At 38.1% G+C, this 144,179-nt stretch overlaps 6 protein-coding genes, 3 long non-coding RNA genes and 2 pseudogenes across 21 annotated transcripts; 1 reads left to right on the top strand and 10 right to left on the bottom strand.

Moving 5' to 3' along the window:
* Positions 1–6,167: 6,167 nt before the first annotated feature.
* Positions 6,168–7,382, bottom strand: LOC121051751. The gene is made up of 3 exons (XR_005806801.1): positions 7,336–7,382; positions 7,058–7,181; positions 6,168–6,574 (listed from the first exon to the last, which is right to left on the bottom strand). It is a non-coding gene; the product is annotated as an uncharacterized LOC121051751 (long non-coding RNA).
* Positions 7,383–14,296: 6,914 nt separating this feature from the next.
* LOC112185552 lies at positions 14,297–21,513 on the bottom strand (annotated as a pseudogene).
* A 38,598-nt stretch (positions 21,514–60,111) lies between these two features.
* Positions 60,112–104,882, bottom strand: LOC112185554 (proline-rich receptor-like protein kinase PERK15). Its single transcript, XM_024323813.2, has 6 exons — positions 104,867–104,882; positions 104,283–104,359; positions 61,951–62,027; positions 61,659–61,821; positions 61,228–61,402; positions 60,112–60,497 (listed from the first exon to the last, which is right to left on the bottom strand). The coding sequence occupies exons 1-6, from the start codon at positions 104,880–104,882 to the stop codon at positions 60,304–60,306; spliced, it is 702 nt and encodes a 233-aa protein (XP_024179581.2). The 3' UTR covers positions 60,112–60,303.
* Positions 71,144–75,918, top strand: LOC112185556. Of its 2 annotated transcripts, XR_002930324.2 has the most exons (5): positions 71,145–71,374; positions 71,471–71,595; positions 71,784–72,140; positions 72,627–73,516; positions 74,191–75,918. It is a non-coding gene; the product is annotated as an uncharacterized LOC112185556 (long non-coding RNA). The 2 variants fall into 2 exon arrangements; XR_005806800.1 differs by having other exon boundaries at positions 71,144–71,374; positions 71,784–73,516.
* Positions 84,996–87,318, bottom strand: LOC121051748 (protein ARV 2-like). Its single transcript, XM_040514924.1, has 5 exons — positions 87,185–87,318; positions 86,904–87,015; positions 85,718–85,784; positions 85,535–85,607; positions 84,996–85,230 (listed from the first exon to the last, which is right to left on the bottom strand). The coding sequence occupies exons 2-5, from the start codon at positions 86,924–86,926 to the stop codon at positions 85,130–85,132; spliced, it is 264 nt and encodes an 87-aa protein (XP_040370858.1). The 5' UTR covers positions 86,927–87,015; positions 87,185–87,318; the 3' UTR covers positions 84,996–85,129.
* A 183-nt stretch (positions 104,883–105,065) lies between the features above and the next one.
* On the bottom strand, positions 105,066–105,789 carry LOC121051282 (BTB/POZ domain-containing protein At1g30440-like). The gene is made up of 2 exons (XM_040513475.1): positions 105,592–105,789; positions 105,066–105,500 (listed from the first exon to the last, which is right to left on the bottom strand). The coding sequence occupies exons 1-2, from the start codon at positions 105,787–105,789 to the stop codon at positions 105,066–105,068; spliced, it is 633 nt and encodes a 210-aa protein (XP_040369409.1).
* A 2,410-nt stretch (positions 105,790–108,199) lies between these two features.
* Positions 108,200–113,418, bottom strand: LOC112184569 (annotated as a pseudogene).
* Positions 113,419–113,807: 389 nt separating this feature from the next.
* On the bottom strand, positions 113,808–120,668 carry LOC112189186. Of its 11 annotated transcripts, none has more exons than XR_005806539.1 (9): positions 120,307–120,668; positions 119,922–120,201; positions 119,366–119,531; positions 119,096–119,281; positions 118,484–118,955; positions 117,993–118,292; positions 117,344–117,807; positions 116,196–117,239; positions 113,808–115,427 (listed from the first exon to the last, which is right to left on the bottom strand). It is a non-coding gene; the product is annotated as an uncharacterized LOC112189186 (long non-coding RNA). The 11 variants fall into 11 exon arrangements; XR_005806540.1 differs by having other exon boundaries at positions 117,993–118,955; positions 119,096–119,125; positions 119,259–119,281; positions 120,307–120,666; XR_005806538.1 differs by having other exon boundaries at positions 117,993–118,511; positions 118,625–118,955; positions 120,307–120,665.
* A 758-nt stretch (positions 120,669–121,426) lies between these two features.
* LOC112184568 (BTB/POZ domain-containing protein At1g30440) lies at positions 121,427–122,803 on the bottom strand. The gene is made up of 2 exons (XM_024322829.1): positions 121,970–122,803; positions 121,427–121,864 (listed from the first exon to the last, which is right to left on the bottom strand). The coding sequence occupies exons 1-2, from the start codon at positions 122,801–122,803 to the stop codon at positions 121,427–121,429; spliced, it is 1,272 nt and encodes a 423-aa protein (XP_024178597.1).
* Positions 122,804–123,467: 664 nt separating this feature from the next.
* LOC112184567 lies at positions 123,468–126,095 on the bottom strand. Its single transcript, XM_024322828.1, has 2 exons — positions 125,361–126,095; positions 123,468–123,572 (listed from the first exon to the last, which is right to left on the bottom strand). The coding sequence occupies exons 1-2, from the start codon at positions 126,093–126,095 to the stop codon at positions 123,468–123,470; spliced, it is 840 nt and encodes a 279-aa protein (XP_024178596.1).
* A 6,540-nt stretch (positions 126,096–132,635) lies between these two features.
* Positions 132,636–142,785, bottom strand: LOC112187441 (proline-rich receptor-like protein kinase PERK1). 2 transcript variants are annotated; one of them, XM_024326228.2, is made up of 8 exons: positions 142,345–142,785; positions 140,568–141,035; positions 140,362–140,448; positions 140,188–140,258; positions 139,330–139,406; positions 134,296–134,443; positions 133,878–134,039; positions 132,636–133,203 (listed from the first exon to the last, which is right to left on the bottom strand). In XM_024326228.2, exons 1-8 carry the CDS (start codon positions 142,673–142,675, stop codon positions 132,889–132,891), a joined length of 1,659 nt encoding a protein of 552 aa, XP_024181996.1. In that variant the 5' UTR covers positions 142,676–142,785; the 3' UTR covers positions 132,636–132,888. The 2 variants fall into 2 exon arrangements, with proteins under 2 accessions (XP_024181996.1, XP_040370637.1); XM_040514703.1 differs by lacking the exons at positions 132,636–133,203; positions 133,878–134,039; positions 134,296–134,443 and adding exons at positions 137,093–137,890; positions 138,633–138,794; positions 139,051–139,198.
* Between the last annotated feature and the right edge of the window lie 1,394 nt (positions 142,786–144,179).

Genomic DNA, 144,179 nt, shown 5'->3' with positions numbered 1-144,179 from the left:
TTTCTTGGTTACAAGGAACAAAATATGCTGCAAGCTGCTCATGATTATGAGGGTCTGCTTTGAGAGTGGTGGAGTTTTCTAATTCATCAGTCTTTGCCATGATACATTTAATGATTTCCACAGCCTTGTTTGCAGGGCACGTGGCTGTGAATCCTGTGATCATGGATGGTAATATGAGTTTAGGTCATGAAGCATGTGGGTGGACTCAAAGAGATCTTGTTGAGCAATGATATGTGTGTTGGAAATGGAGGTTAGGGTTCTGAACGTTTTTGGGCTTTCTTATGATAATTGGTTATGTTCCAAGGTTGGTTGTTAATGATTATGGCAATGCATGAGTTTCTATGTTTCAAGATGTATCTGTTGGAAGCTATGTTTGGTTATACCCTCCTCCCGTATAATTTCTTTGAACTGTGAATATAGGGTCTCCTTAGGGTAGGTAACAATATTTCTACTTTTCAGTTAGAGTGAATATGAAATTGTTTATCCTGAAACTTGTGACCTTTAGTGATACAATTGGTCAGGAACTACGGAATAAAATGAAGCTTTTTGATGCAGCATAATCCACTTTCAGTGCTTTGGCTGGGCAACTGAGGTGATTGTTTCTTGGCCAATTCAACATGTAATTTGGTCTGTTTTCTATTTACTTAATAATTTTTTTCAATTTTGGGTAGAAAACTCGCATACTTGCTGTTCTGATACTATGGAGGCATGAAGCAGAAGCTATCAAGGCTGCAATGGAGTCTGGTGAATCCTAGGTTGGTAGATGCAATGAAGCTATCATTCAAATTACTTCTCTATCAAGAGAATTTGGTATCATAGTGGAGGTAAGTTTGCACTATTCTTCTTTTTAAGCCAAGTTATCCATTCATTGTCAAGCACTTCTCAATTCTTAGAACTGAGTCATTGTTTTGCCCTGCAGTTCCATTGGCCTCTACAAAACCTCTAAAAAGAACTTTCAACGCGGCAAATGCGTCTCCAGTGTTTAGTTCAAAGTGCAAGAGAGAGTAGCCAATATTCCAAGATTTGGGGAAGTGATCAAGAGCATGCCAAAAATATGAGGAGTTCATTGCAACACTTTCAAGCAAACCAACAACCAATAATTTGCCTACTAGTATGTTGGATTTAGTACACAAGGATCTCTAGACTGTTTTGAATTATTACTGATCTAACAATTTTGAATTGCTATTGATTGTAAAGAATATTTTGGGTTAATATATTCTTATTTTGTCAGCTCATCTTTAATATCTATGAAATGCTACGAAAATGAATTTTCTTGCTATAGATTACAGAATCAAAAACGACAAAAGCAAAATCCCTCGTCATTTGGTACCTTTAGGAATGGCTAGTTTTCTCGCTTAATTGAAAATGCGACGACTCTGAATTATCACAACCAGTTGTTGCCTAATGTGTTTTACTGCTTGTCAAAAGCGACAAAATTATACGGTTGCCTTTTTTTTCAGTATGTGACACAATTAGTTCCTTGACGAAATTATAGGAGACATTCAAGAAGTCTCGCATATAATTTTCTACAACAAATACATATGTGTCACATATTAATATATGCAACAAACTGAAACCTCGCAGTTATTTTTTGCAACAAAAAAAAAAGTCTCGCAAGATGTCATACACGAGGAACGAATGCATCACTTATTGAAAATACGACAAACATATGAGCCCCGCATATGGAATATCTGATGTAAACGAAGCCTCGCATATTAAAAATAATAACAAATATAAAGTCTCGCATATAGTTTTTGGTAACACACATATGTGTCTCGCAATTTGTGATATGCGAGGAACCAATTGCGTCGCATATTGAAAAAGCCACAACCGTGTAATTTCGTTGCTTTTGACAATCAGTAAAACACATAAGGCGACAACTGGTTGCGACAACCCAAAGTCGTCGCATTTTTAATTTAGCGAGAAATTTAGTCTTTTTATGACAACTTTGAGTTGTCACCGATGACATTTTCTCTTGTAGTGAATCTTCCGAGTCAGAATGTCCTGAAACACGCAGAAAGAGGGATAAAATGTCACAATACATGCTAGTGCTAGAATAATTTGGCCAACAGATAAGGGATTATATGCCAAAGAGGGAACAACCAACACAGAATCAAGGGTTAATGTATCAGATAAGACAACAGAACCTTCTCCAGTAACCGGAGTAGGAGTACCATCAGCAGTAGAAACAATATTTTGAGAAGAGGGTTTTAGCTTTTCTAAGAGACTAGGATCATTAGTCATATGGTCAGATGCACTTGTATCAATTATCCAAGAACTATTCATAGACACCTTACCCTTCATACCTGACTGGGCCACATTAGCGGAGGCATTAGATGGTTGTGTTTCCTCTGTAGTAGCCACGACAGCTTTTCCAAGGTTCTTTCGCGGTTTCTTAGTGAAATCCCACCAATCAGGGTAGCCAATCACTTCATAGCACCGTTGCTTGCTATGACCCAAATCTCCACAGATCGGACACTTTGTATTTGCATATGAATTTGCTTTACCCAGAGGGCGACGTTGTGGAGGAGTGGAGAATCCTGAGGAAGGACTATGTTTGCGTTGGACAGCCATGGCAGAGGATTCAGAAGCATGTCCCATTGCCTGCCTCTCAGAATGCACCTTTCGAACATATGCATTGCTTTGTTCCAAGTCGAATTTCGGGTCTTTGCGCAAAACCTCACCACAAACTTGATCATACTCTGAATCGAGTCCACTCAGAAACATATGAACTCGCATTCGTGCCATAACATTGGTATCTTGAACAACTGCAGCAACTGTATTATTTTGAGAGGTCATACGCTGATCAATTTCCTGAAACATTCCCACCAATTCATTGTAGTAGGTAGGAAGAATCTGGCCATTTTGTTTTGCTCCAAAGCACTTCTTATTTAATTCAAAAATCCTGGTTTCATTAGGATCATCATAAAAAGTCTTCTCAACAGCTTCCCATACATCTTTGGCTGTCTGGAGTCAGATATACCGATTCATGAGTGATGGCTCCATAGAATCAATTAACCAACTCTTCACTCTTTCATTCTCTGTGGTCCAAATTTCAAATTCAGCAGAATCTACATTTGGTGCAGCTTTTGCTCCAGTGAGGTAGCCAACCTTTCCTCATGCTCCGATCCTCATCTTCATAAGAGGTGCCCATATAGTATAGTTGGATTCATTCAAGGCAACACCGGTTGGAAACGCTGAATTATCTTGAGCTGTGGTATGATAATGATTGATAATTGGTGGCATGTTGTGGAGTGCAAGTAGGGGTCGTCAATGGGCCGGGCTCGGCCCATTCATAGCGGGCTTGGGCTGGGCCGGGCCTTGCTATATTTTTAAATAATGGCGGGCCGGGCCGGGCTTTATTAAAAATCGAAGGATCCAAGCCCATCCATATAAAGCGGGCCTTGCGGGCTTTTTCGGGCCGGGCCGGGCTTGGCCTTGCGGGCTTTTTTGGGCCGGGCCTTGCGGGCTTTATTTATAAATAAATGTTTAAAAACACAAATATTTTTTTTTAATCAAGCTTTGGAAATTCATTGGATAATGATCAAATACAACCAAAGATAACAAATCTATATAACTATATTGTACCCAAAAAAATTTATATTTATATATAGATACTAATTTATTGATAAATAAATTTTTAAAGACACTAATTTTTTATAAATCTATATTTATACATCATACACTCCAAAGAGCAACATATAGCAATTCAAAGAAAATGAGAAAACCGACCGTTGGATGTGATTATTACAATAAATTATACGTGTGGTTAAAAATTTAGTCAATTTCACCGTATTTTCGAAACCGATCGGATTGGTCAACCGTAGTCACTTGCATGTTTTCTTGGTTGACTAATGGAGTGATGACCGCAAAACTTGCTCATTTTTTTACATCACGTTTGTAAATATTTCATCGATGGATGTGCGTGGACATAAGATAAAAAAAAAATTAATTAATTTTAATTACAAATACATTGGCCTATACCAATTTGCCTCTTAAAGTTGTATGACTTGGTACATTACATTTAAATTGTTGAGGTTCATTCTAAAGCAAACATGAAGTGGAAAATGAATTTGGAAAAACCAACCGTTTGATGGATAGATTGTAATATTTTATGGTGGTTGTAGAAAATCCAGCCAATTTGGTTCTCGTTTTGAATTCGATCAACTAGGTCAAACGTAGTTACTCTTATAAACCTATAATTATATATCATACACTCCAAATAGCAACCCCTATCAATTCAAAGAAAATGGAAAAACCGACCGTTGGATGAGTTTATTACAATAAATTATGAGTGTGGTAAAAAATTTAGCCAATTTCACCATATTTTCGAATCCGATCAGATTGGTCAATCGATATGTAGAATATATATATATGCACATTAGCACATATTTTATATAGAAGTATAAGAACTTCCACACACACACACATATATTGATATATATATAAACACACACACACACACACACATATATATATATATAGATCTATATATATATATATAACACATATATATAAACACACACACACACACACACATATATTGATATATATAATTTTATATAATATATATTTATTTGCGGGTTTTGACGAGCCAGGCCTAGCGGGCTTTTGGCGGGCAGGGCCTATGGACCGGGCCGGGTTTCTAACCCCTAAACCAAGCCCGGCCCTCTACCCACAGGGCCGGGCCTATGGTGGGCTTTGTGACGGGCCCGGCAGGGCTTTTGGCCTTGCGGGCCTCCATCGGCCCACTAGGCCCACGGGCTAAATGATGACCCCTAAGTGCAAGAGTGGCAGCATCATCCTCCATTTAGGAGAAAAGAGAAGCCTGCACGTGACAAACAAAAAATAGCAGCAGAACTTGTTGGCTAGGATGGCTACAACTGTAGCAGAATTATCAGTGGGGCAGGACCAAACAATGGTGCAGCAGCAGTCTTGTCGGCTGGTGATCAATCAAACAAAAAAGTGCCCAGCAACTTTTAATTGAACAAGGGGGTACGACACCTTTTAATTAAACAAAAGGTGTGTCAATTGATGGTGACCTTCAAGACTTATTTCGAACTTCAAGGTTTGGGTGTTTTTCGGATTTCGATTTCGGGTTTCAAATTTGGCCTTCGATTTCGGGTTTCAAAGTACAGTTTAAGCTCACAGGATTGAACCTGCTTTGATACCAAGTAAAAAATAAGAATTAGGTGTTTGTTTGTTATGCTTCAATACTATTCATCTCCAAAAATAGGAGGTATATAATGAGATACAAGAGTAGTCCTAATAGGAAAAGATCTCTCTACATCTACAAGGAAAGTAAATATTTACAGAATATTCTACAACTCACCCTACTCCTATACGCGAAGACCCGCTCTTGCTCTTGGCTTTCTAGTGCTAGTTTCTGAAACTTCTTCATGTCGTCCTTGTATTCATGAGTGCTATACGTATTCCATGCTTCCATAGGAGTTGTAGGCCGTAATTCGACATGGTATGAACCCTTCATTTAATTCCTCTAGAGAAAAGAGTGGAAATGAAATCATGAGATTGGAGATGATCTCCTTCCAAAGCTTGAACTACCTGCTTTTAGTCGGTTTGAAAATGAAATCAGCATTTGCAGAGTCAGATTGGAAATGATTAAACATCTTAGGAATGTCGACAATTTTTAACCATACAAGTACACTAGGATAGTTCTACCAAACAGAATCTACATGCATCTGTCCCGAAGCAATTAATGATCTTCTCTTCCACCCTTGTTTATGAAATACCTCATGAATATAGTAACAACACATCTTGACTACCATTTGCACGTTCTTCGAAAGGAAGCTCTTATTTCATGGCTATGCCTAAGTTCTAATATATATATATATATGTGTGTGTGTGTGTGTGTGTATTCAAGTGAAAAACCAAGAAAACCTGCCCTTACACCAGATTGGATGATCCTATCGATGTAAACACTACTAGAAAAACACCATTTAAGGACACTGAAACTGTGTCCTTAAATACATACAAGGACTCTTTAAAAAAGAGTCATCTATCCAGCAGTCATTATAAGTCTCAAACAAGGACACTGAAAACGTGTCCTCTTTTCTATATGAGGACACAGTTTGTGTGCCCTTAAAGCTCTAGATGCAGTGTCCTTAAATTCATAAGACGACACCTAAATTGCATCCTTATATCTTCTAATAGGTGTCCTCTATTCTATACTAGGACACACAAACTGTGTCCTAAAAGCTCTGAAAATGGAGTCCTTAAAACCATAAGAGGACACAAAAAATACACTCATATGTGTCCTTAAAACTAAAACAGGACACTTAAAAGAGTCATAGAGGACGTTCAAAACGTGTCCTTAAAACTTGTAAAAAACCCAAAAAAAAAATTAATTAATAATAAAAGGAAGCTTTCTCCAATTGTACACCCCTCAAAATACACCACCAAATGCAATATTAACTGAATCAAAATACACCATATGCAAACAAATTTATAAAGTATAACAAATTACAGTTCAACAATTCTAGTCAAGTAAATCAATGTCCTGCACCTTGTAGGTTTATAGTTACTTAATCTGCTTCCCAATATCTTCAATCATAACCTGATAAATATAGCACAAACCAATATCAAGTACATATTAACACTCTTGAAATTCAACAATTAGAATGAGCCAAGACTAGAATCCAACCACAGGGCTTATCAACAGGTCTTCCAACCAACAATATATAATTCAAATTAGTCTGTATTACAACGTCTCATTTTCATATACAATTGCAACAGAAGTATGAAAAATAAAAATCAATTACTCAGTACTTGCAAACTACACAAACAAACTCATCAGCAACCAAAAATTAAAAGCTAATATCAAAGCATATCAAATAGACCTGCATAAGTGTAGAGAGATGACATAGAATTTATTATTCATAATACATAAATGGAACATCAAATCATCTTTAGATCAAGATGAAAAGCATATCCACTTACATTGGAAAGTGTCACTTGTAAACCTGTCAATTTATACGACTACACCTCTATGGTATACCAAAAAAAGGAAAAGAAAAAAAAAAAGAGACGTTGTGGGTACCTGTAAAATAGCAGGCAATGCTTCATCGTACAGTACTGTGTAAAAGGTAGAAATGTAGGTAATGCTTCATCGTACAGTACTGTGCAGACATGCAAAACTGGGACTGATTGCCAATATTCACTACCTGATACAATTGCCAAAAGGCCAATTATTTCAATATTCAAATGAAGTCATTCTTTAAGACAGGTATATTATGCATCATGGTATCAAGTTAATGCTGAATGCCTGATCTGCTACAATACCAAAGAAAAGAAAGACAAAAACTGGAAACAACTTACCTTGAGAAGCCTTTGATACACCATCAATAGCAGCCCACATATCTCCACTGCAACATAGCTACAACCAATGAGAAATGTATGTTAATACATGATGGCAACTCTCCATGAAACAATAAGTATTCATACTTTACCATTAAGATGGCAAGTCCTGACCTTTTACAACCAATGAGGAATGTGCATTACAACACTAAATTTTGAAATGACTCATTAAAGGAAAATTAAGATTTCAAGTTGCAAAGAAACAAGTAGATGAACACATTAGACAATATTTGAAGACATCAGTTATAATATAAGGCTGTAACTGCTTAAAGATAGTATTTGCTCCAGATCCTAAAAGGCCAAGAAGAAGGCTTTTTTTTATTTATCATTTTTCTGATATTAATGGAATATAAAGGACACACACACACACACGTAAGTATACACGATTGCAGCTTGTCTTCTCTTTGTGAAATTGCGCAGAAGGTAGACTTTAGTTTTGTTTCAAAAGGTAAACATGTCAAGGCTCACTTGAATCATCTTTTTGATTAAGCTCAGGCACAATCACCTCCTCCTCATCAAAAACTTCTTGAAGATCGATAACCTTCATAATACTGTAAATGCAACAATACCCATTTAAATTCCACCTCTTAAATCATAGATCATTATCCTGAGATTCATCTGTTAAAAAATCCACTAACCAAAAAAAAAAAAACAGAGAAAAGAAAAAATTATACCCAACATCACTCACCAGGCCATGTAAAGGATGTATGACATGTAGTCTACCTCTCAAACGAGGATATATCATCTGTACCAAGGATAGATATAGAACACATGTTAAAATGTTTCTCCTACTTTCAAAATTACATTCAAAGGTTTTTAATTTCTTGGGCAGCCCATTTCAGAAACTGCTTATTTGATAAAAATAATTACCTCTCAAACATCACTTTCAGAATATTGCTCTAGTCGTTGCTTCAAACATTTTTGGGTCCTGTGGAATGACAAGAGAATAAAAATACAATTAGACTAGCTATTACAGTTCATCTACTTGAGATTCCTAGTGAATATAAATTGATAATGAAAAAAGTTACCATGCCTTGATTAACTAACAATCTCAAGTATCAAGCTACTCATTATTAGGTTCCAATCTGTTGCACAATCAAGTCTTCATTCAAAATTCCTTCAATATCCAAATCTATATGAAATACAACCTAGAAATGATAGAGTTTGAAGATTATACCTGATAAACAGATGAGAGAAGAGGGTGCCTCTACTCATCTTGGCAACCAAACCAGCACCTAAATAAATGAAAGCGAGAAAAATAGAAATACCAAAATCAACAGCTACATATGATAAAACGAAACACCTTCCTCAAAGTAAAATTTCAAACAAACTTGAATATACATCCAACCAATTAATTTATATATATCTAATAATGAAGAAGTTGAAGAGAAACAGAACAATAGAATCTGAGAAACCCTTGGATAATCTTACCTGAACAGGATGAGTAGATAATCTCCCAGTTTCGATTTCGATTTGGGGTTGAGAAACAGAATCAGAAATCCCAAATTACATAGAAAATCAAAAGCCCTAAATTGATATTTTCAATATTCCTACCTAATTCCATATTGCAAATGAGAAAATGAAAACATAAATAAATATCCAGATCTGAAAATATTTTCCCAGGAAAATCTCATCTTCGATGGGTGAATGAGAACGAGCTTTCAAAATTCCCAATTTCATAAAACTCGAAAGCCCAGAATTAAAGATCCTTAATTTCATAAAACTCAAAAGCCCTAAATTGATATTGGAGAGAAAAAAATTACTTGTTTCAAGTCTGTAGCTTTAGCAGCATACGTCGGGAATCAGGATCCATGATGTTGGTCTAAGAGAGCCATAAGCAGACTGAGAGACTTCTAGATCTGTTCAATTACTGAATAGAAGAATAAAATTAAGGATAAAATTACTGAAACGCACACAATTAAGGATTCTGAATGAACCCTCCAGCATACCATCTGATTCAGATCTAGACAGAGAACAAAGCCACCGCCAGTCAATGCTCTTAGATCGATCCTCGTTAGAGGCAATGGAGAGAGCTCGTACATCCTGGTGAAAGAACCCGACGAAGAATCATGAACCAGTACCCACAACTATTACCCAGAACCAAACAGATTTGACGAGAAGAAGAAAAAGCCATAGACAGATTGAGAAGGAGGGAGAATTACCCATCCGTGGTGAGTGAATTTGGTTTGCTCAGAGCAAAAGAATTGAGCTCGGATTTGTTTTCTTCGACGAGGAAGAGATGCAGACGAGAGAGAGAGAGATGGGTCAACTAAAATGATAGAGGCCAATTTTATCAGCCAACCTAAAGTGCGAATTGGTGTGGGAAAAAAAAAAGTGGGAAATTTAACTTTTGGCAAAAAAAATTCAGCCGGGGCAGCGAAGTTTGTTTGCTCCTGTTTTTTCTTGTTCGTCCTCATAAGCTTATTAGGACACGTTGACAAAAATGAGTCTTTATTGGGTGTCCTTCTATGTGGTTTTTCTAGTAGTGAAAATGCAAGCTAATCAGGTAGAATGAGGAGACATCCAAAGCCGATACACCCCAACTCCTTAATGCGGGAAGCGTGAATACGATAGTAAGAGGTTCCATCAAGCGTCGAAAGCCATATGAGATGAGCTAGAATCCACTAGCAATTACGGGCACATCCGTAAGAAACATAGAGAAACTTCTCTAATATTTGGTTTTTTATTGATAACTTGAATGAAAATTACAATCTAAGAGGTGCCTTATATAGGGCACATAGCATAAACCTAATACAACTAGAAAACATAAAGAACAATTTATTGTAGACTAAAACTAGGAAACCTAATTAAACCTGATTAAATAAAAATCGGAAATAAAATCCTAGATACTAAAGAATATTACGTTTGGAATCTCAGTCAAGATTTTGCTCGAGAATCCCGATATATCCAAAAGAGTAATTTATGATTAATTCTGTCATTAAGAAGCCTATTTGAATACCAATTTCCAATATTCAAATTATTTTTCTTAATGTGAAGACGCTTCTTTCTTTTCGAGATTTTTGATTGAAATTTGCTAAAATCTCGTCCTACATCAGTCTCCTCCACTTGAAAAGAACTCGACCTCGAGTTCCTCTTGTATGCAGCTCGATCTTTAGTAGGAATAAAACATGATAAGCCATCAACTTCAATATTCTTGAAATTGAAAGGTATCACCATGAATCCAATACCGTAGACAAGTTTAGAATAAGCATGTTGAAACTTGAACTCCTCCACTTGAAAAGGAATGGGCAATGACTTCTCCTTGGGTTGATCTTGAACACAATTAGGCATGCATGACATGGATATCGATGTGATGAATGAATCAACTTCCTTATCCTTAATGAGTTTCTCTTCAATCTTCAAAGTTGCTTCTTCATGTTCCTTTTCACACACCTCAGGATGGTCATTCTTGACGTTCTTCCTTCTAGGCTTGATTTTAATTTTGTGCGACTCCCACCTAAATAAATATGTGTTGCCTTTGCAATAACCACCTTTGACGCTTTCATGCCATGGTCTTCCAAAAAGCACATCAATGTCGTCCATGTCAATCACATGACAAGTAATCTCTTCTTTATAAAATTTTCCCATAGAGACAGGAATTCTACAAACCTCTGTTACTTGTGCATATTCATCCTCTCCAAATGGAATCCAGTATGGATCACTCAGCTTCACTGTCGGTAATTGAAAATAATCCACAACTTTGTTTGCTACAAAGTTCTCTCGTAGACCACTGTCAATTATTACAGAGCATACCTTGTCTTTGATGATACATGTAGTTCGGAAGTCGTCGTAATCCGGCGTCGTGAATATCCAATGTTCCATGTTTCTTCTTCTTTTTGTTTTCTCTTTTGGATTGATGAGGTTGTCCTAGGGCGAATCCCTTGGCATGTTCCTCTTCAACGAAACTTTCTTTGATAGATACTCTACGACTAGCGTCGTTGAGGTTGGTGGTAGTGAACTTCTCCCTTGAATCGTCGTCTGCTAAGAAGCTGACGATACCCGCTTTGATACCAAATGATGCGGGAAGCGTGAACACAATAGTAAGAGGCTCCGTCAAGCGTCGAAAGCCATATGAGATGAGCTAGAATCCACTAGCAATTACGGGCACAGCCGTAAGAAACATAGAGAAACTTCTCTAATATTTGGTTTTTTATTGATAACTTGAATGAAAATTACAATCTAAGAGGTGCCTTATATAGGGCACATAGCATAAACCTAATACAACTAGAAAACATAAAGAACAATTTATTGTAGACTAAAACTAGGAAACCTAATTAAACCTGATTAAATAAAAATCAGAAATAAAATCCTAGATATTAAAGAATATTACGTTTGGAATCTCAGTCAAGATTTTCCTCGAGAATCCCGATATATCCAAAAGAGTCATTTATGATTAATTATATCATTAAGAAGCCTATTCGAATACCAATTTCTAATATTCAAATTATTTTTCTTAATGTGAAGACGCTTATTTCTTTTTGAGATTTTTGGTTAAAATTTGCTAAAATCTCGTCCTACATCACTCCTGAACAACCTTACAAAGTTAAAGACAGGAACACTTCGCAATATACAGTAAAGAAAGATGGAATCTCAATGAGCAAACACATAAATATCCACTTTTGAGGCTAGCGATGTATTCCAGACTCACATTAGGACAATTGAATATTTTGAATTTAAGGAGGATATAAATAAGATCGATGGACCTATTGGGTGAGCTCAACTTACAAAGTAGTAAGATAACCTAGCTCATTCGTGCCCAACGTTGAGCAGAATGACGGATGCAAGCAGCCATAAAAGCCATTTCACTGGAGATGTAGTCATTCTGCAGCCTCATGTCAACAAGGCTATCAAAGTTGCCCTGATCCAATGCTTGCCTGAACAACGGTCTTGCCTGAATTTAATGACAGTGTCTATAATCCCATTCAAGATCGCTTATTATCCACACAGAAGACTCGACTGCTGCTCTATACCAAGAGAAAGCATTCAGCAGAACAACTGAACATCTTAATGTATGAGTAAAACGAGTATGTCATGAACCAATAATTATTCTTTTTAAAATGTATAATTAAACAGCCATAACTCAAACTGCTCTATTACCACGAAGTAATAAACTGCACAATTAGATGTGATTATATGGTATACTAACTGGTACCAGCAATAATATATCTGTTTGAGCCCAAAAGTAATTTTGTTGAAATCCTTTAGTGGGTCTGAACCAGTGGGCCGATATCTGCGGCCCAAAAATGGGACTATACGGATTTGGGTTGTGGTATTGCTTATCCCGTGTTTCATAAGGAGATATCGTCCTTAAGTGAGCGCTCGTGGGGGCGTGAAGATATATTTGCAATCAATACATGCGTATCCTACTGCTTGCATCCAGCGATCGTATCTAGGATTCTCATAGAGGCAATTAATCCTTGCCTATATTCTAGCGACGATAGAAGAGGATAGTTATCGCTCATAATAATATCAATGCTATCAAGAGTTTTGATTTGATTCAAGGCCAATAACTGTGGCCCAAGATATGGTATTCCATTCCTATTAGGGAAGTGAATCTGCAATAAGCCTATATATAGAGGCTAAACACGATACAAGAAAGGACCTTTTGACCTTAGAATCTCTCTGCTAATCCCAGCGATTATAAAGCCTCCCCGGAGCAAACCCTCAACCTAGTTGAAGCTCGGTGATCGCCCGCCAGTCCTAGTCTCCTCGCGAGCCGACTGTCAGCCTCACCAGATCAACCCGGCGACCGTATTTCCAGTCCCAGTCTCCCTAGGAGCCGACTGCGAGCACAACCGCCATTGTTACTTCCAGCGAAGCAAGGGTAACGCCCTCGCAACCCAGCGAAGCTAGAGTCACGCTTTAGCAAACTCGTGTTCCTCTCCAACTTCCCATTGATTGCTCTGCTCGGCTTTCAAGTTGAGTATCGATTTGGTGAACGCAAAGAGACCACAACCAAAGCCCTTACCCGCGTAAGGCAAGAAGTCCTTTTCCGGAAGGCAAGAAAAGAACCTTGTGACGAGGTTGGTGCTCTCCTCGTCCACAGCGCTTGAAGAAGAAGTCAGGTCACGGGACTACCCCAACGACTGCACCCCGTGGTGCTGGCACGCCTGCGCAACCATTCGCTCAAAAGAGACTGTTTGCACACCAGTTGGTTTTGGAGCCAAACAATATCTACAGTAGTGGCAGCAAAATCCCAACAGCTCCATTCATCAATTAAACTTAAATGATTGATTAGAAATAGCGACTGCACCCCAAGCTTATGAAGTTTTTAATAGCAACAAGGTCATTTGGCCAAGTGGTTTTTGAGTTTCTACGAGAGGAGGAGGATGAACAGTGTGAAACTTGGAGAAATTTAAGGGAAAAAAAAAAGAAAGAAAGAGAAAGCTTGTGGAGCCGAGCTTCACATCAAAAACTGCATTTCTTCAGAAGGAAGAAACATGGGAGCCAAATATTGTTCGAAATCTAGGGATGTTTAGTTTTCAAAGGACTTGGCAGATTATTAAAATGTTTCCAAATGAGTGAGAGTGGAGAAAGGTCAAATTGGACAGAAAACAGGTCAAGCGTTCTGCTTCTTGAAGATCAGTTGCTTTTGGAGCAGCACAGTTTATAACTCCAATGGAATTTGGGATATAATTTTATATGGACGCAAAGATGGAAGTGTCTAGTTTGATTTCCAACTGGAATCACCGTCATTGCGTACCTGTAACTTGATGGGAGATAATTTTATGAGGATGCATCAAAGAGGCATTCCTGGCCCTTTAATGAAGATTCTTTTGTTTCCCAAAGAAGGGAAAAAAAAAAGCATCAAATAGGCTTTAATTTGAGAATTTATATCTCAATCCCTAATCATGTAGAGACAGTTGTAATACAAGATAGATCAAGGTTTCAAGAACTATATTGAATACAATTTAAATTCCAATAAAAGACATGACAAACCAACTTTACAGTTTATTGATATACAGAATACAAAATACATGTATTGGTCAAAATAATAATAATACAACATGTATACAGAGATTTCACTAAACTACATTAAAAATTATTCCTTCTTCAAATTGTGCCTACAATAAATGATGTCGATCAACTTTGTTCCCCCTGCCAACTCCATCTAGGAGCTAATTGGGGACTAATGTGAATGATAGATTTTGATATGAACACACTAGCCACCAGATCCAATCAAACTTTACTATGGGAAGAAGCACTTAAATGGTTCAAACAACCGAGTATGCAACTCAGAGGAAAGCTCACTTACCTACCCGAACAATAGATACATTCACTTTACCAAATGTACAGTTAGAAGTGGTGTTTCCAAGTAAGCATGTCAATAGCATCTGTGGTTCAGCAAATTAGGGAGAATACAGGGTGGAGAGTGGGACAAATTGGCATTGTTCAAGAACGTGGGAGTTGGTTGTCAAGAGCTTTTACCATATATAGTCTTGGCTGTCTTTGTTCATTCGCCCGCGTTCAATATCTTGAGTGGTTTGTTGGCCTTCACCACCGGAGGCAGATTGGTGCTGGCCAAAATCACTGCTGGACCCACTGGTCTCACTAGCTAATTCCTTGATCTAGCCCTTGGCTTTCTAGTGCCAACTTTCTAAATTTCAACATGTCTTCCTTGTATTTACGAGTGCTGTATTGTGTGCTTTCAGAGGAAATGTATATCATACTTTGACCTGGTATAACTCCTTCATTTAATTCATCTGGAGAAAGATTGCCTTCCAAAGCTCGAACTACCTGCTTTTGATCAAATATTAGAATAAAATGCCAAATGCTGAACTATGGTGTTTATATGGGTTTCATGATATTATTATGTAGATAGTCACGCATTTGGAAAGTCACATGATATTATTATGTATATAGTCACGCATTGTTCAAGTTTTGCCGTTAAATGAGATAACAGTTTTTCCAACTATAAAGTCATAAACAAGAATCCAACATCTGTGTGGAAGAGGGTTTCCTTTTCCACCATACTTTATCAAATACCTCCATGGATACAGTAACCACACATCATGACTACGAAAAATTCTAATATGGACCAAGGTGTAGGTAGACCATAGGCAAAATGAAGGGCAAAATAGGGCATTTGGTGGCAAAATATCTGATTTTTTTGCCTAGGTGCAGGTGGACCTTGGTCCATGGAAGTCTCTTTTGAAAGTTTGGAGGCTCTTATGTTATGGACGTCACAAAGTGCTAATAGTTTGAACTATTCAAGTAAAAGCCAACCATAAAACCAAGAGAACCTACCAGGGATTGGTGGTTTGGTCCTAGGCCTATTGTCAGTTGGTCTTGACTGATGTAAAACAAAAACTAAAGGGATCATTTTAGAAGAAGACAATTTCAAAGATGATCTAAAAGACTAAAACCGATGCTTGACATCCTTCCAAAGTAATAGCCTGGCATAGCTTACGATACACTTCAACAAAGACAAAATTTTAATAATTAAACACACCAAATATATATGTATATATTTACATATATTAAGAGGAGTCCTACGAGACACCATACTCACAGAAAGATATTTGAATTGTAAAGAAAAAGGAGGATGCAAACAAGACAAATAGATCTATCGCATCAGCTCAAACTAACTTCGGAACTTTGTAAGATTACCTGGCTCATTTTTGGCCGACGGTGGGCAGAATGTCGCACAGAAGCAGCAGCGCAGGCAATCATACGAGTCATTTCGCTGGAGTTGTAAACATTCTGCAACCTTTCATCAACAAGACCATCAATGTTTCCCTTTTCCAATGCTCGCGCGAGCAAAGGCCTTGCCTGAAATTCAATAACAGTGTCTATAATCTTTCCGGGCCATTCAAGCTTCATAGTTACAAAAAGTTTCACAGGGAGAGAGCAGAGCAGAGAATTCTCCATGAAAGCATATAGCAAGATTTGACGAAAGAAGGCCATAACAGTAAAACGGATAGGTCATGAAGCAACTACGTTATCTTTTAATAAGATGCAGCCATATTACGACACACTGATGCAGATGAACTGTCAAGAATTAGTAGTGAGAATATTGTATACGCACCCACTCAACCAAGCTATCATCAGTGAAGGAATGAGTTGTGAAGGAATGAGTTTTATCAATGGGTTGGCGTCCAGTAATCAATTCCAATAGCACAACTCCGAATGAGAAGACATCTGACTTATCACTGAGCTTTCCACTGGCTGCATATTCAGGATCTAAGTATCTGAATATTTACAAACAAGTAACGGATGAAACACTTAGTAAATCAACCACTACAACCTTTCAGTACAAACTTAGACTGCATGGAACCTACAAATCAGTGTTGAAGTAATCCAGACTCCATCGATCTTACCCAAAAGTTCCCATAACCCTTGTGGAGACATGAGTATCTGTATCTAAGGCAAACTTGGCGAGTCCAAAGTCTGCAACCTGAACAAAGAATACATATATACAATACATAGTACACGTTAATATTATCTGCATTTGATAAGAAATGAAAAATACATTCAATAACTCCTCTTAAGAGTATAGTCTTATTCGGAAACTAAGCAGTACTGATAGGAAAATTTTACATTAATTTATCCTTGTAATATCCAACTAACACACATTTCTTTGCTTTTGACATGGGCAGTGGCAGATGAAGGAAAACAAAGTCATCAAGGATCAAGATTTTGGTGATATAGTAACAAACTCTGGACCTCGTATATAAATGCTTTTCTCCTTTTCTATTTCAATTGTATTTATAAGAAAAACAAAGTCATCAAGGATTTTCATCCCATTACCAAATTGACCATCATGTCTTCAAAGTAAGTGTAATTTTTCACATAAAGGGTTTGTTTTTCAGTCTTAGTGTTTATGAGATTACTTTAGTCATCAAGCTTTATAGCTTTGTGAGCAACTATGCAGCAAGAACATCATGAGCTTTATGTATCAAAATGTGAAAGCTATTACAACCTACCTTTGCCAGCTTTGTGACCAACTATGTAGCGAGAACATCATGAGCTTTATACATTTGAAGTGTATGATGAATCATATCAAAATGTGAAAGCTATTACAACCTACCTTTGCCTCAAAGTCGTCATCAATAAGAATATTGGCAGCCTTGATGTCACGGTGTATGATCTTGGGATGACCTGAAGATATCGCTCAAGAGTAGGCAATTACTTGCAAGGAAAATAACAGCCCAGAAAATTTGTATGTAGTTCCCAAAATAAAAAAAGGTAGCATTCAAAGAGAACTTACAGTCCTCATGGAGATATGCCAATCCTTTTGCAGATCCTAGAGCAATTCTCATTCTTGTCGGCCAAGTCATAGTTGGTCGCCCCTTTCCTGCAAAATTTTTCTTTGATAAGATTCTCTCAGAGACCAGACTGCCCTCTTTTTATTCTTTGGTGATTGCAGGAAAACAGCGAGGAATATAATGAACAAAAACCACCGTAAGGACTTACGATGCAAGTGAAATTCCAAGGTGTTGTTGGAAATGAACTCATAAACAAGCAATCTCTGGGCCCCACTAATGCAGTATCCAACCAGTGATACAAGATGTCTGTGATGGACACGATTAATGACTTCAACCTCTGCCTGGAATTCACGGTCCCCCTGTCCACTCCCAGCTTTCAGCTGTTTAATTGCAACCACTTTCCCATTTGGAAGAACACCTTTATGGACAAAACCAAAGCCTCCTTGACCAAGAAGATTGTCGTTGGAGAATCCATTTGTTGCCCTGACTAATTCTTCGTATGTAAATGTGCTTTCGGAAAATCCAAAGGCTGGGGGCGGTTTATCTGATCCATACAATTCATCCTCAGAAACAGTGGCGGAACCTGAAACTTCTCAATGGGGGGGGCCAAAAATATTGATAAATTTTTTTTTCAACAACTGATATTTACTATAAAATTCAAATACAAACAAATATTGAATAACAAAAACGAAAAATTATTTTTTCTTCATTTTCGATGCCATATATTAAGAATCCATTAATATTCTCCTTTAAATGCACCTTAATTAATAATTTATAGAATTCTATAAGCTAAATAAGTCAACTAATGAAGTTAATTATTATAATTATCAGTTTACAAGGAGTAATTATTGTTAAGACTTTAATTTGGGGGGCCATGATTGTAAATTATAGTTTAATTTACTTTTAATTAGGATAAAAACACAAACCAATCAATAGCTTAGCAGCATTTTTCAAAATAATTTGGGGGGGGGGGCCAGGGCCCACTCCGGCCCCCATATAGTTCCGCCATTGCTTAGAAAGTAAACGGCCGTGTGGGAATTGAACGTATATGACTTTGTATTCAAATTCATAAGCTTTCATGAAAGTTTACATGCAAACGAATGTCTGACACTAATTTTCTCACTGAGAGCAAGGTGAAAGCCAATTTAGCACGAGATCGATGGTGGTTGTCTTTTGACACTATCAAAGATGAAACATTAATATTACACCAACAAAAGAACTGCGTAGACGAAACCATTCTGTTTTCATTAGTCCAGAGATTTATAATGGCTGCTTGGTGGGGAACAAACTAGGACAAAGTGGTGTTAGATCAGTGGTTAGAGCGCCCACTACCTAGGCTCCAGGTCCTGAGTTCGAGTCACTATGGGGGTAGGTGTGAAATCCTTTGATCATTTTTTCACACAAAAAAAAAAAAAAAAAACTTGGACAAATAAAAAGGTGCTAAGACAAAGCAAGTTGCAAGCAAGTGAAATGTAACACTAGGCCTGGCATTTAAACCCATAACCCGCAAACCCGCACGCTAAAAACCAGCCCATTTATTAATCCAGGCTAAAAAAAAGCCCGCACGCAAAAAACCCGCAAATTAACGGGTTTTGCAGGCTAAACCCGTTGGAATCCATTAACTCAAAACCCTTTCCAAAAACCCATTTCTAGCAAACTTTTAGGATTTTTAATTTTTTAAAATTTGATTTACTCTCAAACTTTATCTTATTCTAGCAATCATTACCAAACGAGACATTAATTGTAAAAATACGTGATCCGTGAGGATTCGACCATTGAATCGTAGTATAATTTTGTGAGGATGATTCTAAAGGCGATTTAGGACGATCCAACCGTTGGATCTTCACATAATTTTGAGAGGATGTTCCTAAGGGCGATCCGTGAGGATCCGACCGTTGGATCATCATATAATTTTGTGAGGATGATTCTAAGGGCGATTCGAGACGATCCAACTGTTGGATCTTCGTATAATTTTGAGAGGATGAACCTAAGGGCGATCCATGAGGATCTGACCGTTAGATCATCGTATAAATCGGTAAAGATGATCCTCTAGGTGATCCGTGAGGATCTGACCGTTGGATCTTCGTATAAGTTTGAGAGGATGAACCTAAGGGCGATCCGTGAGGAGCTGACCGTTAGATCATCGTATAAATCAGTAAAGATGATCCTCTAGGTGATCCGTGAGGATCTGACCGTTAGATCTTCGTATAATTTTGAGAGGATGAACCTAAGGGCGATCCGTGAGGATCTGACCGTTGGATCATAATATAAATCGGTAAAGATGATCCTCCTGGTGATTCGTGGGATTGATTGTTGGATCTTCGTATAATTTTGAGAGGATGAACCTAAAGGTGATCCGTGAGGATCCGACCGTTGGATCATCGTATAAATCGGTTAAAATGATCCTTTAGGTGATCTGTGAGGATCCGACGTTGGATCGTGGTATAATTGTGATTTGTGAATTATTTTTTGTCAAAAAAGGAAAGGAAAAAAAATCCAAAAAGATAGAAAATAAAAAATTTCAAAATAGAAAACAAAAAAAGTTCATATAAAGAAAACTGCAAATGCGGGGTTATATACATAAGTCTTAATTGGTTTTAGTTGCTTTGATAAAAAGTTAAAAAAAAAAAAAATGTTTACGGGTTTTAACGAGTTCCAACGGATAACCGCAAACCCGCCGGGTTTAGCCCACAAAACCCGTTAAGCTAACGGGTTCTTACCGGGTCGATCTGTTAAGAACCCGCACGGTACTCGCACTATACCCGCACGTTGCCAGGCCTAATAACACGATAAAGATCTATGAAGTCAACTAAATCATCAATTAATGGAAATCCTCCCCATTAAACTAAAATACTAAATATATAATCTCCAGTGGCACGTCTAAATCAAAGTCAGCAGTTATAGAAAATCAGGAAAAATTAAATGAATGACTCTCTAACTACTAGAATCTAATAGGATGTATACAAGAAATTAAGATAGGATCAATTTCAAATCAAATTTAACATTCCACTGGCAATAGGAACCTTCATTGTATTAACTCCACTACTAACTAAGCATTTCTAATGCCGCTCTATTCCTATACCTAGTGGTTTGCCCAAAAAAAAAAAATTCAATATGCAAGAACTTCAAGACTTCTGCTTATAAGTTTTGAATTACCTTTGGGTTGTTGCCCTGAGTACTCATTAGCTCTCGCTAACCTGTTCTTCCGTCTCCGATAGATAAAGAAGATAATGACCACTACAACAAGTACACTGAACCCTCCTGTCGCAACTCCGACTATAACCCCGACCGGCGTGCTCGACGGCGAGTTCCCTATGGGCAGCGGAGGGATGGCATACGGAGGGGGGTTATACTCAGGCGGAGGCGGAGGGGGGTCAGACTGAGGCGGAGGCGGAGGGGGGTTATACTCAGGCGGAGGCAGAGGGGGGTCAGACTGAGGCGGAGACGGAGTGGGGTCCGATGGAGGGGGTCAGACTGAGGCGGAGACGGAGGGGGGTCCGATGGAGGGGGGTCAGACTGAGGCGGAGACGGAGGGGGGTCCGATGGAGTGGGGTCAGACTGAGGCGGAGACGGAGGGGGGTCCGATGGAGTGGGGTCAGACTGAGGCGGAGACGGAGGGGGGTCCGATGGAGGGGGTCAGACTGAGGCGGAGACGGAGGGGGGTCCGATGGAGGGGGGTCAGACTGAGGCGGAGACGGAGGGGGGTCCGATGGAGTGGGGTCAGACTGAGGCGGAGACGGAGGGGGTCCGATGGAGTGGGGTCAGACTGAGGCGGAGACGGCGGGGGGTCCGATGGAGTGGGTTCAGACTGAGGCGGAGACGGAGGGGGGTCCGATGGAGTGGGTTCAGCCTCAGGCGCAGACGGAGGGGGGTCCGATGGAGTGGGTTCACTAGCCTCAGGCGGAGACGGAGGGGGGTCAGAATCAGTCATTGTAGCAGTAGCGGTGGCGTGGTCCGTTGGGGGAGGGGGAGGAGGTGAGGTGGAGTTTTTGAATTTGACTTGGTGAAGAAGATATGCAGGGACCTGGTTTTGGTTAAGTGAGACTGTGAGAGTTGGGGGATGGAAGACCGTTACAATTCGTATTGCATTACGTCATAACAGAAAAAATGAGTTGGATTTGGAAAATTCTTCATTCTTTTTTAATTTTTTTTATTCCGACTGGAATCGAGAATTTTATGTTAAATTATTTTATATGTAAGACAATTACTGAAATATAAAAATTACGGATTCAAATCTCATTGTTAGGTGAGTGGGATTGGTGAAGTGGGTAGAGAAGGGAAAATACAAATAATAAAGATAAAAAATTGATATAATGGAAAAAGGAAATTTTATTAACACATTGTAAAATACTAGATACACATTTCCTACTTAATACACATTCTATTAACTTATTTATTTTAACATTTTACTAGATACACAACCCAAACTTCCTAAATTATCCTCATTCACAATACACAATACACAATACCTATTCACTAAAAACACATTCTCCATTTTAACTTGAAAAAAAAAATATTACATTCTTGATAATAACAAGTTCTTCCTTATTCGATGTCATGCCTATATATTTTGTTATCTCGAGAGGATTCTTCCCTGCCTCGAGGAGATTACTCGAATCTCTCCTTGAGCAAATCTCTCCCCGAGCAAATCTTTCTTGAAAGGGTTGATAATGTGTTGGTGTGGCAGGATTGATGACCGGGAAAGGGTTGATAATGTGTTGGTTTGTTTTAGCAGGTATATTGGTATGAATGAACATATTCTAGATATAGAATGTAGAAGAATCTCGCCACACGGAATGAGCAGTTGAGTATAGTACTATCATGCCTTTGTTGTGTGAAGAAAGTAAAAAACTTGCAAAGCACGCACGTCAATCACCTTGCCTGTGTGAATTGAACGAATTGACAAGTACAACCATTTTGTTCAGCGATGTTTTAGCTGGTAGTGACCCATATTTTGATGCTCAAGTAGAATTTTGAGCATTCAAAAAAAAAGGAAAAATGGATTGAAAGGATTCAAAGAGACCTGTAGAAAAAAAAACATTTATCTTGTAACTACATCCTGCTCGATGAGATATTTCTTTCTAGACAAGAAATATGCTCCTCAACAAAATATTTTCTCCTCGACGAGACATTTCTTCCTTGAATACACTCCTTAACAAAATATTCCCTCCTCGATGAGATATTATTTCTTCCTTAACAAGAAATCTTCATGAAGTAGCATATTAGGTATTTCCTTAGAAATTAGAAACCGGCGACCAGTCTTAGGGCAATCAAGAGCACCCTTCTCAAGAACAAGCTCCAAAAGGGCATGATGGAACTTTTGCAAGAAATCCTTAGAATCGAGCTTAGTTACTCGGTTGTTGGTTTTTAGGATAGCAAATCTCAATAATAATAATAGACATTGAAACTAAGCGACTATATAAATTGAAAAGCACTTTAATCACATCCTTGTTAATGACAAGAATGTTTGATCATGTAGTGGTCTAGTGGATAGGTATGAGTTACGTATACTTTTTATATAAAACATCAGTAAAGTTGTATTAGCAATACACTATGCATTAAAGATCCAACACCTGACGTAGAATTAGCTAACATCACGTCTCCCGTACTGATCATTTAAGAGAAACTGACCACTATGTGCCATTAACAAAGGAAACTAGAAGAAAATCTCCAAGGACAAGAAATCTCCAATCACACACTTCCTGCAAAGAAGATACTTGGTATTGCAACCACAAAAGGCATACTTCCAATATCTTGACCATGATGACTGGTCAGCATCCATTCTCCATCACATAAAAGTTGACCAATAGTTAGAGTGCCCTAGATGTTGGCAAGGGTTTCAAAGACAGTTGTTGAGCAATATCTTCCTCCAATGGCCATGTTAATAAAATCCAATGATACTTTCTCAACATCTAAATATAGGAAAACTATGAGTACAAAGAGGATCAAAGAATGACTCGTCCACAACATAAGTCGAAAGTCAAGGTAAAAGTAAAATCATATTGACTATGTTCGCTTCCTGCAATAGTCATAAAAAGAAGCAAGAAGCTTTCTCGATTTGAGATCGAAAGCACCCAACTCTATGATATCTACATGCAGGATCATCTAACAAAACAAAGTTCTCATCATTTAACAACAATTGAAATTGAAAACCTAAATTTCGTAGTAGATAAAATTCAATTAAAGATGGAGAAGAATTAAGAAAAGTCGTACCTCAGTTGAGAGTTGAGAAACACCAATATTAGAATTCATTACGCTATTGATAATTCGCTTTAGAACTATGGATGTTCATCGATAAGTGTAGTTAACTGTCTCTAATTAGGGTTCTAAGTTAGTTCATTCACGTCATTCATGTAAAGGAGAAGAAAACTCTAAAGCGGGATAGTATATTCCAACTACATCTTCTTTATTTTTGATTTACATGTCTCTTTTGGTAATTTAACATACCCATAAAATCCGATGTTGGGTGTATGAAAAAAGGAATGTATATTTAGTATTTTGCTATGCATGTGTGAATAAAATTTCTCCTAAAAAAATCTCCAATTAATGATGGCATGATATTCAATTCCTTAGAAATTGTTGAACCTCTGTAGTCCATCAATCTAATTATTTCATTTGAGGGTGGTATGATATCCAATCCCTTAGAAATTGTTAGGTGCGGCTATTGCCACCCTACCATTTTCTTAGTTCACCCTACCGACATTTGAATTATACTAATTTTCTAAAATACAAATCTGTAGGGAAAACGAAATACATAACTAATTAATTACATACAAAGACTACTTAATTTCTCATTGGATAACATCAATCTTTATCTTCTCCACCCAAATTAAAATTTATTACTATTTTTTTTGTCTTTTTGTTGCCTCCTCAACATTAATTCGTTATTTAGTTCACAAAACTATTAGTGTTAATTTCATCTAAATCTTTGCAACACCCTTTGTGAACACTGAAAGTAAAAATTTAAAACACGAAAAAAAAAATCATTCTCTTTATTGCTAATAGTTGGTAACTTACTAATCTTAGACGAACATTGAAACTGAAAGAAAAAATAAAAAATGGAAGTAAATCAGATTATGATTTCATTAGGAAACTTTAATATATTTTAGTTTTTTTATCGGTATAAATTAAATACGAGATTTTCGTTAATTTTTTTTATCTATTTAGATATGTCATATAAGAATATTTCTGAAAACAAAAATAAGTTAGATAAGTATTAATTAATATGTATGGTGTAATAAGCATGTCAGGTGAACAAATAAAATGGTAGGGTGACAATAGCCGCACCTAATTGTTAAACCTCTATAGTCCATAAATGGAATTACTACACTGGTGAGAATGAGTTGGGGAAAATGTTAAAACTAATTCCTACATTAAATTACATAAGAATAATTCGTGAGGAGTTACTATACTTAGAGTCTTAGAGCAACTCCAACAGCTTCTCTATAATTTTTGTATTATAGGGAAGCAAAAATCAAAGGTTTAGCCTCTTTTTCTTCTCCAACTCCAACAGATTCCCTATTTTACAACAATCTCTAAAATGTCCCTAATTCTTTCTTAAAATTTTAGAGATTGCTATAAATTTAGGGAATTTAGTTTTCTCTTTCCTCACTATCCCTAAAATGGGGATAGTTATAGAAAATCTGTTGGAGCAAAAGAGACTCATTTTTCCTAGTGTGTTTGGATGAGGGAAAATATGATGAAATTTAATTGAAAGTGAGGATTTCATAATTCTTACAAGCTAATTCCCTCATTTGATATTATCAAACTGGAAATTTTAAATTTTTCTGTGGAAAAAAACGAAGGAATTCATTATTTAAATTCCCCACTTCAATTTCCACCAAAATAGGTGTCATTTAAAAATTCCCTTGCAGTATTCAATTTTCATTTCCAAAACAAGGTTTTTTTATTTTTTATTTTTTTATTTGTTTTAAACTTTCTTAATTTATTACACATTTCAAATCCTAAATAGATACAACCAAACAACAGAAATTGCAATTAATGGAATTTTAGATTGATGGAGTTAAAGATTCTATCATTTATAAATTCCTATGGATTTCATAATTTTCTCATCCAAACGCACCGTAAAATAGAGAAAAATCAAAATATGGGGAAACTGTTGGAATTACTCTTATAGGGCGAAGAGTTGCTTGGCTTGCTTCTACTTAATTGTTTACACTAGTCAAGTCTTTCCACGTCTTGTCAGTTTTTATATGTTGAAAAGTCACAGCAACACAGCTTCCAAGTCTTTACACTGTCAAATCTTTCCACATCTTGTCAGTTTTCATATGCTAAAAACTAGTCAAGTCTTTCCACATCTTGTCAGTTTTCATATGCTAAAAACTAGTCAAGTCTTTCCACATCTTGCTAGTTTTCATATGCTGAAAAGTCATGGCAACACAGCTTCCAAGTATTTACACTGTCAGTTTCCAAGTCTTTACACTAGTCAAATCTTTCCACATCTTGTTAGTTTTCATATGCTAAAAACTAGTCAAGTCCTTCCACATCTTGCCAGTTTTCATATGCTGAAAAGTCACGGCAACGCAGCTCAGCTAACCTCTCTTAATTAGTTGACTACTAGTTAGTATGTCCACGCGTTGCTGTGGGTTTATCATCCGCTTGTATTTTATCAGCAAATGCAGAGATATTAGGTCTTTAGCCATGCCACTGCGGCTAAAGTAAATATGGAGATATTCGATCAAATATGAAATATCAAAGAGTAATCACTATCTTGGATTAGTTGGCCCAAGGCTTATCAAATGCTACTAATCATATTGATTAGAAACCATCAAAATGAGTGATGTTCCTATTAAAATACCTAAATAACTTATAATATGACAACTGTTTGAAACTCATTGATAATCAACGTACAATATAACAAAAGGCACAATGTAAAGAACTAATTTTTGTGCAGACCTTATATACATAGTAAAACACAACATATAAGAATTTGCTTTTATATTCTTTAGCTTGCTAAAAGATTTGGTCTCATGCAGTGGCGGAGGGAGAAATGTTTTTGAGTGGGGGCAAAAAAAATTTACACCAAAATAGACCATTGATCATGATCACAACATTACAGTAGCTAAATATTAATAATATTTCAATTAAATACATACCCTTCATTCATTCATAGATTCATAATCCTACAAGAGTACCAGACTACCAGTAGAACAAATTAATAGATTCCCAAAATCCAAATCATGAATTCAATAATCAATACACAGTTTTCTCAATTGGAATTTGGAAATATACTAGAACAGAGGACTAGGAGAATAGATAACCTGAACTCCTGGAGAATGAAGAACCGAGCTGGGGAGCAAATTGCAGTATTGCACTCGGGTACTTGTGTTTGCATTTGACTGTCATTTGTGGAATTGTGAGCTATGCATGTGGTGCAGTGCGCATGTAGCTAGAGTGTAGACTTGTAGAGTTGTAGTGATGCATTGTTTGATCCACCCACCAATTAAATATATTTATGTGTGTTGTGGAATGTGGGAACACATATAACATCTTTACGGGTTTATGGGATGTGGAACGTGGAATGTGGCCATGTGGGAACATAAATATATTTATATATTGTAAACATATTTTTTCAGTGGGGGCATATTATTCAAAATCTCCCTCTCAGTTAACAAATTTCATAATCTCAGTGGGGGCAATGGCCCCCGCTCGTCCTTAACTGGCTCCGCCACACTCTCATGCCACGATGCATCAGCCCCTCTCTGCTACAAATTCAGGCTTTGTTCTTTTACATGGTCATCAATACAAAACTTACCTGGGTTCACCATATTCTTTTACAACGTACATTCATATTCATTATCTGTCACTGCCTCTTCCTTTGCAGGAAATAACTAAAACAATTTTCAAAAGTGCCTCCTTTCTCGAAGAAAGAAATTTCAGACACAACAATGATAGAAGATCTCTCCTATAACAAACAACAAGTGAGAAAAGATCTCAAAGTTCCCAAGTCCAGCACCTTTGTGTGACTAAAAACTTTACAACATGAGCACTAAAGCAAGCTCCTATGCATCTGCTCATAGCTGACCGAGTTATCATTGTTTCACCCAAAGAAGAAAAAGAAGGATGTTCAACTGTGTTCAACTGCAGTCATCATGCAAAGTTACAAAATCTTGCAGATGGAGAATTTGAGAAATGCTATGAAAACATAATATTAGCTAACGCACACCTCCACATCAAATCAAGAAAAAGTATCTATTTACATCATGAACATTACATTAAACAATAGTAAACTACTTGGATATATGCATTTAGCAGATATCAGGCATAAATAGTGATGTAGATATTGAAATTGAATACTATAAAATGATGTCCAAGACAGTAAATACTTTATCGTCTGACCTTTGAGTGTCACAGTGTTGGAGGATAATACAAATAAATCAATGATCAAAATCACAGAAGGATATTCCCAGACCTGTAGAAGGGGTGCTTGAATTAGATTAGATGTGGAGTCTAACCAAGTATTTGCAAACCATACCATCATTGCAATTAGAAAAATCTTGAAGTAACTTGAAATAAGTATTGCCAGCATAAGGTCTTTGTACCTATGTCAAAATAACATGTACATTAATATGTTATGCTCTTAAAAATACAAAAAAAAGCTTTATCATAGCATTAAAGCTTGGCTGGAAGATTACTGTTATATTCTTTTAAGCCATGACACTGGGTGATAATAAACCATTGCCCTTGTATGTTATGTATTACTTTCCTTCCATGCCATAAATTTCAAAATTCTCACTAATCTTAGGTTCACCATATTCTTGGGTATCCACTATCACTCAATATTTTCACTGGCCACAAATCAAAGATTTTAGAAGCAATTATCCAATTCAAACTTCTCAGTTTATCAAATGATTACGTTATGCTTGCTTTCTGAATAGTTTTCAAAAAGACAGGTAATAAAAGGATACCTCAATGCCAATTCATCCATTCCATAAATTTCAAACTATGTTGTTTTAGATTTTCCGACCAAATTCTTACTAATCTTAGGTTCACCATTCTTAGGTATTCACTATCACTCAATATTTTCAACTGGTCACAAATCAAAGATTTTAGAAGCAATTATCTACTTCAAACTTCTCAGTTTATCAAATGATTAAGATATGCATGCTTTCTGACCATAATGCTTCAAAGAATATGAAAGTTCCTATCTTTACACACCGAACCTAATCATAATACTCCTACCATTTATTTTTACTTGCTGAAATTAATTAACAAAACCTAGAAACATTTTTCATGGAAATAAATAAACAGGTTTTAGTTTTCAAATATATTTCAGTTTCAAATTGGATAACGGTATAAGGGAAGAAAGAGCTAGCTCACCTCGGACTTCTCCTTTGCTCCATCACTGATCTACTGTACTCCAACTTTGATCATCTTTCTTTCTCTGTTGCTCAACAACAACAACTGCAAGATCAAAGCCATCTCCTTCTCTCTGTCTCTGTCAATCAACAGAAGAAACAGCAGCACACACAATCGCCCAAAAAACTAAATTCAAATGCCAAAAAAATCGAGATAGATAAACCCACATTCATATGCACCACCTAGAATTGCATGCACCGAACTTCAAAACCCAATCAATCGCACCCAAAATTCAAGCTTACCATCCCTTTTCTGTCTTCTCCTGAATTTCTTTCACAAAAACCCACCAAATAAGCCCTAAATCGAAGGAAAACGCACACAATCATGACATGCAGAACCTATTCGCTGCAATAAAGTTATTGGGTTTTTATCTGAGGAAGAATAATATGACTTTGTGTTTTTGGGAAACGAGAATTGAGAGAAAATTATTGTGTGTTCTCATTGATAATATGGGCTTTTTTATATACAAGGAAAGTAATCGTACATTGAATAGGAATCTAGATCCTTCTAATTAAACCCTATTACCACTAGGTCAAGTAACCTAGAGTTTGGGCCAAACACAAATTAGGGTTTACTTGAACACTCCCCCTTGTGTTGCCCAAACGCTGTGCTTCTCTCGTTGCCTCGTTAAAAACCTTGCCGAGTAACAAAAACCCAGTGGGACAAAAATAACCTCGGTCGAAGGGGAAAAAGAGCACAACACACCCTTCACGTTTCGAGACCATACATTTAAACATCTCCCCCTGATGTCTGCATCTCCCCCTGATGACAACGGTCATGGGAGTTCAGATAACTTCCACAAACGATCCAACCAACATGTTTCTCGAAAATGGAATTTAGGCAATGACTTAGTGAGCAAGCCTGCCACACTGTCCTTAGATTGAACCTAGTTCACTTTGATCTTGAGGAGAGTCTGTTGTTGCTGATTATCCTTGGTGCTATCGCTTTTGATGTAGCCTTGCTTCATTTGTTCAAAACAAGCAGCATTATCCTAAATGCTCGTAGGCTCATCTGTGGTAGACTTCAAACCACAATTGTTCGAACATGCATAATTATGGATCCAATCCATATACATTCACGAACCTCTTCGCGAAGAGTAATAATATCAGCATTGTTCGAAGATATAGCGACTAGGGTCTATTCTGTAGACCTCCAAGATATCACAGTCTTTATCTATGATGAACACTTAACCATTTTGGGATTGACCTTTGTATGGGTAAGAGAGATACCCAATATCAGCAAAACCTTCCAAAATACTTATGTCATTTTTAGGGTGGGGATAGAGAACGAAGGCTAGCGTTGATGGCGTTTCTGGTGTATGATGGGTCCGAATCCATCATCTCTCTATAAGGATAGAATAAGCTCATATCAATCGTACATCTCAAGTACTGAAAGATGTCTTTTACACCAATCAAAATCGCGTCGCGTTGGCGCAGAGCTATACCTTAGCTAACAAGTTCATTACAAATGAGATGTCCGATCTTGTGCATTGAGCTAAGTACAATAATGCGCCTATTGTACTCAAGTAAGGCACTTCTGGCTCTAGCATATCTTAGTCATCATCCTTCAGACGAAGAGGATCATTTTCAGGATCAAGATTACGGACGATCATGGGGATGCTTGAAGGTTTGACCTTGTCAAAATGCCTAACCATCTATCGACACGATGCTCAAGTTCCAAACCGAGACATAATCGTGTTCTCCCATAATCTTTCATCTCAAAATCAGATTTCAAGTGTTCAGTGGTTTCCCTTAACTCTTTAAGGGCTTCTAATGAAGATCATGTCCAACATGAACCGTGATGGAATCTGAAACTTGTTATGGAAACGCATGGGCATATCCCTTCCCAATCAAGTAGTCATTTTAGAGAGCGTTTCAACCTCTTTGTAAACGTGCTCCATGGTCTAGAGCCACTTGACTTGGGTAAATGAAGTTCACCATGAACCTTCATGTATATTCCGTATCTAGATCCCTATAGAGATACGTAGGGATCACATTTGTAAGCTGCATGTTCAGTTATTCCGAAACTACCAAACTGACAGGGTAGTGGAGTGCAATGACATCCATTATGAGAGAATATGTCTCATCGTAGTCGATTCCAGGGCGTTTTATGAGAAGCCTTGCGCCATAAGACGAGATTACCATCTCTTTTTCTCACTACGCTTTCTAACGAAGACCCATTAGTCCACAGGTTTTATGTTAGGAGGTGTTGACATCACTAGCTCGAAAACCTTCCTCTTCGTTAGAGAATCCATCTTAACCTGGATCGCATCTTTCCATTTAGGCCAAATTTCTCTACGTTGGCATTCATTCATCAACGGAGCGTGGTTCGATATCATCTGACTCAATAAACTCATATGCAATGAAATGCGTAACTACATCATCAATTATGATGGAGTTTCTATCCCACATCTCATGTACACTAGTGTAAGTTTCATAATGCTCTATATTCTCGGAAATAGGTTGTGACGTTGAGGCGTCCCCCAACGATAATGCTAACCTGGAAGATTCTCATTAGACGGATTTTGAGTCTTGATAATCAAAGGATTGGAATGCGCCAAAGTATCCTTCAAACCTACGAGCCTCCCACGCATCCTAGCTGGGGCCATGGCCTGTAACGCCAGAGTGCCACTCTCTTTGGCGTTGGCATCATGCCTACCTCCATGTAGGGTTGCTCCACGTCCTTTCGTAGGGACGTCCTTCCTTGCAGGCTTGTTTGCAGCATATTTGTGTGATCTCGTCACTTTAACAGGGATCGAGATGAGACATAGTGGGGATAGGCCACGACAATTCCTGTCGTTCCTGCTGAACATTCGTGTTCTTATCTCCTCCTAATGACGGGAAGACTGTCTCATCAAAGTGACAACCCGCAAATCTAGCGGTAATGAGATCGCCTTGCAAGGGCATTAAGTGGCATACGATTGTTGGAGTCTCACATCCAACGTAGTTGCCCATTCGTCTATAAGGTGTGCTGTGGCGGCGCAATTGGCACATAAATGGCTCACTTAAATATGCGTAAGTACAATACTTGTACCCAGTCACTAGCTGTAATGCAGAGGTATATTGAGTGGCGGTGGGTCGTAGACGATTTAGCATAGCTGCATGCGATTACATCACCCCAAACGAATATAAGGAGATTGGTGTGCATTACCAATGTCCGGACTATTATCGTAGTCATTTCCACAAGACCATTTGGGTGTGTACATGGGAATATGATGTCTAACATCAGTCTCATTGCAATATCCATCGAAAGTCTTTTGATGTAAACTTTCTAGCATAGTCAAATCCAATTGATTGAATAGGATGATCTGGGGAGTGAGCCCGTTGTCATATGATATGTGCTAGGAGTGTAGCATAAGCAGCATTTATAGGTGGACAATGGCACAACACGTGACCAGCGTGTTTGCGTGTCAACCAGCATTATGAAATATTTAAGCGTCCGCAAGTTGGTTGAATCAATCCACAGAATCTCCATGGATTCTATGTAAGAACAAAATGAGTATGTTCATTTCCTTTCATAGGACGGTCTTAGTCCTAATTTCCCTAAGGAAGGAGCTTTATAAAACGAGCGAGAGGCTTTAGAAGCAACCAATTAGTATTTTGGTTAGGCCTGAGCGTCTGAAACGCTATTTGAAGCAAGTTGGTGATTGCAGCATCACCTGGGGAGCCATCACCATGCTGGACACTATCCATGGCGTTATGGATAGGGACTATACCAGCCCTAGGCTGGTGGTGGACGGAGGCGGTGCCCTAGGCAGCTGCGTCGGTCACACTTAGACCATAAATCAACTTTTGATTCATGCTTCGTTTCGCTCGAAAGAAATGATGTCCATGTGAAGTATTTAGTAGATGGATCATCATATCATGACCAGGATGACCTATCCTATCGTGACAAAGCCAATATGTGTCTAAATCCAAGAGATCTTCTCTCGTAACTTTATTGGATTTAATAGCTCAAATAGTGACATAAAGTCCACTAGAGAGACACATAAACTTCTCTAAGATGCGCCTTTATTCGCAATCATTAGAGGTATTGCAAAGGAACTCATTTCCGTTCTCTACATGCGTTTTCGCAAGGAATCCGTCAGCTATTCATATGTGTGATTTGCCCTAGAAGCGTAGAGAGTTTCTATGACAGTAATTAAGATGTCATTTGGCAAGTGGAACTTGGGCCATTCCATGTCCTTGAATTAATACTGATGGCCCACCCATCGTAGTGACAAAAGTCATATGCTCAAAATCAAAATGGAGTCATAAAGAACTCTAAATTTTATTCATAAGCCAACAGAGTTACATCATTTTCTCTTTAACTAAACAAAATCTAATCCAAAATGATAGCCAATGCAAAACAATGGTAGTCGTCTAACTTCTTTCGGTAATTCCAAAATAAATGTGACCAGGTGAGTAGAGAGATGTCGGTGGAGCAAGGCTCGCTTAAGTACCACTAATCTCATAACCTTCCTAGACATCACACTTAATTTGAGTGAGCCTACTTTGAAGAAAAGCTTAACCATTGACGTTTACTGCAAAAATATATGGCAATTGCCTATTACATCTCTTGGAAAAATAAAGACTTAAACAGAATTGACGATCTATTGATCCCAGCCAGATTTGTAGTCTTCAACCCTTCACTCTAGATCATCTTCTTGATCTTCTTGTTCCATATAGTGAGTTTCTCTTGCTTCACAATATGCTTTGTAGGCGGTGACAATTTCTTCACGAGCTCTACAAATGTGTGCCCAATGATCAGACACTCCACATCGAGAACATACATCTCTTTGCTCAAACTCCATTGATTGAGGCGCTTTGAAAGCGTCATTTAGATGGCTCTTAGTGTTAGTGGCGCCACCAACATGGCCAGAGGTGTTGCCTCCCTCTCTCTTTCCACGTTTACCTCTTCGGTTTCGTGTTCGCCTATTTTGGCAATTACTTTCCCAAGTAGAGCGATTATATGGACTAGAACATCCAAATGTATTCCTAAGATTAGGGTTTCGCTCTTGGCGCCCTCTCTTTGGGGCGCGACTATAATTGGATTCCGGAATATGCTCTGTTCTCACGGATCTCGAATTATAGTTCTTCACAAGGATGTTGTCATGCTTTTCAGCGACATTCGTAGCTCCAATGAGCTCATGAAACCTTGTGATTCATCTTGTAGTAACATCGATTCGATAGTTCTTAGCAACCATCAATGTAGAGACAAGGAAAGTAGAGAGAGTCTTCTCAATCAACATCGCATTTGTGATCTCTTTACCACAGAATTCCATTAAGGATTTAATGTCAAGTGCTTCCGAGTTGTAGTCAAGAACTGACATGAAATCACAGAAGCAGAGGCTATGCCATCTCACTTCTAGGTCAGGAAGCAGGGAGTCACGGACGTTGCCAAATCTATCTTCGAGTGAGATCCACAGCCTAGCTTCTGGGGTCTTCTTCATTCATTCACTCGTACTGGAGCGAATCATCCATATGACGAGTCATTAGGATGATGGCTTTCCCCTTATTTGCCTCTAAGGCTGCTCTATTTGCTTCCAAAGCTTGAGCTTGCTCAACAGTTAGCACATCCTGGCTAGGCTCGAGAATCGTATCCAAGATTCCATCGGCCTTGAGATGCTGACGGATATCACAAACCCACCTGTGATATTCAGATCCAGTTGTTCCCAATGGAGCAAAGTCCAATTTGTTCAGGTTACTCATCCTGAAAGAGAACAAGAAATTAGGGTTAGTTTCGGAGCAAAAAAGGCTACCACGAAAACATATAAAATTCTTGAGCGTAATCGCTTCCAAGAAATTAGGAATTTCTTAGCGTAATAGCTTCCAAGAAATTAAATTCCAAGAGGCGTTGGATTAGATCGAAAAAATGATGTAAGTGGTCGATCATAAATTCTCTACAAACTCTAAGTTTGGAGATCTCAACAACCTCTAAGCTTGTAGTGAGCACGACCCCCACAGTTCGGCTCAATTTGGTCTCCCCTATGATGAAGAAAGGGGGGTAGAAGAAGAGAGGTTGCAAGTCCCCGAGAAAAAGAAGCGAAAAAGAATAAAAAAAACTTCAAAAGAGGGAACTTTTAGTAAACCATACCTCTTAGGATTGCAGAGCGTATTCGATCCTCATTGTAAGATTGCAGACCAGCTTCAGTCCTAGGCGAATCAAACTTGTTGAAATTCGGAGCAGATTCGCTTCTGAACAGCTCTCACTCTGATTGGTGTACAGGTCTCAAAATGACTCAAATAGGGCTGAAATTTGGAAGTAAGATGGAAGAGACAGAGGCGAACAAATTTGATGAAGGAAGAATTTTTATCTGAAGTTCCGAACTAGATGTTTCGGGGCTTGCAAACTGACTGATATGCACAGGAATGAGAGGATCAAAGAAACTAGGAGGAGAAGGATGCAATGGGCATGCAGCGGTGTTGCAGGGGCAGCAGATGTGCAGCAAGGCTTCAGGAGAGCAGCGGCTGTGAGTCTCAACGGTGGTGAGGCGGCTAGCATGGGCTAGGTGCTTGCGGTAGCGACGGAGATTTTCAGGTTTTTGGTTTTTAGTTTTTGTGGTTAAGACTCGTGCTGATAACGTGTTTTAGGAAAATGAGAATTGAGAGAAAATTGTTGTGTTCTCATTGATAATAGGAGCATCTTTATATAGAGGATTACAATGCATAAAATCTCAATCATACAAGGAAAGTAATCGTACATTAAATAGGAATCTAGATCCTTCTAATTAAACCCTATTACCAATAGGTCAAGTAACCTAAAGTTTGGGCCAAAGACAAATTAGGGTTTACTTGAATAGATATTAGGTTTTTGATTCCTTTTTTTTTTTTTTTTTTTTTTTTAAGTTTCTTCTGATCAATTACAACCTCAGATAGTTGGTTTTTGTGGTCTAATATTGGGTGATTTCTTTTCACGTCTTCGGCTTTACTAGCCACCAATTTTCGTGAAGACCACCAATGGGTAGTGATTGTTAGCAGTTGCCTCTGTTTATAGTATAACAAATTATATATGTTTATTGAAAAAAGATGACTTAACAAATACATCATCTAAAGATTGAATTAAACATATAAGGACACTACTACAAAAAGGTCATCAGACGACGGTGAATTTTTGTTGTCTGATGACCAAGCTCACCGTGGTCTAAGTGATTGTTGTGTGATTGAAAAATCAGACAACGGTGATTTCACCGTTGTGTGATAATAGTTTGCTCAATAGAATTTCTATTTCCGTTGTGTGAATTCTGCGCAGGCATGTGCCTGGCAGGGCATGCGCGGGGATGCTTCGGCACATTCAGACAACAGAAGAAGAAATTTGCCGTTGTCTGAGATTCATAACACACAACATGTATAACTTATTCTTTGTTGTCTGATGTAAGTAACACACAACTGAAGTGAATGATCTCTCTTGTCTGTTGATCACTCAGACAACAGAAATGATTTTATTTCTGTTGTGTGTTATGAATCTCACACAACAGAATTTTATTTTCTTTTGTTGTTGGTTGTTAGTTCACACAACAACTCTATTTGGTTAGCTGTTGTGTGAATATTGTAATTGAATTGGATAACAAACTAGTGACTATTGTAGGAGAAGCCTCAATTTTGAACTCTTTTACAGTCATACAACACATTGTTTTGTATTGTGTTGTATGATTTAGGGCTGGGCACGGGCCGGGATGGGTCGGGATCTTGGTAATCCCGATCCCGGGCCCGGAATTATTTTTCGGGACGGGACGGGACGGTTAATGCTATTTTGAGAAGTGATCCCGACGGGCCCGAACCCGAACAGTACCGGGTCGGGACCGGGACATCCCGAGAAAAAAAAAATGCATCGGAGTTTGGATTTGTTCGTGTTCTGAGCCGCCTGTAGAAAACTTGAAGTTTGGATTTGAGCAACTTTGAATTCCCAGTTCGGATTGAATTCTTCCTTTCAGAGTAGCCATCCTAGGCTTCTCACCATGAACAAGTATCACGTGCTTGGGAGAAAGAAACTTCACCAGATCCATAATCCCTTTGGCATCTGTATGAGGACTGAAAGTCAATTGATGAATCTGGCAATGCAAATAAATCACCTCATGAATAAATTCCAATTTACTCGACAAAAAAGATATGAATTATGCTAAGGAGTAAGTGAAGAAGATAAACCTGGCATCGCACATCAATTCGGGTGTCCTTGTCCAGATCAATTTTGGTCGGTTTACCAGACATGAATTTATCAGAGAGATGTGAAAACGGACGAGGAGAGAGAGGGAGAAGAAAGAAAAGAAACTGGGGAGGGAGGGCCAGAGAGAGGTGAAGACGGGGGGAAGAGAGAGGGAGAAGAAAGAAAAGAAGGGGGGACAAGAAAGAAACTAGGAGGAATAAACTAATAAAAGGTGAGAGAGAGATGGAGACAATACCAATAGGAGCAAAGATAATATAAATTATACATATATATATATATATATAAATCGGTACGGGACGGGCCCAAACGGGACATAGAAAATAAGAACCGAAACCGATCCCGTTTTCACGGGACGGGACGGGCCCAAATAGTAAATTTTAAATTTTGATCCCGTCCCGTTTCGGCGGATTTCGGGACGGGACCGGGATTTCGGTTTTGGGTGCCCACCCCTAGTATGATTGAATATTGGATAGTAATTACCACAAAATCAATACTCTAATCCATATCATTCCATTACCATTTTTCAAACATCCATACATTCAAGCCTAGATAATGTGCCAAACACGAAATCATTCCTAACTACGTACACTTGAATCAAAAACTGATATAAAATCATTCCTATATATCATTCCAACTGTTGTTCCACTGACAACTACTTTGCCAACTGATCTGCAACTGCTTTGATGAGCTCCTCAATATCATTATCTTCATTTTTTGCATCATGATTTTCTGCTATAAGATGCCAAAATAACATGGAATAAGCCATTTTGATACATCAAACAAACTTCAAATGTAAGAAAGTACAAGAGTTGTTATATGAAGTATAAGAAAGTACAAGAGTTGTTAAAATGTAAATGTCAATTTCAATGATGAAATCCGGCAACAAGGGATTTGAAATAAGTGACTACTGAGAAACACTCACTCCAGCATAGGCAAATATTTTAGACATGGTTGGTTGATATCAAACACTGGAAAGCACTTACTACTTCTGGATAGAGGGCTGCAAAGTCAATTGCTACAGCAGCGTTGGTCCGACCAATATCATTGGCTTTTTAATGTAGGACTTCCAAAGCTGTCGTGAACATATCATTATTTAAGTCCTATTGATCATAGCAACCTACCCAAAGTTGTCTTCACTAAAATGAATACGATACCAACGACAAGAGGTATTCAAGTAAAGCAAAATTGTACCTGAAAACCAGGGTATGAGTCCCTTTCAGAAGTTAAAATATATACATAGTCCAGAGTTTCTTTCAACCTGTGAAGACAAATCCTCTAGGGCTGTTGCATATTTGCAGTTATTAGTACTACTTAACGATAACATCATATGCCACCAAACTCTAGCATCTTTAATCAACTCACATTCTGAACTTTCGGAACATCAAGTGATCTAATGATTGCTATAGTGACAAATTAAACTCTATGCAACTGAAATTCTGAAAGGGACTCATACCCTTATCTCTCTTTTAAAGCTATTTAATTAAGATGTCTTAAATTATACCAGTAACAGCCACCAAGTGCTCTGATCTCAAAGCTACCATCCTGATAGTGATTCCAGCCAAGTATTCAGCTTTTGTTGGTACATGAACTGCTTTTGCTCCTCCTGCGTATGAGAAGAATATAAAATTAATAGGAACCAAGTTCCAAGCTACCATTCAATGGCTAATAAACTACTATTGAGAAAGAAGTGTTTAAATGGAATACAGAGTTGACAACTTAGAAACAAAATCAACACAAAGCAACATTCTTACTCTTTCCAAGGCCAAGCTGCCCATATGAGTTCTTCCCCCATATGTATAACTCCGTTGGTAAAACTTCTGAACATCTGGAAAACACACACAAAAGAAAACAAACCACTGAGTGCTTTGATCCCAAAGCTACCAATTATTAGATACATAAAAGATAATAATCCAAGAAATGCATACAAATGATTAGCTACGGTAATCCATCAAGACAACTTATATAGAAAAAAGTGCTCTATTAGAAGTTCATCTTAACTAGCTCTGAGCTCCCTTTCTTTCTATTAAAAGTGTGAACACAAACTATACACTAGATAAGTAACAAAGACATTATCCAAAAGAAAAAGATAGGTAACAAATAGAAAACAGAGAATAATACCTTTGATCAGTACCCAAAATCACATATTTTTAAGTGAGAAGCTGGACTTCCATCCAACAAAGTGTTTTCCAACTTCAAGTCCCGGTGACATACTTGCTTCATCAAGGTTTGTAATGTCAAAGTCTGAGCATCTTCAGACCTGAAGCTTTAACAACCTGCTCATTGAGTAGAGAAAAACTAAATAAAAATAAACTTTTTTTTCCAAGACAAGTTCCTATGCCTAAGAAAAATAAAGAAAAAAAATTATCTTCTTTTGTTCATCACTAGTTCACTAGAATCATTGATGGAAAGCTGAGAACAAGAAGGGCTAATACACGACCTACTACTAATTGTTTTTTTTTTTTTTGCCAAGAAGAAACAAAAAACTATGAAGGTAGGGAGATTTCATAGAAACATGTCCACACAATAAGCATTATCCATTTCATTCTGGTTTGCAATTTTTGATGCTAGCATTCTTTCCTTGCAATTCAAAAAGAGATGCATATATGATTAATAAATTAGTACTTTTACCAAATCAGCTGAAACCTTACATTGAATAGGTGGGTGTTATGACAACCAAGACTTTTTCAATGAAAAATAAATAGCTTCCGCAAGAACCACCTTGTATGCCATTGTATTAGTATAGAGAAGAGGACTTGATTCAAGGTATAGGATGAGGGGAGGACACCATATGTATCCGTCAGCCCAGACCAAGTTGCCCTTCACCTCCATATCCCCATCCCCACACTTGTCCCATATATGAACTTTAGGAAATCAGAATACATCATATGTCCAGCTTTACATAATAGAGCTTCAAGCATCTAACTTAATACCATTCCAGATGGAGTTCGTACTTCACTGATCCTAATACAAACACTCTTAGATTTCAAAATTTCAGATAAACCAAATTCAAACCTGCATAAACCAAATACAAACACTCTTCTCAGTAATGAATCTCTACAAATAAACTTAAAATTCAATTTCACCAATCAATCCTCAAATGAACTAACAGTAAAAACAAACAACAATTCCTCCATAGTTGCAAAAATAACTTATTCAAAATTACCGCAATTGAACTAGCAGATAACAAATGCTTACCTAAGTTCCCCACTAGCCTTTCAAGCAAGAGCTGGAATCAATGGCACCATCCCTGCCGAACAACAAGGCCCTGAGGCCATCGATCTCGAGCTCGTTATAGATGTAAGTATTGAGGTCAAAGACAGGCACCGTAGAGGGAGGCCAGAGTCTGCAAGTAACAAGAAACAAGAGCAGCTGTATTGAATTAGGTTTCACCATTTGTTCCCACAAATATGAGAATGCACATCTGCAAGTTGTAATCGAAAAAAATTAAACCAAGCAAGATGACAATAAGTGTGAGTAAATGATTTTTCATATCTATTAATTAAAAGAACACATGGGCACCACTTTGCATTACCTCTTATCGTTTTGTTTACTGTGAACTACTGTTTGTAATATTCATGATCAGCACTTTCTATTGAATGTTCTCATGGATAAGGTTGACTGATGCAGAGGATCTTTAAAAAGAAAACTACAGAGAACTATTGAGCTCCATTTGAAACGACCGATTATCTTCTGGCATAGAATTAGCACATTTTGTTATTAAAACATCAGTGCCACAAGCAATTCTATACCTTGGCAAATCGAAAGTTAGAGAAATCAAACAAAGGAAAGAAGAATTAATCAAGTAGAATACATAATCAAGAATCCAAATTTCATTTCAAATGTGCTTGGATCTTATGCAAAGTAGAAGAGAATTGCAGAAATGCTAACAACTGGACCTTGCTTTCTAAACTAAATCAACAAATTCTCTCCAGGATCCAAACACACCCTTGAAAAGATCTACATATTCGATTCTGCAAGTTCAATGTTTTGCATGTGAACACTTAAAAGTAATGTCAAAGTTCAAGGCAAAAGGTTCTTCCTTTATCCTAAACCCAAAATAGCATATTGACTTCCTCACAAACTAATCAAACAAAAAGGCTTGATCCTCAAGTATGAAACTACTCAACTTTCCAAGAAACAAGATCAAATCCTTAAATACTAAAATAAAGAACAATTACTTAAAGAAAAGAAGTAAAGTCAGAGACTTTAGAATACTCACAGCCCAGAGAGGCAAAGGAGGAGCTCTACCAGTGACAATAAGCCAAACCCAGCCATAGCCTACAAAATTCTTCAAAGCTCCAATAAGCAAAGCAGCCCTAAATCTCAAGTCGAGACAAAGCCTGTATTTGGAGCGGTAATTGGGGGTGTAGAACAAACTCTAAATCTCAAGTCGAGACAAAGCCCCAATCACAGAGATGCATAACAAATCCCCAATCTAAGAAGATGCAGAACCCTAAATCTAATCACAATTACTCGCAATGACAAACTCATAATCCATTTCAATTTATGTAAACAGACCTTTTATTGGGGGGAGAGAGAGAGGATGGTGAGAGGATTTGGATTTTAGGGGATGAAGAATAGAAGCAAGGAGATCGAGAGACTGAGAGAGAGGGGTTTCGTGGGGGGGGGGGGGGGGGGTGAGGGTGGTTTCACGATTGAGAGAGTCGTGGGGAGGAGGGGGGGGGGGGGTGGAGAGACGGGGGTTTCATGACTGATCAGAGAGCTCGAGAGAATTTGTTTCATTTTTCTTTCGACACAATGTGGCTTGGGCTAGGTGGGAGGCACAATTAAACTTCCAACAAATTACAAAGTTGCTCACACAACATAAATTTAACAAACTGTTGTAAGAGTGCATTACATAAAATCAAAATGTCAAAACTTGGAGGGAAATCTGCCGCATACAGCAATTTGGCTCAAAATGTTGCCGCCTATATGTTCCCACTTTCACACAACAGAAAAGTATAACTTCTGTTGTCTAATTTCTACAGCTTCCACTAGGTTTACCTTGTGAAAAACATTCAATCAAGCTTCCTCAAAATTTGGCATCCAGTTTTCAATCACACAACGGAAATATAAAGCACCGTTGTATCAAGTAGCACAAATTTCAGATTTCAAGAGGCAACCAAGGCTCCAAAGTGGAGGGAAATCTGCCGCTAAATTTTTTAAGACTCAGACGACAGACATTACTTAATTCCGTTGTGCAATGTAGTTCTGATAAAAAAAGTTATCACTTTGTTGGCATTCACACAACAGAATATAACAAGTACCGTTGTGCAATAAAGCTTACTTAAACACACAACGGATGATTTCTGTTCCGTTGTGTGATTAACTTTTTGTAGTAGTGGGACTAAATCTTACAAATAAGAATAATGTGCTCTCCACTTGCCACATGTCATGAGTTAATTTACTTTTTTACCCTTGATCGTTTCTTTTGACTTCTAATCCCCTTATGTTACTTTTTTTTTTTTAGAATAATCCTTTTATGTTTTATTTAATTTTCTGAGAATAATCCGTTTATGTTACTTTTTTTTTTTCCTTGAGAGTAATCTTTTTATGTTACTTCACAAAATCTCACTCTCCTACACTCTCATCTCATTATCTAATCCTGCTACTGCACTCATACTTGTCTAGTTCTGCTACTACACCTGTACTCGTGTTCTGCTACTGCACTTGTCTAATCCTGCTACTACACTCATACTCGTCCAGTTCTGCTACTTGTTTTCTGCTACTGCACTCGTCATCGCCTAATCCTATTGCACTCGTCCAATCCTGCTACTGCACTTATACTCGTCAAGTTCTGCTACTACACTTGTACTCTTGTTCTGCTACTGCACTCGTCCAATCCTGCTACTGCCCTCACTGAACTCATACTCGTTCAGTTCTGCTACTACACTTGTACTCGTGTTCTGCAATTGCATTCATACTCGTGTTATGCAATTGCACTCATACTCGTGTTTTGCTACTGCACTCATCATCACCTAATCCTGCTACTGCACTCGTCCAATCCTGCTACTGCACTAATACTCGTCCAGTCCTGCTACTGCACTTGTACTTGTGTGTTGTTACTGCACTCGTCATAGCCTAATCCTGCTATTGCACTGGTCAAATCCTACTACAATAATACCCACGATCTGCATTGTGTAGCCAATATATTAGTCTTAGACACATATAAGCAGCAAACGTAAATTTCAGAACGATGCATTTGAATTATACCACATATGTTCCACAAACTTAAGACAATGTTAGCCCATCAACAGAGATGAAGAACACAACACATCAAAGCTCATCACAAGACTTCTATCCACTAAGCTATTCCGTCAAATTTCAAAACATCACAGAAAAAATTCGATCATTATTAATTTCCGCACAATTCGTTTCCAAAACTAAGCCCAAAGATCAAGATCATAATAAAGCTAGCTTCCATTACTCGAAACGGAAAAGATCAAACGATCACACATAATTCTACGCATGTAATTCATTCACATAACAAGAACAACACGCAACACAAATTTCCTAAATCCATAATCCGCAACCTCAATCTAATTTCTTAGCAAGATAAATCCAAATCCTCATTCATTCAATCAGATTGAAAAAAAACCTCCCAAAAAACATAAAGAAAATGTGAAAATAAAAAAGAATGAGAGAGATAAAGATTAAAGAGGAAAGGGGAAAGAGAGAAAGTGATTGACCTACATAATCACCCATGAAAAGGTAATTAGTATCAGGAGCGTTGCCTTCTATCCAGAAAAAGGCTCAATGAGGTCGTAGAACTGGCCATCTTACAGAGTATGATAGAGGGGTCGAGACTCGACCCAACCTCAAAATGACTCGTTTTGCTCTCCCGATCTGCAGCAACGCTTAGATCGTCATCCGGCCGGCGTTGCGCATCATTGCGCAACCGTTAGATCTACTCGGAATTGGCGGTGGTTTGAGATCTGAGGAAAATACGCAGGACGAGGAGGTGAAATGATGCCGTCTCAAGGGGATCTAGACCGTCAGATCGAGCATCTGATAGAGTGCAAGATGTTGCAGGAGGTGGAGGTGAAGACGATGTGCGAGCAAGAGGTTAAGTCAAAGTAGTAATGGGTTTTCGTTTTAGGGGGTTGTTATTGGGTCAGTGGCATATGCATAAATATTTCATCAAATTGAACATTTTGGTCATTTTTCATTAAAATTAGGAGTCAGGCTTGCATTATTTAACTTTTGGGCCTGGGCTCATGTCCTTATTTGTATAAATCTTATTGAAAGTGGGCTTTCTGTGTTTACATCTTTGGTCATGTGCTACTATGTAATTTTCTATAGTATAGTATCCAATTTTCTTTTGTTTAAAAACTTTGTTCTTGTTGTAGAGAAACTCAATTTGAGAGGAATTTGTTGTGTATTGTCATTCATAATAGGGGTCTCTTTATATAGAGGATTACAATGCATAAAATCTCAATCATACAAGGAAAGTAATTGTACATTGAATAGGAATCTAGATCCTTCTAATTTAACCCTATTACCACTAGAGCAAGTAACCTAGAGTTTGGGCCAAACACAAATTAGGGTTTAATTGAACACTCCCCCTTGTGTTGCCCAAACGCGGTGCTTCTCTCGTTGCCTCGTTAAAAACCTTGCCGAGTAACAAAAACCCAGTGGGACAAAAATAACCTCGGTCGAAGGGGAAAAAGAGCACAACACTCCCTTCACGATTAGAGACGAACATGTAGACATCTCCCCCTGATGTCTGTGCCTCCCCTTGATGACTACGATCATGGGAGTTCCGATAATTTCCGCAAGCCAATTCTTGCCACATGTTTCTCGAACGTGGATTTGGGCAATGACTTAGTAAACAAGTTTGCCACATTGTCCTCAGATCGAACCTGGTTCACTTTGATCTTGAGGAGCTTCTGTTGTTGCTGATTGTAGAAGAATTTAGGCGATATATGCTTGGTGTTGTCGCCTTTGATGTAGCTTTGCTTCATTTGTTCAATGCAAGCAGCATTATCCTCATAAATGCTTGTTGGCTCATCTCTGGTAGACTTTAGACCACAATTGCTTCGAACATGCGTAACTATGGACCTAAGCCATATACATTCACGAACTGCTTCGTGAAGAGCAATAATCTCTGCATGATTCGAAGAGGTAGCGACTAAGGTCTGCTTTGTAGACCTCCAAGATATCACGGTTTTTCCCATGGTGAAAACATAACCAGTTTGGGAGCGACCTTTGTGTGGGCCAGAGAGGTACCCAGCATCAGCAAAACCTTCCAAAACACTTATATCGTTTTGGGATGGGGAGAGGGAACACGGTCCACCATATGTGGCGTCCTTGACACTAGATGGGTCCGAATTCATCTTCTCTCTGTAGGGATAGAACAAGCCCATATCGATCGTACCACTTAGATGTCGAAAGATATCTTTAACACCAGTCCAATGGCGTTGTGTTGGCGCAGAGCTATATCTAGCTAGCAAGTTCACAGCGAATGAGATATCCAGTCTTGTGCATTGTGCTAAGTACAATAATGCGCCTATTGCACTTAGATAGGGCACTTCTGCCTCTAACACTTCTTCGTTGTCATCTTTTGGACGGAATGGATCCTTCTTTGGATCAAGACTATGGACGACCATTGGGGTGCTTGAAGGCTTAATCTTGTCAGTGTTGAAACGCCTAAGCATCTTTTGGGTATAAGCTGATTGATGAATCAGGATACCATCTCTACGGTGCTCAAGTTCTAAACCGAGGCAAAACCGTGTTTTCCCAAGATCTTTCATCTCAAACTCGGATTTCAAGTGTTCAGCGGTTTCCCTTAACTCTTTAAGGGTGCCAATTATGTTCATGTCATCGACATAAACCGCTACTATTTCAAATCCGGAACTTGTCCTTTTTATGAACACACATGGGCATAGTTCATTGTTGACATATCCCTATCCAATCAAGTAATCACTTAGACGGTTATACCACATCCGTCCGGATTGTTTCAATCCATATAGTGAGCGTTTCAATCTAATCGCAAACGCGCTCCGTGGTCTGGAGCCACTTGTTTTGGGTAACTGAAGTCCATCTGGGACCTTCATGTATATTTCTGTATCTAGATCCCCATATAGATACGTTGTAACCACATCCATTAGCTGCATGTTCAGTTTTTCAGAAACTACCAAACTGATAAGGTAGTGGAACATTATAACGTCCATTACGGGAGAATAGGTCTCCTCGTAGTCGATTCCAGGGCGTTCTGAGAAGCCTTGCGCCACAAGGCGATCTTTGTACCTTACAATCTCGTTTTTCTCATTACGCTTTCTAACGAATACCCATTTGTGACCAACTGGTTTGGTGTTGGGCGGTATTGGAACAACATTGCCAAATACCTTTCTTTTCGCTAGAGAATCAAGTTCTGCCTGGATCGCATCTTTCCATTTTGGCCAGTCAGCTCTACGTTGGCATTCATCAAAGGAGCATGGTTCAATGTCATCGGTCTCAATAATCTCACGCGCCACTGAATACGCAAATACATCATCAATGATGATGGAGTTTCTTTCCCACGTCCCATGTACACTAGTGTAATTAACAGAGATCTCTACATTCTCAAGGATAGGTTCTGACATTAAGGCGTCCCCCAATGATGTCTCTTGGACATAACCATAATTTGGAACATTCTCATGAGATGGATTTTGAGTATCGATGATCAAAGGATTTGTTTGTGCCTCATTCGCTCTCTTTCTAGGGCGAGTATCCTTCGAACCAATCTATCTACCACGCTTCCTTGAGGGACCTGTGGCCATATACGCCACATCATTGCCATTCTGGGCAATAGCACCATCTCCTGGTGTTACAGGAGTGGCGTTATGTCCATTATTTGGGACATCAATCCTTGCAGGCACGTTTGCAGTAGGTATGTGTGATCTCGTCACTTTGGCAACATCAGAAAACGCATCAGGCAGAGTGTTTGCTACGTTCTAGAGCTCGATTATTCTTCGTACTTTAAGTTCGGAATGTGCGGTATGTGGATCGAGATGAGACATAGTGGGGACAGACCACGACAATTCCTGTCGTTCATGTTGAATATATGTGTTCTTATCTCCCCCTAACGATGGGAAGACTGTCTTATCAAAGTGACAATCTGCAAATCTAGCGGTAAAGAGATCGCTTGTCAAGGGTTCAAGATAGCGGACGATGGTTGGAGATTCATATCCAACGTAAATGCCCATTTGTCGTTGTGGACCATCTTAGTACGCTGTGGCGGCGTAATAGGCACATAAATGGCACACCCAAAAATGCATAAGTGCGAGACATCAGGCTCGTATCCAGTTACTAGTTGTAACGCAGATTAAGATTGGGTTGCAGTGGGTCGTAGACGAATTAGCGTCGCTGCATGCAATATTGCATATCCCTAAGCAGAAACAGGGAGATTGGTGCTCATAACCAATGTCCGTGCTATCATCTGTAGTCGTTTGATAGTAGCTTCTGCGAGACCATTTTGGGTATGAACATGGGGAACTGGATGCTCTACATCAATCCCCAGTGACATGCAATAGTCATCTAACATTTTCGATATAAACTCCCCAGCATTATCAAGTCAAATCGACTTAATAGGATGATCTGGGTAATGAGCCCGTAGATGGATAATCTGGGCGACGAGTTTAGCATAAGCAGCATTTCGGGTGGACAACAGCGCGACATGTGACCAGCGTGTCGACGCATTAACCAATACCATAAAGTATTTAAAAGGTCCGCATAATGGTTGAATTGGTCCACAAATATCTCCTTGGATTCTCTATAAGAACGGAATGTGTATTTTAGGATCATTTGCGTAGCATGGTCTCGATCCTAATTTCCCGAAGGAACAGGCTTTGTAAAATGAGCGAGGGACCTTAGAAGCAACCAATGAGGATTTTGGTTAGGCCTGAGCATCTGTAGCGCTATTAGAAGCAAAATGTGTGACTACATCTCCCATCATGGCATTAAAGCCATGGAAATTGGTATGTGTAGCGTTATGGCCACGAGGATAGGCAACCATGGCGTCATGCTCATGGTTGGCGCCATTGCTGGCGTCATCACATGTGACTTGGGCAGCCTTATGGAGCCTCAAGACGGCTGCAGCGCCAGAAGTTGCAATTGTTGCGGTCTTGCTAAGTCCAGGAATCAATTTTCGATTCTTGCTTCTTCTCACTCTGAAGAATGGATGTCCTTGTGAAGTCTTTAGTATACGGAGCATCATGTCACGACCAGGGTGTCCTAGTCAGTTATGCCAAAGCCAATATGTGTCTGAATCCAAGAGATCTTCTCTTATGACATTATTGGATTCAAGTGGTCGAATTGTAGTGACATAAAGTCCAGTAGATTGACACATAAGCTTCTCTAAGATGCGCTTTTGTCCGCAATCATTAGAGGTAATGCAAAGGAACTCCTTTTCGTTCTCATTATGCATTTCCGCATAGAATCCGTTGGCTCTAATATCTTTAAAGCTCAATAAGGTTCGATTTGTCTTAGGAGCGTAGAGAGCTTCAGTGACTTTAATCAAGGTGCCATTTGGCAATAGGAATTGGGCCATTCCATGTCCTTAAACTAAACCTGATGGCCCAGCCATTGTAGTCACAGAGGAATATGTAGGCAACATCTCTAAGAATAATTGCCTATGTCGTAGAATGGTGTGCGTAGTCGCACTATCCGCAAGACATTGTAGTTCATCTATTCCTAAAAGAAAAGCTCATAATTAAAAAGGAGTCATAAAGAAAAGCACTCAACTTTTATTAATAAGCCAAACGGAATTACATCATCGTTTCTTTAACAAAAAAGAATCTAATCCAATAAGCTAGCTAATGCAAAACAATGGTAGTCGTCTAACTTATTTTGGTAATTTCAATGCAAATGTGACCAGGTGAGTAGAGAGATGTCGGTGGAGAAAAGCTCGCTTAAGTACCACTTATCTCAAAACCTTCCTAGGCATCACATTTACATTGAGTACGCCTCTTTGAGGAAAGACTAATACCATTGGCATCTACTATAATAATATGGCAATTGCCTACATCTCTTGGAAAATAAAAAGACTTAATCAAAATTGCCAGTTTCTGGGTCTTGATCCTTGTAGTCTTCCACCCTTCGATCGAGATCGCCATCTTGATCTTTTTGTTCCATGTAATTTGCCTCCCTTGCTTCACGATACGTCTTGTATGCGTTTGCAACGTTCTGGGATGCTTTACACGCCCTTACCCAATGTCCAGGTAGTCTACATCTGAGACAAGCATCATTATGGTGAGGTTCCCTTGATCGAGGCACTTTGGGAGCGCTATGAAGACGGTTATTGCCTTTGGTGGCGTCACCAACATAACCGGAGGCTTGGCCTCTCTCTCTTTTCACACGTTTACCTCCACGGTTCCGTGCACGCCTATCTTGGCGGTTTCCATCCTCTTTAGGGCAAGAATATGGACCAGAAAGTCCAGGATCATCCATACTCTTAGGGTTTCGCTCCTTGCGTCCTCCCTTGGAGGCGCGACTATAATTAGTCTCCGGATTTGACTTGGTTCCCATGGGTCTAGAGTTATAGTTCTTCACAAGTATGTTGTCATGCTTTTCAGCTACGTTCATGGCACCAATTAGCTCATGAAATCTTGTGATGCGTCTAGCATTGACATCAATCCGATAGTTCTTGGCTATCATCAATGCAGAGACGGGGAAGGTGGAGAGAGTCTTCTCGATCGACATCGTATCAGTGATTTTATGTCCACAGAATTCCATCATAGACTTGATACGAACTGCTTCAGAATTGTAGTCAAGTACAGACTTGAAATCACATAAGCGGAGGCCATGCCATCTCACTTCTAAGTCTGGAAGCAGGGAATCACGGACGTTGCCAAAATGCTGCTCGAGTTCTACCCATAGTTTTCTTGGGTCTTCCTCATTGAGGTACTCATTTTGGAGCGCGGCATTCATGTGCCTTGTCATGAGAATGATGGCTTTAGCTTCATTCGCCTCTCTCTTAGCTCTATTTGCTTCAAAAGCAGCAGCTTGTTGAGGAGTAAGCACGTCCTGACTTGGCTCTTGGATCGTACTCAAGATCCCATCAGCCTTAAGATGCTGGAGCACATCAAGGACCCACTTGTGGTATCCTGCGCCTGTTGTCTCTAGTGGAGCGAAGCTCAACTTGTTCAGGTTACTCATCCTGAAAAACAACAAGAAAATAGGGTTAGTTTCGGAGCGAAAAAGGGCTACCATGAAAAACTATAAAATTTCTGAGCATAGTCGCTTTCCAAGAAATTAGGGATTTTCTGAGCGTAGTCGCTTCTAGGAAAATCCGATTCCAAGAGGGGTTTTGGATTAGATCGAAACAACGATGTATGTGGTCGATCGTTTTCTTCTCAACAAACTCTAAGTTTGGAGGACTCTACAAGCTCCAAGCTTGGAGTGAGCACGAACCCCCACAGTTCGGCTTTTTGGTCTCCCATATGAAGAAGAAGGGGGGGGGGGTAGAAGAAGGGATGTTGGAAGTCCCTGATAAAAAGAAGGGAAAAGTAATAAAAACGGGAACTTTTAGAAAAGTTTACCTTGAAAAATTGCCGGAAATCTTGACCGGAAAAGTTGGCCGGAAAAATGCCGCCGGAAAAGGGTTGACCGACGTTGACTGGTCGTTGATCGGAGGTACTGACGTGGCGGCCGGTTGTTGATGTGGCGCTCTAATGCTGATGTGGCAGGTGATTGGACGCTGACTGGGCTGCTTGCGTGTTAGTGGGCTAAGGGGTTGGGCTTCTTAACTTAGGTAGAGATCAGCTGAGCTTCTGGGCCTAGGGTTATTTTCCTTTTAGGCCAAAGCTTTGGGCTGCTGGGCTGGGTTAACTGAGGTAGGCAACGGTTCGGCGGTGCAGTCTCTTCAGGCGGCTGGTTCGGTAGTTTCCAGGCCGATTCTGGTGATGGTTTTTCCGGGTCCCTAAATCTGGGGACGAGATGCAGCTACTGAAAAAAGATGGCAGTGGGAGGTGGACTGGAAGATGTCAAACCGGGCAGGAGATCTCAGATTCTTCTTGGGAGGCCGGTTTGGTCTCTTCCGGTGGCCGGTTCAGGTTGATTCCAGCTGGGTGAAAACTTCAATGTGGGCGGCGGTGGTTCCTGGGATTTGAAGGCTACGAATATATGGTTTCAGGGTTAGGACTTCGTGCTGATAACGTGTTGTAGAGAAACTAAATCTGAGAGGAATTTGCTGTGTATTCTCATTGATAATATGGGCCTCTTTATATAGAGGATTACAATGCATAGAATCTCAATCATACAAGGAAAGTAATCGTACATTGAATAGGAATCTAGATCCTTCTAATTTAACCCTATTACCACTAGAGCAAGTAACCTAGAGTTTGGGTCAAACACAAATTAGGGTTTACTTGAACAGTTCTATGTTTTTCGTTGCATTTTATGTGTGTACTTTAGCCACAGGCCTTATTGAGTTATTTACAATCTGCAACATATGTTTTTATACAGAAAGTTTTGTGCTTTGGTGTCCTCCATGTAACTTTAAACATCAGACATAACTTTTTTGACCATCTTATTCCACTAAGGATTAAATTTTCCTATTATTTTGAAGTGTGTTATATTGCAAAGATAACCTTATCATTAAGTTTAATTCATCATATTCTTAGTTTCTGGGTCAACCTCGTATGAAGTAATAGGAATAATTTTGATAAACCACAAATGGTTGTTGGATGATTTTGATAAACCAAAATGGCATTATATTTGAATAGATTCAGTATTCTCATTGCTACAACTGATTGCCGATTGCTTCCTATTTGATGATTTCGGTGAGTTGTTTGCGTTCTATTATGTATTGGAGTGGTATTTTTCTGTTTTGATTCTGGTGAGTTGTTCGTGAGACATTACTGTTTTTTTTTTTTTTTGAAACTTGATTTGCTTTTGTATTGTGATTAGTTACTTTCTAGGAGATGTGTGCTTGATTTCTGCTCTCTAAAAAGATGAAGACTTTAGGAGATTTGATTAGTCATTTGTGCTCCTCTCTATAATTTGTTTGAATTTCTTTTTGTGAGTCATTGAAATTGATTGATTAAACTAAATCGGTCAGTTTGTGTTGATTAAATTTGTATAATGGACAATTCTGGATTACATTTGGCTACAGTCTGTAAGTGTTTTTTTTCCCCCCTATATGTTGGGATTATGATGTATGTCTTACACACTTTAATATCCTGCTGTCTGCATAATGTCTCAGAGATTATGAACCCAAAGAAGCCATGTTAACTATGACAAAGGTAGAATTATGTGTGTCTGTCTATATGAAATCATTTTGTGTTTTTGTAGTGCCCCTGGTTCAGAAGAATCAGTTCTCCATGTACATGTCGTTTTACTCTGAGTTATAGTATGTGATGAAATAAAATTAGATTTCACAGGGCATCCAAAAAGAGAGAGACAAGATAAAGGACAGCTATGATCAGGAGGTTGACTGTGACATTCTGGAAAGCTGAAAGATCGTGTACCTCTTTGTTAAACTAAAATTGATCTGCTTGAAGTAAGTATTAGTTCTTGGCTTTCTAAATTTCAGCATGAATTTGGCTTCCCAGTTTATAGATATCTTTTCTAATATTCTAAAAGTAGTTATTCATGCAAAGTACTTTTAGGTAGATGCATAGCTAGAAATCTGTATTTGGCGACAGGTTATTTTTGCATCTGATCATGTTAAAGATTGACCTTGGATATTATGCATGTGGACAAATTACTCATATGTCTAAATTCCTGCTACTATGTGCTGCCAGCTATTGCAATCATCTCATTTGGAAATATATGCCTATTGCAATAGTTTTGACATTCTGCAACGTATTACCCCATGAGTTAGAATATTAAATACAAGATTACCTAAAAATATGCTATGTTTCTCTTCCACATGGTTGACAATATTGATTAGACTCTTTACTTTTCTATTTGGTTCTCAATTAGAAATGGACTACTTTTTTGAGTTTTTTGCAGACATAAATTTTCTGTTACTCTAGCTTATTGGATTTTGGTTATGAAAATAAAATATTTTTGCAATCCCAATGGACATTGTATCTTTTCTAGATTCTTATATAAATATTAGCTCATGCTTTAGGGAATCTAAGTTATTTTTGAAAGGAGCTGAGGGAATACAAAACAAAAGAATTTCAAGAAGAACTTTGTTGCTACTTATATCGTTTCATCTTTGATACAGGGTGAAGTAAAGAAATGTAGCCAATGCTATACCTTGAAGAAATCAGGTATTGCAAGCATGGTGGAAAAAACCGTTGAATTTAGGAGACCGAAGGAGGAATTGCAAAAATATATAGCCCCTGAAATGAGCTGTTACCCTCAGCCAAGGATGCAACTGACATGATGGAATCAACTAAGGACACATATGGAGAATTAATGTAAAGTAGTTGGTCTGGCCAAGCCCTTTTCACAAGTTTGAATCCATTTTTGGAAATGCAAAGCCAAGTCTTAACAATTTTTTTTGCAAAAGTAGTTGGTTAGCATCTACTATTTTGAAAATTGTAAATACAATTATAAATGTATAAAATTTTCAAGCTCATTTTTTTTAGAATGCAATTTTCAAACTTTGGTGTTTGTACTACTCTTATTTTGAGCTAATAATTCGTTAATGAACTTGTTGTCTATTTGCAATTCAAACTCGGGGCATCTTTTTTATAAAGAAAGACGTCACTAGACTATGGATATAATCTACAAAATCTAATAGATGAGGTTTTGTTAAGCGAGATGATAATTGAACCGCATAAATTATCATTATGGATGCTTATGTCAAACTAAACAACAAAGTACTACAATCAAAATAATTCCAAAACATATTTATCATTTTTCTGAATGAATATTATATCGATATATTAATAACTCAAGCCAGAAAAGGCCATTACATATTCTCCCTCTATCATCAAGGGGTAGATAAAGAGTTTGTTGTAATAGCACAGTGATACATAGATTAGGTCCAATCATTTGACGATTCCATGCTCATGTAGGGAGCCTATAGACTATTATCTACTACATAGTAAATAGGCAGAGTAAACTAGATTCGATGACGCTTACTAAAAAACTAGAAGCATAGCTCCCTAACAAAGTAGGGAACTATTGTAACTAAAAAGACTAAACTAAAACAGCAGCCCAGCCTAATGGGAACCCACAAAGAGTGTCCACACCCAAACTTTAACAAGTGGCCCAAACCCCAGGCCCAGTCACGTCTCCTCCGAATGGGTCATAGCACGCCAGCAGCACAGCCCTGCTAGGACGCTGCCACCACCGCAAACCAGTACTCGTGCCTCCACCAGCAAAGCCCAAACGTCAATCATCGACAATCCAAAAGTCACCAACGTAGGAAAACATCAGAAGATCTGAACCCAAATCGGGTTGAAACACCCGAGCATCCAATGCCATGACAGTCTCAGAGCCGGTGACGCCAAAGGAGCGATGAAGACCGAGCCATCTAGAACATGTGACAACAACCCAGTACCAAAAAACGCACCGGAACCCGACGCCAAGCTACTCCATTAAACTCCGATTGCCACCCGGCCCCTTCCGAGTTCCTCCGAGCACTAGTATCACAACTCCCGTCCGGCAACAAGCCGCACAACATCGGAGAGGCCAGGGGCCGACCCAGACATCTGGCTGCCGCCGGACATGAGCAGCTTGTAGAAAGACGACTTCTGATCTTAGGTGGCTAGGGTTTTTAAAACATAGGTTATTGACTGCAGAGTACTTTAAACAAGTTCTGTGTAATTTTATAAACATATTCATCATTGTAACCACTGCACTCTATTTTATGTAGAATAAATTTCATCATGATATATATGTAGCATATTTTGATTTCATCCAAGAGACCTGGGTTCGATTCCTGGCAACGGAATTTTTAAATGTCCCTTTTTATTTTTTGGCTTTTCCATGTGTCCAAACGGCATGAAAAGCCCACACTCTCCACGTAACGACAGATTGGGTTGTGTGACACTTGTAGGCCTAAGCTTCTCTCGAAGCGAAACCTAATTAGAGTTGAGAAAATATTTGTAGGATGAAAACCAATATAAAAGGAGGGAGAAGACGTTAGAATTTGGGCATCCGCTTCACAACATTTATATCTCTTAAATTTCTTCACATTCTAAGTTCAAAAGGTTCAGAAAATAAGCCTTGCATCGTACCATCATCCCGGCGATTCTTTGCATTCAAGAGAATCTCTTAAGTTGCCTCACCATCTCTTTCCTTTATTCGTTTATGTTTTTTTTCTAATTTAAATTTCTTTTGTGATTGATATTACTATGAACTTTATGGACATGTGGAACTAACTCTCTTTTAGTTAGGGACGAATTCAAATCCCCGGATATGTACAATTCACATTGATATTTCTATTTATTTGTTTGTTTTGATTCATGAATGATTTGTTTAATTTTTTTTTGTTGAGTAAATAAAGATTTCATTGATAATCGCAGGCCAGAACGGCACATACAAATTTTCCAGAAAACAGGAATCATGCACCATTCACTTAAGACATTGAAGCTCACTTAAACAAGGAGCCTAACAAACTACAACACTTCCCTACAAAGAGATAATTTTGTATGAAAACTTCTTTTGCCAATGCGCTCAATTGTGGTGCACCAAAAGATTCCATTATCAAGATCTAAAGAGAAAAAATCATAATCTGTAGGCTAACAAAATCAAACATAGACGTAGATTGTTGAATGAAGCCACTGGAGTCCCAAATACGAAACCCTAGGGAATAAGAGCCCATGATTCTGGTCCACGAATGAGCCCAGATCCAAGCAACATTCCCAAAAACTGAGGATCCCTAATTGGCCATCAGCATTGGTTTAGGCCTCAGAAGTGATATGGGCTTTAGGGTCAGTTTGGGCACCCAAATAGAGTTGGGCCTCCCAACTGATATGGGCACCCATCCTGCCTCATCAGCGATGGACGCCATGTTCACCGCCTGCAATCGGTGTGCGCCGCCTATCACCATCATCCCGGCAGATCGAAGCATGAAATCAATCATCGTTGTACATCGAGCCCCGACAGACCGGAAAGCCTTAACTCTGAGCGCCCTTCCGCCACTTTCAACACCCATCTAAAATCGACTCAACAGTGTTCTACTCTTCAACGCTCTCACCTCCATAAGAATACTAAAAGCACTGCGTTGCCTACAAGCCTCAGTGGCCGAGATCCAGTCCACCCTATTCCACGCCAAAGATCGGTGACACCAATTTGAGCTTCCTCCTTGAGTCTGTCACAGTCTTTCAGGGCCTTGAGACTCCCTATTGCTGGTCGCATCCTCCAACCAATTCCCACAAAATCCTCCTTGAACTTTGCCTGACTAGAGGACATGCCCGTGGAGTGCAGGTTCACTTGGGTGTTGGTCACCCATGATTGATGTTGGAATGCTAGCTGCAAAACGGCTTCAAGCGGCGGAAAGGAGAAATCCGCTTTGCTTCGGAGATGGACGCCGATAATGGAATCCCAAGCCATAACGGCTACGGTTCATTGTTCTAATTTTTTCTGAATGATTTAATTTGTTTAATGGTTTTATTTATATCTTTTATATGTTAGCGTTTTATGGTGGCCAACATAAGATGTTTTTGTGTATTGGAGCTAGGTTTAAGTAATTCACATAATAGTTTTGTTATTCTTAAATCATAAGTAGTAATCATTATGAACACTAGTGAGAGTTAAACAAACCTAGACTAATGATAGATGGCGTATCCACTTGAATTGGTTTAGTTAGCAATCAGACTTTCCATGGCTCATAATGATCTTTCTATGTGATTCATGACTTGCGTATCTTGTATGTTCTTATAAAAAGAATAGTTTTAAACTTAGTGTGTATCATGGTTATCTTTGATTGTTATGCATTCATAGCTGAGTAAAGAACTTTGAGAATTCAATTTGATTTATATGTATCCGGTATGTGAAAAATAAGTTTCTATAAGTGAAAGGGTTGAGATTTCCGGCCTGGCCAGGAAGAAAAGCTATGATGGATTATCGGATCAAAGCGTGGTAATGTAGTAAGTACTACTTGTTAGAAAATTAAACACCGGCCACACAAGTACTAGTAGTAGAGATGAAAGAAGAAATAACAAGGCCAAGAGGAAAACAAGATTTAACGAGGTTGAAAGAAAGAGCATCCATCCCCAATGGCTAATTTATAGCCAACATGTCTCAAAGAAAAAGTAATCCCACACCACATGTGATTTGAAGTTTTCTTTGGTCAAAAAGTGATTTGAAGAGATTTATAGATTTAATACTACCAGAAGATGAGAAAAAGTAGACAGGCGATCAAAATCTAATGTTATGTAGACGTGTCTGCAACTTCTACTTGTGGAATGTCCAGCCAACTTTATGCCTATATCTTCGGAGAGTTTTCATCTTCACTAATGAGAAAATTACACAAGCACAAGATTACACAGCTTAAGTTTATGCGCAACCAGAGACATTTGTATCCAAACAGATACCACTTGTACAACTTATCTCAACCTAGAAGAGATCACTCTAACGCATTAGCTATTCTCACTCTTGAACACAACTCACCCTACTCCTATACACGAAGACCCGCTCTTGCTCTTGGCTTTCTAGTGCTAGTTTCTGAAACTTCATCATGTCGTCCTTGTATTCATGAGTGCTATACGTATTCCATGCTTCCATAGGAGCTGTAGACCTTCGACCTGGTATGAACCCTTCATTTAATTCCTCTAGAGAAAGAGTGGAAATGAAATCATGAGATTGGAGATGATCTCCTTCCAAAGCTTGAACTACCTGCTTTTAGTCGGTTTGAAAATGAAATCAGCATTTGCAGAGTCAGATTGGAAATGATTAAACATCTTAGGAATGTCGACAATTTTTAACCATACAAGTACACTAGGATAGTTCTACCAAACAGAATCTACATGCATCTGTCCCGAAGCAATTAATGATCTTCTCTTCCACCCTTGTTTATGAAATACCTCATGAATACAGTAACAACACATCTTGACTACCATTTGCACGTTCTTCGAAAGGAAGCTCTTATTTCATGGCTATGCCTAAGTTCTAATATATATATATATATATATGTGTGTGTGTGTGTGTGTGTGTGTGTGTGTGTGTATTCAAGTGAAAAACCAAGAAAACCTGCCCTTACACCAGATTGGATGATACTATCGATGTAAAATGCAAGCTAATCAGGTAGAATGAGGAGACGTCCAAAGCCGATACGGCCGATACACCCCAACTCCTGAACAACCTTACAAAGTTAAAGCCAGGAATACTTCGCAATATACAGTAAAGAAAGTTGGAATCTCAATGAGCAAAAACATAAATATCCACTTTTGAGGCTAGCGATGTATTCCAGACTCACATTAGGACAATTGAATATTTTGAATTTAAGGAGGATATAAATAAGATCGATGGACCTATTGGGTGAGCTCAACTTACAAAGTAGTAAGATAACCTAGCTCATTCGTGCCCAACGTTGAGCAGAATGACGGATGCAAGCAGCCATACAAGCCATTTCACTGGAGATGTAGTCATTCTGCAGCCTCATGTCAATAAGGCTATCATCAAAGTTGCCCTGATCCAATGCTTGCCTGAACAACGGCCTTGCCTGAATTTAATGACAGTGTCTATAATCCCATTCAAGATCGCTTGTTAGCCACACAGAAGACTCGACTGCTGCTCTATACCAAGAGAAAGCATTCAGCAGAACAACTGAACATCTTAATATATGAGTAAAACGAGTATGTCATGAACCAATAATTATTCTTTTTAAAATGTATAATTAAACAGCCATAACTCAAACTGCTCTATTACCACGAAGTAATAAACTGCACAATTAGATGTGATTATATGGTATACTAACTGGTACCAGCAATAATATATCTACAGTAGTGGCAACAAAATCCCAACAGCTCCATTCATCAATTAAACTTAAATGTTTGATTAGAAATAGCGACTGCACCCCAAGCTTATGAAGTTTTTAATAGCAAAAAGGTCATTTGGCCAAGTGGTTTTTGAGTTTCTACGAGAGGAGGAGGATGAACAGTGTGAAACTTGGAGAAATTTAAGGGAAAAAAAGAAAGAAAGAAAGAGAAAGCTTGTGGAGCCGAGCTTCACATCGAAAACTGCATTTCTTCGGAAGGAAGAAACATGAGAGCCAAATATTGTTCGAAATCTAGGGATGTTTAGTTTTCGAAGGACTTGGCAGATTATAAAAATGTTTCCAAATGAGTGAGACTGGAGGAAGGTCAAATTGGACAGAAAACAGGTCAAGCGTTCTGCTTCTTGAAGATCAGTTGCTTTTGGAGCAGCACAGTTTATAACTCCAATGGAATTTGGGAGATAATTTTATATGGACGCAAAGATGAAAGTGTCTAGTTTGATTTCCAACTGGAATCACCGTCATTGCGTACCTGTAACTTGATGGGAGATAATTTTATGAGGATGCATCAAAGAGGCATTCCTGGCCCTTTAATGAAGATTCTTTTGTTTCCCAAAGGGGAAAAAAAAAGAATCAAATAGGCTTTAATTTGAGAATTTATATCTCAATCCCTAATCATGTAGAGACAGTTGTAATACAAGATAGATCAAGGTTTCAAGAACTATATTGAATACAATTTAAATTCCAATAAAAGACATGACAAACCAACTTTACAGTTTATTGATATACAGAATACAAAATACATGTATTGGTCAAAATAATAATAATACAACGTGTATACAGAGATTTCACTAAACTACATTAAAAATTATTCCTTCTTCAAATTGTGCCTACAATAAATGACGTCAACTTTGTTCCCCCTGCCAACTCCATCTAGGAGCTAATTGGGGACTAATGTGAATGATAGATTTTGATATGAACACACTAGCCACCAGACCCAATCAAACTTTACTATGGGAAGAAGCACTTAAATGGTTCAAACAACCGAGTATGCAACTCAGAGGAAAGCTCACTTACCTACCTGAACAATATATAGATACATTCACTTTACCAAATGTACAGTTAGAAGTGGTGTTTCCAAGTAAGCATGTCAATAGCGTCTGTGGTTCAGCAAATTAGGGAGAATACAGGGCGGAGAGTGGGAGAAATTGGCATTGTTCAAGAATCTGGGAATTGGTTGTCAAGAGCTTTTACCATATATAGTCTTGGCTGTCTTTGTTCATTCGCCCGCGTTCAATATCTTGAGTGGTTTGTTGGCCTTCACCACCGGAGGCAGATTGGTGCTGGCCAAAATCACTGCTGGACCCACTGGTCTCACTAGCTAATTCCTTGATCTAGCTCTTGGCTTTCTAGTGCTAACTTTCTAAATTTCAACATGTCTTCCTTGTATTCACGAGTGCTGTATTGTGTGCTTTCAGAGGAAATGTATATCATACTTTGACCTGGTATAACTCCTTCATTTAATTCATCTGGAGAAAGATTGCCTTCCAAAGCTCGAAGTCTCGAACTACCTGCTTTTGATCAAATATTAGAATAAAATGCCAAAGGCTGAACTATGGTGTTTATATGGGTTTCATGATATTATTATGTATATAGTCATGCATTTGGAAAGTCACATGATATTATTATGTATATAGTCACGCATTGTTCAAGTTTTGCCGTTAACAGTTTTTCCAACTATAAAGTCATAAACAAGAATCCAACATCTGTGTGGAAGAGGGTTTCCTTTTCCACCATACTTTATCAAATACCTCCATGGATACAGTAACCACACATCATGACTACCATTTATAACTTCTTTGAAAGTTTGGAGGCTCTTATGTTATGGACGTCACTAAGTGCTAATAGTTTGAACTATTCAAGTAAAAGCCAACCATAAAACCAAGAGAACGTACCAGGGATTGGTGGTTTGGTCCTAGGCCTATTGTCAGTTGGTCTTGACTGATGTAAAACAAAAACTAAAGGGATCATTTTAGAAGAAGACAATTTCAAAGATGATCTAAAAGACTAAAACCGATGCTTGACATCCTTCCAAAGTAATAGCCTGGCATAGCTTACAATACACTTCAGCAAAGACAAAATTTTAATAAACACACCAAATATATATGTATATATTTACATATATTAAGAGGAGTCCTACGAGACTCCATACTCACAGAAAGATATTTGAATTGTAAAGAAAAAGGAGGATGTAAACAAGACAAATAGATCTATCGCATCAGCTCAAGCTAACTTCCGAACTTTGTAAGATTACCTGGCTCATTTTTGGCCGACGGTGGGCAGAATGTCGCACAGAAGCAGCAGCGCAGGCAATCATACGAGCCATTTCGCTGGAGTTGTAATCATTCTGCAACCTTTCATCAACAAGACCATCAATGTTTCCCTTTTCCAATGCTCGCGCGAGCAAAGGCCTTGCCTGAAATTCAATAACAGTGTCTATAATCTTTCCGGGCCATTCAAGCTTCATAGTTACAAAAAGTTTCACAGGGAGAGAGCAGAGCAGAGAATTCTCCATGAAAGCATATAGCAAGATTTGACGAAAGAAGGCCATAACAGTAAAACGGATAGGTCATGAAGCAACTACGTTATCTTTTAATAAGATGCAGCCATATTACGACACACTGATGCAGATGAACTGTCAAGAATTAGTAGTGAGAATATTGTATACGCACCCACTCAACCATGCTATCATCAGTGAAGGAATGAGTTGTGAAGGAATGAGTTTTATCAATGGGTTGGCGTCCAGTAATCAATTCCAATAGCACGACTCCGAATGAGAAGACATCTGACTTATCACTGAGCTTTCCACTGGTTGCATATTCAGGATCTAAGTATCTGAATATTTACAACCAAGTAACGGATGAAACACTTAGTAAATCAACCACTACAACCTTTCAGTACAAACTTAGACTGCATGGAACCTACAAATCAGTGTTGAAGTAATCCAGACTACATCGATCTTACCCAAAAGTTCCCATAACCCTTGTGGAGACATGAGTATCTGTATCTAAGGCAAACTTGGCAAGTCCAAAGTCTGCAACCTGAACAAAGAATACATATATACAATACATAGTACACGTTAATATTATCTGCATTTGATAAGAAATGCAAAATACATTCAATAACTCCTCTTAAGAGTATATTGTCTTATTCGGAAACTAAGCAGTACTGATAGGAAAATTTTACATTTAAAGTTATCCTCGTAATATCCAACTAACACACATTTCTTTGCTTTTGACATGGGCAGTGGCAGATGAAGGAAAACAAAGTCATCAAGGATCAAGATTTTGGTGATATAGTAACAAACTCTGGACCTCGTATATAAATGCTTTTCTCCTTTTCTATTTCAATTGTATTTATAAGAAAAACAAAGTCATCAAGGATTTTCATCCCATTACCAAATTGACCATCATGTCTTCAAAGTAAGTGTAATTTATTTTTCACATAAAGGGTTTGTTTTTCAGACTTAGTGTTTATGAGATTACTGTAGTCATCAAGCTTTATAGCTTTGTGAACAACTATGCAGCAAGAACATCATGAGCTTTATATATCAAAATGTGAAAGGGGGAATTCACGGTCCCCCTGTCCACTCCCAGCTTTCAGCTGTTTAATTGCAACCACTTTCCCATTTGGAAGAATACCTTTATGGACAAAACCAAAGCCTCCTTGACCAAGAAGATTGTCGTTGGAGAATCCATTTGTTGCCCTGACTAATTCTTCATATGTAAATGTGCTTTCGGAAAATCCAAAGGCTGGGGGCGGTTTATCTGATCCATACAATTCATCCTCAGAAACAGAGGCGGAACCTGAAACTTCTCAATGGGGGGGGCCAAAAATATTGATAATTTTTTTTTTCAACAACTGATATTTACTATAAAATTCAAATACAAACAAATATTGAATAACAAAAACGAAAAATTATTTTTTCTTCATTTTTGATGCCATATATTAAGAATCCATTAATATTCTGCTTTAAATGAACCTTAATTAATAATTTATAGAAGGGGAGTGCTATATACACACTCACTTGAGTGTGTGTGAGCCACACTCAGACAAGTGTCAGCTTCTCATTACTTTCTACTATTTAATTACACAATAATAATTAATACAACTTTGAATTTATTTTTTTCCATCTCTACCCCTGTTTTGGAAAATATAGAGATTAGAGACCCCTTTTTCTTCTACTTTCCTTTCCCGCCACAAACCAATTAAAGCTTCAATTTTCCCGCTAGAGGGCTTAATTACCTCAAAGTAAAATTTTGAGATCCCTGATTTAGAAAGGAAAAAAAAACAAGCTTCTGAGATGCAATTTCCAACTATATTAGTTACTTTTGTGGGTTGCCTTTTACATTGAGATAAGATTTTTAATCAATTTATGCGATTTTTGTGTTGATAGTTGGTACTGATATATACTCATGATTGTCCCTAATTAAATCGGTACTTTATTGTGAGATAGTTCTTACTCTTATATACCTGATTTCCTTTTTTATTTGACGTGATTGTAGGAAATTAGTTAATTGACCTGCTATCATTTATATTGTCCAATTATCCTTGTTTCATTTCTCAGATAGTAAAATTTGGTTGAATAGTAGTTTTTTCTGATGTAAACGTTAATGCAAATAATGATCTTATTTTTTGTTGATCTTAATGGTTGAAGCCAAAAAAAAAGGATCTTATAGTACCTTACCAACCAAGTTTGCTAAATGTTAGTTCTTGATAACCTACCTAGCTGTCATAAAAATAAAAATAAAAACTACCTAACTGCTATTACTAATAAATGCAGCACCATTGTAGTTGAATAAGTCAAGAATGGAGAGACTAGTTTGTTTGATTATATTGTGTTTTATAATGCTTGTAATAAGCTATTAAGTGGTACCCATTTTTTGTTATAAGCATATTCACAATCACATGGGTTTTGATTAAATGGTTTCTAGCTATTCAGTGTTCTATCTAGAAATAGATAGTGGAGGGAAAGTAAAAAATGGAGGGAGAAAAAATGGTTAGGGGTAGAGATGGAAAACAATAAATTCAAAGTAGCATTAATTGTTATTGTGTAATTAAATAGTAGAAAGTAATGAGAAGCTGACACTTGTCTGAGTGTGGCTCACACATACTCAAGTGAGTGTGTATATAGCACTCCCCTTTATAGAATTCTATAAGCTAAATAAGTCAACTAATGAAGTTAATTATTATAATTATCAGTTTACAAGGAGTAATTATTGTTAAGACTTCAATTTGGGGGGCCATGATTGTAAATTATAGTTTAATTTACTTTTAATTAGGATAAAAACACAAGCCAATCAATAGCTTAGCAGCATTTTTCAAAATAATTAGGGGGGGGGGGGGGGCCAGGGCCCACTTCGGCCCCCATATGGTTCCGCCATTGCTTAGAAAGTAAACGGCCGTGTGGGAATTGAACGTATATGACTTTGTATTCAAATTCATAAGCTTTCATGAAAGTTTACATGCAAACGAATGTCTGACACTAATTTTCTCACTGAGAGCAAGGTGAAAGCCAATTTAGCACGAGATCGATGGTGGTTGTCTTTTGACACTATCAAAGATGAAACATTAATATTACACTAACAAAAGAAATGCGTAGACGAAACCATTCTGTTTTCCCTAGTCCAGAGATTTATAATGGCCGCTTGGTGGGGAACGAACTAGGACAAAGTGGTGTTAGATAAGTAGTTAGAGTGCCACTACCTAGGCTCCAGGTCCTAGGTTCGAGTCACCATGGGGGGTAGGAGTGAAATCTTTTGATCATTTTTTCACACACACACAAAAAAAAAAAAAAAAAATACTTGGACAAATAAAAAGGTGCTAAGACAAAGCAAGTTACAAGCAAGTGAAGTGTAACACTAGGCCTGGCATTTAAACCGGTAACCCGCAAACCCGCACGCTAAAAACCCGCCCGTTTATTAATCCGGGCTAAAAAAAAGCCCGTACGCAAAAACCCTTGCAGGCTAAACCCATTGGAATCCATTAACTCAAAACCCTTTCCAAAACCCCATTCTAGCAAACTTTTAGGATTTTTAATTTTTTTAAATTTGATTTACTCTCAAACTTTATCTTATTCTAGCAATCATTACCAAACGAGACATTAATTGTAAAAATACGTGATCCGTGAGGATTCGACCGTTGAATCGTAGTATAATTTTGTGAGGATGATTCTAAAGGCGATCTGGGACGATCCAACCGTTGGATCTTCACATAATTTTGAGAGGATGTTCCTAAAGGCGATCCGTGAGTATCCGACCATTGGATCATCATATAATTTTGTGAGGATGATTCTAAGGGCGATCCGGGACGATCCAACCGTTGGATCTTCGTATAATTTTGAGAGGATGAACCTAAGGGAGATCCGTGAGGATCTGACCGTTAGATCATCGTATAAATCGGTAAAGATGATCCTCTAGGTGATCCGTGAGGATTTGACCGTTGGATCTTCGTATAATTTTGAGAGGATGAATGTAAGGGCGATCCGTGAGGAGCTGACCGTTAGATCATCGTATAAATCGATAAATATGATCCTCTAGGTGATCCGTGAGGATCTAATCGTTAGATCTTCGTATAATTTTGAGAGGATGAACCTAAGGGCGATCCGTGAGGATCTAACCATTGGATCATAGTATAAATCGATAAAGATGATTCTCCAGGTAATTCGTGGGATCTGACTGTTGGATCTTCGTATAATTTTGAGAGGATGAACCTAAACGTGATCCGTGAGGATTTGACCGTTGGATCATCGTATAAATCGGTAAAGATGATCCTTTAGGTGATCTGTGAGGATCTGACGTTGGATCGTGGTATAATTGTGATTTGTGAATTATTTTTTGTCTAAAAAGGAAAGGAAAAAAAAATCTAAAAAGATAGAAAATAAAAAATTTCAAAATAGAAAACCAAAAAAGTTCATATAGAGAAAACGGCAAATGCGGGGTTATATACATAAGTCTTAATTGGTTTTAGTTGCTTTGATAAAAAGTTTTTTTAAAAAAAAAAATGTTTACGGGTCTTAACGAGTTCCAACGGATAACCCGCAAACCCGTTAAGCTAACGGGTTCTTACCGGGTCGACCTGTTAAGAACCCGCACGGTACCCGCACGTTGCCAGGCCTACTAACACGATAAAGATCTATGAAGTCAACTAAATCATCAATTAATGGAAATCCTCCCCATTAAACTAAAATACTAAATATATAATCTCCAGTGGCACGTCTAAATCAAAGTCAGCAGTTATAGAAAATCAGGAAAAATTAAATGAATGACTCTCTCACTACCAGAATCTAATAGAATCAATACAAGAAATTAAGATATGATCAATTTCAAATCAAATTTAACATTCCACTAGCAATAGGAACCTTCATTGTAGGAACCTAGTGGTATACCCAAAAAAAAAAAAATTTCAATATGCAAGAACTTCAAGATTTCTGCTTATAAGTTTTGAATTACCTTTGGGTTGTTGCCCTGACTCATTAGCTCTCGCTAACCTGTTCTTCCGTCTCCGATAGATAAAGAAGATAATGACCACTACAACAAGTACACCGAACCCTCCTGTCGCAACTCCGACTATAACCCCGACCGGCGTGCTCGACGGCGAGTTCCCTATGGGCACCGGAGGGGTGGCATACGGAGGGGGCTTATAGTCAGGCGGAGGGGTGGCATACGGAGGGGGGTTATGGTCAGGCGGAGGCGGAGTGGGGTCAGACTCAGGCGGAGGTGGAGTGGGGTCAGACACAGACTCAGGCGGAGGCGGAGTGGGGTCAGACACAGACTCAGGCGGAGGTGGAGTGGGGTCAGACTCAGGCGGAGGGGGGTCAGACTCAGTCATTGTAGCAGTAGCGGTGGCGTGGTCCGTGATGGTGGTTCGTGTAGAAGATGCGGGGGAGGGGGAGGAGGTGAGGTGGAGTTTTTTGAATTTGACTTGGTGAAGAAGATGCAGGGTCTGAAGAAAAAGAATAGTCACACCATCGTGATGGTGGTTCGTGTAGAAGAGATGAGCGCATTTGGTGGGACCCGGTTTTGGTTAAGTGAGATTGTGAGAGTTGGGGGATGGAAGACCGTTACAAAATATTCCCTCCGCGATAAGATATTATTTCTTCCTTAACAAGAAATCTTCATGAAGTAGCATATTACGTATTCCTTAACAACTAGAAACCAGCGACCAGTCTTAGGGCAATCAAGAGCACCCTCCTCAAGAACAAGCTCCAAAAGGGCATGATGGAACTGTTGCAAGAAATCCTTAGAATCGAGCTTAGTTACTTGGTTGTTGGTTTTTAGGATAGCAAATCTCAATAATAATAATAGACATTGAAACTAAGCGACTATATAAATTGAAAAGCACTTTAATCACATCCTTGTTAATGACAAGAATGTTTGATCATGTAGTGGTCTAGTGGATAGGTATGAGTTACGTATACTTTTTATATAAAACATCAGTAAAGTTGTATTAGCAATACACTATGCATTAAAGATCCAACACCTGACGTAGAATTAGCTAACATCACGTCTCCCGTACTGATCATTTAAGAGAAACTGACCACTATGTGCCATTAACAAAGGAAACTAGAAGAAAATCTCCAAGGACAAGAAATCTCCAATCACACACTTCCTGCAAAGAAGATACTTGGTATTGCAACCACAAAAGGCATACTTCCAATATCTTGACCATGATGACTGGTCAGCATCCATTCTCCATCACATAAAAGTTGACCAATAGTTAGAGTGCCCTAGATGTTGGCAAGGGTTTCAAAGACAGTTGTTGAGCAATATCTTCCTCCAATGGCCATGTTAATAAAATCCAATGATACTTTCTCAACATCTAAATATAGGAAAACTATGAGTACAAAGAGGATCAAAGAATGACTCGTCCACAACATAAGTCGAAAGTCAAGGTAAAAGTAAAATCATATTGACTATGTTCGCTTCTTGCAATAGTCATAAAAAGAAGCAAGAAGCTTTCTCGATTTGAGATCGAAAGCACCCAACTCTATGATATCTACATCACTTGCAGGATCATCTAACAAAACAAAGTTCTCATCATTTAACAACAATTGAAATTGAAAACCTAAATTTCGTAGTAGATAAAATTCAATTAAAGATGGAGAAGAATTAAGAAAAGTCGTACCTCAGTTGAGGGTTGAGAAACACCAATATTAGAATTCATTACGCTATTGATAATTCTCTTTAGAACTATGGATGTTCATCGATAAGTGTAGTTAACTGTCTCTAACTAGGGTTCTAAGTTAGTTCATTCACGTCATTCACGTAAAGGAGAAGAAAACTCTAAAGCGGGATAGTATATTCCAACTACATCTTCTTTATTTTTGATTTACATGTCTCTTTTGGTAATTTAACATACCCATAAAATCCGATGTTGGGTGTGTGAAAAAAGGAATGTATATTTAGTATTTTGCTATGCATGTGTGAATAAAATTTCTCCTCAAAAAATCTCCAATTAATGATGGCATGATATTCAATTCCTTAGAAATTGTTGAACCCTATGTAGTCCATCAATCTAACTATTTCATTTGAGGGTGGTATGATATCCAATCCCTTAGAAATTGTTAGGTGCGGCTATTGCCACCCTACCATTTTCTTAATTCACCCTACCGACATTTGAATTATACTAATTTTCTAAAATACAAATCTGTAGGGAAAATGAAATACATAACTAATTAATTACATACAAAGACTACTTAATTTCTCATTGGATAACATCAATCTTTATCTTCTCCACCCAAATTAAAATGAGAGATTCTAGTTGGACCTCCAAATCTGCTATTTGGACCTCTATCTTTTTTTCAATATTTCTTTGATTTTGTCAACTCATATGAAAAGACAGATAAGGATAAAGAGATAAAGAAAAAAAAAATATACTTCCACGACAAATCTCTTCAGTTTTTCTTTTCATTTTCAATGTATAGTCTCCCTTCAATATCTCATGCTTGGATTCAAGATGATACCTTTGTAGAAATTTTCAAATTGTTATTCTTTCCGATTAAAGTCTCTTTCATGAAATCATAGAAGCATTACTCTGGGCAACTTTTACACTCGATGATTGAATATTGTTCAACGTTATTAAATTCCTTAATCAATATAATATCTAATTAAATTGTAATTGAATAACACAGCAGACAAAAAGTACATAAAACTAAAGATACAAAACTAAAGATAACAAAATAAACAAATAACCTTCTGATCAAGCTAAACTTATCACATATCCTTCTTGAATCAAAGATTGCTTCTCCTCTTCTCTCTCTACTTCCTTTGCCGCCACATCTTCTAGTCCCTTCTTAAGTCTTCTTTTGGTAAGTATAATGCAGCAAGAATCCATAGGAAATCCTAGCTTAATCTGCCAAAGATCTACTTAACAAAAACTACACAAAATCTACTTTCCCATGTCAACTAGGATTGGTTTGTTTTTTTTCTTCTCCTTTGACAAGGTTTGGAAGCTATTTTGAAAGTGAGAATTTGGCAGGTTCTAGCCCTGATGTCGCTCTCCAAAACTGCGCAAAAATCTTCTAGAAAGCTTTTCAAATCATTGCACAAAAACAGCCTTGAACGGTGCTTGATAATAAGACTTGTCAGAAATTTCCAGATTTCCTTATTCTCTTGCCACATTCTCGAGCTTGTACCAAGACCATACAATCACTTTTCTAAATGATTCTTGAGTCTTTAATGTCCTATGACATCATCTCTTCATGTGTAAACAATTACCTTCAACAAAGGTCTCCATTAAGGCTACAAGAAAGTGCCTCAAAAACTCAATCCAGACAAGTTTGCTGGAGAAAGTTGCTCGAGATGCCAACTTCTTGGACTTGGAGCAAACGCTTCACACCATCATTTTGAACAATTCTAGACATAGCCTTGTAGTATGACATCAGAACTTTAATAATAATCAAACTCCTTCATGAAATCTTCCATTAAAGCCTCGGGAAAATTCCTTGAAAATAAACATAGGAAGACACAATATTAATTAATAAATATCCCAAAACTTCCATTTGGCAACATGCTTTTAGTAAGATAATCCAGCGAACAAAGCACGCTAAACCGATGATCGAAGTAGCTGAGCAAATGATAGAAACAGGTTTAAGATCACTAATAAAGCAAACATATAGAAATATCAAGCAGAGTGATGTCAAGGTAAACTACCAACTCGGATCGAAGATAGGGAAGAGATACAGTTGTGAAAACAAATCCTGCAACTAATATAATATGAAGGAGGTCTGCCCTTGATGTGTGCTGGAATTAGTCTTTTGTGGATGAAAGTTTTATATCAAAACTGAGAATCTCAGAATTGCTCAGAACTTTAACCTTTGAGTTATCCCCAATATATTTTTGGGATATGAGGCAACTAAAACCTATGCGTTCTCCATGCCTAAAAGGAAATGAAAATCATCATGGGAAATGCCAAATCACATAGAGTACAAGAAGAACTTATAGGCAGAAAGAGAGATAAATGTAAGACATTACAGAGAAATATGTAAGTGAGAAATACAATACTTATCAACACAATTATGACATCTTAGCATAAAATCATAGAAGAAACATATAAAAGCAAGGATAACCACAAACTCAACAATGTATTGGATTTTTGTTTGTTGATCAAAACGAATTATAGATGTAAGAATATACACATAATACATATCAATATGTGTCATTGGAACATGAGAATAACACATGCCTGTTCCATCATTGGCAATATAAACTCCATCAAAGCTGAGAAGAATATCAGATGGCTTCAAAACCTGAGATTCCAGAGCAGTGGGATCAATTCTTCTGATACGAACACCCTTTTGATCAGGTTCCATGCTCATTGCATACTCAAGGTACCCAGAACATGTATTCAAAAGAATCCAAATTTAATTGAAATTGTTTGTCAAGATTCGAAATTCCAGTTCAAAATTCAAAATTGAGAGATAGATGGAAACCTGTATTCCTAGTAGCGATCAAAGGAGTTGCCAATCCAGCCCTGAGTTTTATTAGCAGCCATAACCGAGAACGAAATCAAGCACCGCAACAACTCGCTACCCCGAAATCCTAGCGCCGCTATCTTCACCACAGGTCTCTCCTCAAGGCCGCCTTGCCGTCCTCCATCTCCCAGCCCAAACCCTGGAAATTTACTATATACTAAAGGAGAGTTGCTGTTCATCTAACAGTACTTTGCCTCGAAGTGGAGTGACGCTTTTGCCCTCATTTGAGATTTTTTTGCGGTTCTGCCACTGAGCTATACTAGGGGCTTCCATCAGTTTCTTCTTTCTTCTACGGCCATCGGATTCTTCTCTCCTGTTAGTTTCTCTCTTCCTCTCTTCTGCCCTAGTTTATTAAGCTATCGCCATCACTCAGTACGACATCGAAGAAGTACAGCAACACTTGCAACCACACATGTAACAACCCAACAATCTCGATGTTCCTTGGTTTCATCAGTGAATCACGAACCTTAGGATTCCCATTTGACTTTGATCTGTGTGTGTTCTATGTAGTTTCGCAGCAGAAGATAGTTTCTCTGTACGAGAGGTTCTGTCAGCTCGATCACAGTGGCGGAGGTTTCATCTTCACCGACGAGTTTTTGTCCGTACCGGAATTCGCAGTCAATCCTCTCTCTCAGGTAAGCCTATCCCCAAGTAAAAGTTAAAGCTTTCGTGATCTGAGGGTAGTAAAATTTCGAAGATTGAGGCTTTTATTGAATGGTTGTTTTTGCTTCATATTTTTTTGCTTCTCCAATTCGTTGTTATTGGATAGGTTGAATTCTCATACAATTTTGGGTTTCACTTATATCACTTTTGCATTTCTCAGTTTTGGCTGGGTGGACGTAGATACTAGGGGAGAGATGGAGCAAGACCACACTTGCTCTTAGGAGATGCTTCTGTATCAACACCCAATTTCCTTTTCTCATCAGAGGGATTTGATCAAACAACAAAGCTACTTAGTTTTGGGGTGACTTGCTCTTAGGAGACGCTTCTGTATCAACACCCAATTTCCTTTTTTCATCAGAGACATTTGATCAAACAACAAAGCTACTTAGTTTTGGGGTGAATTCAGGTCTTCCTTTTTTCTCATCAGCTTCTCTAATTTCATATCAGAGGGTTGAATTCATTATTAATTCATTGTACCTGATGAACTCCAACTTGGCCTTGACGCCTGCTACCAGAGGTGTGTGGAAGTTTTTTTTCCATTTCTTTTACTCAACATGGCAATACTCAATTTCTATTATGACTATGATGCTTGGATGCATGAGTTTAGAAAACTTTCTTTCCTCAGCAATAATGCTAAGAGCAAACTGAAACTTTTAGAAGCAATAACGGATGCTCAACTAATTTGAAAGACAGCTCTTTATAGCATGTAGTATAAGTTTCATGAGCATGATCCCTAAATATCTATTTCATTCACAACTATATGACCGGATCAGTTTTTTGGTTAACTTTCTTGGTAGTGGAATCATAGCAGTATGTGGAATATGTTTATTATGTTTGCTTATATGGAGGTGAATTGCTTGAAGCCTTGAATGCCATTACTATTAGCAATCGTTCTGTTCATATAGATATGATATTTAAACCCTGACCAGTTGGATGTCATAATTTCTCTATGCTTTTCCTTTATCCCAATTGTACGTATCATTCTATTTTTTGTCTGTATCAGTTGATCTTCTGTGCTTATTCACTATCAATCCTATGCTGTTACGATCTGCAGTGAATGCCAGATGCAGTACATGTCACCAATTGAGGGAATCTAATGTATTTTTGTTATATCTAACCATTTTTGTAACCAGTATCAAAAACAACTTTGGTTAGAATATTTTTTGAAAAACTGTAAATAGCCAAGCTTGGTCTGTTCAGAACTTCGATTTTTGGAACATATAAATATATGAAACTGGTTAGAACACCAAATTTTGAAATATGTAAATATACATCGTGTAACGAAAAATTTATACATATACCCGCAGCATCGCGCGGGATATATACAACGAGGATTCAAACAGTTTGGGATCACGATTGTCAAGGGTCCTGTGATTGGGTGTCTATTTTCAAGCAAGCTTGGTGGTGTTGCCGCTGGTATGCGATTTTCTGGTAGCTGTTGCTGGGTGAACTAGGCTTCTGTTTAGATAGAATGTGGTGCAGGAAGTTTATCTTCCTGCCATTATTTACTATATACTAAAGGAGAGATACTGTTCATTTTACTGTTCATTTAACAGTAAGAGGCCGTTTCTGCCCTTACTCTTTTCCACAATTTTGGCCCTGCCACTCAGTCGTTCTAGAATCTGCGTAGTGTATGGATTTGTTGCGTGGCTTCTAGAGAAAGCACAGTGGAAAGAGAGAGAGAGACTCCATCGAGTGCAGCCAGATTCATTCTACTTTCGGTTTTGTTCTCGGATACAGACGCAGCGTGAAGAAACCCCTGAGGTTGTTTTTGTGTTCTGTGTTTGATAGAGAGAGAGAAATTAGATCCAGAGATAGAGAGAGACGGAGAAGGAGAGACAGCGAAAGAGAACCAGAGAGGAGGCCCATCAGGATTTCGTCAAGGTTGACCAGGTCAGGCTCTTTGATCTAATCTTCATGTGTTTCTGTTGAAGTATTTTTTGGTTTTCATAGGAGTTTTTTTGTGGTTGGTTTTCAATTGATAATATGGGTTTTGATGTTTTAGGGTTATTGTTTGTTCTTCAGTTTGGGATTTCGGTTATTTTAGATTATTTCTGAATTTTGGCTTTCAGTTAATATGTGGGTTGCACGGTATGTGGTTGATTGGATTCGATGGATTTCGTTTCTCAAATTTTTACAATTTGCTCTGTGATTTGTTGATTACATTGGTTGCTATTGAATGTTGTTAATTTTTTCAGAATCTGTCAAATTTCATTCACATAGTTATTGGATTTGGCTCATTTGTGATTGAGAGGTGGATTAGTTTTACTGATGGAAATTGATTATTGGTCTTGGATCTCATGTACGCACATTCTTTTTTTGCTTCATTCTCACAGTCTTCGCATTTTGATCTTGATTTCATTATTAAACCTCCTCTTCCTTGCCCGAGCCTCACTGATCCTAATCACTAACATCAAACTAATGATGCCCCCTGATACTAATCATGACTGTTTGGTTAAATCATTTTGACGTACGTGTTTGGGTTTGTTAGATTAGGGACCTGGGTCTGGGTTTGTTTTGGATTGTTCTACCATGATTTCTAATTTGTTTCATTTATTCTTTTTCAGTTGTTGCCCAAGGGCGGGTGATTGAAGCAGAGGATATATACCGTTCGTATTTGGTGAGTTCCTTCTTGATTGCTCTGAGCACCTCATTTTTGTATGGTCTAATTATTTATGTCAAAAGCCATGTTTCTACTCATCAAAATCGTTACTGGGTTTTGAAAATGATAAATCAAAAGAAGAACATGAAGGTGGCTCTTTTACAGTTTCATACCTTTTTTTGGATTCGTCTATATCGCTTGAGGAGGGATTAGATTGGAAGTTTCAGGCTTTGTTTTTGTTTATTAGTATTGAAATTTGGTTTTGACCTAAATGAAATTTTAATGTCTGCTCTTTAATTGATAGTCTGGTTGCGTTTTGTAAAACATAGATATTTTGGCATCTGTTTTGCTTGCATTGTGACATGGATATTTGTTTTGCTTCCAACTGAATTTTTTTGGCAGGCTGAAATAGTAAATATATGAATCATGTGAATGAAAATTATACAATAATGAGTGCAATTTTATGACTTTATGTTCCAAGTTAAGTTAATAATGATTGTTATGGTTTTAGTTTAATTGTGTATTGGTTGCACATCTTATATCATCATAGATCTTATATGATCCGAATGAAAATTAAGTCACAGTAAGCTGATGGTTGGAAAAAGGTTTTTGGAGCAGGTTAAAACTCTGAAAGGATTTGTAGAGGCAAAATTTGTTGGTGAAATTCATTACGGTTTCCTATTGTGTTTTGATATAGGTTAACAAACTTTTCTTATTGGGTTCGCCTCATTGAAATGTAGAAATGTAATCCACTTTTTGTGTATAGAGGGAAAAACGAATAAATGGAAATTAAAAGCTTTCCAGGTGTAGGATGAAAAACTGGTGTGATTATTATTCTGTGTGTGAAAGGTTTGAACTTATAAGCAGTGCCACTACTGTGTTTGAGATGCTCAAGTGAACTCTCAAATAAGAATGGAGCATAGGACCTACCTAGATCCAGAAGAGCCTCTTCACCCAGCTAAACCAACCCTTAATAGACTAAGGGCCTTCCTTTACCCAGCAATGATCCTATCTCTAAATCCCCATTGTTAATGTTTCGTTTAAAAAAAAAAAAACTGCTTTTTGATGAATTTATTTTAAAACAGGGGTCAATTAATAATCAGTTTGATAGAAAAAAGTTACCAGTAAGCATGACAATATTGAAATAAGCATACTACTGCTGTCATGACTAAATGCATTAAACTTGCATTTCGAGTGACGGAGCTTTGCTTCATGTTCCAGGGACCTTAAGATAAATTAAAATCAGTTTTGCTTTTAGTGTGCTATGCTTTCAGTTTTAAAGGTCTGCTAACAGTTGCTACTAGGAATCTGTTAAAGGGTTGCAAGTTGTGTCACTCTGTTGTGACTATTTCAGTCACCAACAACAAAAGGCTACCTCCGAACTGACCCTCTCCTTACAACACAGCAAGAGTAGTAGAGGAAATAAACTGCTTGAAGGTGGTTGTAGGTCATGTGCTATCTCTCATTATTCTTGCATCTGTGAGGCATAAGCTCCTCCACTGGTTGCTGCTTCGGATTGTGAGAGAATAATTACTATGCTTCGGGTGGTTAGGTTTAGAGTTATCTCTCAAGGAATGAGCTTTTCCTCTGTAAAGGTCTGATTCTCAATATCTAACAATGCATGTAATTTGAATATGTGTGTATTTTTGAATGAACCCTGCATTACATGCAAGCAACCTTCATTGCTATTTCAGTAGAATGAAGTCATAATTATTAAATTATATCTTAACAAAAGCAAATTCCGCAGCGAAGCGCGGCCAACTTTTCTAGTCCTTTGCTAAACGCGAAGTTACTATCTGATGTTAAGGATATTTTGGTAAAAATAAGGAGATCCACTTACCTTTTCTAATATTCTAAAAAGTAGATTAGAGGTGTACTAAGTAGGTGAGGTCTAAATAGCAAATTTGGAGGTCAAACTAGAACCTCCCAATTAAAATTTATTACTATTTTTTTTGTCTTTTTGTTGCCTCCTCAACATTAATTCATTATTCAGTTTACAAAACTATTAGTGTTAATTTCATCTAAATCTTTGCAACACCCTTTGTGAACATTGAAAGTAAAAATTCAAAACACGAAAAAAAAATCATTCTCTTCTTTATTGCTAATAGTTGGTAACTTACTAATCTTAGATGAACATTGAAACTGAAAGAAAAAATAAAAAATGGAAGTAAATCAGATTATGATTTCATTAGGAAACTTTAATATATTTTAGTTTTTTTATCGGTATAAATTAAATAAGAGATTTTCGTTAATTTTTTATCTATTTAGATATGTCATATAAGGATATTTCTGAAAACAAAAATGAGTTAGATAAGTATTAATTAATATGTATGGTGTAATAAGCATGTCGGGTGAACAAATAAAATAGTAGGGTGACAATTAGGGATGGCAATGGGGAGGGTAGGGTAAGGGGATTAAATTACCATCCCCATACCCGACTTCATTTTCCATCCCCATACCCTCCCCAATTCTCGTAATAAGATATCCCCAATTCTCCGTCCCCATCCCCATTGGGGATTAGGTCCCCGTACCCGCCCAAATCCCCGTTAACAATATTACTAATTTATTATATAAAAATTTATATAAATAATTATGGATTATAAAATATGAAGTTAAAATTAAACATCAAAATAAAATAAATTTCTTATTTCAATTAAGGAAAATTAACATGTTGATAAAGATCTCTTATTAAAATAATCTTCCTTTTTTTGAACATATTTATTAATAGAATTTAAATATTGACAAAAAGATGAAGTTTACATAAATATTTATTTATAAATAATATCAAAAATATATAATATATATATATGTATTTCAGATAATTTTTATTGGGTGGGTATGGGGATGAGGATCAAAATACCATCCCCACCCCGTACCCGATTTCAGAATTCGAATATTGGGGATCCCCATCCCCGTTACCCGATTTCCCCCGAATTTATCCCCGTTATGGTCGAATACCCGATGGGGATTTTTGCCATCCCTAGACTGACAATAGCTGCACCCAATTGTTAAAGCTCTGTAGTCCATAAATGGAATTACTTCACTGGTGAGAATGAGTTGGGGAAAATGTTAAAACTAATTCCTACATTAAATTACATAAGAATAATTCGTGAGGAGTTACTGTACTTAGAGTCTTAGAGCAACTCCAACAGCTTCTCTATAATTTTTGTATTATAGGGAAGCAAAAATCAAAGGTTTAGCCTCTTTTTCTTCTCCAACTCCAACAGATTCCCTATTTTACAACAATCTCTAAAATGTCCCTAATTCTTTCTTAAAATTTTAGAGATTGCTATAAATTTAGGGAATTTGGTTTTCTCTTTCCTCACTATCCCTAAAATGGGGATAGTTATAGAAAATCTGTTAGAGCAAAAGAGACTCATTTTTCCTAGTGTGTTTGGATGAGGGAAAATATGATAAAATTTAATTGAAAGTGAGGATTTCATAATTCTTACAAGCTAATTCCCTCGTTTGGTATTATCAAACTGGAAATTTTAAATTTTTCTATGGAAAAAAACGAAGGAATTCATCATTTTAATTCCCCACTTCAATTTCCACCAAAATAGGTGTCATTTACAAATTCCCTTGCAGTATTCAATTTTCATTCCAAAACAAAGTTTTTTTCTTTTTATTTTTTTATTTGTTTTTAACTTTCTTAATTTATTACACATTTCAAATCCTAAATGGATGCAACCAAACAACAGAAATTGCAATTAATGGAATTTTAGATTGATGGAGTTAAAGATTCCATCATTTATAAATTCCTATGGATTTCATAATTTTCTCATCCAAACGCACTGTAAAATAGAGAAAAATCAAAATATGGGGAAACTGTTGAAATTACTTTTATAGGGCGAAGAGTTGCTTGGCTTGCTTCTACTTAATTGTTTACACTAGTCAAGTCTTTCCACGTCTTGTCAGTTTTCATATGCTGAAAAGTCACAGCAACACAGCTTCCAAGTCTTTACACTGTCAGTTTCCAAGTCTTTACACTGCCAAATCTTTCCACATCTTGTCAGTTTTTATATGCTAAAAACTAGTCAAGTCTTTCCACATCTTGTCAGTTTTCATATGCTAAAAACTAGTCAAGTCTTTCCACATCTTGCTAGTCGAAAATTCTAATATGAACCAAGGTCCAGGTGGACCACGGTTAAATCCGGTGGGTGAACAGCACGTGCGGGTTTCAGGCGAGTGAGGAAGAAAGCCGAAATCAGCTGACGCGACATGGGACCCGCTGATCTGCAAATGCTGGGTTTTTCACTGTTCCCCGACTTCGTCCTCGTCGGGGTCGAATTCCTTCCGTCCTCCGTTAAACCACCTGCACAGCGGAGAACACCGACGCGCAGAAGATCACATCCACAGCACAACCGGACAACCGATCCGCCACCCAACCGGAGCCCCATTACGGCGAACCCTTCATCGATTCCATGGTCGGCGATTTCAATGAGGCTACGCCGAAACCCCCGATGGGCTTCAACGACAACTGCTCCGCCACCCTGAAGCTCATCTGCGACGGCGGCGCTCCCCAAAACCGTAGCCTGAAACATCGACGTTGGCGGTGGTGCTGTTGTACACGGCGACGTTCCGGGCCGATTGCGGCGACGTCGACAGAGAGAGAGAGAGAGATATCAACGGTCCAGATCAAAAGATGCAGAGCATACGGTCCAGATCGTATCTCTGAAAAATTGTTTTCTAATAAATAATTAATATGTTTTTAAGAATATAATATATAAATAATTTTTAAAATTCAAAAACTTCTAAAAATTGTAAAAAATAGCACTAAGGTCGGAAAAAATTCATGAAAATTCTCAGAAACTTGACGTGACGTGTACTTTAATATTGTGTCTAAAATTTTTATTCATTAACAATCTAGCCATTTAAAGTGCGAGTTAATAGAAATATGAAAAAAACTATTAGTCGGTTGACAGAGTAGATCGACATCATAACTAACGCAAAATTTTTTGAATTTTTTACCTAAATCCTAAAATAATGTACTTGCCTCATCTAACGGAAAGTTTCTCAAGTGTACGATCCGATAACGCATTTGTGCTTTCAAGGTTGTAGTGAACAAAAATAGGGTTATTAAACCTTAATCCTTTGACCGAGTCGATCGACATCCTAACGATGACGGATTTTTCTAATTTTGGATTGGAAGCCTAAAATAATGTACTTGACACATCTGACGGAAGTTTCTCAAGTGTACGATTCGATGATGCTCTTGCCCTTTGAAGCTTGTAGCAAAAAAAATTAGGGTTATTAAGTCTTAATCGTTTGACCGAGGCGATCGACATCCTATTGAAGATGGATTTTTTCCAATTTTCGACTCGAAGACTAAAATAATATACTTGACACATCTGACGGAAGGTTTCTCAAGTGTACGATCCGATGACGCCCTTGCCATTTGAAGCTTGTAGTGAACAAAAATTAGGGTTATTAAGCCTTAGTCGTTTGACCCAACCGATCGACATCCTATCGATGATGGATTTTGTTGAATTTTGGATTGGAATCCTAAAATATTGTACTTAGGACATCTGACGGAAGGATTCTCAATTGGACAATCCGGTGATGATCTTGCCCTTTGAAGGTTGTATAGATAAAAAAATAGGGTTATTAAGTCTTAGTTGTTTGACCGAGCCGATCGACATCCTATTTAAGACGGATTTTTCTGAATTTTGAAACCAAACTCTTAAATAATGTACCTACCACATCTGACGGAAGGATTCTCAATCGTACGATCCAATGACGCCCTTGCCCTTTGAAGGTTGTATAGATAAAAAATAGGGTTATTAAGTCTTAGTCGTTTGACCGAGCCAATCGATATCCTATTAAAGACGGATTTTTCTGAATTTTGAAACTAGACTCTAAAATAATGTACGTGCCATATCTGACGGAAGGATTCTCAATCGTAGGATCCAATGACGCCCTTGCCCTTTGAAGGTTGTATAGATAAAAAATAGGGTTATTAAGTCTTAGTCGTTTGACCGAGCGAATTGATATCCTATTGAAGACGGATTTTTCTGAATTTTGAAACCAGACTCTAAAATAATGTACGTGCCACATCTGACGGAAGGATTCTCAATCGTACCATCCAATGACGCCCTTGCCCTTTGAAGGTTGTATAGATAAAAAATAGGGTTATTAAGTCTTAGTCGTTTGACCGAGCCGATCGACATCCTATTGAAGACGGATTTTTCTGAATTTTGAAACTGGACTCTAAATTAATGTACGTGCCACATCTGACGGAAGGATTCTCAATCGTACGATCCAATGACGCCCTTGCCCTTTGAAGGTTGTATAGATAAAAAATAGGGTTATTAAGTCGTAGTCGTTTGACCTAACCGATCGACATCTTATCGATGATGGATTTTTCTGAATTTTGGACTGGAATCCTAAAATATTGTACTTGGGACATCTGACGAAAGGATTCTCAAGTGGACGAACCGGTGATGACATTTCCCTTTGAAAGTTGTATAGAGAAAATAGGGTTATTTAGCCTTAGTCATTTGACCTAGCCGATCAACATCCTATCGATGATTGATTTTACCGAATTTTGTACTAGAATCCTAAAGTATTGTACTTGGGACATCTGACGGAAGGATTCTCAATTGGACAATCCGGTGATGATCTTGCCCTTTGAAGGTTGTATATATAAAAAATAGGGTTATTAAGTCTTAGTCGTTTGACCGAGCCGATCGACATCCTATTGAAGACGGATTTTTCTGAATTTTGAAACCAGAGTCTAAAATAATGTACGTGCCATATCTGATGGAAGGATTCTCAATTGTACCATCCAATGACGTCCTTGCCCTTTGAAGGTTGTATAGATAAAAAATTATGGTTATTAAGTCGTAGTCGTTTGACCTAGCCGATCGACACCCTATCGATGATGGATTTTGCTGATCCAAGTACAATATTTTAGGATTTCAGTCCAAAATTTGGCAAAATCCATCATCGATACGATGTTGATCGGCTAGGTCAAACGACTAAGACTTAATAACCCTATTTTTTTTCGATGCAACCTTCAAAGGGAAATGTCGTCACCGGATCGTCCACTTGAGAATCCTTCCGTCAGATGTCCCAAGTACAATATTTTAGGATTCCAGTACAAAATTCGATAAAATCCATCATCGATAGGATGTCAATTGGCCAGGTCAAACGATTAAGGCTTAATAACCTTCTTTTTTCTATATACAACCTTCAAAGGGAAATGTCGTCACCGGATTCTCTACTTGAGAATCCTTCCGTCAGATGTCCCAAGTACAATATTTTAGGATTCCAGTCTAAAATTTGGCAAAATCCATCATCGATACGATGTTGATCGGCTAGGTCAAACGATTAAGGCTTAATAACCCTCTTTTTTTCTATATACAACCTTCAAAGGGCAAGGTCTTCACCGGATAGTCCACTTGAGAATCCTTCCGTCAGATGTCCCAAGTATAATATTTTAGGATTCCAGTCCAAAATTTGGCAAAATCCATCATCGATACGATGTTGATTGGCTAGGTCAAACAACTAAGACTTAATAACCCTATTTTTTTTCGATACAACCTTCAAAGGGAAATGTCATCACCGGATCGTCCACTTGAGAATCCTTCCGTCAGATGTTCCAAGTACAATATTTTAGGATTCCAGTCCAAAATTTGGCAAAATCCATCATCGATACGATGTTGATCGGTTAGGTCAAACGACTAAGACTTAATAACCCTATTTTTTTTCCGATACAACCTTCAAAGGGAAATGTCATCACCGGATCGTCCACTTGAGAATCCTTCCGTCAGATGTCCCAAGTACAATATTTTAGGATTCCAGTACAAAATTCGGTAAAATCCATCATTGATAGGATGTCAATTGGCTAGGTCATACGATTAAGGCTTAATAACCCTCTTTTTTCTATATACAACCTTCAAAGGGCAAGGTCTTCACCGGATCGTCCACTTGAGAATCATTCCGTCAGATGTCCCAAGTACAATATTTTAGTATTCCAGTCTAAAATTTGGCAAAATCCATCATTGATACGATGTTGATCGGCTAGGTCAAACGACTAATACTTAATAACCCTATTTTTTTTCGATACAACCTTCAAAGGGAAATGTCATCACCGGATCGTCCACTTGAGAATCATTCCGTCAGATGTCCCAAGTACAATATTTTAGTATTCCAGTCCAAAATTTGGCAAAATCCATCATCGATACGATGTTGATCGGCTAGGTCAAACGACTAATACTTAATAACCCTATTTTTTTTCGATACAACCTTCAAAGGGAAATGTCATCACCGGATCATCCACTTGAGAATCATTCCGTTAGATGTCCCAAGTACAATATTTTAGGATTCCAGTCCAGAAATCGGCAAAATCCATCATCAATAGAATGTCGATCGGCTAGGTCAAACGACTCGGACTTAATAACCCTATTTTTTTATCTATACAACCTTCAAAGGGCAAGGGCGTCATTGGATCATACACTTGAGAATTCTTCCGTCAGATGTGGCACGTACATTATTTTAGACTTCGGTTTCAAAATTCAGAAAAATCCGTCATCAATAGGATGTCGATCGGCTTGGTCAAACGACTAAGGCTTAATAATCCTATTTTCTCTATGCAACATTCCAAGGGCAAGGCCGTCATTGGATCATATACTTGAGAATCATTCCGTCAGATGTGGCAAGTACATTATTTTAGACTTCAGCTTAAAAATTCATAAAATTCCGTCATAGTTATGACGGCGATCTACTCGGTCAACTGACTAAGCTTTTTTCTTATTTTTATTAAGTCGCACTTCAAATGGCGAGACCGTTAAATAATACAAAGTTTGAGACACATTATTAAATTACACGTCACGCCGAGTTTGTTCGAATTTTTGAGAATTTTTTCCGACTCCAGAGCTATTTATTACAATTTTTAGAAGTTTTGGAATTTTAAAAGTTATAATACAAATATTCTCAAAAACATATCAATTATTTATTATAAACTAATTTTGAAGAGGTGCGATCTGGACCATATACTTTGCATATTTTGATCTTAACCGTTTATAGTAATATGTGAGCCCCGGAAAAATGTATTGAGCTTAATGGAGATCGTACACGAAATTATTCAACGATCACGATAAATGTCATGATGCTTGAGGAAATTTTTAGAAATTTTCATAAATTGAAATCCTCAATCTAGGAGTTGGATAATAAAGTACACGACCTGACGAGTTCGTTAAAATTTTCGGGGAATTTTTCGGATACCCGACCTAATTGTTATGATTTTCCGAAGTTTTGAGATTTTGGAAATTAATTAAGGAAATAGAAAATGGGTGGAGCGATCCTAGCCATCCAATGTCTCCACCTTTTGATCACAGCCGTTCAAAAGCAATTGAAAGGGCTTATCAATAGGCCTGGGATTAGATGGACGATCTAGAACACCCGAACTGCAACCCCGCGACCCGACGACTTGACCCGACCGGAAATCTCTCCTCCGGCCATCTCTCCGCGGCGGACCACCGGAAAAAGCTTCGTCTCGCAGTCGCCTACGTCCCTGAGATCTCCGATTGTACATGCAGCTGGGGCGTTAGTGTATATATATATCGCCTCGCCTCCCTCGACCCAGAACCTCCCCTTCGTCTCCGTCAACAACAGCACCACCTCCAAGATCTCCGCTTCATCTGCGTCTACAACAGCACCACGTTGCCGCCGTCGGGCCCAGAACCTCGCCGTCGCCGCCCTCGGCCCAGAACGTCGCCCGCATCTCCTGTCGGTTCAGTTTGACAACGATCTCGGCTTCGACTCCCTCTCTTCGCCACCACAACCACAACCACAACCACAACACTCTGACGGAGCCGTCAGCGGAGACACCGACGCCGACTAGTTGTCTCTGTTCTGCAGGTGGTTTAATGGAAGAGGCTTCGAATCGGCATGCCTCACTGCCTCCCATGTCAACTGTACCCATCCAATAATCAGCCGCGGTTTGGTAACCGCGCGTGTCGTTCAAACGCCCCCTAATGGCTTGGTGCAGGTGGACCTTGGTCCATGGAAGTCTCTTCGCTTGCTAGTTTTCATATGCTGAAAAGTCATGGCAACACAGCTTCCAAGTCTTTACACTGTCAGTTTCCAAGTCTTTACACTAGTCAAATCTTTCCACATCTTGTCAGTTTTCATATGCTAAAAACTAGTCAAATCTTTCCACATCTTGCCAGTTTTCATATGCTGAAAAGTCACGGCAACACAGCTCAGCTACCCTCTCTAAATTAGTTGACTACTAGTTAGTATGTCCACGCGTTGATGTGGGTTTATCATCCGCTTGTATTTTATCAGCAAATGCAGAGATATTAGGTCTTTAGCCATGCCACTACGGCTAAAGTAAATATGGAGATATTCAATCAAATATGAAATATCAAAGAGTAATCACTATCTTGGATTAGTTGGCCCAAGGCTTATCAAATGCTACTAATCATATTGATTAGAAACCATCAAAATGAGTGATGTTCCTATTAAAATACCTAAATAACTTATAATATGACAACTATTTGAAACTCATTGATAATCAACGTACAATATAACAAAAGGTACAATGTAAAGAACTAATTTTTGTGCAAACCTTATATACAAAGTAAAACACAACATATAAGAATTTGCTTATATATTCTTTAGCCTGCCAAAAGATTTGGTCTCATGCCACGATGCATCAGCCCCTCTCTGCTACAAATTCAGGCTTTGTTCTTTTACATGGTCATCAATACAAAACTTACCTGGGTTCACCATATTCTTTTACAATGTACATTCATATTCATTATCTGTCAGCCTCTTCCTTTGCAGGAAATAACTAAAACAATTTTCAAAAGTGCCGCATTTCTCAAAGAAAGAAATTTCATACACAACAATGATAGAAGATCTCTCCTATAACAAACAACAAGTGAGAAAAGATCTCAAAGTTCCCAAGTCCAGCACCTTTGTGTGACTAAAAACTTTACAACATGAGCACTAAAGCAAGCTCCTATACATTTACTCATAGCTGACCGAGTTATCACTGTTTCACCCAAAGAAGAAAAAGAAAGATGTTCAACTGTGTTCAACTGCAATCATCATCCAAAGTTACAAAATCTTGCAGATGGAGAATTTGAGAAATGCTATGAAAACATAATATTAGCTAACGCACACCTCCACATCAAATCAAGAAAAAGTATCTATTTACATCATGAACATTACATTACACAACAGTAAACTACTTGGATATATGCATTTAGCAGATATCAGGCATAAATAGTGATGTAGATATTGAAATTGAAAACCATAAAATGATGTCCAAGACTGTAAATACTTTATCGTCTGACCTTTGAGTGTCACAGTGTTGGAGGATAATACAAATAAATCAATGATCAAAATCACAGAAGGACATTCCCACACCTGTAGAAAGGGTGCTTGAATTAGATTAGACGTGGAGTCTAACCAAGTATACTTAAGGAGAGTAAAAAAAAAAAATTAGAACAAGTAACCATCAGATTTGCAAACCATACCATCATTGCAATTAGAAAAATCTTGAAGTAACTTGAAATAAGTATTGCCAGCAGAAGGTCTTTGTACCTATGTCAAAATAACATGTACATTATAACGTATATGTTATGCTCTTAAAAATACAAAAAAAGCTTTATCACAGCATTAAAGCTTGGCTGGAAGATTACTGTCATATTCTTTTAAGCCATGACACTGGGTGATAATAAACCATTGCCCTTGTATGTTCTGTATTACTTTCCTTCCATTCCATAAATTTCAAAATTCTCACTAATCTTATGGCACGTTTACTTACTCGGAATGAAAAATAATCATGAATCGGAGACAAGTGAAATGGGAGAAGAAAGGAATCGGTATTGATTCCGGAGGAATAATTCCTAAACACATCTCCCCCCCTTCGTAATCGAATTCCTGAGTATTCAGGAATCGATTCCTGATAAATAGGTGGGACCTACACCAATTCCGATTCCTTCATGTGTTAGTAAACACAGGAATTCTTTTACCTGGAATCATTCCGATTCCTTTATGTGTTAGTAAACACAGGGGTGTTTTTACTCCGTAATCATTCCATTACATTCCATTCCATTCCATTCCAAGTAAGTAAACATGCCCTTAGGTTCACCATATTCTTGGGTATCCACTATCACTCAATATTTTCACTGGTCATAAATCAAAGATTTCAGAAGCAATTATCCACTTCAAACTTCTAAGCTTATCAAATGATTAAGCTATGCTTGCTTTATAAATAGTTTTAAAAAAGACAGGTAATAAAAGGATGCCTCAATGCCAATTCATCCATTCCATAAATTTCAAACTATGTTGTTTTAGACTTTCCGACCAAATTCTTACTAATCTTAGGTTCACCATTCTTAAGTATTCACTATCACTCAATATTTTCAACTGGTCACAAATTAAAGATTTTAGAAGCAATTATCTACTTCAAACTTCTCAGTTTATCAAATGATTAAGATATGCGTGCTTTCTGACCATAATGCTTCAAAGAATATGAAAGTTCCTATCTTTACACACCGAACCTAATCATAATACTCCTACCATTTATTTTTACTTGCTGAAATTAATTAACAAAACGCAGAAACATTTTTCATGGAAATAAATAAACAGGTTTTAGTTTTCAAATATATTTCAGTTTCAAATTGGATAATGGTATAAGGGAAGAAAGAGCTAGCTCACCTCGGACTTCTCCTTTGCTCCATCACCGATCTACTGTACTCCAGATTCGATCATCTTTCTGTCTCTGTTGCTCAACAACAACAACTGCAAGATCAAAGCCATCTCCTTCTCTCTATCTTTGTCAATCAACAGAAGAAACAGCAGCACACACAATCACCCACAAAACTAAATTCAAATGCCAAAAAAATCCAGATAGATAAACCCACATTCATACGCACTACCTAGAATTGCATGCACCGAACTTCAAAACCCAATCAATCGCACCCAAAATTCAAGCTTACCTTCCCTTTTTTGTCTTCTCCCGAATTTCTTTCACAAAAACCCACCAAATAAGCCCTAAATCGAAGGAAAACGCACACAATCATGACATGCAGAACCTATTTGCTGCAATAAAGTTATTGGGTTTTTATCTGAGGAAGAATAATATGAATCTGGATATTAGGTTTTCGATTCCTTTTTTTTTTTAAGTTTTTCTGATCAATTACAACCTCAGATAGTTGGTTTTTGTGGTCTAATGGGTGATTTCTTTTCACGTCTTCGGCTTTGCTAGCCACCAATTTTCGTGAAGACCACCAATGGGTAGGGATTTTTAGCATTTGCCTCTGTTTATAGTATAACAAATTATATATGTTTATTGACAAAAGATGACTTAACAAATACATCATCTAAATATTGAATTAAATATATAAGGACTAAATCTTACAAATAAGAACAATGTGTTCTCCACTTGCCACATGTCATGAGTTCATTTACTTTTTTACCCTTAACTACTTCCTTTAACTTCTAATCCATTTATAAGGATCAAATCTTACAAATAAGGACAATCTGCTCTTCACTTGTCATATGTCATGAGTTAATTTATTTTTTTACCCTTAATTGTTTCTTTTGACTTCTAATCCCCTTATGTTACTTTTTTTTTAAAAATAATTCTTTATGTTACTTTTTTTTTTTAGAATAATCATTTTATGTTTTTTTTTTTTCTGAGAATAATCCGTTTATGTTACTTTTTTTTTCCTTGAGAATAATCTTTTTATGTTACTTCACAAAATCTCACTCTCCTACTACTCTCATCTCATTATCTAATTCTGCTACTGCACTCATACTCGTCTAGTTTTGCTACTACACTTGTACTCTTGTTCTGCTACTGCATTCGTCAAATCCTGCTACTGCACTCATACTCATCCAGTTCTGCTACTGCACTCGTCATTGCCTAATCCTGCTACTGCACTCATACTCGTCCAGTTCTGCTACTACACTTGTACTCGTGTTCTGCTACTGCACTCGTCCAATCCTACTACTGCCCACACTGCACTCATACTCGTTTAGTTTTGCTACTACACTTGTACTCGTGTTCTGCTATTGCACTCGTACTCGTGTTCTGCTACTACACTCGTTATCTCCTAATCCTGCTACTGCACTCATACTCGTCCAATCCTACTACTGCACTCGTCATTGCCTAATTCTGCTACTGCACTGGTCCAATCCTGCTACAATAATACCCACGATCTGCATTGTGTAGTCAATATATTAGTCTTAGACACACATAAGCAGCAAACGTAAAATTTCAGAACGATGCATTTGAATTATACTACATATGTTCCAAAAACTTAACACAATGTTAGCCCATCAACAAAGATGAAGAACACAACACTTCAAAGCTCATCACAAGACTTCTATCCAATAAGCTATTCCGTCAAATTTCAAAACATCACAGAAAAAATTAGATCATTATTCATTTCCGCACAATTCGTTTCCAAAACTAAGCCCAAAGATCAAGATCATAATAAAGCTAGCTTCCATTACTCGAAACGGAAAAGATCAAACGATCACACATAATTCTACGCATGTAATTCATTCACATAACAAGAACAACACGCAACACGTAACACAAATTTCCTAAATCCATAATCCGCAGCCTCAATCTAATTTCTCAGCAAGATAAATCCAAATCCTCATTCATTCAATCAGATTGAAAAAAAACCTCACAAAAAACATAAAGAAAATGCGAAAATAAAAGAGAATGAGAGAGATGAAGATTAATTAAAGAGGAGAGTGGAAAGGGGAAAGAGAGAAAGTGATTGACCTACATAATCACCCATGAAAAGGTAATTAGTATTAGGAGCGTTGCCTTCTATCTAGAAAAAGGCTCAATGAGGTTGTAGAACTGGCCATCTCACAGAGTATGATAGAGGGGTCGAGACTCGACCCAACCTCAAAACGACTTGTTTTGCTCTCCCGATCCGCAGCAACGCTTAGATTGTCGTCTGGCCGGCGTTGAGCATCGCTGCGCAACCGTCAGATCTACTCGGAATCAGCGGTGGTTTGAGATCTGAGGAAAAAGCGCGAGACGAGGAGGTGAAACGATGCCGTCTCACGGGGATCTGGACCGTCAGATCAAGCATCTGATGGAGTGCAAGACGTTGCAAGAGGCGGAGGTGAAGACGCTATGCGAGCAAGAGGTTCAGTCAAAGTAGTAATGGGTTTTCGTTTTAGAGGGTTGTTATTGGGTCAATGGCATACGCATAAATATTTCATCAAAATGAAGATTTTGGTCATTTTTCATTAAAATTAGGAGTCAGGCTTGCATTATTTAACTTTTGGACCTGGGCTCATGTCCTTATTTGTATAAATCTTATTGAAAGTGGGTTTTCTGTGTTTACATCTTTGGTCATGTGCTACTATGTAATTTTCTATAGTATTAGTATCCAATTTTCTTTTGTTTAAAAACTCTGTTCTATGTTTTTCGCTGCATTTTATGTGAGTACTTTAGCCACAGGCCTTATTGAGTTATTTACAATTTGCAACATATATTTTTATACATAAAGTTTTGTGTTGCGGTGTCCTCCATGTAACTTTAAACATTAGACATAACTTTTTTGACCATCTTATTCCACTGAGGATTAAATTTTCCTATTATTTTGAAGTGTGTTATATTGCAAAGATAACCTTATCATTAAGTTTAATTCATCATATTCTTAGTTTCTGGGTCAACCTCGTATGAAGTAATAGGAATAATTTTGATAAATCACAAATGGTTGTTAGATGGTTTTGATAAACCACAATGGCATTATATTTGAACAGATTCAATATTCTCATTGCTACAGCTGATTGCCGATTGCTTCCTATTTGATGATTTCAGTGAGTTGTTCGCGTTCTATTATGTATTGGAGTGGTATTTTTCTGTTTTGATTCTAGTGAGTTGTTAGTGAGACATTACTGTTTTTTTTTTTTTAAACTTCATTTGCTTTTGTATTGTGATTAGTTACTTTCGTGGAGATGTGTGCTTGATTTTTGTCTCTAAAAAGATGAAGACTTCAGGAGATTTGATTAGTCATTTGTGCTCCTCTCTATAATTTGTTTGAATTTCTTTTTGTGAGTCATTGAAATTGATTGATTAAACTAAATCGGTCAGTTTGTGTTGATTAAATTTGTATAATGGACAATTCTGGATTACATTTGGCTACAGTCTGTAAGTGGTTTTTTTTTTCCTTTATATGTTGGGATTATGATGTATGTCTTACGCACTTTAATATCTTGTTGTCTGCATAATGTCTCAGAGATTATGAACCCAAAGAAGCCATGTATGTTGACTATGATAAAGGTAGAATTATGTGTGTCTGTCTATATGAAATCATTTTGTGTTTTTGTAGTGCCCCTGGTTCAGAAGAATCGGTTCTCCATGAACATGTCTTTTTACTTTGAGTTGTAGTATGTGATGAAATAAAATTGGATTTCATAGGGCATCCAAAAAGAGAGAGACAAGATAAAGGACAGCTATGATCAAGAGATTGACTTTGACATTCTGGAAAGCTGAAAGATCGTGTACCTCTTTGTTAAACTAAAATTGATCAGCTTGAAGTAAACATTAGTTCTTGGCTTTCTAAATTTCAGCGTGAATTTGGCTTCCCAGTTTATAGATATCTTTTCTAATATTCTAAAAGTAGTTATTCATGCAAAGTACTTTTAGGTAGACGCATAGCTAGAAATCTGTATTTGGCGAAAGGTTATTTTTGCATCTGATCATGTTAAAGATTGACCTTGGATATTATGCATGTGGACAAATTACTCATATGTCTAAATTCCTGCTACTATGTGCTGCCAGCTATTGCAATCATCTCATTTGGAAATATATGCCTATTGCAATAGTTTTGACATTCGGCAACGTATTACCCCATGAGTTAGAATATTAAATATAGGATTACCTAAAAATATGCTATGTTTCTCTTCCACATGGTTGACAATATTGATTAGACTCTTTACTTTTCTATTTGGTTCTCAATTAGAAATGGATTGCTTTTTTGAGTTTTTTGCAGACATAAATTTTCTGTTACTATAGCTTATTGGATTTTGGTTATGAAAATAAAATTTTTTTGCAATCCCAATGGACATGGTATCTTTTCTAGATTCTTATATAAATATTAGCTCATGCTTTAGGGAATCTAAGTTATTTTTGAAAGGAGTTGATCGAGAGAATACAAAGAAAAAGAATTTCAAGAAGAACATTGTTGCTACTTATATCGGTTCATCTTTTATACAGGGTGAAGTAAAGAAATGTAGCCAATGATATACCTTGAAGAAATCAGATATTGCAAGCATGGTGGAAAAAACCGCTGAAGTTAGGAGACCGAAGGAGGAATTGCAAAAATATATAGCCCCTGAAACGAGCTGTTACCCTCAGCCAAGGATGCAGCTGACGTGATGGAATCAACTAAGGACACGTACATCTGGCGAATTAATGTAAAGTAGTTGGTCTCGCCATGCCCTTTTCACGTACATAAACATATATAGTCTAATGGGTTTGAATCCATTTTAGAAATGCAAAGCCAAGTCTTAACAATTTTTTTTGCAAAAGTAGTACTGTTTTGAAAATTATAAATACAATTATAAATGTATAAAAGAATGTTCTTTAGTTAATATGTTCGTAACCATATACCCATAGCATCCCACGGGCATCACTGTTAGTTTCATACTATATATCAAACAAAACATATGATCATCTTGTTTACTCTATAACGAAGAAAGTATTCAATTTGCCCTAACTTAGTATACTAGCATGCATTAGAGTTTTCAGTTTGTCCTAACTTGAGGTACTACCGTTACATTTTTCATGCTCATTTTTTTTAGAATGCAGTTTTCAAACTCTGGTTTTTGTACTACTCTTATTTTGAGCTAATAATTCATTAATGAACTCGTTGTACTCGTTGTCTATTTGCAATTCAAACTCGGGGTATCTTTTTTATAAAGAAAAAAGTCACTAGACTATGGATATAATCTACAAAATCTAATAGATGAGGTTTTGCATGTTGAGGGCATAAATTATCATTATGGATGCTTATGTCAAACTAAACAACAAATTACTAGAATCAAAATAATTCCAAAGCATATTCATCATTTTTTTGAATGAATATCATATCGATATATTAATAACTCAAGCCAAAAATGGTCATTATATATCCTCCCTCTACCATCAAGGGGTAGATAAAGAGTTTGTGGTAGTAGTACAGTGATACATAGATTAGGTCCAATCATTTGACAATTCCATGCTCATAAAGGGAGCCTATAGACTATTAACTACTAGTCTACTACATAGTAAATAGGCAGATTAAATTAGACTGGATGACGCTCACTAAAAAACTAGAAGCATAGCTCCCTAACAAAGTAGGGAATTATTGTAACTAAAAGGACTAAAATAAAACAGCAGCCCAGCCCAATGGGAACCCACAAAGAGAGTCCACACCCAAACTTTAACAAAAGTGGCCAAAACCCTAGGCCTAGTCATGTCTCCTCCGAACGGGTCATAGCACACCAGCAGGCAGCAGCACAGTACTCGCGCCCAACCAGTACTCGCGCCTCCACCACCAAAGCCCAGACATCGTCGATGATCCAGAAGCCACCAACGTAGGAAAACATCAGAAAATCCGAACCCAAATCGGGTTGAAACACCTGAGCATCCAATGCCATGACAGTCTCAGAGCCGGCGACGCTAAAGGAGCGATGAAGACCGAGCTATCTAGAAGATGTGACAACAACCCAGTACCAAAAAACGCACTGGAACCCGACGCCAAGCTACTCCATCAAACTCTGATGGCAACCCCCTTCCGAGTTCCTCTGAGCACTAGTATCACAACTCCCGTCCGGCAACAAGCTGCACAACATCGAAGAGGCCAGGGGCCGGCCCAGACATCGGGCTGGTGCCGGACGTGAACAGCTTGTAGAAAGACGACTTCTGATCTTAGGTGGCTAGGGGTTTTAAAACATAGGTAATTGACTGCAGAGTACTTTAAACAAGTTCTGTACTTCTGTGTAATTTTATAAACATATTCATCATTGTAACCACTCCACTCATTACAACCACCTTGCGGACCATTTCGATATTTCATGGTATTGGTTGATGTATCGACACGCTGGTCACATGTCATGCTATTGTCCACAAGAAACGCTGCATTTGCTAAACTTCTAGCCCAAATTATTAAGTTAAGGGCTCACCACCCTGATCATCCTATTAAGTCTATAAGACTAGACAATGCTGGGAAGTTTACATAAAAAAACTTTTGATGATTATTGCATGTCCATTGGGATTGCAGTTGAACATCTTGTTTCTCATGTTCACACCCAAAATGGTCTCGCAGAAGCCACCATTAAACGACTACAAATGGTCGCTTGAGCATTGGTAATTGCGCACCAATCTCCCTGTTTCTGCTTGGGGCTATGAAATATTGCATGCAGCTGTGCTTATTCGTCTGAGGCCTACTGTCACTCAACCCTTTTCTGTGTCTCAGATGGTGATTGGGAATGAGCCCGATGTCTCATACTTACGCATATTTGGGTGTGCAGTTTATGTGTCAATTGCGCCGCCACAATGCACCAAAATGGGTCCTCAAAGACGATTAGGCATTTAGGTTGGATATGATTGTCCAACCATTGTCCGCTACTTAGAACCCTTGACATGCGATCTCTTTACCGCTAGATTTGCGGATTGTCACTTTGATGAGACAGTCTTCCTGTCATTAGGAGGAGATAAGAACATAAATGTTCAACAGGAACGACAGGAATTGTCGTGGTCTGTCCCCACTCTGTCTCATCTTGATCCCCAAACCGCACAGTCTAAAATTGAAGTGCGGAGAATTCTTGATCTTCATAAAGTAGCAGAATCGATGCTTGATACGTTTTTTGATATCGCTAAAGTGACGAGAGTACATATACTTGCTGCAAATGTGCCTGCAAGGATTGATGTCCCTAAAATTAGAGGACATGATGCCACCTTAAGGATACATGAGCATGGCGCCAACGTCCCCACTCTTGGTGACGTTGTGCTAGGCCCACGGCCCCTGATAGGAAGCTTGGGAGGCCCATAGATTCAATGGATTCTCGCCCAAGAAAGAAAGCGAGTTTGGTACAAAATAATCCATTAATCATCGACGTAAATAATCTATCTCATAAGAATATTCCGGATTATGGTTATGTCCAAGAGACATCATTGGGGGACGCTCTAATGTCAGAACCAACTCCAGAGAATAAGGAGATCTCCATGAATTATACTAGTGTACATGAGATGATCGATGGATAGAAATTCTATGGCTATTGATGATGCATTTGCATATCATGTTGCAAAAGGAATTATAGAATATGATGATATCGAACCTTGCTATGTCGAAGAATGTAAATGAAGAGAGGATTGGCCTAAATAGAAAGATGCGATCCAGGCTGAATTAGATTCACTAGCAAAGAGACAGGTATTTGGGCCTATAACGCAGACACCCCCAGATGTAAAACCTGTTGGCCATAAATGGGTCTTTGTTAGAAAGCGTAATGAGAAAAATGAGGTGGTTAGATATAAAGCCCGCCACGTGGCGCAAGGTTTCTCTCAACACCCTGGAATCGACTACGAGGAGATGTACTCTCTCGTAATGGACATTATAACGTTCTACTACCTTGTCAGTTTGGTAGTTTCCGAAAAACTTGACATGCAGCTTATGGATGTGGTTACAACATATCTCTATGGGGATCTAGATTCAGAGATATATACATGTAGGTTCCAGATGGACTTCAATTACCCAAATCAAGTGGCTCTAAACCACGGAGCGCGTTTTTAAAAAGATTAAAATGCTCACTATATGGATTAAAACAATCCGAACGAATGTGGTATAATCGTCTAAGTGACTACTTGATTGGGAAGGGATATATTAACAATGAAATATGCCCATGAGTGTTCATTAAAAGAACAAGTTCCAAATTTGCAATCATAGCAGTTTATGTCGATGACATGAACCTAATTGGAACTCTAGATGAGTTAAAGGAAACTGCTAAATATTTGAAATCCGAATTCGAGATGAAAGATCTTGGGAAAACACGGTTTTATCTCAGTTTTGAACTCGAGCACCGTGGTGATGGGATTTTGATCCATCAGTCTGCATATACTCAGAAAATTCTAAGGAGCTTCAATGAAGATAAAGCAAAGCCTGTGAGTACTTCCATGATCGGCCGTAGTCTTGAGCCCGAAAAAGATCCGTTTCGTCCAAAGAATGAGGACGAAGAATTATTAGAGGCCGAAGTGCCCTATTTAAGTGAAATAGTCGCATTATTGTACTTAGCTCAATGCACAAGACAGACATCTCATTCGCAGTGAACTTGTTAGCTCGACATAGTTCTGCTCCAACACGCCGCCATTGGATTGATGTGAAGACAATCTTTCAATACCTAAGAGGTACGATTGATATGGGCCTATTTTATCCCTACAGAGAGAAAATGAATGACAGAAGGATGGGATCAGACCAAATTGGCTCAAGTGCCACCGTCCAAAATGCCATGACCTGCAAAATTGTCACCGCCGCCACCAAGGGTGGCCGGCCTCACCCTCATACACTTCATCAAAACGACAATGATGTTTTGATGGGTTTTGCTAATGCAGGGTACCTCTCTGACCCTCACAAAGGTCGCTCCTAAATGGGTTATGTCTTTACCATGGGAAGCACTGCAATATCTTGGAGGTATACAAAACAGACCCTTGTTGCTACTTCCTCAAATCACGCAGAGATTATTGCTCTACATGAAGCTATGCGTGAATGTATATGGATAAGATCTATAATTAGACATATACGAGGAAGTTGTGGTTTGAATTCTACCACGGATGAACCTGCATGCATTTATGAGGATAATGCAGCTTGTATTGAGCAAATGAAGTTAGGTTTCATCAAGGGTGACAACACCAAGCATATATCACCTAAGTTCCTTTATAATCAGCAACAACAATCATTTCTAAAGATTAAAATGAATAAAATCCGATCAGAGGATAATGTAGCGGACTTATTTACTAAGTCGTTACCAAAATCCCCTTTCGAGAAATATGTGAAGAGCATCGGATTGAGAAAGTTATCCGAACTCCCATAATTATATTTTCAGGGGGAGTCGAAATCAGGGGGATTATCCAGAAACATACTCCACACTCAACGCGCGTTGTGCTCTTTTTCTCCTTCGACCAAGGTTATTTTTTACCACAGGGTTTTTATTACTTGACAAGGTTTTTAACGAGGCAACTTAGAAGCGCACGGCCTAGGCAACACTATTGACATGAAATATCCAAGGGGGAGTGTTGTAATATAATGGCTATATCATGTAAATAGATACTTGAGTGTATAGATATAGGTATGAAGACTTGTGTGGCATAAAGCATGTGGGGAAGCAACAAGCATGGCAACAACCACCATTGCAGCAACCATGTGGAGTTGCAGCTGTAATTAATGTAGCCACAACAATGGACTTATTCCTATAGCATTCACACTATCTTGTACTCCTATATAAACCCTCATTTGAGAGAAGAATAACACACAATATATACTCCATTCTCTGCATCTAAACTCTCTCCCTCTCAAGTTATTTTACGTTCATTCCAAAATTATTTTATGTTCATTCTACAACATTGATTACATAGACACATTGTTGAAATGAACATACTAGCCACCATATCCAATAAAACTTTTGTAAGGAAAAGAAACACAGATTGTTCATACGACTGAGTATGCAACTCAGAGAAAAGCTCACTTTGTACCTGAACAATAGATACATTCAATCTATACCAGATATACAGTCAGAAGAGAGGTCTCACTACTACAAAAAGTTAATCACACAACACTAATCACACAACGGAACAGAAATCATCCGTTGTGTGTTTAAGTAAGCTTTATTGCACAACGGTACTTGTTATATTCTGTTGTGTGAATGCCAACAAAGTGATAACTTTTTTATCAGAACTACATTGCACAACGGACTTAAGTAATGTCTGTCGTCTGAGTCTTAAAAAAATTAGCGGCAGATTTCCCTCCACTTTGGAGCCTTGGTTGCCTCTTGAAATCTGAAATTTGTGCTACTTGATACAATGGTGCTTTATATTTCCGTTGTGTGATTGAAAACTGGATGCCAAATTTTGAGGAAGCTTGATTGAATGTCTTCCCCAAGGTAAACCTAGTGCAAGCTGTAGAAAGTAGACAACAGAAGTTATAGTTTTCTGTTGTGTGAAAGTGGGAACATATAGGCGGCAACATTTTGAGCCAAATTGCTGTATGTGGCAGATTTCCCTCCATGTTTTGATATTTTGATACTCTTACAACAGTTTGTTAGGTTTCTGTTGTGTGAGCAACTTTAGAATTTGTTGGAAGTTTAATTGTGCCTCCCACCCAGCCCAAGCCACATCGTGTCGAAAGAAAAATGAAACAAATTCTCTCGAGCTCTTCAGTTGTTAAACCCCCGTCTCTCCACCACCCCTCCCCACGACTCTCCCAATCGCCCAAACCGCCCCCCCCCCCCCCCCCCACGAAACCCCTCTCTCTCAGTCTCTCGATCTCTCTTGTCTCAATTTCATACTCTCTTCTTCTTCAATCTCATCACCCCCTTTCAAACCCCAACCCTAAAATCTTCCTCCCCCAGCAATGGCCCCCTCCCCCGACCACAACCACACCCTGAACGGCGATTCCAAAAAGCCCAAACTCTCCTTCATCACCCCCTCCGAAATCGCCTCCGAATTCTCCCACCACGACCCCACCGTCTCCCGAATCAACAACGGCAGCTTCGGGTCCTGCCCCGACTCCGTCCTCCAGGCCCAGCGCCGCTGGCAGCTCAAGTACCTCTCCCAGCCCGATCACTTCTACTTCAACCACCTCCAAGCCGGCATCCTCCACTCCCGCACCCTCATCAAGGACCTCATCAACGCCGACCACGTCGACAACGCCACCACCGCCGCCGCCATCGTCCTCCAGCAGGCCGCCTGGGGCTTCTTCGAGAGCAAGTTCGAGCAGGGCGACGCCGTCGTCATGCTCCACTACGCCTACGGCGCCGTCAAGAAGTCGATTGAGGCCTACGTCACTCGCGCCGGCGGGCACATCATTGAGGTACCCTTGCCGTTTCCTTTGAATTCCAACGATGAGATTGTAACCGAGTTTAAGAAGGCTTTGGAGAAGGGGAAGGCTAATGGTAGGAGGGTTAGGCTACATTCCTTCTCCCGGTTGCCACGTCAACTCAGTCAAGTGGAACCACACCAGTTAGTCACTTTCACTCTCACTCTTGTTCTTCATTTGTTGATTTGATTTTGATGAATTCGAAGACGGTTATAGATTTCTTTGCGTTTGGTTTCGAACTTTGCAACTGTTTTTATGAATCAATAGTTTTTAGGTGAATTTTCTGTTTAATGTGGGTTGTGATTTTGCAGATTTGGTTGTGGTGAGTGCCGGAGATGATAAGAAGATATCGTTGTGGCATAAGAATGGGAAGAGCTTGGGGACTATTCCGGTGGCCGGGACAGACAGTGGTGACAACATTGAGGTAATTTTGTTTTGTAACTGAGAAGATATGGTGTGATATTGGATGTGAAGTGAAATGCTTGGGAGAATGAGTTAACTGAGTGGAAATGTTTATACAGGAGTCTATATCGGCGCTTAGCTTCAGTAACAAGGTTTCGAGATATATATGTTCTGGTGGTAGTTGTGATTGATCATATTACTTCAATGCCTCTAATATTGGTGTGAAGAGTTCATTTTGAAGGTTTTTACAATATCAAAACACAACAGACCCTAATATTGTTTTAGATGTTGCATAAACTTTATATTACATATTCTGCTTTACTTGGATGCTAGGTATTTAAATCAGAGAACCTTGAACCTGACATGCTTATTTGGTCCATGTAAATTTCAATGTGCAATGAACTAAACTCCATTCTCAGAAGCTTGGTTTAGCTGATTTTGGTTTTGGGAATTATCTAGTGAGTTTGAGAACAGTCATTGGTGGGGCAACATTTTGGTTGGTCTGAAATGGGAAAGATTATATTTACAACCAAAATGTTCTTTATAGAGATGCCAAATAATTTCCGATTACCAATTTGATGTTGCCCAGGTTGAGTTAATCAAGTGTTTTCAATTATCTTTACAACCGCATATGGAGTCTGTTGATTTTGACAAAGTCTTGTTCTTTGGCTTCCTACTTACAATTTGCTTGGCATGGAATCTATCACTCAGTTTGAATTCCAACAGTGATACTAGGCAGAAAGGCAGAAAAACATACATCTATTGATGCCATTCAGGTCAAACTGAGAAAGACATGGCTCCGGTCACCGGAAGTTCGATTCACCGGTCGGGCTCTCGGCCTCAGTTAGACCTCAGCAAAGCTGCTATTCAGGGAACTTTTGAAGAGAGGGACCATACAATTCTGTTGCCTAATCAGTCTGATCACTTGTCTCATCTGGCTTTGGACATTGGAGGTATAACTGATCAATTCAATTGTGCTTTTGTCGATTGTGTTTTTGGTAATTCAGTTCAAGGTTTCAACTTTTCATTGCATGAAATTGTATTGGTGTAACTCATTTTCTTATGTTTGGGGACCAAGGAGATTGATTTTGTGCAGAGCAGTGAGAATTACTTCACTATGCTCAAAGTTGATGAATGAGAAGCTAGTATAGAACTTATTGTAACTCTTCAATTCAGCATTTATCTTCTTAGTTATATCAACGTACATGTTGCGATAGTTATCTCTGTGTATCTTGGAATGCCTCTTATTTGAATGTTTCCAATTGTAATACGATTGAAAATTGTTTGAACCTTTTATATATATATTCTGCATTTAAAGCTTTCTGTGGTTTACTGGCAGGATCTCTCATCAAGTTGGTGTATTTTTCTAGACACGAAGACCAATCAATTGATGACAAAAGGAAGAAAACTTTGAAGGAGAGACTGGGTATTTCCAATGGTAGTCGAAGAAGCTACGCTGTTCTTGGTGGAAGGCTTCATTTTGTGAAGTTTGAGACGACCAAGATTAATGAGTGCTTAGCTTCATTTATTCTAAACAACTTCACCGTGGAGGTATTCTCCTCTTGTTCTCTTTTGCCCCTGTTTTAATTGTTTTGTTAAACACAGTATATATTTTGAAATTTCATGAAATTTATGATGCATATGAGTTTATGTAACTTTCTTAAGTCTCTGGCAACTATATGATTGTATTTCGACACTGAATAGGGATGGATGTTCGTATTTGGAATCCTGATGCCCCAACCAATGAAAATGCTGTAATTAAGGTATTATATGTGCTTTATCAAACATCTTTGTATTTTAGAATCACTTAGTCTGTGTACTTTTTACTCATATTGATATTAATGAGTTTATTCCTCTTTGACATTTTTATTTAATTTTGTACAAATGGTGATATAATCCTTTCATGTGTAGGCAATTTCTCATACCCTTTCATAATTTGTGCTCAGGGTTCCCCAAAGGCTGCAGCCTTTGAGCGTAAGAGTAATGGCGAATTACGTATGATTGATGATTCAACTCCCGAGGTTTCTCTCACTCTCCCTTACGCCAATTTCGATTTTCTTAATGTGGGTTGCTCCACTTCTTTATTAATCATCTGCATCTCTATGCTATGTCACTGATTTAAGAACCAAATTTAACCGAAGAAACCAGAAAAATGATGTTACCAGAAATATATGCTTCTGATGCAACTATATATCATTATTGCAACACCAGTCCAACCTTAACTAGTGAATTTATTTAGAATTTAAGTTTCCGAATCAGAGCTGAAATGTACTTGGTGTCAATTTCCTAGTCAAACAGGACAACTTTTAGTCAATCAGATTTCAATTTTGTCAATGATATTGTTTGGTTTGATTGTTCTTTCTTAATTTTAACTGGATGTAGCGTTGATTTTAGTAACTATTCCCAAGGATCCTACACTTATCCTGAAGCTAGTATTGGAATATACCGGATTCTACGATGCAGTCCACCCTCTAAGTGTAGGTCAACAACTGAGCTTAGTTCAGTCTACTCAATCCAGATCCAAAACTTGAAATACTACTTGAAAGGTTGGGGCATGTGTCATTCTGGTTTAATTGTCTTGACTTGGTCTCTACTGTATCAACATCATCTTAATTCGGCTTGTGTTACCTACAAGTACGCAACTAATAAACTTTGCTTAGGATTTGAATCACAATTACATTACCGCTTTGGCTATCTTCTTGCATCACATAAAGTTTCCTTTTCTTAAATACTGAACCTCTTTCATTCATGCCATGTTTTAGGAAAAGCATTTCCAGGTGATGCGGTCCTAGACACGAAAGAATCCCCCCTTGTGGTTTGTTTCGGGGAGATGCTAATTGATTTCGTCCCAACCACCAATGGACTTTCATTGGCCGAAGCACCTGCATTTAAAAAAGATTGCAGAAGGTAAACTGTGACGACTGACGATAGGAATACACCTCTTTCTCGAAACATGGAAGCATCCGTTAGTGGTGTTTGAAAATTTTTGGCAATTACTTTGCTGCTGTTAAATCATAATGGTCTCTCATTTTTAACAGTTGATAATGGGTTGTGCTTTTCTCTTGAGCAGTGATGGTGCAGCTTCATTGGTGCTAGTGAGTGGGGAAAATGCACTTGAACTTGGTTTACATGCTCTTGTTCTTCATTCCTCTGGAAAACCAACCCCTTTGGTACTGTATCATGCTCTTCTGCTGCAATATGTGCTAACTCGTGAAGCTTCACAATAAGCTTGGAGGTGATGCAAATGAGAGTATATATAGTGCACAGGATGCTTGATAAAATGACATAAGAAGGTTTTGTTGAAGCGAAAAGATATTATATCAGCTTTTGATTCATGTGCAGCTAGCTAGGAATGTTTTCTTGTTTGGTACATTACCTAGTCACTTGAATGTATGGATGTTTGAAAAATGGTAATGGAATGATATGGATTTGAGTACTTTTTATGTGGTAATTACTGTCCAATATTTAGTCTTACAACACAATGCAAATCAATGTAGTTGTGTGAACTAACAACCAACAACAAAATAAACAAAGTTCTGTTGTGTGAGATTCATAACACACAACAGAAACCAAATAGAGTAGTTGTGTGAACTAACAACCAACAACAAAAGAAAACAAAGTTCTGTTGTGTGAGATTCATAACACACAACAGAAATGAAATCATCTCTGTTGTCTGAGTAATCAACAGACAAGGGATATAATTTCACTTCAGTTGTGTGTTATTAATCTCAGACAACAAAGAATGAGTAATATCTGTTGTGTGTTACATATCTCAGACAACAAATAATGAGTAATATCTGTTGTGTGTTATGAATCTCAGACAACAAAGAATGAGTTATATCTGTTGTGTGTTATGAATCTCACACAACAGTGAATTCTTTCTTCTGTTGTTTGAATGTACCGACACATCCCCGCTCATGCCATGCCAGGCACATGCTTGCGCATAATTCACACAACGGAAACAGATATTCTGTTCAGCAAAGTATTGTCACACAACGGTGAAATCACCGTTGTCTGATTTTTCAATCACACAACACTCGTTTAGACCACGGTTAGTTTGGTCATCACACAACAGAAAATCACCGTCGTCTGATGACCTTTTTGTAGTAGTGTCTTTTTCATGTAAGCATGCCAATAGTGTATGTGTGGTACAATAATTAGCGAGCATACAGGGTGGAGAATGAGAGAAATTGGCATTGTTTAAGAATTGCTTGGGAATCTGTTGTTGTTTATACAAAGGGAAAGAGGGATCCTATAAGACTCCATACTCAGAGAAAAATATTTGAATTGTAAAAAACTAGGAGCATATAAACAAGACCAATAGACCTTTATAAATTCATAAGCAAGATCCCACTTTTCCTATGTGGGATGTATATATTCTCATTCTCAACACGCCCCTGCACGTGATCCATATGCACTCCCAAACTCTTATAAATCCATAGGCAAGGTCCCATTTTTCCCATGTGGGATGTAAATATTCTCAACACAAACCCGCACGTGTGGGGAATTTTCAAGCCATACACGTAGACAACTTTGGGTGACGTGGAGCCCGTGTGGCCGTGAGACATGCACATGTGGAATAACCCGTTTTGATATTATGATAAAGTAATCTGAGGTTCACATCCTAAACCAATTAGTAAATGATGGAGTGGCCCAAACCTTTATAAACCCATAAACAAGGTCCCATTTTTCCTATGTGGGAATATTCTCGATAGTTTCGTGTTGGCTCAAAAAAGATTATAGGTCCCATTTGTGGGTTGTGGCCAACGTCGGGAAGAATGAGCGAGGCACACAAGCAGCAGCACAACCAACCATACAAGCAATTCACTCCAGTGAAATCATTCTATAACCTTACATCAACAAGACCATCAAAGTTTCCCTGTTCCCAATTTGTACGCAAGCAAGGGCCTTGCCCGAAAATTAATGACAGTACGTGTCGGTAATCTTTCCGTGCCATTCAAGCTTAACAGTTTCGAAAAATTTCTAGAGAGCAGAGCAGAGGATTATCAATGAAAGCATCTGTATCTAAAGACAACTTGGCAAAGCCAGAAGTCTGCAACCTGAACAAAGTAATATACAATATATAATACAAGTTAATACCATGAGCATTTGAATGGAAATTCAAATACATTCAATAACTTCTCGTAAGAGTGGATTTTCTAGTTCAAAAACCAAGCAGTACTGATATTAAAATTTTACATGTAGAGTCATCCAGACAGCCAGTAATATTCAACCGACACACTTAACATGTTAACATGGGGTGGCTGGCCTTCATACAAACACTTGGGCGTCTCTCCTTTTCTCTAACTCTATTTTCAAGTAATAAGCAAAACAAATCGTCAAGGATCTTCATCCAATTATCTAATAGACCATCGTGTACGTCTTCAAATTAAGTGTCTGACTTTTCACATCAAGTGTTGTATTTCAGATTTAGTGGTTATGAGATTGGGTTAGTCATCACTCATCAAGCATTCAAGATTTCTAGCTTTGTAAATTATAAGGATCAACTATGCAGCAAGAACATCATGAGCTTGATACGTTAGAAGTCTAAGATAAATTATATCAAAATGTGAAAGCTATTACAACCTACCTTCGCCTCAAAGTACTTATCAGTAAGAATATTGGCAGCCTTGATGTCACTGTGTATGATCTTGGCATGACCTGAAACTAGAGCTCAAGAGTAGGCCACTTATTGCATGGCAGATAAGGTCCAGTTGATCAGTAATATTGAGATAACAAAATCCTTTATTTTAGAAATGGGGGTGGCAGATGAAGGGAAATGAATCTGCAGAATGTGGTGATCTAGTTACAATCTGGTACTCATACTGTCATTTATACACGCAGCTTGCTTTTTCTCTCTATACTAATTCCATTCTCAGAAAGCATTGCAAAATTATTATAGTTATAACCAAACATGCAAGATCTTCAAGGGATTCCGTCCCATTATCTACTTGATCAGACGTTGGTGCTGAAGGAGCGGGTTGAACCAAAGCACCAATGTAACTGACTACAAATATATCACTTTAACCAAAGCATGGAAGGGCCTCCAAGCTGCTCATTTTACCAGAATTGAAATTTCATTCCAAACCACCTGGAAATATGCTTCTTGTCCCTTCATATAGAGTCACATATAAACCAACTAGACTACAGCAACCAAATTCATTCAGCAAATACCTAGAGGAAATGTCATATTTCTCAGATATTTAATTAGTTAAACCAAAGACAATACATATCCAACTCCATGTACATAATACATCAAATTAATAATTGTTCGGAAGAGAACAACAAGAACTTTTAAGCCATCTACCGGTTGTTCAGATTCAGCAAGATACCAACTCCATTGATTACGTATTAGAAGTATCATCTTCATTTCTCAGAGGAGGAGTCTGTATTTTCCGGTAGAACTAACGTTGTCCTTCCTCCTAGGGTTTGGGTTGTGCACTGCATCCTGACTTGTACGACACCCCAGTTGCAGAGGCTTCTTGCTGAAGCCCAATTTCTTAGACATCGTTGTCCACTTGTTTGATCGTTTTGAATGCCCACTGCCCAACTTCTCCACCTCTTTCTTTAGATTCTCAATGACTTCATTCATCTTCATGTTCGCACTCTCAAGATCAGAAATCCGGTTCTTATGCTCTTCAACTTCATCTTTAAGTTCCTGGTTCTTGAGATAGAAAAGCTCATCAATTGTTCTTAATGACAAAACACGGTTTTTTGCTGCTTGAATCCCAACTTCAGAAGTGAGATTTTTGCAAGTCAAAGATTGACATATCTGCTCTCTCTCTGGTTCAGCCAAATTTGGGTGCCACTGTATGTTGAAAACAATATGAAACACTAGCATATCAATACAGATAAAGGGTGCAAAACCAAATCAAAATGTAGAACTAATATAGACTTACAAGGAGGTGGTGGTTATGGCTTGATTGAGTCTGCAACTTTTGGTGGGTTCTGACAAAGAAAGGATGGCGGATGAGGGAGGACCACGATTTGCATACGCACCTCAACCGTATCAAGGACTTGGCCGGTAATCTTGAGAATATCTCAAACAATATGACGTCGGTGGGAAGCTTTGCAACGTTGTAATATTCGATAGGCATGACTACTGTACGTTGAATTTTGTGAGAGAATTCTATGGTTTTTTACTTTTATCGAATCACACTATAAACCCTAGAGCATAGGAAACAACTAGAACTAGAAACCATTCGAATATATACTTGACTCCTTACAATTGAATTAGTCCCAATGGGATTCAAATCTAAAAATTAAATTAAATGATCTTTGTCACTTTTGAGCCTTTTACTTAATATTAATTATGTTTTCATGTCCATTTCAGGCTTGCTTATGCATATTCTTAATGTCCCAAACCAAGATTGTAGACTTATTAATTAATAATTTCTCTCAAACTTAAACACGAATTGACTGATATTCACTCATTCATCCGACATTTTAATTAATTTGAGAATATTACGATTGACACAACCACGTTCTAATTAAAGGAAATATATTGACTACTAGGTCAACTCTTAAGGCAGATAAGAAAAAGACTTTTCTATCTGTTTACGACCTAGCCTCGGTTAGGGTTTACTTTCTAGTTTCCTAGAAAGCAAGATTCGATCTACCATGGATATGGAAATACTTGGCTGGAATTGCAGAGGAATCTGCAGCGACGCAACAACTAGGGCTTTGAAGGACCTTGTCTCTCAAAATAGGCCTCAGATCATCTTTTTTTGTGAAACCTGTTAGGAATATGAAAAGGGTAGTATTGTCTTTGTAATTGTTGCCTATAAATGGGCTGTTTCTTTCTATTTTCAATTAAGGTCAGTAACAATGTAGTCATAAAATTCTCTCCGCGTTCTTCTTCGTTTTCCTTCTTCTTGTTTCTTTCTGTTTCGATTTCAATAAACCATGAATGTTATCATGGTATCAAAGCTACGGCTCTTGATCATGTGGACTTTTCCTGCGTGTAGATGCTTTCATTCTACCTCTAGCTTCCGCTTTTATCAGCTTCATTAAATTTCAATTCTGTGTATCCCCAATTTCAAACCCTAACCCCCAAAATTCAATTTCACCTGATTCTTGAAGCCTGGGCCATGGATTCTCACTCAAAGCTTGAGCATGATCCCATCATCTGTTATCTATGATTCGAAGTTTTATTGCTGTAGTGGGTACTGTTTGCTCCAGTGTGCTTCGTCAGGAGTCCAGTTTTTGCTTGGTTCACTCATTAGACACCGGGGATTTGTTTTTTCGCTATGATTGAATTGAGGTTGCTTCGGCTATTCACTCGGTAATACAAAATCACTCTCTCATCTCAGTGAACATTTCGTTGAATACTGGTGGTCGTTCTTTCATCTAAGTCTTGATGGAATTCGGTAATTCTAAATCCTTTGCATTGCACTTAATGGATATGATTTATTATTCATGGTGTTATTCCTGTGTTGATATGAAAAAATTGATGGAATTGATTGTCATGTAATGGTAATTGTTGCTATCTGGTTATTCGGTGAAAGTTGTGTGTTGAAGATGATGATGAATATGGATATTTGAGAATTCTCTATTATCTTGTATTTTGGATGATTGAGCTTTATGTTCAAAAGTGTGCAAATCAACCTTTGGTGTTATATGGCTGGGAGGTTCTCATATCACTAAGGTCTGATATGGCAAATTTGAGAAGGAAGATATCTTAGGCTTAGTTTGGGATTGATTTTGGAGCTGCTTTTGAGGCTGCTTCTGCTTTTGGGATTATGGTATGGTGTTTGGTAAAATTCTCCAGAAGCTGCTTTATTCTCTGTTATGTTGATTCCTATAATATCTTGTGCTCTTCTTGGCGATTCTGAATTGTCTCATCAGCCTATATTCTTGTCGCATTATACTGCTAAGTGATGAATATTTTGGTGTCATAAGGCTAATATGCTGTTGTTTAGTGTTTTTCCTACCGCTAAGTGTGTTGACTTACGAGCTATGAAACAAAACAAAACCCTTGGAGGTGTGTTGTCCTCCGTATAACAAAATTTGGGAGATGGATTTTGTATAACATGACTTTTGGAGGTGTCATGTCCTCCGTATAACATAATCTTTGTGGTATAACATAACTTTGGAGGTGTCCTGTCCTCCGTATAACAAAACTTTGACGATGTCTTGTTCTCCTAAAAGAAATATTCTTGTAGTGAGTCATAATCCAAATTGGGTAGTGGATGGAAACACATTAGGCAACAGCATAGAAATTTATGCAGTATATGTTGAGTAATGCAGAAGAGTTGGAGGCCAAATTATGTGATGTGAATAGAGCCATGTTGAAGAATTGTGGGTTTGTTATGCACCAGGTTTTGAAGATGAGGATTATAGTGTTCACTGCTCTCAGTAATATGGTTGTTCTACTCTTGGTTTTCACTCTGGAAGACAATATCTGCAATGAATAACTTGAATATCTGCTTTGTTTTTCTATGGCTTGCAAGAGATGAAAAGTGTATGTGTTTGTCCAGCAGCTAAATCTATTTCTTCCTTGAGACACTAGAAAGCCTGATCAGAATTGGTATCAAGACCACGCATAGAAGCTTCGTCTTCTGAGTTTCCTTGACCTGAACCCGGAGTTAAATAGACAACTCTAAGCTTGCACTCCTCTATTGTCCGTCCACTTTCTTTGGTGAAAGTATCTTGTGGATGTTCATCAACATCAGAGTTTGGAGGCACCGTTGTACTCTGTAGGAGAAATTTATCTTATTTGCACTACATGTCTAGAGGATATTCTCATTGGGCTTGGAGGGTGACCCTGATTACACATAAGTTCCAAGCCAATATAACATCAGTGTTGGGCCGTACAAAGTACTACTTAGGGGAAGTGGTTAACCTTGAAAGCAACATCGTTTTCTGTGTTGTTAATGATGACTTTTAGATCACAAAAGCTTTGATTTTCCAGCTCAAATTGAAATCTAGGCCCCTCTAGAAGGACATATCAAATTATTTCCACCACCGGCACTTATGATTATATATCTTGGTCACTTGTAGTGCAACAAAAGCTATAGTCCTAGTGTTCTACTTCCTGTCCTTTTGACAATTGACATGTAAATGGAAGCTCCTTTGTCAATGGATGAAGATGCTCCAGTATACTCATACAATTGATATTTGTCAACAAGGCCATTTGCAATGACCTGCTCTGCTACAGATGACTTGGCTGCTGTTGAATGTGTGTCACCATGTCTTCCTTGTATGCAGTTGCTCAAGAATGAAGATCACAGGGAGTCGACTTACCTTCTAATTGAAGCTTGAGATACCATTGCTGGTATGACTTGGCTACTATTGAATATGTTGAGCCAATAACAAAGTAGAATTGACACAGTATATTAACGTCTGGTTATGCAAGCATTGAAGAGGAACTAGTTTTGGTATATCATAGGTTCCAACCATTATGCTCGGTGTCCAAGCATATGGTTGAGAGGGGTGGAGGGGGTGTTAGGAATATGAAAAGGGTAGATTGTCTTTTGCAATTGTTGCCTATAAATGGGCTGTTTCTTTCTATTTTCAATTAAGGTCAGTAACAATGTAGTCATAAAATTCTCTCTGCGTTCTTCATGTTTCTTTCTGTTTCGATTTCAATAAACCATGAATGTTATCAAAACCAAGATCAGAAGCTTAACTTATTTTAAAGTACTCCAGTCGGTGTTAGAGTTTGTGCACTCAAAGGAGGTTTTGGCCACCAAAGAACATAAACATGCAAAAGTTTTCTGTAATCCAAAATCAATCAAGCAATCTCACATAAGCAACATAGAAATCAACATATAAAAATACAACTTTATTTCAAAACATATAAACTAGCTTTAAACTTTGCCCTTAACGTCATGTTAACTAGAATCCATAACTCTACAAATCAAACAAAAGAAAACAAAAGAAAGTATGAAATACACTATGAAAGATGGATGACAAACCCTTGAGACGAAGAACTTGAAGATCCTTGCAAGCAATCTTCTAGGGACGACACAAGGGTGGATGGCGGCTAGGATCTTGATGTATTGCATGGCTTCTTCTCATCCTTGCTTGAAGACGCAGTACTTCTGAAGACTAGAGAATGGAGAGAATTTTTGGTGTGTGAAAAGAATGAAAGAATTGGTTGGTGAAGTGGTAAATGAAATGTCCCAATGATGCTCCTATTTATAGGAGGATGGCAACTTGGTCTCCAAGCCTTCAAAATTCTTCTTTTTATTTTCTAGGATTTATCTGATTAATCCACACAGCAGTAGCCAATCAGATAGTTCCACATCATCCTTTCTGGTCATCCAACCAATAAGAAGTCTTCAAATTATCACCTTGATTCTAGGGAGATTATTTTTGAATTAATTACATGATTATTTTCTGATTTATCACCTTAATTTCGGCCAAGGATGGAGTGTATAGCTCAAGGAATGTATCTGGACCTGTTTTCAACCTTCCTGAATATTGTAAATCCCTTAAACTCTCCATGATAACTTCAAAAACTTCACTTTCCAGAATCCCTTGAATATCTCACGGCAAAAATACTTATTTCACTTAGAATTCCTTCCTTTTGCATCCAAGAAACCCTAGTATACTTAGGTCTCTTTATTCGCAGCAATATCCCAAGTTTTCTAGAACATTCTTGAGCTTTCTTGAGCTATCTTGAAGCCACATGGTCTCCTAGTGCTCTCAAGTTTCCTAGCCTCATCATGACTTCTCATGTCTTCAGGACTTCTAGTCAAACAAGGACTCTTCATATGAAATGTTCTTGAACCTTCCAAAATCTTCTTTTGCTTTCCTAGTTCAACTGGGATTCCTTGTGTCAGTAGGAGTCCTACTTTGACTGGGTTTCCTAGTCAGACCTTCCTGGTTGGACCAAGAAAACTTCATTTCTTCATTTTAGCTTATTTCTGCATCCTTGTGCCTTCCTTTGTCATCTCCAACGTCTCACATCCTTCTCTTGTGTCTTTAAGCTCATTTCCTTGTCATTTTCTCCGATGTACCTAGAAAATAGGAATTAAATTAAAATTGATTTATTTAAGGAAATAACTAAGTAAAATATAAGGAAATAACTATTAAAACATCGCATTAAAATGCTCCTATCAGTTGACAAACAAATTGATTGTCTTTTTTGTTGAGAAATTTAAGGCTTTTATATTCATAGAAAATTGAGATCGAGTGAGATTAATTGCGTTTTCTATTGCTATATTTTTTTTTTTGGTAAAATGGGGGTCAAGGCCCAAAAGGAAAGAAAAAAGAAAAAAAACTTATATTGAAGGACAATAAATGGTTATTGGGGGGCAATAGAGGTCTGTTAAATGTCTATAAGGGGGCAATAAATGTTTTGAATTGATGTAATCTCCTAGTTTTTTTCCTTAATCAAAATTTTATTTGTCTAATTTTACGGAGATTAGTTTTCATTTCGGCGACTGAAAGTTCTATTGGGGGGAAGTAGACGTCTATTGGGGGCAATACATGTTTATTCAGGGGGCAGTAGACGTCTATTGGGGGCAATACATGTTTATTTAGGAGGACAATGAACCTCTCTGGCCCTATATGAGATCTCCGACAATCTCTTTGGAGACTTCCGACCAGATTTCATAAACCTCTATTGCCCCCAAATAAAGGTCTATTGGGGGCAATAGAGGTTTGTTGCCCCTCTATTGGGAGGCAATAAACCTTTTCGGCAACCTATGAGATCTCCGACGACCTTTTTAGGGATATCCGAGTCATCCGACGAGGTTTACAAAGAAGTCCGGTGGGTGGCGGCCGGTGACCGGATTCCAGCAACCGGTGATGGGAATTCGGCAATTGTTGGCCAGATTACGCCTACAGGAATCCCGTGGCCAGATTCCAACGACCGGTGACCGGACTCCGAATAAGTCTCATATGACTTCTCTCTCTTCCATCTCTCTCTCTCTCTCTATGTAACAAAAGGGTGATGGTAAAATAGTCTAAAAAAAACAAACAAACAAACATAATTGGGTATTAGGGAAGACCTTATTAGAGTCTTCATGGATAAGAGGGAATTAAAAAAACTTAATGTAGTAAGTGGGAAAAAAAAATCCTTAGAATTAGGGTAAATGGACAAAACCCTTCATTTAAATAACATTTTATACATCACTTAGTTAAAAATAAATAGTTAACATATTAAAATGTCCTAACTATCGAGCCCTATGAATTAAATTCGTCTTGGGCCTCCAAATTCACAGGGTTGGCCCTGCTGCCCAAAAAACAAAAACACAACGATTAATCAAATATTTTTCTTCGTTTATGCATAATTACATTAATTTTTTTTTTTTTTAACCAAAGTAATCAACTTCATTCATTTCAAGCTAGAATGGCACGGATACATACCTTCTCTTGCCAACTCAAGGGCAAGTTTAGGACGTGGTATGCTAGCACCACTCATTAGACAACTAGTGCTCATTTATTTAAAATGAACCTAAAAACTATGAAAATAGCATAGTAATTAGGCAAGGTATAGGAAATAAAGAAACTGAAATTTTCTCCTTTCCCATAAACAATTGAGCTAGGCGGTTTGGAAGAGTCTAGTACCGCATGCTTCGGACATAAACAGTGTTGTTTGATCAAACCACCAGGATCCCAAATACGAAACCCTAGAGAATTAGGATCCCCCATTTCGGTCCACAAATGGGCCATAATCCAAGGAACAGTTTCAAAAATTTGGGACACCCAAAACTCCCAAACTGAATTGGGTTTCAGAGTTTATTTGGGTCATCCATCTTATCTGGGCCACCAAAGTGAAATCCCCATCGGGTATTCGACCATAACGGGGAGAAATTTGGGGAAAATGGGGTAACTGAGATGGGGATCCTTAGTATTCGAATTCTGAAATCGGGTACAGGGCGGGGATGGTATTTTGATCCCCATCCCCATACCCACCCAGTAAGAATTATCTGAAATATATATATATATATATATATATATATATAGACACACACACATATTATTTATTACATATATTTTTGATATTATTTATAAATAAATATTTATGTAAACTTCATTTTTTTTCAATATTTAAATTCCGTTAATAAATATGTTTAAAAAAAAATTTCTTTTAATAAAACATCTTTATCTGTTTATCAACATGTCAATTTTCTTTGATTGAAATAAGAAATTTATTTTATTTTTATGTTTGATTTTAACTTCGTATTTTACAATTCATAATTATTTGTATGAATTTTTATATAATAAATTAAAAATATTTTTAACGGGGATTGGGACGGGTACAGTGACATAATCCCTAATGGGGACCGGGATGGGAAATCCCTAGTATCTTATTATGGGGATTGGGGCGGATAAGGGGATGGGGAATGAAGTTGGGTATGGGGATGATAATTCAATTCCCTTACCCTACCCTCCCCATTGCCATCCCTAAAAGTGATATGGGTCGCCCGACTGATTTGGGCACCCAAGCTAGATTAGGCCTCCAATTGGTGGGTCTCCCAATTGATCTGGGCACCTCTTGCTCTGCACCAAATCCCTTCACGACCCCTGCCACCGCCGCCCCTTGTACACTATCATCAACTACACCAGCCATAGCCTGCGCACCGGCACAAACACCTCTTTGGAATCTCACCTTCCTCCATTGCTATCCTGGCCGGGAGTGAAGCTGACCTGCAGCCATACTGCTCGCCTCCACCCCTGCAGACCGGACCACCACCGCACCTGCAAATCAGATTACTGCCACCTCTGCCCGGTTGACCCCAAATCCAAACACCACATGCATTGCAATCCATGGATGTTGATCGCTATATGCTTTAGGCCTTGCTCTTCGTGGTCGAATCTGACCCAAAACAGTAGATGTTGCTGCTACCGCATCCCGCGCCATCTCCACCAAGGTCGCCTCCCTAATTCCACTCCGCCCACTCCGCCAATACCGAGAAGCCAGAAGTTCATTTTTGATCACTTGAGTCCGACGGAGGGGTTGACTTAATTGGGAATTCATCGAACCAATTCCAAATTGGAGGGTTGTTGATAGGCCATAGAGTGTAGAGAGAAAACCTCCACTTAGAAGACGGGCCGGCGTCGGCCGCCATGGGAGAGAACCCAAGCCGAGGCGGCTAGGGTTTTTCATCTCTTTCCAAGACTGCCAAGATGGTTCATCAAGTAGATAATGGGACAAAAATAGAAAAGAGAAATGGGACAAAATGAAAAGGTCAACACCTACTTTCACAATCTATACTCCTCCCCATCAGAATCAGGTGGCACAAATGATCTATACTACTATAGGGCATGTGCAGGCAACAATCTTGGATTTATGGCTAGAGATTTTTTTCAATCCATAACATAACATATACATATGAAGCTAAGGGATGCAGGGGGAAAATCATGTTCACATACATGTGAGGCTCATGTTCTCCATCTACTCCTCCATCATAGAGAACCTCCCAGTTTCATGCGGATGATGCAATCAAATAGGTTCCAGCAAGTCCTTGGCTTTTTCCAGTTTTTCCCTTCCATCTTCATCACACTCTTCCTCGATTTCTCTCTCAATCTGAGGGTAGATATCTTGCAGAAATGCCAACATCAAGTCACCCCATTCTCTATCATCATGCTTAAATATCTTCAGGCATACGAAGCGTAGAAGTCCGGAAACTAGCCTAAAATTTTTCTTTTCCAGCCCTACTATAGAGCCAATCATGAAGATCGCCCCAGACACACCCTGCATGCTGAGATTTTATTTTAACAATTTGACAATCATTGTAAGAAGTTTCTTCAAAGCAGGAAACTCATCAGGTTCACTAGCTTCAGAGAGCTCAGTCTTGACTTTACATTAAGAGCCATGATGGAAAGTGGACTCTGATGCGATTAGCTGGACTCGTTTGCGATCTTCTCCCATAATCTGTTTCATAATGTGCCCAGATCCTAATGCCAAAATCAAGTCAGGAACCCAAGGCTTCACTGCTGCCGCCAACTGTCCAGCATAGGTTTAGCCCAACTGCCCAAGTATAATTCAATCGAGATGATTAAATCAAGCATATAGTTGGCAAGATCAGAAGCTTCTGCTGGAGGTGGTGAAGCTTCAGTCGCATCTTTAAGAGCTAGATTAAGCAACTTTGCTGCATAGGTGAAGGAGCTTTTCAAATCTTCCTCCTCAAAATCAATTTTCTCACAAGGTTGTTGCTCCAAAGTAGATATGAGTCATATGACACATCGTATATAACCTGATGTGGATGTTAAGCACCTTTCCTGAGCTTGAGGAGCAAAACCTATTGTAGCAGCAATGCAGCATCGATCATGAACCTTTGGACTGCAGTAAGCATCTTCACCTTGTTGGCCACCTTCTTTGGTTCAGTATATACATTTCCTGCATAAATTGTTGATTATATTAAACACTACTTGTGTGAAGAAATGAAATATATTTACCATAGAACAAAGTGGATATGCTTTGCACCTTCATTGTTTAATTTTAAATGATATCCACAAAAAAAGACTGTAACCTTGAACAAATAAATACCAAGCTACGCAATGTGTAATAGCGCAGAAGACCATGTCGAATGAACGTAGATAGTGCCTACTCAATCATTGAAGACTGAAAGCCAATTCACCATTCAACTTCACTGATCTTGCTTGGAATGGAGGCATGTGTTTGAGGTTCTCTGTGCCTTTTCTCACGACAACTTGCAGACTTATCGCTACCATGCTTAGATTCTGAATAAACTCTGGTAGACTGTCCAGAATAGCCTACTCCACATCGCTTCTCTGTACAATTAAGCACATGATTCAATGCCTGTTCCAACTCGGTCTGGTGAAAAAGAAAACGGAAGCAAAACTTTAGAAGCGAATCATGGCAGGTGGATTACTTTGTTTCTAAAGCAATCAGAAATTACAATAAGATGGATATCAAGTATGTGAGACCAGTAAAGGCATATAGTACTTGAGCATATCTCCGTATCAAACTCAGAAGTCAGTTCTCAAACACAAAATACAAAATAATGACTGGTGCCAAAAGAAACTTTGAGAAAATTACTAGAAAGAAGTGCCACAACATAAAACAGTACAATACAATTCAAAATAATCTCTTGCAAGGCAAAGTGAATAATATGAATGAGTTTGGCGTAGTTTTCTCAATGTTGAACAGCTTTCAATAAGCATCAACACAATATATGCAGGGCCTTATTTGTTTGTGTACGAATGCCCTATAATTTGTAAAAATTCTACCACAAGTCTCAGTACATTTGAGAAGCTCAACACCTTGAATTGATGCAAGAAAAAGAATATTTATCTATTCAATTCTGGTAAGTTACCTATCATTTCACAATTGAGGAATTGATCTTTCTAATCATGGCGGTGAAGATTAACAATATGATTGCAAAAACAATTTCAAATAAGAGAAAACATAATTAAGACAATAACCAGCATAGCATTTCAATAGAAGTTAATGTGAAGAAAATAACTACAAGAGCACATGAACCAAAGGTGAGACAGTAATACATGTGAGAGAAACTCTACATTAGATATGTAGAACCATTTAAGGACAAACAGAATCACTGCTGAGAGATATGTCACTTACCTCCAAAGTAGACCCTGATGAATGAGTCCTATCATTTTTATTGGAAGAGACATTTTGAAAAGATGAATGCAGCGCAAGATCTGTATATGCTGAAGCAGGAAATGTGTCCATACATTCATAATGCATGCCAGAATGCTGACCTCGGAAATGACCTTTAATATAAGTAAGGATTCTAGAGTTTGAGATCCCAATATAGCCTTCTGAATATTGACAGATACAAGCGAGTCCCTGATTTGCCAGGCTATTCCTGCCGCAACTGAATAATCCTCCCCAAAACTGGTGACTTTTTTTCTACTAACATGTTTATGTCGAGCTGAAACTTTGCCAGAGGACTTTGATTTCCTTCTTTTCGCAGAGAAAACACTCAAGTTCTTAATTTCACTGCCATATTTAATATGGCAACGATAGGCTGATTTCTGCAGAAGTGCTGTTAGTGCTTCCAGCATACCATCAATCGCATCACAAGACAGCAACAAATTGTGAGCAGACCTCACTTTAGATTGCTTCTCCAGCCACATTTTTGGATAAACCACTACAATTAGTCACCAGATGCATACATTCATCAAGATATCCTGCCACATCATCAGAAGCTAGAGACAGTTGAAACAATGTTGAAAACACAAGACTGAGCAGGCCCAGTAGGTGCCGCAGCAATCAAGCACTTCAACTTTTCACCATCAAATAATTATTTAAGCTCTTTCTTGAAAACTGGCTCACCAGCTAGGGTATTGCAAAGGTTGGAAGAAGAAGTAAGTAAACCCTCAACTTGTTGTTCATACAGATTATTAAGCGTAAGGACCAAGTAATCATTACCCTAACAAGTTCCATCAGAGACTTAAGAGATGCCCCTTGGGACGCAGCAAATTCACAAAACCTTGCTCCAGCCATCAGAGACCTTTTTACAATTGTAGTACAACGATTGCATGCTGTTTCAACTGTTTCTTTTGAGGGAAAGTATGATGGCATAAGCAACCTTGCAATTTTCTGAGCAACTTGAGGTTGATCATTTTCAAGGGTTGATAATAGTTCATCTAACTTCACTACCTGTTGAAAGATGGAGCGAAGTAAACAAACCAACAAATACTAAGAAAGGCATCAAATGTAATAAAAGCACTTATACGAAGCATAATTCTGAGAGCACTTAATACCTTATGGAAATGGAAATTTTGAATATCCCGTAATAAGGAGGAGATCTGCCATGGCAACTCTTATTGATAGGACATTGTCCATCATCAAATGCCCCAATCTGGGTAGAAGCACATTAAGAAATTGATGACATGGGGGATTGCCAAACAAACGCATAGTGCCATTCAGTGTGGAAAGCCTAACCTCATGACTTGTATCATGTGACATATCATCAAAAATTCTAGTAACTAACTTTGTGATGGTACGCAAAGGGATTACTTCCCAAAACAGATGGAAGAATTTGACAAGAACTTTCCACTGCAACCACTCTCACCTCTGGACAATCATCTACAAGTAATTTCGCCAATAAAAAGAACTGCTTATCAAGCCATAAATCTTTGACCTCTTCAATCGAATCAGGATCTTGAAGAGGGAACAAGTCCAAAAGTAAATGCAGGGCATTTTAACGAACATTAGAATTCGCAACCTACCATAACAAACCAACCATTCAAAATACATACCAAAAGTACAGTCTCTAATACCACAATTAAACTTATTATTATAGAATATAGATCAGTATTTGCAGATGTGATTCACATATCAGTAGGACTTTAACCGATCTAGGCTTGCTGATTTGTAATAACTGCATGCAACATAATTAAAATCTACTACCTGTATACTTAGGGATACAACAACATTGACAGCAGCCATAGAGCATGGGGATAGATGATGGTGTAGATGTTGTTTAATTAAATAGCATCCTTTAGTTTCTGGAACTGCTGAAGATTATGAACACCATGAGATGCACTCAGATACAGTAGATGTGAAGCATCCTTTATTCTTTGAAATTTTTCCGTCTACTTGCCATTTCCATCAACAACATTCCAAAACTATACACATCAACTATATACATGCCACCTCCGATATTTTTGTAGAACAACTCTGGCACAATATATCCAATTGTCCCCCGTGCTGCCGTCAAAGACACAATACAATCATCAATTGCATATAACTTTGCAAGACCATAGCCAGAAATTTTTTGAATGAAATTCTCATCAAGAAGAATGTTGTGAGGCTTGATATCAAAATGCAAAATTTGCATCTCACAACTTCGATCATGAAGATATTTGATCCCTTGAGCCACTCTGAGAGGGATCTCATACCTTTTCTTGACACTTTACGGGGTAGTCTCTGCATTGGAATAAATGTATTTGTCAAGTGACCCATTAGACATGAAATAATAGACTAGAGCACGTTTTGATCCCTCAAGACAATAACCAACAAGTTGCACCACATTGATATACATTGTAAATCCTTCCAATTGTAGCCACTTTGCTCACAAAATCTTGTCCATTTGATTTGGAATTTCCCAGACATCTTAATGGCTCCAAAACGGCCACTACGTAATACTCCTCTAAATACAGAGCCATAGCCTCCTTCACCCAGCTTGTTCTTGAAATTGTTGGACATCTTAATTTCTGAGTAAGAATACCTTATTGGCACAAAGTTGCTACCATAGTGCAGAAAATCTTCGATAGTTCTGTGCATTGACAAATGTCTTGTCTCCATTTCTTGATCAAAGGCACCATGACAAATGGAGCCCCCCAATATAAATATTTACCAGGAATAGGAGTCCTGTGCAAGAAAATCGTGAAAGCAATCATGAGAAAAATTTGATTTCTGGCTTTCAAGTCTATCCCAAGTATATATTGAAGAAATGAAGATATGTAGAAGTAGCCCTTAAGCCAATTTAGGTATGTAAAGGTAATTCTTACCAAAATTAAACAATAGTGCCCATCGAACATCTGCATGAACAATAGCAAAAGTGAAGGAAATCAAAGGCTTGATTATCTTATCTAAGTATCAAAGCGAATGTATAAAGTTTACGGTTAATCAAAGACTTGGTTAATCATATATGCAACAAAACCAGGCTGGTACCGGTAGAGCTGGCCACTTATAACCTGCAAGAAATACAATAAAAACAAGATCAAGAAATTGACTAGAGAAACTAGAATCCTATTCTTGATTAACCTCTCATCACTTACCCCAAACTTCGGTTAGGGATACCCGGGCTTAAACTACCCTGATTGAGTCTACTCATTGATTGATTGGGATACCCGGGCTTGGTCTCTTGGCCACATTTCTGTCTTTACCTATTGGTGATGGTGAAGGTTCCGATCGCCTCATATGGCCATGGAACAAGAATGGTGCCTATACAATTAGATCAGGTTATCATTGGATGCACTCCAATAGACACTCTTCACACATAGTGGACAGAAATGTATGGAAAGTGATTTGGAAAATTGATAGGCTTCCAAAAGTCAAAAACTTTCTCTGGAGAGCTATATCTGGGGCCATTCCTACCCTTGTAGATTTGTATAAAAGGAAAATCTCTTCATCACCTCTCTGCCCGATTTGTGGTGGTCATGAAGAATCTATTGAACATATATCCTACTTGTATGTTCTTGGGTTGATCTAATATGGTTTGGGTCACCACTTGGTATCAAAATTTTTCTCAGTCACAACAACAGATAAATGGCTACTGAGTTCTTACAATTTAGTATCTACACCAACAGAAAAGAAAAAAAAGAATTGTCTTACCTTGATAAGCTTCTATTGGAGTGCTGGAAGATTTGGACTGCGAGGTGTGAATTTATTTACCAAAAGAAGCCGCCGAGTCCTCAATTGATCATCAGAAGTGGATCAAATTTGGCTTATGAATATTGGGGAACAAGAAGCTTGATCTCAGCCCCTCCGCTTCAACCCCCTGCTCAATCTATCAGATGGATTCGTAAAGATCAATTGCGATGCTGCTTGGTCTGCTTGTGGTTTAGGAGTGATGATCCGAAATCACCAGTGTGCTGTGCTAGATCGGTCAATTCTGCTTTGGAGCACAATTTCACAAAGGTTATTGTGGAATCGGACTCACTAGGAGTGATCACAGACATCAAATCAAAGAAAAAGAGTAGAGTTTGGCGGACTTTACCCTTTAATTAATTAATTGAAGAGACTAGAAGAAGAAGAAGAAGCCTCCAGTTGTCTGAAATATGCTGGGATTGGATCCCCCGAGAAGCGAATTCAGTCGCTCACACTGTGGCTTCGCTTGCCAAACACGCCACCACCATCCTTACTTACTTGGAGTACTGAAGACTGATGGCCCTCCGCAATTAGTCAGCTGGTTTCAATTTTGCTTTTGTCCAGTTAACTCTCGGGTGGGTACCTGGTTCAGTTGGAATTAGCAAGAATTGTTTGTACAACAGTTTTGGGCCTTTCTTGGCTCTCCGGCCTTTGTCCCTTAATGAAACTATCTGTTCAACAAAAAACAAAAACAAAAAAAGGTCCCTTAATAATGAAACTATAGCTCAAGAGCAGGCCACTTATTGCAGGTCCAGCTAGCTGATCAGTAATATTGAGCTAACAAAATCCTCTATTTTCGAAACGGGAAATGGGGGGTGGCGAATGAAGGGAAATATATGAATCAGATTGTGGTGATCTAGTTACAATCTGGTCCTCTCATACTGTCATTTATTTATATATACTAATTCCATTCTCGATCACAAAGCATTGCAGACTTACTATAGTTATAACCACCAAATTAACAAGATCTTCAAGGGATTCCGTCCCATTATCAACTTGATCAGACGTTGGTGCCATAAGAGAGGGTTGAACCAAAGCACCAATGTTACTGACTACAAATATATATCATTTTAACCAAAGCCAGAACCTCCAAGCTGCTTATTTTACCAGAATTGAAATTTCATTCCAAACCAACTGGAAATATGCTTCTTGTCCCTTCATATAAAGTCAAATATAAATCAACTCGACTACAGCAACCAAATTCATTCAGCAAATGCCTAGAGGAAAGGTCATATGTCTCACATACTTAATTAGTTAAACAAAAGACGATACATATCCAACTCCAAGTACATATGTCTCACATACTTAATTAGTTAAACAAAAGACGATACATATCCAACTCCAAGCACATAATACATCAAACTAATAATTGTTCGAAAGAGAACACCAACAACTTTTAAGCCATCTACCGGTTTTTCAGATTCCGCAAGATACCAACTCCATTGATTACCCATTAGCAAGTATAATCTTCATTCCTCAGAGGAGGAGTCTGTATTTTCCGGTAGAATGTTGTCCTTCCTCCTAGGGTTTGGGTTGTGCACAGCATCCTGACTTGTACGACACCCCAGTTGCAGAGGCCTCTTGCTGAAGCCCAATTTCTTAGACATGGTTGTCCACTTGTTTGATCCTTTTGAATTCCCACTGCCCAACTTCTCCACTTCTTTCCTTAGATTCTCAATGACTTCATTCATCATCATGTTCACACTCTCAAGATAAGAAATCCGGTTCTTATGCTCTTCAACTTCATCCTTAAGCTCCTGGTTGTTGAGATAGAAAAGCTCAACAACTGTTCGCAAGGGTAAATTACGGCTGTTTGCTGCTTGAATCCGAACTTCAGGAGTGAGATTTTCGCAATTCAAAGATTGACATATCTGCTCTCTCTCTGGTTCAGCCAAGTTAGGGTGGTACTGCATTGAAACACTAGCATATCAATACAGATAAAGGGTAAAAAAAAACCAAATCAAAATGTAGAACTAATATAGACTTACAAGGAGAAAATCAAATAACTTTACCTGTAGATACAAAGTAATAGCAAAATAGAGATTGTCATCCACAGCTCTAGCATGGCGGACTGAGGCGGCTAATTCTTGAAATTGAGCCACTGACAAATTAGCAACCTTTTCCAGGAGGTACTTATCAACAAGATTAGCCACCACGACTGTGCTTTCAGGAACTATTTGATTATCATCAGCGACAATCTCTTCACCACCCTCATGCTTGCGGAGATAATGGTTGACAAGGCGATGAACCGTGTTGCTGTCAAAATGATGGCTTCCACACAAAGCTTCTGCAGAAACTTCATGAAGATGTGCACCGATACAATGCTCAAGGCATTTCAAACATTCTTGGGAAGCCACAAGAGATACTGCAGCCCTGTGTAGGCGAATCAGGTGTTTAACATCTGGTGGTTGACACACTTGACTAAAATACAAAGGAGCAACTGCTTCAAGCAATGCTTTCTTAGCCTCATCTCCTACTCCTTCAGGTAGGTGTCTCCTGAGAAAATACTTTGACACATGGGAGTCAACGGTCTGGATACATCTCTGTGCAATCAGAGATCTGTTGGCATACTCTCGAACACTACGGTCATCGCAATGCTTCAAAATCTCTGCACATGTTTCCCCATTCTCATACAGTGCGCCTTCAGAAAGATAGCTCATAGTTTGTGAAATTAGTTCATCCTTCAGGTCCAGATAATCAGCCGCACAGAGGAAAGGGAGAGATTTTGAAGCAGTGAGTGGACCTCTGATTCCATAACACAACTTGTAAATATACAAAAATCCATCAGCTCCCCCAGGAAAGTCGGGCAATTCCAATAGTGGTGATGGTGAGTTGTCCGAAGCCATCGTTCTTAAAAGGTTGGATTTTTTAAGGAAGATGGACTGCACAAAAATCAAATGGCAATTTCGCATGATTAAGGTATGAAAGCATATTATGGCACAATTGCTTATTAGGTTACAAGTAAATAACACAATGGAGATATGGCTCAGATAGGTCCTATTGTAATAAGGTCACTCGGTGTTTATGGGATCAACTATGCAGCTATATATGGACTTAAACCAAAGAAAACTGCTTGCCTGCAAACCTAGTAAAGTGAAATCCTTAAGCAAGAGGATATCAGAAATTGACATGAAGATGAAGAAATACTTGAGAAAGTACACAAAAGACAGGGGAGGGGACTAAGCACAATGAATTGATAAGTAAAAGAAAACTCTCTCAGTGTCTCTGTCATAAAAGTTGGAAGGACATGGAAGAAACCACAACTCCCTAACCTAGTGGGACTCAATAACCTGCAGGACTTGGATATGTTATGAGGCCACAAAAATGGTAACAAAGAGTCCTTATTTACTATAAATGCCATAGAATCAGTTCTATTATCAAGGCTTACTTGATTCATTGAAAAAGTGTATAATTTAAAACCTCATTTGGGCTAAAAGAGATGCAAACAACAGCAGAAGGAAAAGAAAAAAAAAAACAAGAGAGATCAAACAGCGAGTAGAGAAGCTTAGCTTACCTTGTGAGCCCTGAAGAAGAGGTCACCCACTTGGAGAACAAGGTCAGGCTCTGCTCCATGGAAGCCAAGTGGAAACCTAAAAGATACTCAGAGTCAGGCCTCTTTAGAAAAACAAAAACAGGTTCAGAACATTAAAGAGAATGAAAGAAGGTGTGCAGGTTACCATGTGTTGTCTTCTTGAACAACCTGGATAAGATTCATGGCTTTCAGTACTCAATGAGGGTGGAGAAGAAGATCAAGATTCAAATTCTCTTGAGAAGGTGTGTAGTGATCAGTGTGTGTCTGCTAGGTTAGATATGCAGTAAAGGTTTGCTTTCTCTTTCTTCAAGAATGAATGGAGATTAAATTTGTATCCAATGGCATGCATGGTGACAGAATTTTCATTATAGTACGCTGACCCACCAATGCTGCACCTAGCAAGCAAATCAGCAGACAGAAGAAGCTTTTCATTATATGTTCTGCAGCTAGCTCCAGACCATCTCAGCTCTTCCATTAAGTGTAGCAACACTATTACCCATTGGTCTCTGAGTTCTGAAACCAATGGGTAATAGTGTAGCAAAACTATTTACACTATTACCCATGGTTTGTTATGTCTTTCATTGGAACTTATTCAATATTGTTCTTGAAACCTTGATCTATCTTGTATTTCAACTGTCTCTACATGATTAAAGATTGAGATATAAATTCTTAAATTAAAGCCTCTTTGATGCATTTTTTCTTTTTTATGGGAAACAAAGAATCTTCATTCAAGGGCCAGGAAAGCCTCTTTGATGCAAATGCTCTACTGATCATTTTGTGTCACCTTATTATGAATAGAAGTATATATGGAATTTATGAATGGGAGTTACGATAGCATGCGTCAAAAGATATGGCCTAGCTTCCAAATTCAACAGACCGGCAAGAGTAGATTCCAGATTGACCTCTGGCTACTCAAATAGCAATATCTCAAGTTACAGGTGTCCAGTGAAGGTGATTCCAGCTTTAAATCAAACTAGACACTTTCATCTTTGCATCCATATAAAATTATCTCTCAAATTCCACTGGAGTCTTGAACTGTGCTGCTCCAAAAGCAACTCGATCAACTTCAAGAAGCAGAGCACTTCCCCTGTTTTCTGTCCAATTTGACCTTCCTCCAATCCAACTTCCAACCAACATATCTCACTCATTTGGAAACATTTTTACAATCTGCCAAGTCCTTCATTTGGAAACACTTGATGGATGGAGTTCTTGGGATTTTGCTGCTACCATGTAGATACATTATTGTTGGTACTAGTTAGTATACCATATAATCACAACACATTGTGCAGTTTATTAATTCGTGCTAATAGAGCAGTTTGAATTGAGCCGATTTATATAGACCAAGTGTATATTTATGTTTTTCGCTTACTGAGATTCCAACTTTCTTTACTATATATTGCAAACTATTCCTGGCTTTAACTTTGTAAAGGTTGTTCAGGAGTTGGGGCGTATCGGCTTTGGATGTTCTCCTCAAACGAGGCTTCATTAATCAAAAAAGGAAGCAGTACATTGAAAAGAGAAATTGGCACGGAAATATGGCTTCATCAAAACCTTGCATGCCACAGTTGAAAATCACGATTGGGACTTACGTAATTACAACATGCATCAACCGTCTGGATTAACCTCGCAAGACCAAGTAATTATAATTATACTGAAAACAATTAATAGGACATATCCCAATTGACACCTAGAGAAACTCATAACCCTTAGTAACGCAATTTTTCATTACTGAAAACAAACACTTGGTGCCGTTGTCGTCATCATGGAGAAGCGGCTAGGGGAATAATGCTTTCATGATAACTACCCAAGATTTGTGGCATAGAATATTGAATCGTCGTAAAACGCTTATTGTTTAGGTTATAAAGAAGCACCTCGCATGTACCACATGGCCCTCTAAGCAGGAGCTCGCCTGTGTAGATTGAGCACCTAGGAATAGGGAATCCCATCTTCTTCCATTTAGTGGGAAAGATGATACTCTCTTTAACCCACACCAGATGTTGGTAATCCTTCAAAATCCATAAACTTATAACATTTCCTTCAGATGAGAAGTCGGGATCATTTATTGCAACACATTCATTCACTTCAATCATTTCCACAAAAGGAGAAGCACCAACGCGATCTTTATGATATTCTTGAGGCAATGGGATTACTCTGAATCGCTCTTGTTCAAAGTCAAAAACCAATATAACAAGTTCATCCTTAATATTCGTTTCCAGCCAATGTCTGGCCCCGTGGAGGAACACAGATCTCTGGTGAAACAGTAAATTTTGATAATCAAGAGCAAGATCATCGAAGTCTTTGTCTTCTATCTCTAGATGCCTCCATGAACTACTTGTACCACCAAGAGTGAAAATCTTGAATATGAAACTGCTTTCGTTGGTGTGATGGTGCCGCACTAGTACTTGGAGAACCTTATTCTCGTTTGTCTGAGGACTGAACCCAATCCAAGTCGAATGAACCAAGTAGTGGCTCCGGCTAGTATTTAAGGCATGGGGAAGAGTGATGGACTCTCGGGTGCAGAGGTTAAATATAACGGGCTTGTCCAGCTCAGTAGATGCACGATGATGAAGACGATAAACACAGATTAAGCCATTGATACTTACCATATTGGAGCATATTAACCGTCCATGATGGCTTAGAAGGATGTCGGTGGTGCTAATACTCCCTTCTTGGTTGAATTGTGCGGAGAGCAAGTGCCACCGACTCGTGACTGGGTTCCAAAATCTGAGAAGGAGGTGGTGGTTATGGCACGATTGAGTCTGCAACTTTTGGTAGGTTCTGACAAAGAAAGGATGGCGGATGAGGGAGGACCAAGATTTGCATACGCACCTAAACCGTATCAAGGACTTGACCGGCAACCTTGAGAATATCTCAGACAATATGATGTCGATGGGAAGCTTTGCAATGTTGTAATATTCTATAGGCATGACTACTGCACGTTTTTGTGAGAGAATTCTATCGGATCAAACTATAAACCCTATAGGGTATAGGAAACAACTAGAACTAGAGACCCCCTAGAGTATAGGAAACAACTAGAGACCATTCGAATATATAGTTGACTCCTTTTACAATTGAATTAGTCCCAATGGATTCAAATCTAAACAATTAATATCCTTGTCACTTACCCTAAATTATCAATTATGTTTTCATGTTCATTTCAAGCTTGATTAAGTATATTCTTAATGTCCCGTTGCAGACTTAATTAATAATTTCTCTCTAACTTAAATACGAATTTATTGATATTCATTTATTGATCCTACATTTTAGTTAATTTGTGAATATCACAATTGATTCTTAAGAATCTACACACAACCACTAAAGGAAATATGTTGACTTCCGGGTCAGCTCTTAAGGCCAATGGCCTAATGGGGTTGCAGCTCGGGTCGACCAATCTTTTACTAGCCAATCAAACGATTGAATATGCAACTCAGAGAAAATCTGACTTGCCTGCATGAACACAATAGATACATTCGATCTGCCGAATATATAGTAGATCCTATTAATTGTTTTCATTTTATTACTTCTGGCGGGGCAGGCACCTTTGGATATAATCTTAGAATTTTCTACCTAAAATTCCAATCTTTTATATAAACAGTCGAGATATACATAATGCATTGGAGTTGATGAGATGCATCAATAAGCCTGTTAAGTATCTCAATCCTTAAATACATGGACAGCTGAAAACGTGAAAAGAGCATTTTCTTTGTTATACGGTTACACAGAGAAGAGCATCCATTAATTCTTCTGCTAACTCCATTTAGGACCCAACGGGCGAATCTGATGCAATGTTGCAGGTGGCGCCGCCAACTGGGCCCAAGCTGTGGGACACGTGAGGAGGAGGACGAATGTTGGCACAAAATGAAGAATTCAACACCTGCGTTCACAAATCCATATATTACCCCTATTCATAATCCGGTAGCACACAATGATGATCAAAGAGGCTTTCCTGGCCCTTCATTGAAGATTCTCTGTTTCCCAAAAAAAAATTCATCAAAGAGGCTTTAATTTGAGAATTTATATCTCAATCCTTAATCATGTAGTGACAGTTTGAATCAGCAGACAGAAGAAGCTTTTCATTATATGCTCTGCAGCTAGCTCCAGACCATCTCAGCTCATCCATTAAGTGTAGCAGAACTATTACCCATTGGTCTCTGAGTTCTTCGACCAATGGGTAATAGTGTAGCAAAACTATTTACACTATTACCCATGGTCTGTCATGTTTTTCATTGGAACTTAAATTGTATTCAATATAGTTCTTGAAACCTTGATCTATCTTGTATTTCAACTGTCTCTACATGATTAAAGATTTAGATATAAATTCTTAAATTAAAGCCTCTTTGATGCATGTTTTTTCTTTTTCTGGGGAACAAAGAATCTTCATTCAAGGGCCAGGAAAGCCTCCTTGATGAAAATTAATGCTCTACTTATCATTTTGTGCCACCTTATTATGATAGAAGTATATACGGCATTTATGAATGGGAGTTACCATAGGATGTGTCAAAAGATATGGCCTAGCTTGCAAATTCAAGAGACCTGCAAGGGTAGATTCCAGATTGACCTCTGGCTACACAAATAACAATATCTCAAGTTACAGGTGTCCAATGAATGTGATTCCAGCTGGAAATCAAACTAGACACTTTCATCTTTGCATCCACATAAAATCATCCCTCAAATTCCACTGGAGTCTTAAACCGTGCTTCTCCAAAAAGCAACTGAACTTCAAGAAGCAGAGCACTTCCCCTGTTTTCTGTCCAGTTTGACCTTCCTCCAGTCCAACCAACATATCCCACTCATTTTTTTTGGAAACATTTTTACAATCTGCCGAGTCCTTCATCCCTAGATTTTGAAGAATATTTGGCTCCCATGTTAATTCTTTCCGAGGAAAAGCAGTTTTGATATGAAATTCGGTTTCATAAGCTTTCTCTCTTGTTTCTTTACTTTCTCCAAGTTTCACACTGCTCCTTCTAATTCCCTAGTAGAAGCTCAAAAACCACTTGGCCAAATGAAATTTATTTGCTATTAAGAACTTCATGATGGATGGAGTTGTTGGGATTTTGCTGCTACCATGTAGATGTATTACTGCTGGTACTAGTTTGGAGAGGATTGTATGCACCGACAGTGCAAGTCAGTGCACTTGCACTGTCGGTTATTTTAATCTCTAAAAAAATAACAGTCACTCATCTAATTCACTCCTTTATATATTTTAATATCAAAAAAATTACATCTATTCATATTACAAGTATCAATGCACTGACGGTAGCACAACAAATTTGTGCAGTTTGTTAATTCGTGCTAGTACAGCAGTTTGAATTGAGCCGATTTATATATACCAAGTGGATATTTATGTTTTTCGCTTATTGAGATTCCAAATTTCTTTACTATTACATTGCAAAGTGTTCCTGGCTTTAACTTTGTAAAGGTTGTTCAGGAGTCGGGGCGTATCGGCTTTGGACGTTCTCCTCAAACGAGGGTTCATTAATCAAAAAAGGAAGCAATACATTGAAAATAGAAATTAGCATGGAAATGTGGTTTCATCAAAACCGTTCATGCCACAGTCGAAAATTACGATTGAGACTTCATTATGTAATAACAACATGGATCATCCGTCTAGATGAACCTCGCAAGACCAATTAATTATCATTAAACTGAAAACAATTAATAGGATATATCCCAATTGACACCTAGAAACTCATCTCCCTTGGTAACGCAATTTTTCATTTGTGAAATCAAACACTGACACACAGGGGCGGCCCTGAGGTAGTGCAAGTGGTGCGGCCGCACTAGGCCTCCAATCTCGGGAGGCCTCAGATCTCAGAATATGTGTATATAACATATATGAACAAAAAATGTCAAACAATTTAATGAAACGCGAAGTAGTCTAGTTGGCCAAGTCACTAGCCATTTTCCACCTATGACCTGTGTTTGATCTGTAGTAATCTCTCTTTTATTTATGTTTTTTTTTTCATATATTTTTGCTTTTCCTTTTTACATTCTCATGTCTTTTCATTTCTTTTTCGGCTAATTTTCCTATCTATTATGTTTTTGATTCTTATATATTATTTTTATTTGCCTTCTTATATTAATTTGACCAAATTTTTATAATATATTTTTTTATGTTGGAATTAGTAAGGCCTCATTTAGATTTTTGCTCCAGGCCTCCACAACTTCAGGACCGGCCCTGCTGACACACACTAGCTGCCGTTGTCGTCATCATGGAGAAGCGGCTAGGGGAATAATGCTTTCATGATAACTACCCAAGATATGTGGTATAGAATCTTGAATCGTCGTAAAACGCTTATTGTTTTGGTTGTAAAGAAGTACCTTACTCATACAAGACAGCCCTTTGAGCAGGAGCTCGCCTGTGTAGATTGAGCACACTGGAATAGGGAATCCCAACTCTTTCTATGTTGTGGGAAAGATTGTACTCTCTTTAACCCACACCAGGATGTGGAGAGGATTGTATGCACCGACTGTCAGTTATTTTAATCAAAAAAAAAATTAACAGTCACTCATCTAATCCCACCCTTTATATATTTTAATATCAAAAAATTAAATCCATTCATATTGCAAGTACCCATGCACTGACAGTGTGCATGGCACGTATGCCATGCACACTGTCAGTGCATGGGTACTTGCAATATGAATGGATTTAATTTTTTTGATATTAAAATATATAAAGGAGTGGATTAGATGAGTGACTGTTATTTTTTTTTAGATTAAAATAACCGTCAGTGCACTTGCACTGTCGGTGCATACAATCTTCTCCACTCTCCGCCACCAGATGTTGGTAATCCTTCAAAATCCATAAACTTATAACATTTCTTTCATATGAGAGGTCAACATCATTTATTGCAACACATTCATTGACTTCAACCATTTCCACAAAACGATAAGCACCACCAGGATCTTCATAATATTCTTGAGCAAATGGGATTACTCTGAATCGCTCTTGTTCAAAGTCAAAAACTAATATAACAAGTTGATCCTTAATATTCGTTTGCAGCCAATGTCTGGCCCCCTGGAGGAACACAGATCTCCGCTTGAACTGTAAATTTTGACAATCAAGAGCAAGATCATCGAAGTCTTTGTCTTCTATCTCTAGATGCCTCCATGCATGTACTCCTTGCATCACCAAGAGTGAAAATCTTGAATATGAAACTGCTTTCGTTGGTTTGATGGCGCCGCACTAGTATTTGGAGAACCTTATTCTCGTTTGTCTGAGGACTGAACCCAATGCAAGTCGAATGAACCAAGTAGTTGCTCTGGCTAGTATTTAAGGCATGGGGAACAGTAATAGACTCTCGGGTGAAGAGGTTAAATATAAAGGGATTGTCCAGCTGATTAGTGATTAGGTGCATGATGATGAAGACGATTATCATCATCAGCTAGGTCCTCTTTATTATAAACACAGATTAAGCCATTGATACTTAATTATCATATTGTAGCATACTAACCGTCCATGATGGCTTAGAAGGATGTCGGTGGTGCTAATACTCCCTTCTTGGTTGAATTGTGCGGAGAGCAAGTGCCACCGACTCGTGACTGGGTTCCAAAATCTGAGAAGGAGGTGGTGGCCGGTTATGGCATGATTGAGTCTGTAACTTTTGGTAGGTTCTGACAAAGAAAGGATGGCGGATGAGGGAGGACCAAAATTTGCATACGCACCTAAACCGTATCAAGGACTTGACCGGTAATCTTGAGAATATCTCAAACAATATGATGTCAATGGGAAGCTTTGCAATGTTGTAATATTCTATAGGCATGACTACTGCACGTTGAATTTTGTGAGAGACTTGTATGGCTTTTTTATTCTATCGGATCAAACTATAAACCCTAGCTACTAGCTAGGGTATGGGAAACAACTAGAACTAGAGACCGAGACCCCCCTAGAGTATAGGAAACAACTCCTAGACCATTCGAATTAGTCCCAATGGATTCAAATCTAAAAATTAAATAAATTGATACCTGTCACTTAGTCATTTACTCAATGTCGAATTGTCAATTATGTTTTCATGTCTATTTCAAGCTTGATTAAGTATATTCTTAATGTCCCGTTACAGACTTAATTAATAATTTCTCTCTAACTTAAATACGAATTTATTGATAGTTAATTTGTGAATATCACAATTGATTCTTAAGAATCTACACACAACCACTAAAGGAAATATGTTGACTTCCGGGTCAGCTCTTAAGGCCAATGGCCTAATGGGGTTGCAGCTCGGGTCCACCAATCTTTTCCTAGCCAATCAAACGATTGAATATGCAACTCAGAGAAAATCTGACTTGCCTGCATGAACACAATAGATACATTCGATCCGCCGAATATATAGTTGATCCTATTAATTGTTTTCATTTTATTACTTCTGGCGGGGCAACACCTTTGGATTTAATCTGAGAATCTTCTACCTAAAATTCCAGATATACATAATGCATTGGAGTTGATGAGATACATCAATAAGCCTGTTAATTTGAGAACTTGTATCTCAATCCTTCATTACATAGACAGACTGCTGAAAACTTGAAAAGAGCATTTTCTTTGTTATACGGATGCACAGAGAAGAGCATCCATTAATTCTTCTGCTAACTCCATTTAGGACCCAACGTTGCAGGTGGCGCCGCCAACTGGGCCCAAGCTGTGGGGAGGACGACTGTTAATTGGCACAAAATGAAGAATTCAACACCTGCGTTCACAAATCCATATATACCCCTATTTATAATCCGGTCGCACACAGCGATGATCAAAGAGGCTTTCCTGGCCCTTCATTGAAGATTCTTTGTTTCCACCAAAAAAATGCATCAACGAAATGCATCAAAGAGGCTTTGATTTGCGAATTTATATCTCAATCCTTAATCATGTAGTGACAGTTGACATACAAAATAGAATGATAGATCAAGGTTTCAATAACTATATTGAATACAATTTAAATTCCAATAAAAGACATGACAAATCAACTTTTCAGTTTATAGATATACAAATACATGTATTTGGTCAAAAAAATAATAATACACATGTACACAGAATATACTAAACTACAAAAAAAAAAATTACTCCTCCAAATTGAGCCTACAATTAATGATGTGAGTTTTGTTCCTCTGCCAACTCCATCTAGAAGCCAATTGGGACTAATGGGAACGATAGAACATACTAGCCACCAGATCCAATCAAACCTTAGCATGGGAAAGAAACGCTTAAATGGTTCAAACAACCGAGTATGCAACTCAAAGGGAAAGCTCACTTACCTACCTGAACAATGGATACAATAATCTACCAAATGTACAGTTAGAAGTGGTGTTTTCGAAATGAGCATGCCAATAGCGTCTGTGGTTCAGCAAATTTGGAAGCATACAGGGTGGAGAGTGGGACAAATTGGCATTCTTCAAGAATCTGGGAATCGGTTGTCAATAGCTTTTACCATAGTCTTGGCTGTCTTTGTTCATTTGCCCGTGTTCGATATCTTGAGTGGTTTGTTGGCCTTCACCACTGGAGGCAGATTGGTGCTGGCCAAAATCACTGCTGGGCCCACTGGTCTCACTAATTCCTTGTTCTAGCTCTTGGCTTTCTAGTGCTAACTTTCTAAATTTCAACATGTCTTCCTTGTATTCACGGGTACTGTATTGTGTGCTTTCAGAGGAACTGTATATCATACTCTGACCTGGTATAACTCCTTCATTTAATTCATCTGGAGAAAGATTGCCTTCCAAAGCTCTAACTACCTGCTTTTGATCAAATATTAGAATAAAATAGCAAAGGCTGAACTATGGTGTTTATATGGGTTTCATACATAATCAGCATTTGCAAAGTCAAATGATATTATTGTGTATATAGTCATGCATTGTTCAAGTTTTGCCGTTAAATGAGATAATAGTTTTTCCTACTATAAAGTCATAAACAAGAACATCTGTGTGGAAGAGGGTTTCCTTTTCCACCATAATTTATCAAATACCTCCATGTTTACAGTAACCACACATCTTCACTACCATTTCTAACTTCTTTGACCTGTTATGTTATGGCCATTCCTAAGTGCTAATAGTTTGAACTATTCAAGTAAAAGCCAACCATAAAACCAAGAGAACCTACCAGGGATTGGTGGTTTGATCCTAGGCCTATTGTCAGTTGGTCTCGACTGATGTAAAACCAAAACTAAACGGGTCATTTTAGAACAAGACAATTTCAAAGATGATCTAAAACCAACGCTTGAACCATCCTTCCAAAGTAATAGCCTGGCACACCAAATATATATGCATATATTTATATATATTAAGAGGGGTCCTACGCGACTCCATACTCATAGAAAGATATTTGAATTGTAAAGAAAAAGGAGGATGCAAACAAGAAAAATAGACCTATTGCATCAGCTGAAACTAACTTCGGAACTTTGTAAGATTACCTGGCTCATTTTTGGCCGACGGCGAGCAGAATGACTCACAGAAGCAGCAGCGCAGGCAATCATACAAGCCATTTCGCTGGAGTTGTAATCATTCTGCAACCTTTCATCAACAAGACCATCAAAGTTTCCCCTTTCCAATGCTCGCGCGAGCAAAGGCCTTGCCTGAAATTCAATAACAGTGTCTATAATATTTCCGGGCCATTCAAGCTTTCATAGTTACAAAAAGTTTCACAGGGAGAGAGCAGAGCAGAGAATTCTCCATGAAAGCATATAGCAAGATTTGACAAAAGAAAGCCATAACATAAAACGGATAGGTCATGAAGCAACTGCGTTATCTTCTAATAAGATACAGCCATATTACAACAAACTGATGCAGATGAACTGCCAAGAATTAGTAGTGAACATATTGTATACGCACCCACTCAACCATGCTATCATCAGTGAAGGAATGAGTTTTATCAATGGGTTGGCGTCCAGTAATCAATTCCAATAGCACGGCCCCGAATGAGAAGACATCTGACTTATCACTGAGCTTTCCACTGGATGCATATTCAGGAGCCAAGTATCTGAATATGTAAGGTAATAGGTGAAAAACTGTTAGTAAATCAACCACTACAACCTTTCAGTACAAACGTAGACTGCATGGAACCCATAAATCAGGAAGTGACGCAGACTATAAATCAGGAAAATTAAACATCGGCCACACAAGTACTTGTAGTAGAGATGAAAGAAGAAATAATCAGGCCAAGAGGAAAACAAGATTTAACGAGGTTGAAAGAAAGAGCATCCATCCCCAATGGCTAATTTATAACCAACATGTCTCAGAGAAAAAGTAATCTCACACCACAGGAGATTTGAAGTTTTCTTCGGTCAAAAAGTAATTTGAAGAGATTTATAGATTTAATACTACCCGACGATGAGAAAAGGTAGACTGGCGATCAAAATCTAATGTTATGTAGACGTGTCTACAACTTCTACTTGTGGAATGTCCAGCCAACTTTATGCCTATATCTTCGGAGAGTTTTCATCTTCACTAATGAGAAAATTACATAAGCACAAGATTACACAGTTTTCATCTTCACTAATGAAAGAATTACATAAGCACAAGATTACACAGCTCAAGTTTATGCGCAACCAGAGCCATTTGTATCCAAACGGATACCACTTGTACAACTTATCTCAACCTAGAAGAGATCACTCTAACCCATTAGCTATTTTCACTCTTGAACACAACTCACCCTACTCCTATACACGAAGACCCGCTCTTGCTCTTGGCTTTCTAGTGCTAGTTTCTGAAACTTCTTCATGTCGTCCTTGTATTCATGAGTGCTGTACGTATTCCATGCTTCCATAGGAGCTGTAGACCATACTTCGACCTGGTATGAACCCTTCATTTAATTCCTCTAGAGAAAGAGTGGAAATGAAATCATGAGATTGGAAATGATCTCCTTCCAAAGCTTGAACTACCTGCTTTTAGTCGGTTTGAAAATGAAATCAGCATTTGCAGAGTCAGATTGAAAATGATTAAATATCTTAGGAATGTCGACAATTATTAACCATACAAGTACACTAGGACAGTTCTACCAAACAGAATCTACATGCATCTGTCCCGAAACAATGATCTTCTGTTCCACCCTTGTTTATAAAATACCTCATGAATACAGTAACAACACATCTTGACTACCATTTGCACGTTATTCGAAAGGAAGCTCTTATTTCATGGCTATGCCTAAGTTCTATATAAATATATATATATATATATATATATATATATATATAGATATTCAAGTGAAAAACCATAAAAAACCAAGAAAACCTGCCCTTACACCAGATTGGATGATACTATCGATGTAAAATGCAAGCTAATCAGGTAGAATGAGGAGACATCCAAAGCCGATACACCCCAACTCCTGAACAACCTTACAAAGTTAGAGCCAGGAACACTTTGCAATATACAGTAAAGAAAGTTGGAATCTCAATAAGCGAAAAAATAAATATCCACTTTTGAGGCCTAGCTAAGTATTCCAGACTCACATTAGGACAATTGGATTTTTTGAATATAAGGAGGAATATAAATAAGATCGATGGACCTATTGAGTGAGCTCAACTTACTTCAGAACTTTGTAAGACTACCTGGCTCATTTGTGGCCAACGTTGAGAAGAATGACGGATGCAAGCAGCAGCATAAGCAACCATACAAGCCATTTCACTGGAGATGTAGTCATTCTGCAGCCTCATGTCAACAAGGCTATCAAAGTTGCCTTAACCCAATGCTTGCCTGAGCAACGGCCTTGCCTGAAATTTAATGACAGTGTCTAATCCCATTCAAGATCGCTTATAGCCACTCCGAAGACTTGACCACTGCTCTATACCAAGAGAAACCATTCAGCAGAACAACTGACCATCTTAATATACGAGTAAAACTAGCATGTCATGAACCAATAATTATTCTTTTTACAATGTATAATAAAACAGCCATAACTCAAACTGCTCTATTACCACGAAGTAATAAACTGCACAATTAGTTGTGATTATGTGGTATACTAACAACCAGCAATAATATATCTACAGTAGTAGCAGCAGCAAAATCCCAACAGCACCATTCATCAATTAAACTTAAATGATTGATTAGAAATAGCGACTGCACCCCAAGTTTGTGAAGGTTTTAATAGCCAATAAGGTCATTTGGCCAACTGGTTTTGTGAGTTTCTACAAGGGAAGGAGAATGAACAGTGAAAATTGGAGAAAGTTAAGTAAAAAAAAGAGAGAGCTTATGGAACCAAACTTCACATCGAAAACTGCTTTTCCTCAGAAGTAACATGGAGACAAATATTCTTCAAAATCTAGGGATGTCTAGGTTTCAAAGGACTTTGCAGATTGTAAATATCTTTCCAAATGAGTGAGGTATGTTGATTGGCCTGGAGGAAGGTCAAATTAGACAGAAAACTGGGGTAGTGCTCTGTTTCTTGAAGATCAGTTGCTTTTGGAGCAGCACAGTTTAGGAATCCAATGGAATGATCAGTAGAGCAATTGAATCAAAGAGGCTTTCCTGGCCCTTTAATGAAAATTCTTTGTTTCGGAAAAAAAAAAAAACATCAAAGAGGCTTTAATTTGAGAATTGATATCTCAATCCTTAATCATGTAGAGACGATTGTAATAATAGATAGATCAAGGTTTCAAGAACTATATTGAATACAATTTAAATTCCAATAAAAGACATGACAAACCAACTCTTCAGTTTATTGATATACAGTGCACAAAATACATGTATTTGGTCAAAAAATAATAATACAACATGTACACAGAGATTTCACTAAACTACATTAAAAAATATTCCTTCTCCAAATTGTGCCTGCAATAAATGATGTCAATTTTGTTCTCTCTGCCAACTCCATCTAGGAGCTAATTGGGGACTAATGCGAATGATAGATTTTGATATGAACATACTAGCCACCAGATCCAATCAAACTTTAGTATGGGAAGAAACACTTAAATGGTTCAAACAACCGAGTATGCAACTCAGAGGAAAGCTCACTTACCTACCTGAACAATAGATACATTCACTTTACCAAATGTACAGTTAGAAGTGGTGTTTCCAAGTAAGCATGCCAATAGCGTCTGTGGTTCAGCAAATTAGGGAGCATACAGGGTGGAGAGTGGGAGAAATTGGCATTGTTCAAGAATCTGAGAATCGGTTGTCAAGAGCTTTTACCATAGTCTTGGCTGTCTTTGTTCATTCGCCCATGTTCGATATCTTGAGTGGTTTGTTGGCCTTCACCACTAGAGGCAGATTGGTGCTGGCCAAAATCACTGCTAGGCCCACTGGTCTCACTAATTCTTTGATCTAGCTCTTGGCTTTCTAGTGCTAACTTTCTAAATTTCAACATGTCTTCCTTGTATTCACGAGTGCTGTATTGTGTGCTTTCAGAGGAACTGTATATCATACTTTGACCTGGTATAACTCCTTCATTTAATTCATCTGGAGAAAGATTGCCCTCCAAAGCTCGAACTACCTGCTTTTGATCAAATATTAGAATAAAATGCCAAAGGCTGAACTATGGTGTTTATATGGGTTCCATACATAATCAGCATTTGGAAAGTCACATGTTATTACTGTGTATATAGTCACACGTTGTTTTGCCGTTAAATGAGATAACAATTTTTCCTACTATAAAGTCATAAACAAGAATCCATCATCTGTGTGGAAGAGGATTTCCTTTTCCACCATAGTTTATCAAATACCTCCATGTTTACAGTAACCACACGTCTTGACTAGCATTGTAACTTCTTTGAAAGTTTGGGGGCTCTTATGTTATGGCCGTTCCTAAGTGCTAATAGTTTGAACTATTCAAGTAAAAGCCAACCATAAGACCAAGAGAACCTACCAGGGATTGGTGGTTTGGTCCTAGCCCTATTGTCAGTTGGTGACGTAAAACAAAAACTAAATGGGTCATTTTAGAAGAAAGCAATTTCAAAGATGATCTAAAACCGACGCTTGAACCATCCTTCCAAAGTAATAGCCTGGCATAGCTTATGATGCACTTCAAGAAAGACAAAATTTTAATAAACACACCAAATATATATGTGTGTGTATATATATATATATATATATATATATATATATATATATTAAGAGGGGTCCTACGAGACTCCATACTCACAGAGAGATATTTGAATTGTAAAGAAAAAAGAGGATGCAAGACAAATAGATCTATCGCATCAGCTCAAACTAACTTCGGAACTTTGTAAGATTACCTGGCTCATTTTTGGCCGACGGCGGGCAGAATGACGCACAGAAGCAGCAGCGCAGGCAATCATACAAGCCATTTCACTGGAGTTGTAATCATTCTGCAACCTTTCATCAACAATACCATCAAAGTTTCCCTTTTCCAATGCTCGCGCGAGCAAAGGCCTTGCCTGAAATTCAATAACAGTGTCTATAATCTTTCCGGGCCATTCAAGCTTCATAGTTACAAAAAGTTTCACAGGGAGAGAGCAGAGCAGAGAATTCTCCATGAAAGCACATAGCAAGATTTGACGAAAGAAGGCCATAACAATAAAACGGATAGGTCATGAAGCAACTACGTTATCTTTTAATAAGATACAGCCATATTACCACAAACTGATGCAGATGAACTGCCAAGAATTAGTAGTGAAAATATTGTATACGCACCCACTCAACCATGCTATCATCAGTGAAGGAATGAGTTTTATCAATGGGTTGGCGTCCGGTAATCAACTCCAACAGCACGACTCCGAATGAGAAGACATCCGACTTATCACTGAGCTTTCCACTGGATGCATATTCAGGAGCTAAGTATCTGAATATTTACAAACAAGTAACGGGTGAAACACTGTTAGTAAATCAACCACTACAACCTTTCAGTACAAACTTAGACTTGATGGAACCTATAAATCAGTGTTGAAGTAATGCAGACTATATCGATCTTACCCAAAAGTTCCCATAACCCTTGTAGAGACATGAGTATCTGTATCTAAGGCCAACTTGGCAAGTCCAAAGTCTGCAACCTGAACAAAGAATACATACAATACATAATACATGTTAATATTATCTGCATTTGATAAGAAATAAAAAATAAATTCAATAACTCCTCTTAAGAGTATATCGTCTTGTTTGGAAACTAAGAAGAACAGATAGGAAAATTTTACGTTTAAAGTTATCCCGTAATATCCAACTAACACGCATTTCTTTGCTTTTGACATGTGCAGTGGCAGATGAAGGAAAACAAAGTCATCAAGGGTCAAGATTTTGGTGATATAGTAACAACTCTGGACTTCGTATATACATAATACATGCTTCTCTCCTTTTCTATTTCAATTGTAGTTATAAGCAAAACAAAGTCATCAAGGATTTTCATCCCATTACCAAATTGACCATCATGTCTTCAAATTAACTAATTAAGTGTCTAGTTTTTAATTTTTTACACAAAGGTTTGTTTTTCAGATTTAGTGTTTATGAGATTACTTTAGTCATCAAGCTTTATCGCTTTGTGACCAACTATGCAGCAAGAACATCATAAGCTTTATACATTTGAAGTTTTTGATGAATCATATCAAAATGTGAAAGCTATTACAACCTACCTTTGCCAGCTTTTTGACCAACTATGCAGCAAGAACATCATAAGCTTTATACATTTGAAGTTTTTGATGAATCATATCAAAATGTGAAAGCTATTGCAACCTACCTTTGACAGCTTTTTGACCAACTATGCAGCAAGAACATCATGAAATTTATATATTTGAAGTGAATGAGGAATCATATCAAAATGTGAAAGCTATTACAACCCACCTTTGCCTCAAAATTGTCATCTATAAGAATATTGGCCGCCTTGATGTCACGGTGTATGATCTTGGGATGACCTGAAGATATCGCTCAAGAGTAGTCAACTTGCAAGGCAAATAACAGCACAGAAAATTTGTATGTAGTTTCCAAAATAAAAAAGCTAGCACTCAGAGAACTTACAGTCCTCATGGAGATATGCCAATCCTTTTGCAGATCCTAGAGCAATTCTCATTCTTGTTGGCCAAGTCATAGTTGGTCGCCCCTTTCCTGCAAAGTTTTTCTTTGATAAGATTCTCTCAGAGACCAGACTGCCCTTTTTTTATTCTTTGGTGATTGTAGGAAAACAGCGAGGAATATAATAAACAAAAACGACCGAAAGGACTTACCATGCAAGTGAAATTCCAAGGTGTTGTTGGAAACGAACTCATAAACAAGTAATCTCTGGGCCCCACTAATGCAGTATCCAACCAGTGATACAAGATGTCTGTGATGGACACGATTAATGACTTCAACCTCTGCCTGGAATTCACGCTCCCCCTGTCCACTCCCAGCTTTCAGCTGTTTAATTGCAACCACTTTCCCATTTGGAAGAATTCCTTTATGGACATAACCAAAGCCTCCCTGACCAAGAAGATTGTCGTTGGAGAAACCATTTGTTGCCATGACTAATTCTTCATATGTAAATGTGCTTTCGGAAAATCCAAAGGCTGGGGGCGGTTTATCTGATCCATAGCCACTACCGGTTGAAGATGGTTTACGGGAATCAGTGGGCATTGGAAACATTTCTACTTTGTCTGCTGAAGGAGGAGCATAGTTCTGTTGCAAGTTTTGAGGTGGGCCTTTTAATTGGTCATCTGGAGAAATCACACGGCAACAAGAATGACAAGGATCAAATGTCACCACTAGTGAATAATGGAAGTTTCACATATTAAAGAGAATTAATAGATAAGACGTAACTGTGAGTTTTGGATCAGTAAAAAGTGCATTGAGATAACCAAAAACCAGCTGACATGTTAAAAACATATTTACAAGTATTCACTGATAAAACTAATACAAGCATAAAAAAGTAAATGTAAAGCCTGTCTAAATATGCAGGAGCTGGCATCACCTGTAACCTCTTCACTTTTTTGCTCTCCCTCAATGAACCGCATGACAGTTCCTACCAAATACTAATTCAATGAAGATGTACAGAGTACCGAATTTCCCATTCAAACCAATTATATGAATCTTGTACAGCAAATGCAAATAAGTCTACAGCTAGAAAAAGTCACGTCATAGTGCAAATGGTATCCTCTTATTCCTTTATAATATACATTTAATTCATCAAACGGTCTTGAAAATGGTGAAAGCACATCGCTATTAAATCAGTTCTCAATAGTTGGAATCTTCACAACAGCTGGTTCATGCAAAGGAAGATAAGTTTGGTAAAACAAAGAGCCCAGACTTTACTTCCATACAATTCATCCTTAGAAAGTTAACATCATAGGTATGGCCATATGGGAAGATAAAAACATGGCTAAACATATAAGGGATGCACAAGACTGCTTTCCTTTGCTTAGGGTCTATGTGGTCTGGATGCTAATTGAACGTTTATGACTTTGTATTCAAATTCATAAGCTTTCATGCAAACGAATGTCGGACACTATTTTTCTCACTGAAAGCAAGGCGAAAGCCAATTTAGCACGAGATCGATGGTAGTTGTCTTCCGACACTATCTAAGATGAAGCAGGTCTTCCGACACATAGAAGAAACCATTCTGTTTTCCCTAGTCCAGAGATCTATAATGGCTGCTTGGTGGGGAACGAACTAGCTCGAATGAAAGCAAGTGAAGTGTAACCAGATAAACATGTATGGAGACAACTAAATCATCTGTTAAACTAAAGATATTAATCCCCCAGTGGCAAAGTCAGCGCTTATAGAAAATCAGGAAAAATTAAATGAATGACTCTCTCACTACTAGAATCTAATAGGATCAATTTCACATCAAATTTAATTCGCACAATTCCACTGGCATTAGGACCTTAATTAGATTAACTCCACTACTGATATGCATTTCAAATATACGGCTATACGTATTGGTTTATCCCAAAAACAAAACTTCAATATGCAACAACTTTGAAACGACTTGAAGATTTCTGCTGATAAGTTCTGATGAATTATTACCTTTGGGTTGTTGACCTGACTCATTAGCTCTCGCCAACCTGTTCTTCCGTCTCCGATAGACAAAGAAGATAATGGCCACTACAACAAGTACGCTGAACCCTCCTATCGCAACTCCGACTATAACCCCGACCGGCGTGTTCCCCGGCGGCAAGTTTCCTATGGGCGGCGTATTAGATGTCGACGCCGGAGGTGGCGGCGATGTGGTGGAGTTGGTCGGCGGCGACGCGGTGGAGTTGGTTGGCGGCGGAGTAGTGGTAGGAGCAGTAGCGTTGGCCGGCGGAGGGGGAGGAGGTGAGGTGGAGTTGGTGGTGGACGGGGCCGGCGCCGACATGGCCGGGGAGGTTTGAAAGGTAGCGAATCGGAGGTTTTTGAATTGGACTTGGTGAAGAAGATGCAGAGTGGGTGAAAAAAGAATAGTCACACACTCACACACATGGGGAAGGTGAATGGTGTAGATTGTAGAAAAGATGAACATACGTGTGGGACCCGGTTTTGCTTAAGGGAGAATTTCTCGGGGGAGGGAGACCGTTTGTACCTCGTGTTTTAAGATTCGTATTGCATTACGTCATAACAGAAAATATGAGCTGGATTTAATTCTTCTGACCGGGATAGAAAATTTTTATGTTAAAATTATTTTTAATGGAAATTACAGATTCAAATCTCATTATCATCGGGATGAATGAGATTGGTGAAGTGAATAAGGAGAAATACAAATTATAAAAAAGTTTTATGAAACTAAGGACTCTTTGGGGAATTTGATTCTACACCTAAATTCACACACCCCTTTTAGAATAAACTCATCCTTAAGAGTGTTTTAATATACACCAAAACCAATTAATTAGGTTTATTCAAAATATTAAAAAAAAACCTATTAAATAGAATAAATATTAAAACCCAACATTATTAAGAATTACTAAAGCTGCCACTATCAAATTCCCCATTCAAATTAAAATCCAGGTTTGCTGCCGATGGAAGTCATGAAACGGCTGCTCATAGACGTTGCCTGGAATTACTCAACCCTTGATTCCAACAATTGAAAACTCTCCTCTGGGTTGGAGGTTATGTAATCTCCATATTCAAAAGTCTAATCTCTACATTCAAAGCCGATATCAATATCTCCACAATTATGTTTTTGATTTCAAATTGTGATTGTGTGATTGTGATATAAATGGATCGCACAGAGGTTGGTGGGTTGCCTTTGTTCAACTGCATATCCCTTTAATCTGATTGGCACGGTTGATGAGCATTGTGTTTGCTACCTATTCAATACGTGTGTGTCTTCCTGACGAAGAGGTATTTGTTTTGTGATTTTTCAGGGTTTATGCTATTGAATAGATATAATAGACTCTACAAGTTCTTGATTGCATTTCTCAATAGTTTCTACAAATTCTTGATGGCTAAAGAATACTCCCACCTAGAGTTTATGTGCTATCTAATAATAGGAATATCTCTACAAAAGGATTTTTAATCACGTTGAGAAATCTACGAAATCTAATAGGAATATCTACACAAACCTATCTACTAAAAAATAGCAAATATATAGATCAAATATGAAAGGAAGAGATCGATATACAATAATTAAGGCAACTAATCTTTTTAAATAAGGAATGTCTACACAAACATATCTCCTTAAATAAGGAATATCTACACAAACATATCTATTAAAAAATGGCAAATATATAGATCAAATCAGAAAGAAAGAGATATACAATAATTAAGGCAATTAATCGTTTTTAAATAAGGGAAAAGAAATTGATTGTATTAAATTCTAATTTGTGTTTATAACTGATGCCATATTTAAATTCAAAAAAAAAAAAACAGCTATATTTAAGGAA

Source organism: Rosa chinensis, chromosome 2 (assembly GCF_002994745.2).
Source record: "Rosa chinensis cultivar Old Blush chromosome 2, RchiOBHm-V2, whole genome shotgun sequence".
Taxonomy (NCBI): domain Eukaryota; kingdom Viridiplantae; phylum Streptophyta; class Magnoliopsida; order Rosales; family Rosaceae; genus Rosa; species Rosa chinensis.
Note: the sequence above shows the minus strand (reverse complement) of the source record. Positions and strands in the feature narration are given on the sequence as shown.

Excerpts from the sequence above, each read along its gene's own strand:
- LOC121051748 (XM_040514924.1), bottom strand. The coding sequence starts at position 86,926 with ATGGAGCAAAGGAGAAGTCCGAG. Across the intron at positions 85,785-86,903 it reads GAGCAAAGGAGAAGTCCGAG|GTACAAAGACCTTCTGCTGG; the intron begins GTGAGCTAGCTC and ends ATTTTGACATAG. Across the intron at positions 85,608-85,717 it reads TTTTTCTAATTGCAATGATG|GTGTGGGAATGTCCTTCTGT; the intron begins GTATGGTTTGCA and ends CCCTTTCTACAG.
- LOC112185554 (XM_024323813.2), bottom strand. Across the intron at positions 62,028-104,282 it reads ATAAGTACTTTGAGGCGAAG|GTTGCAGACTTTGGACTTGC; the intron begins GTAGGTTGTAAT and ends TTCTTTGTTCAG. Across the intron at positions 61,403-61,658 it reads ATGATAGCATGGTTGAGTGG|GCAAGGCCTTTGCTCGCGCG; the intron begins GTGCGTATACAA and ends ATTGAATTTCAG.
- LOC121051282 (XM_040513475.1), bottom strand. The coding sequence starts at position 105,789 with ATGCCTATCGAATATTACAACGTTGCAAAGCTTCCCACCGACGTCATA. Across the intron at positions 105,501-105,591 it reads GCCATAACCACCACCTCCTT|TGGCACCCAAATTTGGCTGA; the intron begins GTAAGTCTATAT and ends TTCAACATACAG.
- LOC112184568 (XM_024322829.1), bottom strand. The coding sequence starts at position 122,803 with ATGGCTTCGGACAACTCACCATCACCACTATTGGAATTGCCCGACTTT. Across the intron at positions 121,865-121,969 it reads CTATTACTTTGTATCTACAG|TACCACCCTAACTTGGCTGA; the intron begins GTAAAGTTATTT and ends GTTTCAATGCAG.
- LOC112184567 (XM_024322828.1), bottom strand. The coding sequence starts at position 126,095 with ATGGTAAGTATCAATGGCTTAATCTGTGTTTATCGTCTTCATCATCGT. Across the intron at positions 123,573-125,360 it reads GGCCATGTGGTACATGCGAG|AGGCCTGACTCTGAGTATCT; the intron begins GTGCTTCTTTAT and ends GTTTTTCTAAAG.
- LOC112187441 (XM_024326228.2), bottom strand. The coding sequence starts at position 142,675 with ATGTCGGCGCCGGCCCCGTCCACCACCAACTCCACCTCACCTCCTCCC. Across the intron at positions 140,449-140,567 it reads CTTGGAATTTCACTTGCATG|GAAAGGGGCGACCAACTATG; the intron begins GTAAGTCCTTTC and ends AAAACTTTGCAG. Across the intron at positions 134,040-134,295 it reads ATGATAGCATGGTTGAGTGG|GCAAGGCCTTTGCTCGCGCG; the intron begins GTGCGTATACAA and ends ATTGAATTTCAG.